Source organism: Pinus tabuliformis, chromosome 1_2 (assembly GCF_031772625.1).
Source record: "Pinus tabuliformis cultivar Carrire ecotype Pingquan chromosome 1_2, CPIR1, whole genome shotgun sequence".
NCBI classification, from domain to species: Eukaryota; Viridiplantae; Streptophyta; class Pinopsida; order Pinales; family Pinaceae; genus Pinus; species Pinus tabuliformis.
The window spans coordinates 615,680,298-615,796,212 of NC_142298.1; the positions used below are offsets into that span (position 1 = coordinate 615,680,298).

General features: G+C 36.8%; 3 protein-coding genes and 1 pseudogene across 3 annotated transcripts in view; 3 read left to right on the top strand and 1 right to left on the bottom strand.

Annotated features, from left to right (window-relative positions):
• LOC149207136 (ubiquinol oxidase 2, mitochondrial-like) overlaps positions 1 to 3,417 on the top strand; it is an 8,273-nt gene extending 4,856 nt beyond the window's left edge. The window contains exons 2-4 of the mRNA XM_089397937.1: positions 1,664 to 1,718; positions 2,342 to 2,830; positions 3,202 to 3,417. Coding sequence (XP_089254063.1) covers positions 1,664 to 1,718; positions 2,342 to 2,830; positions 3,202 to 3,261 — 604 coding nt within the window. The 3' untranslated portion in view covers positions 3,262 to 3,417. The remainder of the gene's footprint in view (positions 1 to 1,663; positions 1,719 to 2,341; positions 2,831 to 3,201) is intronic.
• Positions 3,418 to 15,687: 12,270 nt separating this feature from the next.
• Positions 15,688 to 16,233, top strand: LOC149207137 (uncharacterized). The gene has a single exon (XM_089393850.1). The coding sequence runs from the start codon at positions 15,688 to 15,690 to the stop codon at positions 16,231 to 16,233; it is 546 nt and encodes a 181-aa protein (XP_089249976.1).
• A 14,780-nt stretch (positions 16,234 to 31,013) lies between these two features.
• LOC149207138 (uncharacterized) lies at positions 31,014 to 31,514 on the top strand. Its single transcript, XM_089397938.1, has one exon. It carries the CDS (start codon positions 31,014 to 31,016, stop codon positions 31,512 to 31,514), a length of 501 nt encoding a protein of 166 aa, XP_089254064.1.
• A 1,365-nt stretch (positions 31,515 to 32,879) lies between these two features.
• Positions 32,880 to 94,517, bottom strand: LOC149207139 (ABC transporter B family member 15-like; annotated as a pseudogene).
• Positions 94,518 to 115,915: the final 21,398 nt, after the last annotated feature.

A 115,915-nucleotide genomic window follows, 5' to 3' on the forward strand; every position in this document is an offset into this window, starting at 1 on the left:
GGTATTTACACGACAGGAAATGTTAATATACTGTCATGTGGGTGTAATGGTGCATTGGATCCACTGAATATGGATTTCAGTAAGAGTTGTTCCAAATACTAATATGCAATAAATCATTTCCAAAATATATCAACTTCATTTTTGAAAGAACTTTTGTATGGTATTTACACTACATAAAATGTTAATATACTATCATGTGGGTGTAATGGTGCATTGGATCCATTAAATATGGATTTCAGTAAGAGTTGTTCCAAATACTAATATCCAATAAATCATTTCCAAAATATATCAACTTCATTTTTGAAAGAATTTCTGTATGGTATTTACACTACAAGAAATGTTAATATACTATCATGTGGGTGTAATGGTGCATTGGATCCACTGAATATGGATTTCAGTAAGAGTTGTTCCAAATACTATCATGTGAGTGTAGCATTGGATGCTTAGTAAGACTTATTTCAAACCTAGTCTCATGTTTACCTACAGGTTGGAATGTTGAATTCTGCATATCTATATTTGATACTATTTGTGGCAATCAGATATGCAATTTTAGTTTGGCAACCTAGAAGAACTTTGAAGAGTAAAAGGTTTCATATCTATATTTGATATTATTGTGTTAATTTGATATTCAATTTCAGTTTGGTAACCTAGAAGAACTTTGAAGAGAAATAGGTTTCATATTTGTGTTTGATACTATTTGTGTCAATAAAATTTTCAATTCCAGTTTGGAAACTTTGAAGAACTTTGAAGAGTAAGGGTTTAGATGATGTACTTGATGCATTTAATATGGATATTAGAAAATACCCATCCATCGCAAGGTTTAGTGTACCTAAAAATTGTAAAAATATGAAGCTCGGAGTTGCACATTTATAATTGATATCCAACATTTTGTGTAAACTCAATATTTCATTTTTCATCTTTACAATTTGGCAACATTTAAGTGACAAAGTATAGATGATGGGCTAGATTCTTCAACTTTTAAGTTTAGCAACATTGAAGTGCGAAGCTTGATCTCTACAACATCAAGGTGAATTATCAAACCAGGTTTAGATGGGTCTAAGCTTATGTACTGCCAAATGACAAAATTATGAAGTAATATGGACTTTACAAAGAAGATAAAAATTTAATTGATCCCTAGACATGGAGATTATCTAGCATACCTTTCCGTTCAGGGAATTTGTATGTGTATCACTGTGATACTCAAGCAGCCCAATTTCAAGTAACCAGTTGAGTCTTGGTAATGTGGTATTAAGGGCAGAAACTACTAGTGTGGGATGAGACTTCAAATCGATTTTGACAATTCTTTTGTAAGTATCAGAGTGCTTCTTTGCTTCAAATGGTGGAATGCCATAGAGAAACTCATAAGAGAGTACTCCCAAGCTCCAAATGTCAAATGCAGTGTTGTGTTCCTTATTTTCAACCATTTCTAGGGGTAAATAATCAAAGGTTACACACATAGTACGCCTTCTACTAAAGGTATGCACAGACCATCCAAGATCTGCAATTTTCAACTCACACTTAGAGCCCATGAGCAAATTCTCTGACTTAACGTCCTTGTGTATCACATGCTTTTCATGGAAGTAAATTAGTCATGGAAAACATACACTCCATACTTGAGCATTGACTTGAAGAAGCATCATGTTCCAACGACATTTCTTGATAGGTTTGCTTTCTGGACTGTGAAGTCACTTAGATTTCCAACTGATGTGTTCTTTCAGGTGAGAATCTAAATTTATTTGATTCACTAGCTAAAAACTTTCCTTTAATTTCAACTCACTACACATTGAGTGACTTCGTGGAGGTTGAACAAAGTTTGTAAAGCATCAGTGTAAGCAAGGTTTAGGTGTCTCTCTCTGAAACGCTTTTACATTAGTGTTTGTTTGTGGTTGCCAATTTGGCTGGTAATATGTTTCGAAAAGTTGGGGAAGTGTTTATCAAGCAATATAGTATTGCTAGATTTGTTTTTCTGTCATTAATTAGATTGAAATTTATCTGGTGATACATTTTTGGAGATTGTTGTGCTCTACAGAATCTTCCCACGCCAGGAGCGATGCTCAGCAACAAGTTTATATTAATGTTAATGAAATGGAGCATGATCCTAGTGTGTTGCAGTGAGAGTAGGTAAGTATTGCTACTCATGTTGTTTTTATAGATTTTATATTCCCCTGTTTGAAGACAGAGGGAAGTCTTGACAAAAATCAAAGGATTATGTGTTTTTTTTTGGTTCATTTTATGGTTGATGTTTAATTTAACATTCATGATTGTACATTTTTTTCTTTAGTATTTTCATCTGGGCCTCAATTTGAAAAGGATTTCCACTAACACTCATTGTCCTATGCAGCGGTGGTATGGTTGTCGAGCCATGATGCTAGAAACAGTGGTTGCTGTCCCAAGGATGGTTAGAGGAATGCTCCTCCAATGCAAGTCCCTCAGAAAATTACAACACAGTGGTGGATGGATAAAATCTCTTTTAGAAGAAGTTGAGAATGAGAGGATGCACCTCATGACATTTATGGAGGTGGAAAAACCCAAGTGGTATGAGAGGGCCTTGGTCTTTACAATGCAAGGAGTCTTCTTCAATGCATACTTCCTCATGTACATCCTTTCCCCCAAACTTGCACACAATATTGTGGGTTATCTTGAAGAAGAAGCTATGCACTCCTACACTGAATTTCTCAAGGAGCTAGACAAGGGAAACATTCCAAACGTGCCAACCCCTGTCATGGCTATAGATCACTGGAGGATTCCCAAGGATTCAAATCTCATAGATGTGGTTGTGGTAATTAGGGCTGATGAGGAACACCATCACGACTTCAACCACTTTGCATCAGTAAGCAGGCTTTCCCATTTTTATGTTCATATCATTTAGCATTTAGGGTCAAGCCTCTAGGGCTTATCCCATGATACTGCTAGTTTGATCTAAGATTTAGGGTTTAAGGGTTAGGGTTTAACATATTTTATGTTAGTTTCATTTAAGGTTTAGGGCTCAAGCTAACCCTTATCCAATTTTTATGTTTCTTTCATGAGGGCATATCTTGGCATTCTGTTTCTATTTCATTTAGACCCTAATTGCCTCAATAATGTGATTTCCGTGAAGCATTTTTATTTGGTAGTTTCACTCTATTTCAGTTTAACTTCATTCACTTACTAGATTTTTGTTGTGAGCTAATCATTTGCTGTGTCATGTTTATGATTTTGTAGGACATTCATTACGAAGGAAAAGAACTGAGGGAAGCTGCAGCTCCAATTGGTTACCATTAAACTCAGGGCTCTATATTTTTGCACGAAAATGTGCTTTTCTGTTAAGCCGCAGTGGATCTGTTCAACCCATGTCTATATACATATGGTATTTACTATTAGCATATGTATTAGAATTTGGTACCATAGAATATATGGATATCATAGGACATGTTTGAAATCAGAGGGATAATGGACCATTTTTCCCCTTATTTTTATAGTGGAGTTTTTTAACTATGAAATCTAGACCCTATCATTCCATTTCCATTAAAAGTAGAAACGTGTTATACATATTTTAAAAAATCTTGTGTTGTACTACGTTATGTTTAAGTATATATAGATGTCTGAAGAATACAGAGCTTTGGCTTATGGCACATATTAGCAAAATTTTCAAGTTAGACAAGATCAACTTTCTGCCATTACAGGATTCATCTAGCCCAAATGTATAAAACACACATATTAACACATATTCTCAGTGTAATTTACCTGAGTGTAACTCGATTCTAGATTTTAGAATATTCCATGTAACTCAGATTTCCAGAATATTTTAGAATCTATGTGCAATGCATAACTTAAGGAAGGAGCCTCTGGACTCTGTATTCCATTCTGTGTAACTCATATTTCGAGAATATTTTAGAATCTATCTGGAATGCCTAACTTAAGGAGTACAACTGTGTGTCGAATCATAATATTATTTAACTGTGTGTCGAATCATGATGTTCTTTCTCCTTTGATTAGGAAGTAACAGAGTAAAAAAATTGAACATCGAATAGCTTTGTAGGATTGCTACTGTCTCCTTGATAATTGTATGTAAAAACAAGATTTCTCTCCTTGATAGTTTGCCATTGAAAAAATCAATGGCGGCAATGGAGGATAGAAGTATTCTAGAGATCCTAAGCAAAGAACACAAACATCTTTGAGAATCATCTCTCTCACTTTTAATAGCTCTTTCTCTCCCTAATATAGTAAGGCTATTCAACTATAGAAAAATTTTAGGGTCATTAGTAAACATTGGTAACTAAAAATACTAATATGCAATAAATCATTTCCAAAATATATCAACTTCATTTTTAAAAGAATTTATGTATGGCATTTACACGATAGGAAATGTTGATATAGTGTCATGTGGGAGTAATGGTGCATTGGATCCACGGAATATGGATTTTAGTAAGAGTTGTTCCAATTACTAATATGCAATAAATCATTTCCAAAATATATCAACTTCATTTTTGAAAGAACTTCTGTATGGTATTTACACTACAGGAAATGTTAATATACTGTCATGTGGGTGTAATGGTGCATTGGATCCAATGAATATGGATTTCAGTAAGAGTTGTTCCAAATACTAATATGCAATAAATCATTTCCAAAATATATCGAATTCATTTTTGAAAGAATTTCTGTACAGTATTTACACTACATGAAATGTTAATACACTGTCATGTGGGTGTAATGGTGCATTGGATCCACAGAATATGGATTTCAGTAAGAGTTGTTCCAAATACTACCATGTGAGTGTAGCACCTGATGCTTAGTAAGACTTATTTCAAACCTAGTCTCACGTTTTCCTCCAGGTTGGAAAGTTGAATGTTGCATATCTATATTTGATATTATTTGTGTCAATCAGATATGTAATTTCAGTTTGGAAACCTAGAAGAACTTTGAAGAGTAAAAGGTTGCATATCTATATTTGATATTGTTGTGTCAATTAGATATTCAATTTTAGTTTGGTAACCTAGAATAACTTTGAAGAGTAAGAGGTTGCATATCTGTATTTGATACTATTTGTGTCAATCAGATCTGCAATTTCAGTTTGGAAACTTAAAAGAACTTTGAAGAGTAAGGGTTTAGATGATACACTTGATGCATTTAGTATGGACATTAGCACATACCCATCCATTGCAACGTTGAGTGTACCTCAAAATTCTAAAAATATGAAGCTCGGAGTTGCAGATTTATAATTGATACCCAACAATTTGTGTAAATGCAAGATTGCATTTTGCAGCTTTGCAGTTTGGCAACCTTTAAGTGACAAAGTTTAGATGATGCGCTGGATGCATTGAATATGAACATTAGCAAGCATACAAATGTTGATTCAATTTACACCTTGAAATTGGATGTTGGCTTGTTGGGGCCTGACAAAATTTCGGAGGTATTTAGCCAAACAAATCCTTGTACTACTGGCCCTCTCGGAAACAGTGTGTAGAGCACAGACTGAGGTCTCACCCGAAGTAGTATGGGGGAGTGTTGGAACCAGGTTTCCGCACCCTTGAGATGTCTGAGGGGCTGGTTCTATCCAACTGTTCATCCCTCCGTGCAAGTTACTTCATGCCCTTCCCTGTTCTTCGTGGTTTGATGCATTGCCTTCCCGCAGGACTAACCAGGGGCTGTGGAGCTTCCGCGCTGATGGATCAGCGTTCTATGCTATTTCCCTAAGATGCACCTGAGATCTTACTTACGAGTTAATTATCTTTGCGTAAATGGATGTCTTACATTATATTTATTTATACAACACATTTATATGAGCTCGCACAACAAATAAACAATATACTTGCAATTCATATCCATTCATACATTAAAATATGAAAAGATACACAGAAATATGGTAAAATTCTCTTTATTGACTCTTCCAACGGTTACAGACTCGACCTACCCTGCGCACTCAGCTGCAGGGGTCCACGCACTCAGTTGTGGACTACTAGGCCTCTGCGCACTCAGCTGCAGAGCCTTCTCCTACTCTACGACCCAAAGACACTTTTTACACTTCAACTCAATCACTTAGACTTCTCATGCTTCCATTCTTAGTCATGTTCTTCTTCGTTACTTTCTACACTTAGAGCCTTTCTCTATTTATAGAATGCCATGGTCCATGGACCATGGGTAGGTTTATCAAGCCGACATTACATTACAAAAGCAAGGGCAGACAACCCTGGGACTCTATTATGACTTCGCGCTCCACACCCATAATTCGTGGAGCTTTTATAATGGATTTAGTCGAAACTTGGGCTTTAAGCTCCAAAACATACCTTAGGGGGATTCCATGACCAACAAGCCCCCAAGAAAAACATCATGACTTGCCCTCGAGTCACTCTGCCAACGTGGAGATCTTTAGGTGGAGTCCCTCCAACTTTGCTTGAGCTACTGCAAGGTCGACAGTGCACTGAGCTGCTGCCTACTGGATCTGTTGTATGCGATGTTCCGAGACCGCTGTGTCTGAACTACTTCTCTGCATCTGTGCCTGTATCCCCTGCATTTGTGCGATCTTGCCTTCAATTTCTGTTGTGATGGTGATGGCCTTGTCAATCCAAGGCTAAACAGGTGCCTTCAGGACTGCTTCCTTGTGCCATGCCGCGTCCACCTGTTCCTTCAGCGCTTTGGCCTGTTGCATCTGCACGAGCCTCTGAGTGAGGGCTACTATCTGTGTAGTTCCTTTAATGCTGTCATACTGTTGTTGGAGTTCTCGCACCTCTCTCTCTAAGTGCTAGATGTTGGGGTCCTCCTGTAGATTTGTGAGAACCTCAAATGACTCCTCCAACATGTTGGTGCAGTCTCTCACTATACCGCTGATCTCATCCGGTCCCGTTGTAATAGTGTTGGCACGTTGTTCTCTTACTTCCAGAGGGGTGGACAGCTGCGCCTTTAACCGCAACTCTACGATCTAAAGGTTTAGTTCCATCTAAACCTTTATCATTTCCTCCTACACCTCGTGCACCCCTGTTGCTAGCCTATGGATGCACACCTCTACTAGTGTGTCTGTTAGGATGGCCAGCTCAGGGACACTCTGAAAAGCTTCTTCCAGTACCTATACCAGTTGTCAATTCTGTGACACCACTTCGTCGCACTGCCAGCTCAACTACTCCATGTTGATTCTCTGCTTGCTAGGGACCTGCACTGTGTGGCTCTCCCTAGCCCATAGTTCTATAGTTATCGTATCCTACAGAACATATAATGTCTCCCATGGGAGTGCAGCCATGTAGATGCTGATACCCTTCAACGTGCTAATCGTAGGTCTGTTGGCCTCATTTGTTGTCAATGATGCCCCTTCCGGCAACACTATGGTATTCGTCACCCAAGCGTGCAACATTTGTTCTGCTGCCATTGTTCCGACTATGACGCTGGTCGAAAGGGTACTAGCCTGAGGAGTGTGCACCTGCAACTCTTGTCGTTGTGCTCTAAGTCTCCCCAACACAATCTAGTTCTCCTGCATAAAATTTTGGAGGGGCGCGAAGGTGACATTGCGCACTGTCTCGCCGATGTTGTCCAGATCACCCTTGGTTAGGATGATCGGGTCAATAGAAAATTTTGATGCCTTGACCTTCTTACGCAACCCTGTTCACTTGGTTGGGTGCTAACACTTTAGCTGGGTTGACACAGTTTGTGGATCTGCACCGCCCTCTTCTTCCTCTGTTTCCCTTTCCTTCTCTTCTTCATGTGAAGGCGACTTCAGGCCCTCGTGCACCTTCGCATCTGCCTCTTATGCTAGTGCTACTGTTGTAGCCTTTCCCTATTCAGTCACTACCTGTGTAGTGTCCTGCGCCTCCTGGGCTTCTACTGCCATTGACTCCTTCCTTCTCTTCTCTGCCAACTACGCCATGCATAGTTTGGCCTCCTCTGCGCCATCGACTTCTCTATTTCTGCGATGCCTGGAGAGTGCCACTCCGGCAACCATGTCTCCAGTACATTAAAGATTACATCGTTTGTGGCTACAAAGGGTAACTCTCTCCATTGCTTGGTCGGGTCCTTGCGCGCTCTGATGTATATGTTGTGGATGTCTGCTTTGAACTCTGCAAAACTCTGGAGGCTGTTGTAGACAGTGCGTGACAACCGCAGCTTGGGATTAATCCCCATTCTGAGGCTTATCTCCATGAACACCCAGAATATCTTAGTGTCGCAGATCCTATTTGCATCCTTTATGGCCCAAAGCGAAGCATACTTTGCAGCCTCTAGCAGATACCTGTCAATTATGGGGAATTAACTATCCTCCGGTAATTCCCTGGCCACGAGCACAACTCCTTGCAGAGGTACTCGAACCAATTAAACTGGACCCCCTCCGCGCACTGCTCAGCCAGTGCTACCACCGACACGGGTACCTTATTCACGCCGCACTTGCACATAACCTTAATAGCCAGTCTTTGGGTCACCATTTTCACTACTTTTTCATTGATGTTGGATATGGCATAGCCCCTTTTCTTCTTTGCCAGCTTGTATTTCTTCTTCATGGTCGCCGCGATGGCCAAGTCATTGCTCTTCCCCTCCAAGATGTCTGTGGGGTCCTCTCCTTTGCGCGGCAGCCGGGTAATGCTGTGAATCAAGTCTTCCGTGATGGGACCCACCATGCACCAGGCAGAGTAGCTGCCTGATGACGAAAATTGTTATTGGGCTGCAGTGGAAGTGTGGCACCCAAAGCAGGTTAAATAGCCTTGCCTTTTCCACTCCATGCAACCACTTTCGTGGCTCTAATTTTGTAACCCCCGCCACGGTGTTCTGCTTAGGCTTTATGAGTTGTGTGGTATGTAGGTGAGGGAACTTCTCGTGGTTAGCAAGATCCCAATCTTCAAATTTTAAGCTTGACACCCGTCCCAGGTGTGTGCCCTCAAAAATGATGTTTTCTGGGATGAGCAGGGTTTGGAGCAAGCTCTTGGTCTCGTCAAGGTTCTTGGGAACTTTAGCCTTCCCCTTCCACGGGGGGATATATGCGGGAAGCTTTGTTGGAGGGTGTGCAAGCTTAGTTTCCTCCTTCTTGCCTTCGTCCTCGTCTTCTTTGATGATAAGGTCCTCGAGGCCTTCTTCCTCCTCATCATTTTCAATGGTAACGACTCTCCCCTTCTCTTCCATCGAGAGCTTGGTGTGCAGTGGGTTCTGTGAGGACATACATATGGGAGCCATCGCTTGTTTGTCTTTCTTTGGTCTTGGCGTGTGCGGTGATTTATGGATTTCTACCACAATCCCAGCACCTTCAGGGGCATCTCTCACAGTTAGGGCCTTTGTGGCCTCTTGGACGGTCATCTCTATAATTTCCATAACATCCTCCGATGCTGCCATAGTGTCCGACTAGAAATCTACCACTCGCGGAATTAGGAGCTCCATTGACACGCTGCATAGGTGAACAAAGGCTCTGCTCAGGCTACGCAGGGTATACAACTGCTGAATTCTCAAACGACCAAGTGTCGTTTGCTGGGCAGTCCTTTGTAATTTATAGCACCTTTTGAATTTGAATTTGACTATTCCCCCCCAAATCCGGTTCATTAATGCTCCCTTGGTAGCAGATTTTTTGAAATCTTGCCCATAAATCGTGTCTTAAATTCCTATTTCCTGCTCCATTTGATCTCAAGTCGAACATCACATCGTGAGTAGTGACTCCAACAGACACTTTCTGGCCAACCCTCATGGCAGCCCAACCCCCGTTGCACAATCGCGAACCTTGTGACTCTTTGCTTCTGTACACAGCTTTAACATCATGCAGCTTCTGGGCAGAATAGTTTATAGTCCTGCACCTCCTTTCAACTACTTGGAGCGCTAAGACTATACTTCCCTCAGCTAGTCAGGTGGTTGCGCCACCTGTATGTGATGTCCTCCGGTCATCCATCATTCTTCCTGGGAAATACCCACCTTTTACTGTTACTGGCGGTGTCGCACACCTTATCATCTGCAACACGTGCACCCTGGTTACTTCTCTTAGTAATATGGGGTCCAAGCCAAGGCATCAGACTAATCAATTCGCGATGATAGTCCTCAAACTTGTTAGCATGATCATGTGCACCTTGTTTTATCATCCTGGCCTTCTTATCTCGTCATCCAGCTTCTTGACTTCTGCTTCTACCAGAGTGCTTTCCTTCCTTAATCACACCCTTTCTTTCTCAAGTGCTTGGACCCTAAAATTGCCCTGCTGGATTTCTTCCTCAAGTCCCAAGCGTTCTACTTCTTTCGGCTGTGCAATCCCTTCTTTCAAGACTCCGCGAACTATCATATCTACCGATGTTGTCATGTGCAGACTAGGCATTTCATGCTTCATGGGGATTACAGTGTTCGCTTCATACTCCAACCTCGGAGGTGTCTGTGCCATCAGGTTCTTACACGCAGTCCTATACGCCCATAGAACCGTTGGTACACATAGGTCCTAGTCAGGCTGCTTCACATTGTGGACCTTGTTTAGAGCTTCGCATACTTTTTTAAACGCTCTTACATGGATATCCTTCTCCGCACTTGGTCTTTCCATACTCCGTGGTTCTAACCGGAGGGATCGTTTGCTCGATTGCCTTGCCCGCACCTTCTTACTGACCGTGTCTCCTAACGTGAAGACTGTGTGCATCTGCGTAGGTTTCGCACCATATGCTAGCATCCATCTGGATAGGTGGGTGCGCAGACCGTTTCGTCTAGTAATCTTGTCTGTTAATCGCATCTGAGGCTTCCCAAACCACATGTGCATCATTCTTCTGCAATCGCGCCAATCCTCAAAACTTCTTTGGTGCGTACCCCACCACCTTGCGGGCGTCACGCGCAGTACCCATTTCAAAGCTTCAAAACGTTGTTGTTCTGACACTTCTCTTTCAAATCTACTCAGGAAGTCATCCACCTCACTTAACCCATCATACGTAGGCAGCTCACTTACCTCTGTTGATACGCAGCGCAGCGATCTCGTCATCATGTTACAGTTCAGTGTGGTTACTTTGTGTAACTAATTCTTCCATCGTTCTATTTCCTCGTCAAAATCCAATGTGTAGGGGCTTTCACGCTCCCATGAGATTCGTCCATCCATGGTCGGATTCACCCAGTATTTCTCTCGCGTGGTTATCTTGTAGATGTAGTCCAAGTCATCGTCGCTATCGAAGTCGTGCACAAGCTCTATGTAGTGCGATCCTTCTACAAGGTCCAAAGGTACAACCACGCGCAGAGACTTCTTCTCAAAAATCATCTTGCACTTCTTCAAATTTATCACCCCATTCATGTCAGTGGCCCAGTCTATTCCTAATAGCGCGGGGTAGGGATTGTTGTCATCAACAATCTCTATCACTTCGAAACCTGTTAGCGCGCTTGCTCCTTCGATATCTACTGATATTCCCTGCAACCTCCCCATAGGTAAGATCTTTTTCTGATTATTCATTTGCAGATGGATAGGAGACCATTGCAGTTTAGGTCTTCCCATGCACTCCCATGTCTGCCTCGGCAGGACGTTCACGTCTGATCCTAGATTCAGAATCACTTGGTCCATCTCATATTCCCTAATATGCATGGTCAATTTCATCTCCCTTCTCGTTCACATCGTGTGCTTTCCGAGCTTTCGAACTACGTGCATTCTCCTTGCACAGTCCTAGCACATCTATTTATGAGTTCTTGCAACCCCTTTACAGCCTTGCTATCGCGCAGCAACTTCATGCTTGTTTCCAGGAACATGGTGAGCATTGATGGGTCCATCTTTGGCTGCAATCTATCCTTACTTCCTGAAGTGGAGGGATCGACGAAGCTCTTCTTGGCTTCCATGAAGGTTTCCTTAGTACGCTCCAAATTAAACTCTGGTTCCTTCATTGGAGCCTTGCTAACCCAAGTACTTTCTTCAGGCTGCTTGCCTTTGTTATCCCCTGTCGTAATTCCACTCTCGAGCACAATCTTTACATTAGGGTCTTCCTCGCATGGCTCAGACCTCATCATTTGCAGGTTCTAAGTTGGGGAAGGTCGGAGTGCTCCTTTATTGCGCAACCTCGCTATCAATGTGGGGCAATCCTCTGTCTCATGACCAAACAATGTACAATACAAACATGATGGCCACGTTAGATTTGTACAATCGCGGGCATAATGTCCTGGCCCTTCACAATTGTAACATATTAGTTGTCTGTGACCTATTCCTGGTCCTCCTCCACCCCAACCTCATCCACGCCCTTGAAATCCAGTTCGCGGCATCCCTGCATTCTGGTCAAGGGGTCGCGTTTCGACCTAAACTCTGTAGGTAGGAGTCTGATCTATCATCAGCTCATAACTTCTACAGGTGTGCTCATCATGTCCCACTGACCTACAGAAATTATAGAACAACTGCTACAAATTTTGTGTACTTCTGCAACAAATGGTAGTTATCTGTAGCATTCTTTCCTCCTATCTAACAAATCGTGCACCACAATGTAGGCATCGTGCTTATTCCTACCTGTGCCTCTGGTCTCAATGGCATTGGTCCTCCTCCTGCGAGGTAATTTGCGAACACTAGGAAGTGGTCCTTTTCATGTCCCTAACCCTTGCATTTAACACACCATACCTCGTCGTGCACCTCTGGGCGAGATGCCCTGTCCTGTTTCAAACTCTGCATCTCAAGGCACAAGTTTTTCAACTGCATGTGGATCTGCTGAAATCCCAAGTTAGGATCTTGTATTGGGGTCTCATGCAGCCTCATCATGATCTCCAAGGCCTCAGCTTGAGTGGTTAGCATCTGTTGTGATAGTGCATTCCTTAGATGCGGTCTTAGTGAGGCTACAAACCATGCGCGGTGTTGTCCATCGGTCAATGTCATATTAGCTTCGCGGATTGTACACTTCAGTCTCTGATCCAACTCCCAAGGGGTCTTGCCTGGAAGCATTGGGATCTCCTTGAACCCAATGATCAACTGCGTCTTTGACTTCGACCTGCTAAATTCTTTGTTCAGCGTAGCTTGGATATCCGTGATCCTTGCATTCGGATTGTCATTGGAATTCTTATTGTACCAGGTCAACACGCGATCCTACAAAGTGTTTACCATCGTCGCTTTCTTTATATTGTCATCTGGGACTCCCTGTGCTTCCCATATACCTCTTATCACGAACCAAAACTAGTCCAGCTCTTCATTCCCTACTCCCTTGAACACTGGCAACTTTATCGCGCTTGCCATATTGATTCGCGGTGGTGGCGAAGGTCATATGGGCAAAGATGCGGGTGAAGACGGTTAAACTATTGGTGGTGTGGGTTGGGATGGTATGCACGGAATTCTCTGTGTTATCAAATTGATCTCACTTCTTGGTGAGATCTTCGCAAGATCTTCTTCACCCCCTCGCAGAGATGAAATCAAGGGGCTAGTTTCTAGTTCTGTACTACCTTCGTTTCTGTAGATTCTCCCACTTAATGTAGCCCCAAACATCAATTTATTTGCATAACCCATTTCTCACACAGTAGCATTTTAATCCAAGTTTTCAAAGATTTAATGTACTTACCTCGTGGCCCTTTGAGGAAATGACATTCCACCTCACTATAGCTGACTGAAGTATCTATCACGAACTTGGTGATGAATCCTCCTATAATTCGATTGAGATAGTGATCAACAGTGCACGTGATCTTATCCTCTAACACTTCCAATCTGCACACCACTTCTGGAGTCCACATAATAGGTCTGTCGAGTTTACACCTTCCTTGGCTATCTGCTAGCATCGCGATCCACTCATACAACTCAGTGGGGAAGGATGCGAAAAAAATTCGTCGATTTCTGTATATAAGTAGTAGTCTAACCACTCTTCTTTTGATAGTCACAGATTCCTATTTTCCTATGCTGCGAACTCATGAATCTTTCTGTCCAACCAATCTTCAATTCCTTTCTTTGTTGGATTCCAATGATATGACATCAGACATCTCTATGCAGATTCTGGTCCCGACAACGGAACCATTTGTTGGCTTGTTGGGGCCTAACCCAAGTTCAGAGGTATTTAGCCAAATAAATCCATGTACTACTGGCCCTTTCGGCAACAGTCTGTGGAGCGCGGACTTAGGTCTCACCCAAAGTAGTATGGGGGGGTGTTAGAACCAAGTTTCCGCACCCTTGAGATATCTGAGGGGCTGGTTCTATCCAACTGTTCATCCCTTCATGCAGGTTACTTCATGCCCTTCCTTGGTCTTCGTGGTCTGATGCACTGCCTTCGCGCAGCCCTTACTAGGGGCTATGGAGCTTCCGCACTGCTGGAGCAGTGTTTTGCGCTATTTCCCTAAGACGCACCTGAGATCTTACTTACCAATTAATTATCTTCGTGTAAATGGATGTCTTATGTTATATTTATTTACGCAACACATTTATATGAGTTCGCGCAACAAATAAACAATATACTTGCAATTTATACCCATTCATACATTAAAACAGGAAAAGATACACAGAAATATGGTAAACTTCTCTTTATTGATTCTTCCAACAGTTACAGACTCGACCTGCCCTGCGCACTCAGCTATAGGGGTACGCGCACTCAGCTGCGGACTACTGGGCCTCTGCACACTCAGCTACAGAGCTTTCTTCTACTCTACAACCCGAAGACACCTTTTACACTTCGACTCAATCACTTAGACTTCTCATGCTTCCATTCTTAGTCATGTTCTTCTTCGCTACTTTCTACACTTAGAGCCTCGCTCTATTTATACAATCCCATGGTCCACGGACCATGGGTAGGTTTATCAAGCTGACATTACATTACAAAAACAAGGGTGGACAACCCTATGACTCTATTATGACTTCGCACTCCGCGCCCATAATTCGCGGAGCTTTTACAATGGATTTAGTCAAAACTTGGGCTTTAAGCCCCAAAACATGCCTTGGGGGGATTCCATGCGCAACATTGGGAATTGCAAACTCCAGGTTGCATATCTATAATTGATAACATGCAATTTATATAAACTCATATAGATTATGCAACTTTTCAGTTTAGCAACCTCGAAGTGTGAAGGTTCATCTCTGCACCATCAAGGTGAATTATCAAACCAGGTTTAGATGGGTTTGAGCTTGTGTACGGTTTCTCTAACCAATGCATGTTGGAGAAAGGGACTTAAATTCACATTTTAAAATGAACACATCTCTGCCAAATGACAAAATTATGAACTAATATGGACTTTACAAAGAAGATACAAATTTCATTGATCCCTAGACATGGAGATTAGCTAGCATACCTTTCCATTCAGGGAATCTGCACATGTATCACTGTGATACTCAAGTGAATTTTTTCCTTTTGACCATCTATCTCTCCAGATATCATAGATGAATGTAGATTTCACCATAGCTTCATTTGATTTTCATCTATCAGATAAAGTTAGCAAAAGTGATAGTAATATTAACTTCACTTTTGAGCTAGAGGATCCTCACAAAACTTCAGTGAACTGCAAAATACAACTAGTGGATTTTTGTCACAATTATGTTGTTTTGAATGGAATTAATAAGAAAGGTTGACTTATTCAAAACGAGGGATGGATCACTAAGACAATTTATTGCTATAGATTTGAGAATGAAGGCATGTTGGAGAATGCTCACCATATTCAACAGGCATGCCATGTGAGAAGACTTTTCTTTTCATCATCTTTATTTTATTAATTAGATAACCAAAATATTTATTTTATTAACTAGACAATCTCTATTGCTAATAATATAAATGGTAGCCAATCCTCTCATTCTGAAATCAGAAAAGTTTGGATATCAGAACATACATACAATTAGCCTTGTCTCCATATTTTCCAAAACAGAAATTAATCATGAAGATTTCCACACTTGGGTCTCTCACAATCAATTCCACACTCTCATCTCCTAGAGGCCAATCTCCTCTGATTATGGGGGAATTGATATTCCCAATATGTACCACAAGCAGCCCAATTTCAAGTAATCAACTGAGTCTTGTCAATGTGGTATTAAGGGCTTCTCACACCTTCAATCTCAGAACCATCAGTGCCAGTTTTGCAACAAAAGAAAAGAGGGATATTGCTTTTAGGAGGAAAAAGGATCATTATGCTCTTTTCGGTGTCTCTTATCATGCCTCCTTCAATGATATCAGGGTTGCATATAGAAGATTGGCACTGAAATACCACCCTGATGTCATGCTTGTGCACCAGCTTAAGACAGCCATGGACCTTTTTTCTGAGATAAATCAAGCTTATGATACTCTGTCTGATCCACAAAAAAGAAAATCATATGATGGTCTGCACCTCATAGCCAAGTTTGACACTGTCAGGGCTGCAACATCCCCATCCTCATTTGGGCATTGGAGAGGAAGGAATTGGGAAATAGATCAATGTTGGTGTTGAGGGGGAATTGTGACCATGTTCTTATTTCTAACTCCAGTGCATGGATTTTGGTTATGTATTAGAGACAAATAAGACCTTTCAAGATCGTACCTTCTAGAGAAGGCAAAGGACCAAGATCCGTGGTGAAAATTTTCAGGTTGCTTGAATGTACTCAGGTACTCTGCTTCCTATTTATGTATGGCATGATGCTTGGACCCATGCCCTCTTGTTTAATATATGTTATTATTTATATATTTCTTTATGATGGGGTGACTTTGTAATTAGTTTTGGTGGGATATTTGTCTAGAGGAATTCTTATTGCTATCAAAGTAGTCAAGATGGTCACTTCTAACTTTCTTGTAGTCAAATCACATGGACATCATTGGATAATGGAGATCATCACAATGCAACTTGCTGCAAGAATGTTTGGGACATTGAAGAAGCCATCAGATTTTTTGTGCGTCTTTCCATCTGTCCCCTCCCTAAACAATTGCTTACAACATCTATGGTATTTTATACAAACTTTTTTGCAAGATCAAGAGATCCATTCCTAACAGTCAACTCGACTTATCATGACTTTATTCTCTATATAAAAAAAACATAGATAGATAGATACATTGATTTTTATTAGAATTGTAACTTGTTTCCAATATTTATTTTTATACAATATCTATAATATGTTTATTGTGGATATTATCTAGCACCATTCAAAAGTTGTTTCCAAGGAAAGTACCTTCAACATTCGCATTTGTGTCCCCATAGGGTAATCACAAGCCCATTTTCTAGGTCTTTATATTGTTCTTTGTCGTGGTAATAAATGTTGATTGAATGATCTTGGACATTGTAAATATATAACTTTGAAACATTATAATGATGTGTAGAGATTGGATCGATTTTACAAGACACTTCAAGCTACTAGTTCCTTTTCTATTGCCTTCTGGCATTTTCTTTGCAACATCTGGTGCAAATGCTATTGTATGGTATTTTATAGGTTTATCCTGATGGGTTGTTATAACAAGTATTAAACGCCTTCTTGTTACTTCATTTTAATTTATTGTATTGTATAAGTTTACCCCTATGGGGTCTTATGATAGGCATTAAATCCTTGGATTTAAGGTGCTCTCTATTTGCTTCCCTCCTACACATGCCACCACATCATGGTGAATCCTCCCCAGGAGAGTGGTAGAGGCCCCTTAGCATGGTTTTTTTATTTATCTATATGAATTGGATTCATTCCACCATGCTCTTCATTCTGCTAGACTAGTTAGAGCTCTGGCTGATCCTTCAACACCTCCACCTATTGTTGCCCTCGATGGGCATGCACTTTGAGTCTTGTTTGGTTACTTAGTGTGTTTCCTTCCATCTGCTTCACTAACTTTCCCTCGTCTCTTCACAGCTTTTTATGATGGTGAAGGCTTCAGCCCAAGCTTTTCATTGATCCAACTTTCTTAGGAAGTTATAAAAGCCTCTCTCTTTCACAACAACCTCTGGAATCTTCCCTCTCATTTATTTCAAGTATTTCTGACGCCTTGTTTCCTTTGGTAGCCATGACTTGTCAACAAGCTTATTGTTGATTTGGAAATGGTAGTCATGGCACTTTAGGAGGCTCTCGGGAACAATTGAGAGTTGAACCTTTAGCCCATAACTACCATGCACATGTGCCTCCACACATTCATGAGGAAATCCATTTGGTCGAAGAGGAAGTTTGACAAGAACAACTAGTCACTCTGAATTCAAAAGTCATGGTTGACATAGCCTCTTGGGTTCTAGATACATGCAACTCTTGGGGCTGCCAAAATCACTATCTCCATGCAATAGATTTGTAATGGCATGTTATGTTGTTGTCAAGGAAGATTCTAGTTGATTGGAGAGAAACTCATGTCAACCTAATGCACAAACTAGATGAACTCATAGATCTTATGCTATGTTTAGGAACAACCCATCAACCTCAATACTTCATTGTCCTTCTAATGCTCATGTTCCCTATGTTTCATCATTTCAGTTCTTGCTCTTCATGCTAGGCCATCTAGGCTATCGATAAGTTCTTTTTAGAGTTTATGTTTAGTGTCTTTTTTCTTGTTGTCTCTCTCTATAAGTTTCCCATTTTGGTTTCTGTTGTTGGTTTCCCCATGGTGGGGTAGCACTATCTTTTAAATTTTTGAAGGTTTGACACTCTGTTGAAGCTAATTTTGTTAGCCATTGATTGTATATTTTATTGTCTTTGATCTTCTTTCTAAAGTAACATATAAAAGATAGTAAAACTATCCTATATAATATAAATATTTGATATTTACGCCGTAAGGCGTTCCTTTTGAGAAAGACATCCCTAAATGCCACCTTACACCATTCTGCATCGTGAGATCTGTTATTCACGATTAAAGCATTCTTAGCCATCTGATGATGTCATAACTGTCTCACAGATCTGACTTGATGGATGATGTCATAACTATCTCACATATCTGCCCTAACGAACCGTCTCACAGGCATCGTATATACTTGCTATGAAACTACCTTAACTATTTCTGCCCTTCTCAAAACGCTAATTCAATCAATCTTCATCCTGTACGTCTTGCAACTCCCTTCGATTTACTATTCTTTGTATCTATCCAATGACGCGTTTTCTTCATTATGTCCACTAAAATATTCTTTCCACTGAAATATATTCTGCACAAACCATTTTAGTTAATTCAATATATCCTCTATTTATATAAAAGTGTTTTATAGGCCTCGAACATTAGCCATGACTAAGGCTTGCAGGAATTCCCACCATCTAGGGAAAATACGATAACAATTCTAAGTATTGATGGAAGATTTTGAGGGAATATTCCAGCAACTATCGTTGATTTCTTGGAGGCAAAGCTTCAGGTATTAATTAATCTAGCCCACGTTCAATTTGGAAAAGATTAGATTAGGTTTCAATAACATAATATATGACATTATTACATATTTAAAGGTGTCTTGTGACAATTTATAATAAATACCTGATGGTCCGGACGTAAGGATAACTGATTATTTCAACGAGGCAAAGCTTCAGGTATTAATTAATCTAGCCCACGTTCAACTTGGAAAAGATTAGATTAGGTTTCAATAACATAATATATGGTATTATTACATATGAAAAAGTGTCTTGTGACAATTTATAATAAATACATGATGGTCCAGATCGTAAGGATAATTGATTATTTCAACGTGATTACACGGACCAACACTGGAGGATTGAAACATAAATCAGTCTGACTGAACCTGTATCTTCTTCTATTGTAGGCTGGCATCACGGATCGTAGAAATATATTCAAGGATTGATCTTCAATCGTAGGACTCCAGTTGCTGAATGTCATTTCATTTTGCCATCAGTCCTTTAGTCAGGCACGACGGAGCGTGGAAATCATGTTGTATTGTTTTTTATATGACATATTTTGACTTTTAGACAGATCATGTTGTAAAAATAATATTTTAATTTCAAAATTAACTTTTGAATTTTAAAAGGGTTTTAAAAAATATTTATAATAATTATTTTTATTTTTATTATAATTTGTTATTTTAATTAAGGGTTAAAGTTTTTAATTATTAAAGTAAATCATTATTAATATTTTTAGGTTGAAATGATCATTAATATTTTTTAGATATGGTTTAAAAATTGCTATTAATAAAGTTGATTTTCACTTAAAAAAAATATTATTTAAATGGTTTTTGTAAAGTATTTTTCATGGGCAATTTTTCTCATATTTTGAGAAAAAGATTTAGCATAATTTAATTTAATTAATAATAAGGATAATTATTATTGATTAGTATTCACTAATATATTATAACTCATTCTTATTCTTCAATAAATCTATGTCACTAATTAAGGATTAAAGTAAAATAGAAAATCAATTGAATAATTAATATCAGGGACTTCTAACATTTCCATTTACATTGTGAATAATTATTAATCATAAGGGAAGTTTTGTTTCATAATATGAGTATAAACTCTTTATAGCTGGGATTTTTATGAGTATAAGGGAATTTGTATTTTTAGATTGTTTTTTTTTTTTCAAATGTAAAAATGAATTTAGTGATTTAAAAATCTTAAAAAATTAGTAATATAAAAGATGTAGTTTAATAAAGTGAATTTTTAGGTTGATCATCATTAATATTTTTAGGTATGGTTTAAAAATTGGTATTAATAGAGTTGATTTTAGTTAAATATTTTTACTAGAAAAATGGTTTTTATTAGGTATTTTTCATTGGCAATTTTGCTCGTATTTGATTTAACATAACTTAATTTAATTAATAATACTTCTAACATTTTCATTTACATTGTGAATAATTATTAATCATAAGGGAAGCTTTGTTTCATAATATGAGTATAAGTTTTTTATAGTTAGGCTTTTTATGAGTATAAGGGGATTTGTAATTTTATATTGTTTATATTTTTATATGTAAAAATGAATTTAGTGATTTAAAAAACTTAAAAATTTAATAATATAAAGGTGTAGTTTAATAAAGTGATTTTTTTTTTCCATAAAATTTGGTGATATTATTCCTAATGAAATTGTTAAGTTTTGTAATTTAACATATATTTTTAAATATAAAATTAAATTTAGTTGTTAGAAATGTTTCTTAAAAATAGATTTAGTTGTTTGAAATGTTTTTTATTTGGTTCAAATTGTCACAAATGCATATGTAGTTGTGTAACTTACCATGAAGTGTTGGTTATGGTTAGAAATAACTATCTTATTAACTCCAAGTTAGTTAATGACCTTTAATGGAAAGATCATTATCCGATTTTCCATCCTTTAGGATATTAATTTTTTGATAAATTAGAAGATCTCTCTATTGGATTAAAAATGATTTCTTATAATTTATTAGTTTTATGTTTTAATCCACTCATAATTATTAAATTTTTAATTTAATTTGTTTAAATAATAAAATATTAAACAGTAAATTATATTATATTATATTACAATATATTAATATTATTATATTAGTTTTGTTTCATAATATGAGTATAAGGGAATTTTTAATTTTATAATGTTATTTTTTTTTAAATGTATTGTCTTTTTTAAATGTAAAAATGAATTTAGTGATCTAAAAATCTTAAAAATTTAATAATATAAAGGTGTAGTTTAATAAAGTGATTTTTTAGGTTGATTATCATTAATATTTTTAGGCATGGCTTAAAAATTGGTATTTAAAGTTGATTTTAATTAAAAAAAAATTACTAGTCAAATAGTTTTTTTAAGTATTTTTAAATGGAAAGTTTTCCCATATTTTGGGAAAAAGATCTAACATAATTTAATTTAATTAATAGTAAAGATAATTAATGTTGATTAGTATTCACCCATATATTACAACTCATTCTTATTCTTTAATAAAGTTGTGTCACTAATTAAGGGTTAAAGCAAAAAGTAAAATGCAAAAACAATTGAATAATTAATATCACTTACTTCTAACATTTCCATTTACATTGTGAATGATTATTAATCATAAAGGAAGTTTTGTTTCATCATATGAATATAAGTTTTTTATAGTTAGGTGTTTTTATGAGTATAACGGAATTTGTAATTCTATATTGTTTATTTTTTTTAAATATAAAAATGAATTTAGTGATTTAAAAATCTTTAAAAAATAATAATGTAAAGGTGTAGGTCAATAAAGTGAAATTTTATTTTTTTTCCATAAAATTTGGTGATATTATTCCTAATGAAATTGTTAAGTTTTGTAATTTAACATATATTTTTTAAATATAAAAATGATTCCATTTACATTGTGAATAATTATTAATCACAAGGGAAGTTTTGTTTCATAATATGAATATAAGATTTTTATGGTTAGGTTTTTTTACGAGTATAAGGGAATTTGTAATTTTATATTGTTTATTTTTTTAAATGTAAAAATGAATTTAGTGATTTAAAAATCTTTAAAAATTAATAATATAAAGGTGTAGTTCAATAAAGTGAATTTTTATTTTTTTTCCATAAAATTTGGTGATATTATTCTTAATGAAGTTGTTACGTTTTGTAATTTAACATATATTTTTTAAATATAAAAATAGATTTAGTTGTTAGAAATGTTTTTTAAAAATAGATTAAGTTGTTTGAAATGTTTTTTATTTGGTTCAAATTGTCACAAATGCATGTGTAGTTGTGTAACTTATTATCTAATTTTACAATATCTTTATTATTATTATTATTATTATTATTATTATTATTATTATGATGTAATTTTAAGGTCATGACCAAGCCAATATGAGACCCCCTTGTTTGTGGGACAAGGGACCCACCTCCGCCCAACAATTTGATTGCTAAGTCTATGAAGGCATACATACTCCACCCCCTTAGTTTTGAACATGTGACATCTTAAGAGGAAACACATGCTCTTGACCATTAGGCTCACTCAAGGTGTATTTTGATTTGTCTTAAGAGGAAACACCTGCTTTCTCCCTCTCTATATATAGGTTTGTCTTCTTTTTCTATTTAAATTTTATTTTAAAATTTAAAATAATAATAATAAATTTAAAACATCTCTCACAATTTACATTTTCATATATATATATATACTCCACAATTTACATTTTTATAACATTTAAAAATTTTGTTAAAAAAGTCAATGCCACTTCAAAGATTTACATTTTCATAACAGTGCAATTTAGTTAAAACCATTATAGACATTCAAATTTCACATTTCAACTGGCTTTCAAATCTTTAATGATCGCTTCTTCATTAAACGAAATGAATGTGAGAGTTCATTATTTTATAACCATTCAAGTTTTTTTTTATATTAACCCTACATTTTCATAACATTTAAACACTTTGTTAAAGAGGTCAATGCCACTTCAAAGATTTACATTTTGATAACAGTGCAATTTAGTCAAAGCCATTATAGACGTTAACATTTCAACCGGCTTTCAAATCTTTAACGATCACTTCTTCATTAAACGAAATGAATGTGACAGTTCATTCTTTTATAACCATTCAAGTTTTTATATATATTAACCCTCTTTGTTTCCAAGGGATTCAATATCTTTTCAGGGTGTGTTTTGCTATTTTATAACTGTTCTGGTTTTTATATGTATTAACCTTAGTGATTTATTCTGGTTTTTATATGTATTAACCTTAGTGATTTATAAACCCTTTCAGATGACTCTGAACAACAAGACTGGCATTTTTCATGTTTTTCAAAACATTGTAAGCCCACGAAGAATGGCTGAAACACTGGTTAGGAAATCCCCGCCATAATAAGAATCCTCATAATAAGAATCATATGAAGCCATTTAAACATTTGGAATACAATAGAAACAAATCAAATACTTAGAACTCAAAAACCTAAACAAAGAACAAGAGAAACGATTGCAAGAACTGTGAATTAGAGATGATTCTTGGTGTTGATGTTATGAGCGGATACTTAGAGATGATTCTTGGTGTCATGAGTTTGATACAACTTTTCAATAGATCCATGCAATCAATTATTGCAAAACAATAACGATAATTAATAGTTATTTTTCTTCATGTTTTTATGTTTATGTTTAATAATAATTAACTGTTTTATTAACGGTTTAATCTCACTATTGTTCAATCGTCTAATAATGAATCTGATGTTGAACAATGGTGTAGAGTAGTATTTAGGGGAGTTCTTCCAGAGGGTGACCAACAAGAAATATGGAGGAATATGGAGGAATTGTACTAAAATGACCTCTGGTTTTGAAGGTAGCAAATTACGGTCTATTTCTTTATTTACGAGGCATTCATGTGCATTCATGTTGGCATAATGAGACAAGGTATTTAACTTCAACACATTTGTAAGGCTAAAGGAAGTAGTATTGTAGTAAGATTTCATTGTAACATGTCCTTGCCTTTTGTTGATATTTCTGTCTTTCAACAGTTGTCAAAGAAGCATTAATTAGTGCTATATGCTATTGCCGCATTTCGAGTTTAATGCATATACGACCAAAGAACACACAATACAATACAATACAATCTCAAAACTACTCAGTGTCATTCATTGGCATCCATAATCAATTAACACAATTTTATTTCACTTGTAACAATTATATTTTGTTAGTATGAATATCAGAGAAAATGTTTTTATGTAATTCCTATTTAACATTTTGACTAGGTCAAAATAAAATTAAATTGAATTAAATTGAAAATAAATTTAAATTAAATTAAATTAAATTAAATTAAATTAAAATTAATAATTATAATTATAATTATAATCAATTGATAATTAGACTAATCTAGATACATCTTAACTCTGTATCTACTAATTGCCAAAAGATCAAATCTCTTTAGATGCAAATCTTTAAAAATAAATTTGATTTTTGTCAACACTTGATAAATCCCAATTAAAATAAATGTAAACTGATATTATAATATTTCCCTTTCATTCAAATTTTCTAAAACTTTTTAATTATTCAATTAAATGTTGAAATACAAAATTGTAATTTTTTTTTTTTTTTTATTTCATACAATGTAAAATAATAACCAGTAACCCACTATAAAACTACTATTTATTCTATTAAGAGTTGATTTATTTTCCGCAGAGATCTGATCTCCCTCAATAAGTCGAATTTGTTGTAACGGAGAGCGAGAGAGTGAGAGCGCCACGCAGCCATGGAAGCCCACCAGGGACCGCCGTTCCATCTAACCAATGACGATGTAGCAACCTGCATCTAATCCAATCCATGACCGTCGTTTCTGTAGTGCTTGCATGCTCCTTCAATAGCTGACACATCTCAAAATATTCGTTCGACTGGCCCCTCCTTTGCATGTCGAGCTACTACTCCACGTAGCTGCCACTCCACTAGTCCCTTCGACGGACCACAGGTCTGCATGCTGCTGATGTGCGGACGCTTGGACTGTTTCGGTATTCTTCCTCAGAGGCTTAAACCCTGTTCTGACTTCAGAATTAAGATTGGTCCATGGTGGTGCATCCGCAAATATTGTTATTGCTGTTGTATTATTTGCCCAGAATTCCCTTCCTGATTTTGCTCCCTATCCTGCCTCGGTCTCACCTGGTTTTTCCATTTCGCGGATTGTAAAATCGTCCCTTTTTCCGGTCGTAGGTTGGCCATGACGTAAGATGGAGCGGATTTCTGTCACTTTCTATTGAATGAGTGCCGCCGTCACTGTAGTCTTCTCTGCACAATCTTCTGATTCGAAGCCCATCTTTCCTTTTGGATGTCAAAATATGAAGCTTCCGTGGATTCGGTATCCATTTTTTGAAGCTTCCGTAGGAAGTCATTCTTTCAGCTTTCCTTATTTCTGACATATTGTACCATCTTCGCACATTTGTTTCCTTGACTATTTGTCTTCCGGACTATAATACCTATTTCTATCCATTTATTCCTGGAGGTCCTTTGTACTCTTCTATATCTTCTTGGGATTATAGTCTTATCCCTTTTCGGGACTGTTTCGTCATCAATTATGGAACTTCTCTCTAACGCGTCAGTCGCATTGGCCATGGTGCGGGCCACCATGGCTGCAGAGAAGTCATTTGCCAGATCAGAAAAAGTCGCTGACTGGAAGTCCTTGTTGGCCGAGGATTTAATCCCTCATATTCCTATCTCTGATTAGGATCCGAAAGGTGGCGGGCTTGTTTTTCCGCCACGCCGTAAAAATCAACATCCTGTGAAAACTTCCCCTCCTCCTACTGCTATTAACCTCGACAGCGCTTTTCTAGTCTCCAAAAGAGAGCTCTGGTTGGTCGCTAACATTTTCCGGCAATTGAGGATGCCCAGATGCCATCCTAGATTTGTGCCAAGTGGATTCCGCTTTTGGGATATATCCCGACTATTGTTCGTCTAATGAACAATTGGTACAGTTTTCATTTTCTTCGAGACCGAGATTTGGAGGTTATCCTGGCTATTCCATGGGTACATGACAAAAGCTTTCTGGCCTTACACAAATGGTTCATTGGTTTTAATCTCCTTCGTTGCACTCCTCAAAACAATTACATCTAGGTAAAGCTACATCTAGGTAAAGCCCCATTGAGCTTTGGACTAAGCAGACTGCCCATTGAGCTTTGGACTAAGCAGACTCTTGCAGATATTGGAAACACAATTGGTCGTTTTATTTTTGTCGACCCAAAATGTCTCAAAGCCAAGGATAAGCGGGTTGCCAGGGTTCTTATAGAAAAGGAATACAAAGGGGGCTTCCTTGAGTACATTGACCTCTCATGGGGAAGGTACATTGACCTCTCATGGGGAAGGTCCAATATCCAGCAGAGGCTGGATTATTGGGGTGTTCTTTTCAGATGTCCACTATGTCATAAAACTGGCCACCTAAAATTCCTCTGCCCTCGTCAACCTGGTGGAAGACATAGGGAGCGGCATCAGTTTGGAAAACCCCATGTGCCCCCCTCGAGTGTTTCTGCCGAAGAGCTAAATTTTAATCAGGATATTGATCGTGTTCCGGGAGGTTAGGGGCCTCTTCAGTCTTCTCCTCGTGGGATTTCCCCAAGACATTCATCAAGTCTATCTCTGAAGCGTTCTCAATTTGTCGAGTTCATCCGTAAAATTCACAGAGCAAATATGGAGAATGTTGGTCACCTTCGATCTGCTTCCCCGGACCGATCACATATCTCTCCAGATCGATCTCATATCTCCCCTCCTTGTAGTCTGGCTCATTTCTCCATCATCCCTGTGCCCCCCGAACATGGGCCGGATATAGCTACCCCGTCTCCCCCCACTATTCCCCCGCCCACTCGGGTTTTCCATCCGCCTCCCACATTACTTATATATCATCTTCCCCCCAATATCCCCCGATGCATATCCCCTCATCTCGCAGATTATCTTCCCCCCCCCCCCCCCGATTCCCCCACATCCTTCAATTTCCTCAACTGACCCTAAAGGCAAAGCCCCTTGTATATCTGTCACTCCTCTAAATTCACCGGAATCATCTCCTGTTAACTCTTTTGATTGTGATCTGGACCTACTTCTTAGACGAGAATCACTAAATCTAAAGCCTCTGACTGTCCATAAGCCTAATCGGTCTCCATCCCCTATCATTAGCCCAACCTTTACTAGAAATATTACTGTAAGACAAAAACAGAATAGGGGAAGTAGACATTTCAGGGGTAGACGAGGGGGGCCGGATTTGAATATTAGGGACCTATCCGTGGTCTACATCCATATTTTTGAAATCGCAGTAAAGGGTAAATCTGATAAAGGGTCGCTTAAAGCATGTCGGCCAGAGAATGTGTCCAACTGATTACTATTCTCTCGATGAATATTCGGGGTTTGGGGGCAGGCCCAAAATTTTTGGCCTTAAAGGAACTCTTCCATTCTTCTAATTCTAAGATTCTCTTGATTCAAGAAACTATGCATCAAGGTCATGAATCTATATCTTATTTCAGACGTATGTTTCCCAAGTGGCATATAGCTGCGACTAGTGCTGCTAGTCTATCTGGTGGTCTGGCGGTTATGTGGGACCCGTCCTGGATCTCGGCGGCTGCTTTCAATTGCTTTGCTGGCATCCTTCTTCATGCCTATATCAGGGGTTCTCCGGGGCCAGTTCATATTTTAAATGTCCATGCCCCTTACAAGGAGCGATCTTTTTCCTAGGACCGTTTTTTAACTTTTGAAATTCTTGAGCTCGACTCGCTTCTGATTGGCGGGGATTTAAATTGTACGTTGTCAAATGGAGAAATATGGGGTAAGGGTAAATTAAATGATCAGGTGGGGGTGATGATTCGTGAGGCAATCCTACATAATAACTTTGTGGACGTTCATCCCATAAAAATGGGTCCCACTTGGGACAATGGGAGATTGAATGAGGCATACCTTGCAAAAAGACTTGATCATTTTCTCATGCATGATAGATTGATTGATAGATTTGGCATTCCATCGGTGAATATTATCCCGTGTTTGATTTCGGACCACAGGCCAATTTCCATACAGTGGAACCTCATTGGTCATAGGCAGAGTTACCCTTTCAAGTTCAATCGGGTTTGGCTTGAGGATGAACAATTTAATACTCTAATTCGTCAGTTTTGGCATTTTCTTTTCTCCGAGGATCATTCGGTTCCTTTCTTGGAGCATATGTCGGTCCTCAGGAATAAGATAAAAAAATGGTAGCGCGAAAAGACGATCTCCAACAAAAATGCTTTGAAGGATATTAACAAGAAGTTGGAAAATTTATCAGTTTTCTTTAATGCTCCCTGTATGCCTCGAGCTATACGTGCTCAAATCTGGGATTTGGAGAAAGAAAAACAAAAAAAAAATTCTATTGAAGAAGCCTCCTGGCGATTAAAGCGCAGAGCCATTTGGCTCCAGGAGGGGGACAAAAACATGAAATTCTTCCACAGGTATGCAAATAAACGGAGGGAAACAAACTCTATCTGGGAGATCAAGAATGAGGAGGGAATATCGCTCACATCTCAGGATCAGATCTCTGCAGAAGCAATTAAATATTTTCGGCATGCATACAGCAGTTTAGGAGGATGTGATTTTGAGGAAATTTTATGGGGTGTTGAGCCATATCCAACCATGTTTGATGTTGAACAGAATGAACTTCTTTATTCTTCTGTATCTGAGGAGGAGCTTTTGTCCACCATGAAATCTTTTCAAAAGGACAAATGTCCTGGTCTGAATGGATGGACCATTGACTTTTTTATACATTTCTTTGATTTATTCAAGAATGATCTTCTTCACGCGATTCGGGACTCCAGGATTAATGGCTCAATCAGTCACAGGGTTTCCTCCACTTTCATCGCCTTAATCCCTAAAAAGAAGGAATCTCTTACATTTCAGGACTTTAGGCCCATTTCCCTGTGCAACATTCTCTATAATATTATCTCAAAAATTATTGCGGGTAGATTGAGAAATATCTTATCTATATATTTGACTCCTGAACAACATGGGTTCCTGAAAGATCGGAATATATTGGAGGCGGTGGCCCTCACCCAGGAATGTCTCCATTCCATGCATGTTAAGAAGCTTGAGGGTGCTCTATTAAAGTTAGACTTGAAAAAAGCATACAATTGTATCGACAGGGGATTTCTTAAATGCCTCCTGTCTAAGATTGGTCTTGACATCAAATGCTCCACCTGGATTATGGCCTGCGTTATAGATGTTAACTATGCAGTGCTCATTAATGGTATTCCTACCAAGTTTTTCTCAGCTGCCAAAGGATTGCGACAAGGCTGTTCTTTGTCTCCTCTCCTATTCATCCTAGTAATGGACTCTTTGAGTCTTTACATTAAACGGGCGATGCAGGAAAATAGATGCAAACCATTGGCTATCAATAGGGGCATATCCATTTCACATAATTTATTTGTTGACGACATCCTCTTATCAGCTATGCTTTGTAAAGTATCGTGGATATGTTTTCATGAAATATTGAAAAGGTTCCAAAAAGCTACGGGGATGTGTATAAACGAGGGCAAATCATCTTTCCATCTGGAGAACATTCACGGTGATCTTATTTCCTTCCTATCCCACCTTTTCAACATTAAGGCTATTCCTATCAATGATGGTTTGAAATATCTTGGTTATCAATTAAAACCTGTGGGATACTCCGCGGCCGATTGGATGTGGATTTACGATCGTTTTGACAAAAGAATTTCCAAATGGAAATTCAGGTGTTTATCTATCATCGGGAGAGTGATTTTATCTCAGTCAGTGTTGGTTCAAATCATGGTCTTCTGGGTGCATCTTTTCTTCATTCCTTCCTCCATTATCTACAAACTTAACAGATTGACAACCAATTTTATCTGGGGTGGTAGCAAAGAGAAAAAGAAAATCATCTCACAAAGCTCTTTATGCTGACTCATCCAAAAGTGATGGGGGGCTGGGTTATTATGAATCTTAACCTTTTCCGCAAAGCTCTCGCTGTAAATCATTATGGCAGGTAGTTTTGGGGAATTCTCTATGGAGCAAGGCCATTAAATCAAAGTATATGCATAACATTACTTTCTGGTATAGATAGGGCACTATCGGTTCATCACGGGGCTCTGCTATTTAGAGTAGTTTCTGGAAAATAGAGCATTTCTTCCTCCAAAATCTGACATGGAGTTTTAAATCGGGGAGTAAAATCATCATTGGTTTGGATGACATTGCTGCGGGGGACAATATTTTATCCATATCTAAGTAGTTGATTGGAGCTCTACATCATAGAGGGATTTTTTTCTGGGACAAGACCATCCATAGATGGGAGGGACCCATCCCTATATGGAAGTCAGCTATTGACTTGGGCCTTAATGCCGAGTTGGCTCTTCAATGGGACCAAACCACATCAGTCATGAAAAACATAGGCATATTTAGAACAGGGGCCGAGGACATACTAATATGGAAGGGGCTTGGAAGTAGATCATCGATATATGTCAAGCATATCTATTTTCAACTACAACTCACGGAAAATGACAAACTGAATAACATTTTCCCACCCTCTTTATGGAAAACAGGTTGCTCTCTTAAGATCATCATTTTTGCTTGGCTAGTCTTCCACAACAGAAATCTTCCCTGGGATAATCTCCAAAAAAGTAACTGGAGTGGGCCGGCCATTTGTCCTTTGTGTAGATCATTCTCAGAAAGCAACTTTCATATTTTTCTAAGCTGCTCACAAGCTCTATTGATCTAGCAGAATTTGGCTGTCCACTTCGGCTTCAGCAGGATCACTTTCCCATCCATTATGGAAGCATTTCAATGGTGGGGCACCATGAAAATTGACTGGAGACCTATTCCTTTGCTGTCCTTATGGGCCATATGGAAATGGCGGAATAGGGCCTTGTTTCTTGCAAACTTGGACAATTATTCCACTGTTTTCGAATCAATCCTCTCCCAATTTAGCACTCATCTTTCCTCCAAAAAGATTCCGAGAATGAGTGGCAAGCAGACACACTCTATGGAACCATCCGGTGTCCCACATGCCTACTTTGATGGGGCCGCTCAACAGGGATGTTGTGCTTGTGGGGTTTATAGTATTCCTACGGAGGGTCAGCATATTGAAATATACTGGAACAGAGGTAAGGGGTCGAATAATAAGGCTGAGGTTATGGCGCTGGCAGGTCTGCTCAACATCTGTGACTTCCTCAACATCCAAAATCTGCAAATTTATGGGGATTCAAAGGTGATTATTGATCATGTTCGGTCTATTCATGTCATAAAAAACCTAAATCTTTTGGGATGGCTGAACAGGATTGAATCTATAAGGAAATACAGGAAGGATTATTCTATAGATCACATTGACAGGGGAAAAAATAGTGTGGCTGATGCGCTATCAAAAAAGGGACTTACCACTCAATATGATATCTGGATGATGAGTATATCTGTGGACAACAATATTCACCACATTCAGGAGTTTTACATGCTGGGTACATAACTTACTCTTTCCTCGCCTCCAATTTGGTATGTATCTGGTCCCCATTTCCTATGATCTAGTTTTTGTGGTTGGTGCTACATCTATTTTGGTCTTGGTTATCATGTGGATGCTTCATATATAGCCTACATATGGCTTTGAATTTTTTGATGTGTATTTTGTGGATGGGGGCTATGATAATGCCACCCATTATTAATATTTGCTATGTCAAAGATCTGAATATATATGTGAATATCAAAATAGGGATATGATGTACTGCGATTTTCTCATAATGAATTAATAGATATACAACTTTTTTTCTTGCTAAAAGAAAAATAAAAAAACTTAAATGCTTTAACATCAAATTTACCATTTCTTTCTATTTATTTATTTATATGGATATGGATATACTTTAGCTTTAGCGTGGTGAAGTTTATACAGACAATATCAGGTTATCAAATTGATGGTTATTTGTTTTTAATGTCTCTTATATTATGTTTTGAAATACAATGTATTCTGCTCAAGCTACAAGCTACTTCTATATCTTGAGGCTTCACCGTGGGAATCAAATTTACAGTTTATATATATATTCTACGTTGTTTCTATGGCCAGAGTTTGGATGCTGCCGATACATACAAGTATGAAAAGATGAAGTCACCTTGCTCCAACCATTATTCAATGTGGATCCACAAAAGCCATTTTTTTCACAAACGTAGCATTATACGCTATTTTTATTTTATATTTCAATTCACTTTCTTCTGGCTACATTAAACATTGCATGAGTTGATTTTCTCCTCCGATTACGCAGTATTATAAAAATACTACATCAGATATGCATGAGTTCCAAGGACATTAAAAAGAAATTGATTGAGTTGACAACGATATTAAAGTGTAATATACTCAATCTATTTTAAAATTAAAGGAAAATATTGAGCAAATATATTCCATAGTTTTCACTTGAAATTCCAAGTCATGTATAGAATCTGTGGAAGAAGTCTCTTTGGCCCTAACGGATTATAGTATAATTGAGATGATTCGTTATAACATTTTATGACATTAACGTTAAACGTTGCATACATGAGACTCTAAATTCCAAATTTGGATGAAAACATTTTGAAAGATTTAGGACGTGGACCAAATTGGCGTTAAAAACCACAAATAACGAAGAATTGAAAATTTGGCAAAGGCACATAAAAAGATTTAGGACATGGATCACGGCAGGATACTTTTGACCCTTGACTGAGGGAGGTGAGAATCTAGTGGTAGCGTAAGCGGGACACAGCAGAATACTTTTGACCCTTGAGTGAGGGAGGTGAGAATCTAGTGGTAGCTTTGTTGGATACTGACGAGAGAGTAATATGGGTTGCTGGATACGAATGACTTATCTGCTCAATCACTTTCCCATATGCAATCACAGCAATGGAATCTGCATTTTGAATGGTAGTTACTGGTCAGTCGATGAGCTATCACATTACTCGTTCTCCCCACCGTTATTCTGTCCAGGGCCTCTTGAACAATCTTCTCTGATTGGCTGTCCAACAAACTCATTGCCTCGTCCAGCGGTAATATGCTCAGAGATTCTTTATGATCGCCCTCGCTATAGTAATCCGTTGCTTTTGCCCTCGCGATAATTTCACTCCTCTGTCTCCGCAATTTGTTTCGTATCCCTTCTCCAAAGAGCTACACAAATCCAAGTTAAATTCACTGCCTTGATTCAGTCCATCCAAATTAATACCAGAAACAATCTGTTTAATTACAGCTGATTGAATATATATCTTGTCGCATAAACAATTTGTTTGAACAACAACAGGAGCATTTACCTGATGAAGTCATGAGCATTTGCAGCTTCGATCATCTCCATCTCGATTGCATTCTCTTTCCCATAGAGAATGTTGTCTCGAATGCTTCCTCCAAATAGCGTGGGCTCTTGACCTACCAGAGCTATGTCACTCCTCAGACTCTTCAAATTGAACCTCCTCATGTCACTGCCATCGATTTTCATTGATCCTTTTAGGGGATCGTAAATCCTTTCAATTAATCCAATGATGGTTGATTTTCCGATCCGCTTTGTCCCAGCAGAGCCATGCTTTTGCCTACTTTGATCTTCAAGCTGAAGTTCTTGAAAATCATGTTGGAACTACTACACATCGACATGCGGACTCTTAGTTAGAGCATGGGACTACATGCAAGATTCCTTCTGCATGATTCACTCCTCGATTTGCTCCTTCTTTAACTCCGCAACTAGTTAGTTCTTCTGCATGATTTACTCCCTGATTTTCTCTTTCTTTAACTGCGCAACTGGTTAGTTCTTCTGCATGATTTACTTCCTGATTTGCTCCTTCTTTCACTCCGCAACTGGCTAGTTCTCTCTGGAACTTGTTGTAGGTGTTGAGTCTTCTTATTGATCACCACAATGGTGCATTACCTTGGGATCTTCACCCAGTAGTGCTATATCATGAGCATTGTAACCTATTCTCTAATGAATCATTCTTTTGTTCTTTCGATTTTCTTTTAGTGTTTTTTCTCTGCAAAGCTGTGTGTTCAACCTTTACTGGCTAGATTCATCTGTGCAGGTTTTCTAACACATTTACATGGTATCAAAGCCCATAGGTTGCTAGATAAAAGGCACACCAATACTTTATTTTGCAGGTATTACAACTTGGAGATTGAAGATCGACAGAAAAATGGAGTTTCCCAAAGCATCGATCCTAACACCGTACAACTATCACGAATGGAAGGACCAAATGGCTCGATACCTTCTTCAGAAAGGGTTGTACAGGATTACCATGGCTATAGAAGTGGAACCCATTTCATCCATAGAGAAATCCAAGTACCTCAACCGTATGGATGAGGCCCACAGATCCATATGCATGTGCATCTCTCCAGAGTTGCAGTTTCATCTATCTGCCTGCAATACTCCCAATGAGATTTGGAAAAAGGTTGAAGATCTCTATGGGAAATAGGATGAGGTGAAAGGACATCTGCTTGAAGTGGAGCTGCTCTCATTGGATCCACGAAACTGTGACAGAATTCAAGACTTCTTCACCAAATATAATGATCTATTGCTACAACTCAAGGGTTGTGGAATTGACAAATCCAAGGAGGAAAGTCACCAAGTTCTCTCTATTATGTCAAAGCTCAGACCGGAATACTCCATCTTTGTGTCTACATTTCATTTAGTAAGGCTTGCAATAGGTAAATCCTACACTATGCCTTCTCTCAAAGAATTTATGGAGTCCCTTATTTTTTAGCAAGATAAACTTATTGGCATGGGGAAAATCAAATCTCCAAAAGCGCATGCACTTGTTGTGCATGATGGCAGCCACAATAAAATCACAGATCTGATTCAAATCAGAAAAATCAGCAGCAAAAAGATAAGGGAAAAGCGCATTCCCATCCAAAGAAGGAAGGGTACACCAAGCCCTTCAATGATTCCTCCGGCTCGAGAAATGAGAAAGGGAAGAAAGGAAACAGATGCACCTACTTTCAAAGAGGATTCCATCCAGAATCCTCTTGCATGAAGAAACAAATTGACCAAATGGCAGAAATCCTTCAGAAGCACAACCTTGGGGACCACATCCCTCAGGGCGCCAAGAAGAAAACTGAGGATCTACCACATGGGAAAGGTAACAATTTTCATGCTTTAGTTGCAATTAATTCTTCCCCTGATGCATGGATTATAGATTCTGGTGCATCACATCATATGGCTGCTGTAAAGGAAGTCTATTCCTCTTTGGATGCATGCAAAGGACCTCCCATCCTCATGGGAGATTACTCACCTATTGAGGTCACCGGAAAAGGTAGAGTGGAACTTTTACACGGAAGCTTTGAAGATGTGCTTCATGTTCCAAAACCTTCGATAAACCTGCTTTCAGTTTATCAGATCACTAATTTCGGCACCGGAAAGAGAGAGGAGTTCACTCCAGATACAGTGAACATATATGACCTACATAGCAGCTCCAAAATTGCAACCAGTGAGGTAAACAATGGAGCCAGACTGTATACATTTTCTAATTTTATTGAATCTGAATCCTCCTTATTGCTTACACATGCTGATGATAATAGTAGGCTTTGGCACGAGAGGTTTGGTCACTTAAATTACAGGTATATGCAGCAGCTAAGCAAGAATGAGATGCTGGAAGGCTTGCCAAATATCAATTTCTCCAAAGGAGTTTGTGAAGGGTGTGTCCTTGGCAAACATCCTAGAGAAAAATTTGACACTGGCAAGACTCACAAAGCATCCTCTCCTCTACATCTGATCCATAGTGATCTCATGGGGCCTTTTCCTCATCCTTCCATCAACAAAGCAAGGTATGTGCTTACATTTATTGATGATTTCTCACGGTATACTTGGGTGTATCTTCTCAGGGCCAAATCTGAAGTTTTTGCATACTTTGAAGATTTCAAAGCACTAGTTGAGACACAGTCAGAGAGAAAGATCAAAGCCCTCCATACAGACAATGGGGGGAAATATGTTAACACAGCACTTTGGAACCTTTGCCTTCAGTCTGGCATACAGTTGCAGTACACAGTTCCATACACTCTACAGCAGAACGGAGTTGCTAAGAGAAAGAACCGATCTCTCAAAGAAATGGCTTCTTGCATGTTGCATGCTAAGTCATTGCCTCATAAGCTATGGTTTGAAGCACTTAATTGTGCTAACTACATCCAAAACAGATCTCCTCATAGGTCTGTCAAGAATCAGACCCCTTTTGAGGCTTGGAGCGGCACTAAACTAGAGGTCACCCACTTCCGTGTTTTCGACTCCCGAGCATGGGCCAGGATCCCCTCTGAAAAGAGGAAAGATCTTGATCCACAGAGCATTGAGTGCATCTTTGTTGGATACCCTGATGGTGTGAAACGATACCGGCTCCTGATTTCCTCTACGGATAAGCTCATCATTGAGCGAAGTGTCAAATTTGAGGAAAGTCTCTCGCATGCACCTCAATTGCCGCATGCAGACACCTTTTATCTACCTCATGTCCGAGATGATGACTCAATACACTCAGATGCAGATACAGAGCATGCAGATGCCGAGGTAGAGCATGCAGATGCAGAGACAGAGTCTTCAGATACAAATCTAGTGCATGCATATGATGATCCACATCCAAGCCCAGATCGCGCTTCCAACAGTGAATCATATTCCCCTATCATAAATCACAGAACAAGGAGCTTACGTGAGATATATGCACAAGACCACCAACTGCTAGAAATGGTCTTGTGGGGGATAATTCTGATCTGCATAGGACTAGCTCAGAGTTTATTGAGCCTTCTCTTGCCCTCACTGCCACTGAACCATCGCCATCCTGGCATTGTCATTTGGTTCATTCTTCTGATCCATAGTCTTATGCTGAGGCTGCTGGGCATCCATCTTGGGAGTCTGCCATGGAGGAGGAGTATAACTCCCTCCTCGAGAACCAGACCTGGGATCTGGTCCCCCTTCCTTCAGGAAGGAAACTTGTCCGATGCAAATGGGTCTACAGGACCAGGAGTGCTCCAAATGGGAAAATCACTAGACGGAAAGCAAGGCTAGTAGCCAAAGGCTTCCAATAAGTGCATGGCATTGATTATGACGATACCTTTGCTCCAGTAGCAAAGATGGATTCCATATGCCTTACACTTGCCATTGCAGTTGCCCCGGGGTGAGAAGTACATCAGATGGATGTGAAGAATTCCTTTCTTCACGAAGACCTATCTGAGGAGATCTACATGGAGCAGCCACATGGTTTCATTCACGATTCATCTTTGGTCTGTAGACTGAAGAAATCTCTCTACCGCCTTAAGCAGGCCCCGAGAGCTTGGTATGTGAAGATGGATTCTTTTCTCTTATCACAAAACTTTGAAAGATGTAAGTCTGATCCGAATGTTTACAGGCTTAGGACACATGATTCTCTTCTTATCTCAGTTTTGTATGTGGATGATCTCCTAATCACCGGCAGCTCAGCTTCAGCCATTGCTACAGTCAAGAGGGCCTTGCATGATAGGTTCTTGATGACGGACATGGGTCCATTACACTTCTTTCTTGTTCTTGAGATCAGCCAAGATGCCACAGGCATCAAACTCTCTCAGGCTAAGTATGCACAAGATCTCCTCGAGAGATTTCGCATGACTAACTGCAAGCTAGCACCGACTCCTTTTCTGTCTGGGGTCCGCCTTGAGGATGGAGGTGACACTCCATTAGTTGACAGTACTCTCTACCGACAGCTAGGGGGGAACTTATTGTACCTCACCCACTCCAGACTAGATCTCTCATATGCAGTAGGGGCAGTTTCCAGATACATGCAGGAGCCGCATGAGCTACACTAGAATGCTGCCAAGCGCATCCTCCAATATGTGCAGGGCACCATCACCTTCGGGATTCACTATGCAACAAGCACTACATTGAATCTCCTTGGCTTCATAGATTCTGATTGGGTGGGAGACAGTATTGATCGCAAGTCTACCTCCGGATATTTAGTCAGTCTAGGATATTTAGTAGGCTGCTATTGCTCTCTCTTCAGCTAAGGCCGAGTACAAAGGAGTAGTCAACATCACCATTCAGGCTCTATGGCTATAGCACTTCCTCACTGAGTTGGGCATCCAGTTCCACCAGCCCATTGTCGTCTGGTGTGACAACCAGAGCACCCTCAAATTTTGCAGGGATCCAGTACAACGGCAGCGGACGAAGCACATAGAGATCCATATGTACTACATCAGAGACTTAGTACATGATTGGGTCATTGATTTGCAGTTCTGTCCTTCAGCAGAACAGACTGTAGACATCTTCACCAAGACATTCACTAAGCAGAAGTTTCGCTCTCTGCGCGATCGTCTTGGCGTGAAGGACACAATTGCTTAGCAACTGTCTTTTCTTCCTCTTTTCTTTTGATTACATTGTATTTTGAGGGGGTGTTTTTTCCCATGAGGTTTTCCCTCTTTCCTCAATTTTAGTACAAGTTGCACTGTATTTTGGGTGACTTTTGGCCTTAGTTGCCGAGGCCCATTTTCTATTTTTCCCCATAGTGGTGTTCAGGGGGGGTGTTGGAACTACTACACACCTACATGTGGACTCTTAGTTAGAGCATGGGACTACATGCAAGATTCGTTCTACATGATTTACTCCTTGATTTGATCCTTCTTTAACTCCGCAACTGGTTAGTTCTTTTGCATGATTTACTCCCCGATTTGCTCCTTCTTTAACTCCGCAACTGGTTAGTTCTTCTGGATGATTTACTCCCTGATTTGCTACTTCTTTCACGCCGCAACTGGCTATTTCTCTCCAGAACTTGTTGTAGGTGTTGAGTCTTCTCATTGATCACCACTATGGTGCATTACCTTTGGATCTTCACCCAGTAATTCCATATCATGAGCATTGCAACCTATTCTCTAATGAATCATTCTTTTGTTCTTTCAATTTTATTTTAGTGTTTTTGCTCTGCAAAGCTGTGTGTTCAACCTTTACTAGCTAGATTCATCCGTGCAGGTTTTCTAACACATTTACAAATCATAACAGCTGGACGAGATGGATAAGCGAAGTCCACGTTCCTCAAGTCCACGTCTCCTTCTATCTTATCCATTTTCTCTGGGTTTATGTGGCTTTGTCTATCCAGTATGACAAACAGTGATTTAACTGCATCAAATCCTTTAGCAATGTCGCTTCTCATAGTTCCTGCTTCTGCTATACCTTTTGCGGTGGTCATCAGAGTGAAGAAACTTGGAAAAACAGCTTTGGAGATGATTTGTCCTTTCGATACAAGCTGTCCCCCATACCAAAAGGTCAAAGCCATTTTGCATAGGGTGATGTATTGCAATGTTCCAAGAGTAAATCTTGCAAACACAAATTTTTTGATAATCTCTCCGCGAGGGCCTTCTTGACTATTTTCAAAGAGACAGAGAATCTTCTTCTATGAAGAGAAGGCACTAATAGTATGATGGTTGGCCACAACCTCTGCTACGAGTTGGCTAGCTTGATCTTGGGCTTTGATTGCCTTTTGAGAGATGGCCTTGAGGAGAACCTTTTTAGTGTAGAAACATAATATTATAATGGGTTGCACTACGATTATTACAACTGCGAGACGTCGTGTTGTAATCAAAGACATTGAAAAGGCTATTGTCACATGGGACGAAGTTTCTACAAGTAATGATATACAATCTCTGACCAGAGATCTCACCTTTAATGAAATAGCATATTCGAATAATTAGAAAACTGTAATTCAATTCACAATTTTATTGGAAATATTAAAACTTTAAGGTCAGATACTTGCCACATTAACATCTGTCGCCAGTCTGGAGCAAACAACTCCACTATAATTCTCCTCCTTATCGAACCACCCAACCTCAAACATAAGTATGGACAGCATCCGCTTTCGAACCCTTTTAAGTTTTAGTAAGATATTCCCACATAGCTGCAAAATTGTAATGCTGCAACATGTTTGCTTAAAACGATTTTATCCCCCAACCACAAACATGGAGGAGAAATATTTGATATTATATTTTATCTTCTCATGGTCCTGAAGGAAAAATGCAAATACAACTGCCCCAAGGAAAAAGGAAAATGTAACTGCCCCATTTTTCAAGTAACTATTTAGTCAGTGCTCTCTTTGGGAATATGAATCGCAAACTGGGCGACAAAAATTATTTATCTTGTCAACATCTTAATTCCATTTGGTGAGTTTTGTGTTAGATCTGTGGGGATTTGAGGCCTAGAGGATCATATCGTATTTCTCAACCTTCATTTACATTTAAATAATCAAATAATCAAGCAAGCAAACATCATTTTCACTGTATTGATCCCCTTCCCTTGATTCAATTTTGATGGAAAATGTATTTATGGTCCTCTTTCTCATGTTCAGTCTCTTTTCCTATTTTTTTTTTATTGTAGGACATATTTGGGGCTGGGAGTGACACCACTGCAATGACAATAGAATGGGCGATGAAAGAACTCATCCGCAATCTGGAAAAGATGAAACAAGTCCAAGCCGAATTAGAGGAGGTGGTGTGGCACAACCAAATGGTGGAAGAAAGTGATGTAGAGCATCTTCCTTATATTCATGCCATGGTGAGAAAAGTGCTTCGATTGCACCCGACGGCTCCTTTCTTCATCCCTCGCAGAGTCAATAATCATTGTGAGGTTGCAGGATTAGTGACACCAAAGTACTCTCAATGACCCTTTAATCTAGAAGAACGCTTGAAATTTATGCCAAAGAGATTTCTTGATAAGGAGATGAGTAGTGTGGATTACAGTGGACCAAACTTCGAGCTGATTCTATTCAGTGAAGGAAGGTGATGTGCATGGGGCTTCCTTTGGCCAGTCGGATGATCATCTGTTGTTGGCATCCCTCCTCCATCCATTTGACTAGGTTCTTTCCCATGAGTGCTGACAAAGTAAACATGGGCAACAGGTTTGGACTCACACTGGCGAAGGCGGTGCCACTGGAAGAGATTCCAATGCCACGCATACCTTCAAAAATGTATTTATTAGATTAAAACTAGAACAGAACTAAATCTGTAGCAGCTCCTTCCTCAACACAACTTCTATCATTTTTATCACTTTGATGGTATGTGGGAATGAACTTCTGCACCCATTCGATTCATTGTTTTGTGATGATTATGATGCCTATGTAGTGATGAACTTTTTCATAGATGTGTGTGGTGTTTATCTAAAAAATTGAAAAGAGATGAGAATGGGTTTATGAAAAATTAAATTATTTCAATGAGTATTTCAAGATTGATTGGTATGAAAATAATTTTAATATTTAAATTAAATCTATCTTTAATGTTGTTTTATTTAAACATTATGGATAATATTAGTTGAAAAGACAAAAACATAAAATAATAAAATTAGCAATTGTTTTACATGTTCGAAAGGAAACGTCCACAGTGACATATGGAAGAAAAGGATAGACGAAGAGAGATATGATATGTTATGCCATCTAAATTTTGCCCAGTTTTAAAATTGAAAGTAGTAAATTTTAAAATAATATACCATAACATGGTGGCATAGATAATAACAATTACCTAGATGACCTATACATTTATTTTTATTAACAAAAGTTCCTATAAATAATAATTGAAGAGATTGATTGGACCTCTACCTCTCTTGACGCAATCTTCCATGATAAATCTACTCCCTAGGTAGTAGGTAGTTGTTGCATATCTAGGAGCATTTCAATATGATAAGAAAAGTGTGATACTCTATTGTAATTTGTTGTACAAATGTGATAGGTAGTTGTTGCATATAGGAGCATTTAAATGTGATAAGAAAAGCATGATACTCTATTGTAATTTGCTTTACAAATGTGATGAAAAATGTTCCCTGAATATTGGAAATTTCATGGTTAATTTAGTATAAGCTAAATGAAAATTTACAGTCTTCTATACAAGATCGAGAAAGTTATTCCCAATAGCTAACACCACATAGCAAGACATGTTGACCAATTCCACAGTTGCTACCAAATCTCTCTCAGTGCTGGAGTTGATTTCTCAATAGACTTGTTTTGATTGCTCTTGCAGTGATGAAAGCCACCATTGTTGCATATAGGAGCATTTAGATATAATATGAAAAGTTTTGCATATAGGATCATATAGATTTGATAAGAAAAGTGCGATACTCTTTTATAATTTTCTCTACAAATCTAATGATGGGTGTGCCTTGAATATACTTTTCATGCTCCATATATTTTTCCTATCTACGCAAAGAACAGAAGTGACCAACTTCATATCAGCTATTGAAATATAAATCAATTCCTTTTAAAACACTCGAAAATACAATGAAAACTTAGTAGAATAAACAATCTTTAGTAGGTCAATAACCCACAAAGAAAAATGCATACTCACTGAGTATAAAATCAAATTAACATAAAATGGTTAATGAAATCCATATAAATCATCATCAATATGGAAGTAGGATTTGTACAAAATCTAGGTTCATTATAGTACAATCTTAAGATTCTTCAAGTTGGAAAGAAGAGAGCCTAAAGAAAAGATAACATAAAACAACATATTCTCAGGAGAAAAAATATCCATGCATGAATGACACATAATATGTTAATTCAGTCTAAACTCTCATCACCTAGCATTGGAAACAAGGAGATAAAAAGATATAAATCAAGAAAATTCTATGCTTCCTTTCGAGGCAAACTATCATCACCTAGCATTGGAAACAAGGAGATAGAAATATATAAATCAAGAAAAGTCTATACTTCCTTTCCATGCAAGGAGAAGTTGATGATGAAGTGCATGTGATGTTGTGATGTATTGTGTATCATGGAGGACGAAAAATTAATAAAGGGTGAAGATTTGAATAGTTTATATAGCACATTGAGTTTGGCCTCTAAACAAGTAGTTATATCATAAATGTTTTACAACTTTAAAAGATGAGGATTGACAGTAAACAAGGAAAAATAAAAATAGAACCTAAAGATCTAAATGGTTTAAAGTTTACATAACTTGTTCAATTTTTCCTCTAAGCAAATGAGCATATACGTGAAAAATGTTCTGGAACTGAGTATTTACAACAAAAAGAGTATGTGAGACAACATTGAGGAGTTTTTTTTACAAATTTTATTATAACATTTCCCTTCATCCAATAGATATTGCAAAGCCTTTTGAAGAAAGAGTTGATTCTATTCTGTATTTTGATCCACAACGAGAGAAAAGGGCTAGGGATGTCACAATCTAAAATAAATGGTCTTTGTCAGTGGCACAATGATGTATTGTCATTCTTAGTTGAAATGGATCCTATTAGCTACATGGTGACGAGAGACACTGGAAAATTTGACCTAGATATCCATTATGGCATCTAGATTTCCTATACACCATCCAACTTTCCCATCCCATATAACAATTTCTAACAATAACCACTCAATTTGTTCTCCAATTTCTAAAACCCCCATCCATGCTGGGGAGATCACAGTGTAAAATCAAATGTCCGTGTGCTTTTTTTAAAGGGTTCATATACAAAACAAATAGCGACATAGTCAATATTGAGATATAATAACTAAGTTTTGAATCATTGTGACAAACAAAACATCACATTAGCTCACAAAATATATCCAATGATGCAATGGTCTGAGATGGTGACTAAGTTTGAATCATGATAAGTAAGTTGTAGCCACAATAAAAACATCGCATCATCTCATATAATATATCCAAAGCTACAATCAACCCCCATACATAGTGCTCGACCTCACAGGTATTTTAGTTCACATAAAAAGCCACCCTATAAATTCTATACTCTTGATCAAGAATAACCTAGGATGTCTAGAGTGGATGCCAAGGTGGGTGGTACAAGAATTGAATATGCTCTTTAAAGGGTAATGGAATTTAGATACTCTATTTGATATAACTCACAATGCTTCTATTATTAGGCATAAATTACTGTTAAGGTAGGAAGATAGGAAAAATAACACTATAGAAGCAATAACCCAAACAGTTCATTTACATCTCCTAAAACTGAGGATATTGAACATGTTTCTCAAGGTAGTCCGTCGATTCCAAGTTAAATGATTTCTACTGAGTTGGAAAAAACAAATTTTTGTGGTCATTCTCCAAGGTTGGGTCTAGATGTTTAAGAGAAGGGAACTCCTATAATAAGGAGACATTCTATTCTAGCAACTCCTAATGGGAAACCCAATTTTGTATCATCGGGGACTCAAAGAATGTTTCCACAAGTTCTATCAACCAAGAGGCACATAAAAAAGTGATCGATCTATTGCATTGGTAAGAATTCAATTCTCTCATGATTTGGAGATTTATCTTTGTTCATCTTTCTTTGGAGAAATTTCTTTGAATGCTGACACTTTGTCTTTTTTATTTCAGAAAAGGCAATCCCTGTTCAGGCTTATTGGCAAAGGTGATCTGTATTTGAGCTTCTCTTGATATTTTGTGCATTTGGAGTGTCTTCTTAGTTAGTAATGAATGTGAATATCTGGAGAGACCTTTTATATGTTATGAGTTTATATTAAGTGTGTTGGAGTTGATATTCACTCAAAATGTCTTGTGAACCTCAAAATGCACCAAATTATGTTGTATATACAAATAATATACCACATTTCGTATTCATGACGTGGCTACCAATATACATTTTTATCAATTCACATGGGACAACTGATTCATTGACTGTAAACTATCAGATTGCATATTTTTTTTAGCTTCAAAATGTTTTGAGAAGGGTTTGGATATTATCCATGCTTTGAGTTAATATTTGTTTGATTTTATGATGTATAGTAACATGGGTTTTGACTTTAGAGCTAATGACTTGTACTTGATAAAGTACAAACAATTTTTTCTTGGAAGGAAACACATGAAATTTTCTCAAGAAGAAATGTAGTTGATGCTATTTTTGGGTTCAATTTCCATATGGGAGATATGTGTAGTTTTATTCAAGGGTATATCTTTATTCATATAAAAATTCAAAATTTATTTACAAAATTGTTATAGTACTTTGTTGACACATGTTTCAAAATATAAAAAGAAATTATTTGTATTAATTAAGGTTGTCTAGAGCAGAAGGAAGTGATCAAGAAGAAATATGGAGGAATTGTACCAAAACAACCTCTGGTTTCAAAGGTAGAAAATTGTGATCTATTTATTTATTTATGAGGCCTTCATGTTGGCATAATCAGGAAAGGTCTTTAACTTCAACATAGGCCTCATGATTTGTCAGGCTCAAGGAAGCAGTATTGCAGTAATATTTCCTTGTAGCATGGTCAATGGATGTCATAAAATACTTTGGACTTTCCAATGAATAAATTCTCATGATACCACAAAGGTCACTATGTGCAATTTCCACATGCATGTTTTTTATTCATCCAACTTTTTTTGTCAAATGCATCCCGATGTTTCTTGTCTAAAATGCAAAATTCACAATAACTCTTTAATGTTTTTACCAGTCAAATAGACGAGTACGTTATATAAAATTTGCGACCATTATTTTAAAACCAAGGTGAGGTGTGGTATTTTGATATGTCGTTCTTATGGACCACACTTGCTTAATTTTCAAGATAAAATCATTTATATGTTGTTGAATGATCTCTACATTATTTTCAACTGCATGACATAGGTTAGATTTACGTAAGAAAAATACGTTGTATTAAAACAAGAACATGGCAGACACCAAGGAGATTAGTGGTAAAGAGCAATGTGATATTTTGAATAGTTTCAAGGATCATGAAGGAAATAATACAGAGGTGAGTCAACATTCAAAAGAGAAACACATGCAATTTTCTCAAGAAGAGGTGTAGTTGATGCTATTCTTGGGTTCAATTTCCAAATTGGAGATATGTGCATTTTTATTCAAGGGTAGATCTTAATTCACATAGAAATTCAAAATTTATTTAAAAAATTGTTATAGTCCTTTGGAGACATATGTTTCAAACTATAAAAAAAAATAGTACTGATTAAGGTTGTCTACAACAAGAGGAAGTGATCAAGAAGAAATATGGAGGAATTGTACCAAAACAACCTCTGATTTCGAAGGTAGAAAATCACAATCTATTTCTTTATTTACGAGGCATTCATGTTGGCATAATCAGACAAGGTCTTTAACTTCAACATAGGCCTCATGATTTCTAAGGTTCAAGAAAGAATTATTGCAGTAAGATTTCATTGTAGCATGGTCCTTGCCTTTTGTTGATATTTTGATGTCTTTTAACAATTATCAAAGAAGCATTAATTAGTGTTATATGTTATTGCCTTGCGGTGTTTCCTTTGCAACATCTGGGACAATTTCTAGTTATCTTTCTCTCCTATATATTTTTATATCATCAATATACACTTTTAAAATAGTATTATTCATATCATGGTAAAAACATTGCTCATATCATCAACATATAAATAAAACTCTTCAAATACTAAAATATATTTGCTACTTTTAGTTTAAGCTTTATTCTCCTACTATGTCATGCATATTCTTTCTTAAACTATGCACATCGTAAGCTATTATTGTTCAAAAAGTTAGAACCGTATATTAATTAATTAGTGATACTTCAACATATGACTTTTTACCATTCTTCATATGTATTCTCATTAAGTTCCAATTGTATCCATTATAGTTTTCCTTATTTTACCTAACACATTGCTTCACCATTTTTTCACTATGTGGTTTTTCAGTTCCCTTCTTCTTTCAAATTATTAAACACAATATCAAAGGTATGGCAATTATATTGACATCACACTCTATTACTAGGATTGGAGACGGAGAGATTATTCGTAGTCCTATTCTATAGATTATGGACTTTACATTAACCTTTGAATATCAATATTTTGTACTCTTTGATGGAAACAATATAATGAAAATATTGTTCGATTCAATGCTTGGGAGATATTTCATATTGTTTCAAATTTAAAAGGGTCATTGATTCAACTTCAAGATTTTACTTTTAGATCTATCCAAAATAACAAGTATGTACTTGAGTTACCTTCTTCACATAACTCAACTCCAGTTACAATTTATACAACTATTCTCTTGCTTTTATTCCTACATCTCCCATTCATTCTCACCAGGAACACGCACACTACGCGCATTTTACATTTCTTACTGTGTGACCATTAATTGAAGTATTATTTGTACATTATTTTTCCTTCTTTTTTTTCCAGGTTTTGGTAGTACATTGAATGGAAGTGCATATTTTGAAAGAAAATATTATTGGTGACCCAACATTGCAAAAATAAGTATGTGCCTATGGAAAAAAACCATTAGAAACCACTAAAGTACTTCCAAAATTTAGATCGATTACATATTTACATTCATCCATAAAGGAATGGACATTGAAAGTTAGAGTACTCTAAAAAACTAATCTACACACATTCGTTAATGCCAAGGGACCCGACCATGTATTTAGCTTTGATGTTATTGATGTAAATGGTGGTGAGATATGTATAACATGCTTCAACGTCCAAGTGAGCCACTTCCATCCTTCCATAGACATTGGGAAAGTGTGCATCATCTCAAAAGGGTACATCAAACTTACCAAAAAAGAATTCAATCATTTAAAAAATGATTGGGAAATAACTATAGATATTACCTCGATCACCGAAGCTTGTTTAGCGGATGAGCATTCAATACCAATCCACAACTTTTTGGTCACTCCTATTAATGAAGTACCAACTTTATCCAACAATGTTATAGTTGATATTATTAGATTTGCTATTTCCATTAGCCCTTTAGTAGCCATCATGAGAAATAATGGAAGAAAGACACATGAGAACCCTCCAGATAAATGACATGTTAGGTTATATCATAGAGATCAAATTATGGGGAGTATTGTGTAACAAAAATAACCTTGACCAATATTCTATCTCAAATAGATTTCTAATTATCGCTCTTAAGGCTGAAAAAGTGACATAATTTAATAGGATATCAATTACTACAACTTTCACATCTCAGCTTTCTATCAATCCTATTCTAAAAGAAGCACAAGATTTGAGAAAATGGTTTGAGAACCCATTGAAAAATTCTACTTTTCACTCATTATCCATAGATGGAGCTTTAGGCGGGAACCCTTCCAGTCAAAAGCACTTGGTCGACATAGAAAATGCAGGGATTGGAAAAGGTCCAAACCCTGCATTCATTTTGGTCAAGGAAACTATTGCTTATATAGATGCAGACAATTATTGGTACATTTCATCCCATCTTACCTTTAAATATTGTACGTGAAAAAAAAAAAAATCACTCCTATTGAGGATGGTGTTTGGAATTTTCGAAGGTGTGATCAACATGTCTTTGAATGTGAGTACAAGTACATTTTCGAGTTCATCATTGAAGACCAAACAAGAAAAATAAATGTTACTACATTTAAAGAAGCTGCAAAACAACTTATAAACGTTATTGTTGAGAAGTTATATGAAAATGGCTATGAGGGTGATCAGGAGCTCAAAATTTGCCAAAAATTCAAAGTTGTTAGAATGGTGTGGAACCTAAATAACCGCATAGATCTCATCATCCTGAATCAAGCGCAACACATTTCACGCAAAACAGACACCGTATGCTCCTAGAAACGCTTTCTGTTCACTTTGTCAAACAGTCAAATTTTCAAAAAAATGGACAACCCAGTCAGTAGTCTGTATTGATGACATGGTGCTAACTTTGTAGATTATGTGGTAGTTGACTAGTCAATGTTCTCTCAGTGAATCAAATCGTGCAAAGTGGCACTTTGGTATTGGTTATAAATGGTGCGTTTTTATTGGTTGGTAAAGTGGCCAACCACGGGCTGACACGTGGCTGAGTCAGAGGCCACCATGTGGTAGCCCAAGAGGCCACTAAAGTTTGGTTCAACAACCAAGTTGGAGGCCACAAGATTTTTAACTAACACCTCTTAGCACACAACGTGAAGCCTTACCACACCGCCTACTCGTTGGTTCTTAACCATAAGAGGAGGCACATCTATTTAATGTTTATATATTATACGCATGGGGAATGGGGACCATGGTTAACCACCAACCTCAGTCCACGAACCATGGTTAGGGGATAACCATGGCCCAAAACAAACCACCAGCAATAACCAAAACAATTGACTGCCCATGTGAACAAAAAGAGGGAGGTGGAGTGGGGGACCCGACTCGTCGAGGTGGGCCTTTGGCCTTTTCCCCCGAGCACGTGCCCCCCACGTGGCTACAATTCTTAGAAATCAAGTGTTAGAGTGTGTTTTAATGATGGCACGTGGCTACAATTCTTAGAAGTCAAGTGTTAGAGTGTGTTTTAATGATCTAATAATTTCACTTGGTTTTTGGCGAAAATTGTCGCCCCATTAGAGCGCTTGGTGGGAAAAATTGTAGGATGATGCCAGATTTTGGGGAAAATGTAGAGCGAATAGTGGGAAAACTAGGAAAGGTCATAACTTCTCCAGTTTTCAACCAAATTGGATGCAAAAAAAGGGTAGGTAGCCTTTTTTGGAAATTTTGGACTCATTGGAGTAGGTTTCGGAATCAAAGGAGCACTTCTAGATAGCTTTTTGCAAATTTAAGTCTAGGGGTCCCATGGTTAACCTGAGTGTCAAATCAGTTTATGAAGGAGTTTGAAGATGGAGATGGCCTTGCAGGGGTTTTCCAGCTTCCAAGTGCTTTCCGAAAAAATTATTACATCAGTGTTGTAGCTTTTATTCCTCTTTTCGCTATGTGTTTTGGAGAAGATACTTGTTTATGTACTTCAAGTGGATTGTAGTACTGTTGATGCTCTTTGAAGTTGGAGTATGGGGTCTTGGTGCAAGATGCCTTTGTTTGCTGAAAGTTTACATGTTTGACTATAGGTTAACATGTATGTGGAGTGATAACTCTTGTATAAGTTTGTTTCGTTGAAGGAGAAACTAACCACTCCATTCCTCACCACTTTATGTACTCTTCTTTTCTAAACATTGAGCATAATGAGAAGGGGTCATGCCATTAAATTTGATCCAAGGAGATGTAACCCAGGAGGGGTGAACTCCTTTAACAATGGCTATTGTATAACTGATTGATGCATGCTTCCATTCAATTTTTTGATTTCATGTTTAAAATTTTTCATGAAATTAACTTAAGAAAACACACATAAAAAACTCATATTTTTACTTGCTATTTTGGAGTACAAACCTCAAGCACATTTTTGTATTCTGATGAGGATCTTAGCATAGAAAACTAATATTCCACATCCAAATCAAGTTGGTATCAGAGCGTTGGTTTCCTTTGTGCAGGGAGGAATTGATTGTTTCTTGCAAGTGAATGTGTTTTGGAGCTCAAGTGAGGAGAAGGTTTTGGAAAGGAGAGCAAGATTTTTACAATCTCTACCACCAGTTCTACCTCAAGTTGCAATATAAGCTTCAATCAAAGCATGTCCCAAGGAGCAGAGCCTGCAAGAATCTCAGAGGATGTGAAGGCTTTTAGGAAGGCTTTCTTAGACATGATAGAAATGATAAAAGTCCTCTATGAAGAGAGGAATACCAAATTGTAAGGTGAATCTCTAGACCTCCAAGAGGAGAATGTTCTCTAAGGGAATAAGGTAACAAGAATGGTGATAAACCACCATCTTCTCCACAATATTCATGTTTTTCTACAACTCTTATGCAATATGCTAGTGTAGAAAGTCCCTTAGAGAAGGAAGATGGATAACTTTGTACCTTTTGTCCACATGATGTGGAGGATGAGGTTCTATTAGCACCCAAATTCAAGGAGCTGAAAGAAGAGACCCAAAGAGTCCAAGAGGAGACATCCAAAATCAAAAGAGAGTTTGAAAACACATTTGTACCTTAATTAAAAGATGAGGAAAATAGTAAGCATTTACATGCTTCTTCTTTACATGAAAGTGTTGATGTAAATTCATTTGCAGCCTTTGAAAAACATAGTAAAGGCATTGTAACCAAGCTCTTGACCAAGATGGGTTACAAGGGAGGAGGCCTTGGAGTAAACCATCAAGGCATTGAAAATCCAACTGAGGCAAAGGAGAGGCCTAAATATGATGGTTTAGGCTATGTTGCAAAAGAAGAATGGTATTCTAGCGACAACTCATGGGTGTCATGTTCCTTTTGCCATAAAAGAGGACATGAGGCGACAAGATGTTGCGATTTGCATCCAAAATTGGTACCCACTTGGTTCCTCAAGTATAAGGAGGAACTGAAGTGAAAAGCATCTCCAAAGAGAGATAAAAAAGTTGAATAAGAAACAAAGCTATGTTATTCTTTCCATGCAAGTTCCTCATGCAAGAAGTGTAAGCCAAAGGACAAAAAAAAGAGGTATAATCATCTTGTTAATTCAAATGCTTTTCATAATGGAAAACAACATGTTGAAGAATGTGTTTCCATTCACCTTTGGCCTTTCATCTAACCATTGTGTAGATAAGTTCTATAAAACGAAAGAAATCATCAAGAAGATGTTTATGTCTAATGGAATTGAGACCGAAAAGAGAAAATCTCATCCACGGTTAAAGACATGTGAGCCAAAATAAGCTCAAAATAACTTTTTCACCCACTGCAATATTAGTGGGCATTCATTCAAGAAGTGTTGGAAATTGTTTCCACAACTTCATCCTAGCAAGGGAAAGCAAATTATACAAGCACCAGAAGAGGAAGAGACAAAAGAGAAAGTGGCGCAAGATGCAACCATCCCTGAAGCAACTCCAAAAGGAGAAAAAGTTAAAATATGAGGTTCATTTACCTGGTTGAGTAAGAAATGGGCAGACTATTTGTCTAGCTGAAGTTGGTAAATATTTGTTTTGCACTAGTTTCATATCCCCATAGTTGGGAAATTTGTGAAAGTGATGTTCATAAACAAATCACTTATATGCAACAATGTTTTCTTTGGCATTGTTATGCTAGTTTGGCTTATTGATAGTCAATTTGAATGGAAAATTTGGGAGTCAATTTTATTCCATCTTGTAAAATGAATTTCCATTTGTAGTTTAAGAAATCATTTTAAAACTGTTGTATGAGTAGTTGCAGCACATTTAGTATACTACAAATGTGTTAAGCACTCAAGTTATACAACTATTCACTATGTGAAACTTGTTTTGGTTCATTTGAGAAAGCCTTTTTTGGATCTTATCCTTGATAAAGATTTTGCAGAAGAGCACCATGGGAATTCTCCTTGGGAAGGATGTTGTTGTGGATGGCCATAGCGACATGGACAAGCTGAGAAGAACATTGAACTTGAATTCTTTGGTCAGATTATATTTCAAGTTCATATTGAGAAAGAGCCAAGACAAGTACAAGTCAAGGCGCTACAATCATCGATTGGATTGAGTTTGGAAAAGTGAAGGAATTGAATCTTCAAATGCTGAACAATTGAAAGTGAAATTTTCGGGACAAAATTTTTTCAGTGGGGAAGAGTGATCAAGAGCTCAAAATTTTCCAGAAATTCAAAGTTGTTAAAATGGTGTGGAATTTGAATGACCACATAGATCTCATCATCCTGAATTTTGTGCAACTTGTTTCATGTGAAACAGACACCGTATGCTCCCAAAAACGAATTATGTTCACTTTGTCAAATAAGGAAATTTTCAAAAAAATGGACAGCCTAGTCAGTAGTTTGTACTACTGACGTGGCACTGACTGGGCAGGTTATTTGGCACTTGACTGGTGAATTTTCTCTCAGCAAATCAAATCATGCAAAGTGGCATTTTGGTATTGGTTAGAAATGGTGTGTTTTTATTGGTTGGTACAATGGCCAACCATGGGCTAACACGTGGCCCAGTTGGAGGCTACCACGTGGTGGCCTAGAGGCAACTAAAATTTGGTTCAACAACCGAGCCATAGGCCATGGGATTCAAAACCAGCACCTCTCGACAAATAGCGCAAAGCCTTAACACACCGCCTACCCATTGGTTCTTAACCATAAGGGAAGGCACATCTATTTAATGGTTATATGTTATACGCATGGGGGATAGGGACCATGGTTAAGCCCCGACCCCAGTCCACAGACCATGTTTAGGGGCTAACCATGGCCCCAAACAAACCACTAACGATAACCAAAACAATTGACTTTCCATGTGAATAGAAAAACGAAGGTGGAGTGGGGGGTTCGGCCAACCGGGGTGGGTCGTAGGCCTTAGCCCCCAGGCACGTGGCCAGAATTTTCGGAAGTTAAGAGTTAGAGGAAGTTTTAATGATCCGACAACTCCACCCAGTTTTTGGTGAAAATTGTCACTCCATTAGAGCGCTTGGTGGGCAAAATTGTAGGATGATGCCAAATTTTGGGGAAAATGTAGAGAGAATAGTGGGAAAAATAGGAGAGGTCATAACTTCTCTAGTTTTCGACCAAATTGGATGAAAAAAGAGGCTAGGTAGCCATTTTTGGATATTCTGGACTCATTGGAGTAGGTTTCATAATCAAAGGAGCACTTCTAGATAAGATTTTTGCAGATTTAAGTCTAGGGGTGTCATGGTCAACCAGAGTGTTGAATCAATTTATGGAGGAGTTTGAAGATGGAGATGACCTTGCAGGGTTTTCCAAACTCCATGTGCTTTCTACAACAACTATGACATCAGTTTTGTAGCTTTTATTCCTCTTTTCTCTATGTGTTTTGGAGAAGAGACTTGTTTATGTACTTCAAGTGGATTGTAGTATTGTTGATGCTCTTTGAAGTTGGAGTATGGGTTCTTGGTCCAAGATGCCTTTGTTTTCTGAAAGTTTACATGTTTGACTGTAGGTTAACATGTATATGGAGTGATAAATCTTGCAGAAGTTTGTTTCTTTGAAGGATAAACTAACCATTTCATTTCTCAGCGCTTTATGTACTCTTATTTTCTAAACATTGAGCATAATGAGAAGGGGTCATGCCATTAGTGTTGATCCAAGGAGATGTAGCCCAAGAGGGGTGAACTCCTTTAACAATGGTTGGTGTATTACTAATTGATGCATGCTTCCATTCAATGTTTTGATTTCATGTTTAAAGTTTTTCATGAAATTAACTTAAGAAAACACACATAAAAAACTCATCTTTTTACTTGCTATTTTGGAGTACAAACCTCAAGCACATTTTTGTATTCTGATGAGGATCTTAGCATAGAAAACTAATATTCCACATTTAGATCAAAGGGGAACACCAAAAAGATCACAGAACATTTACCAAGTTGTTCTTTAGTAGTTACTTGTTCAAACTAGTAGTACATGAAGAAACATTTGCTAATGAAAAACAATTCAAATGCATTGTGATTTCATGTGATGAAATGGAACACTTACCAAAGCTAAAATAAAAAATCCCCATCCCTAAATTCTTGGCTAAATAGTGAATGCAAAGTGGTCTGGTCGTTTCTTCCAAACAACATTTTGTACATTTTGTACTCTTTTCCATATACATATTACATGAAGTATTTATGTTTTGAGGCTCTTTCATCCATTATAGCATTTCTATGGAAGAAATTAAATGCCATTTGGTGCAAGAGAAAACATCGAAATTTATAAAATTCAAGAAAATCAGGTACAAATATATGATGGGAAAGAAGACAATTTAAATCACCCAACAAATTTTGAAATAAATCGTTTTCAATGGGCCAAACATGCCCCCCTCTTCTAAGCAACAACAACAAATACCACAAGTTGTAGAAATCTCAATATTATTACAAAGGCATGCTCTCTTTCAACAAGTAATGACATCAACTATTTTGCATGTACCACCTTCACAAATTACACTTCCCAACAAAAACTTGTACAACTACCAACATCATATAATCCATTCTCTAGAGGTAAACCGAAAAATAATAACTAAATGGAACCATGATACTCTACTAGCAAAAATATTGACCCAATTACTACTACTCTATCTTCATATAGGAGCCAACAAAATTAAAAGCATAGGATAAAATATGCTAAGAAAAATAAACAAACTTAAGGGACTTAGAGAGACTTTACACATAGGAAAAGAACCACCTCTTATGGGTTTAACAACACATGTTTTGTTAAGTTATGGTATGTTCTATGCTTATAATAGTTTACTTATTTTTCTTATTATATTCCACAGATTAGCAATCACATATACATAATGTAAAGTGCAGATAGAACATTAAACGATCGACAGAAAACAAGCCAAGACAAGAGACACAAGATGTGGTGGCTAGCCAGGGACAAACCCCACAATGTGTGGGGAAACCCTTTGATCAAATCTTCTTTTATCTTCAATAATTCAGTAGAGAGAAATAGTACAATAAATCTGATTCATATCAGCAGTAGCAAACCCTAGATCAGCAGCATCAGCATTAGCGGCTTCATCATCAAACTAGGGCAAACGATATCTCACAAACCGACCGTCGGATTGACTTCATTCCACCACCAAAAGTTGCGGCTTCTAGAGAAGGTTTAGATGAACCTACAACGTAGTTCAAATGAGAAGATCTTCTAGGCCACGTAGGTCAATCTTTACTTCTACAGTTGTAGCCTCAGTTTTAGCAGTTTCCGGCTTCAAACTAGGGCAGTCGATATCTTGCAAACCGTTCGTCGGATTGACTTCATTCCACCACCAAAATTTGCGGCTTTCAGCGGAGGTTCAGATGAACCTACAACACAATTCCAAAGAGGAGATCTTCTAGGCCATGCAGGTCAATCTTTAATTCTGCAGTTGCAGCTTCAGGTTCAATAGCTTCCAGCTTTACATGTGTTAGAGAGAGACCCATTTCAGCGCAGTAGAGAAGAGACTCATTTCTGCGCAGTAGAGAGAGATAGATGTGATGAGAAGAGTGAGTCCAAATGAGGAAAAGTCCTCTTCTATTTATACACAACGTTGGTGGGTGAATAGATGCGACTGTTGGGCTTCTGAGCCTACATGAATTGTAGGTTGCCTTGATAATAATTCCATAATCAAAATAAATTCATATCTCCATGAATACTTATCGGAATCTGATGATCTTTATATCAATCCTACACCTCTCGATGAGAGGAATCTAATAAAAATATTATCAGCCATGAATAAGATGACCCACATGAAGTTTTTCCCTGGTTGCCAATTTTAACATGTTTTCAAACACTATGGCCATATGAATTCTTCCAAATATTTTCGAAAATGTATTAATGCTTTGTTTAACATACATACATGTACTACATGTATGGAATCATACCCTATCATTCTTTTCTACCCAAGTCTTGATGGAAACATTTGTGATCGATGTCATAGAGAAACAAATATCCATTGATTCTCTAAATGGACTAATATGGATCCTATTAACCAACCCTTAGTCCTATCAATAGTTACTCAAGTTGAGGAAATGCTCATTGCTCAAGTTAGTCCCATTTTGCAAGTTAGGCATGCTCTAGGTGGTCAATACAAATATAGTGGCCATACTATCAATTTCCCACAACAAAGTTTTCAAATACTAACTTACCTTGCATGTCTTCTTTCAGATATTGACATCTTGCTTGTCAAGAGGCCCAGAGGAAGGGGAAAATGTTATGATTATAATGTCACAAAATATCATGTCATGAATGCATTGTTCTATAAGATGCAACATGACAAATACCAAAATGATATCCAACTATATCTAAACACAATTTCATCTCTTCCAAACACTTGCACTAATTTCTCTTCTTGCCTCAACTTTGTGTCAGTAGAAACTTACAGTTCTTCTACCAAAGGGTAAAATACCACAGATATAACACATCGTGTTCTTAGCCATGTGGAGAAACCGATGTCTTCCTTTGCATTTATATTTCCTAATACACAACGAGAAATGGAAAAAATAAGAGTAATTTCTCACACATCAAACAATGCTCCATTAGATATGATTGCATGGCCAACAATTAGTCTATCACCAATCAATGAGTACAACAGAGAGGGTTTATTTGACATGGAATTTCCAACTCTTTTCCCAACTGGGGATGCCATTCGTCAACAACCACGCATGAAGAACATCCCACTTGATAGCTATGTTTACACTTAATGAGATACCATGACAATAGGTTCAATAGTCATCCTCGATTTAGATATTACCTCTATAATTTTACTACGCACCATCGAAGTTAAGCAATAGCGACCTTCTTTTTCAAGCGAAGGAAAGCGCATAATACACCAACCACAATTGAAGAGTTGTGTTCCCATCTCAAAGAATTTCCTACAAACAAACTACCATAACATGTCATGCATTTCAGAGCACACCTTCATGGGACTAGATCATACTGCACTGTATGAAGACTAAGCTAATAGTAATGATCATGCAACTTCAATGCTTGACATTTTTTTTCACTCTTAGTGCAACATATATAAAATGGCCAGACTTGCATTCAATTATGCACAAGGGAAAACCTGTTGATCCAATGCTTCACCAATAGTGGCGTACCAAGAATGTGATTGAACACGCCCACATTTTTGTTGCATACATGTACAAAAGGTTTTCAATATTCCAGGAAGAGATACTACACAAATGTATGCATGCTATAGACTATGGGTATAGGTGCATAGTTTATAATACTTCATACTACCTCTACTTAGCCTCAAGAAATTATCCTTTCTACTACTAATTTCATATTCTTTTTGTAGGTATGAATGGAAAAATCGAGGCTATGCACATACACATGGTTTCCTATGGCTTGTTGATGCTCCAAACATGGAAACAATGGATTGGGAAGACCCGAACCAAATCAATGGTGAAAAGAGTTTCTTTGATAATTGTGTTACCTCTTGGAATCCTAGAAAAGAGCATGACACACACATGGATATCCATGAATCCATTGAATATGACCCTTGCTTGCTAGATACACAAGAGATATTTATAGTCAACCCACTTCAGGACTATGATTAACTCTTCAATAGATTTCAAAGACATATAAAATGCACTAACAAAACATGTCTACGCAAAAAAGGGGCTACCTTTGAATGTAGGTATAAGTTCCATTGAAAGGTGCAAATGGAATAATCACTCTACATTAATGAAATAGGCCAAAAGATATATCATCCATCATGCAATGATGAGTTCCCGAACATCCATAATCCTAACATACTTCAAATATGGAGATAAAATGTTGACTGCTAACTTGTTCTCTCCCTTGATGTAGTTTTGAAATACATTTCCAAATACACTTCCAAAGCAGAGGGGAGATCTAAGACATACCACCATATGTTAACCAGAATTGCAGCTACATCACATCCAGATGATTCTGCCTCAAATTCCTATCTACCCTTTCACTCAGAAGAAATTGTAGATCATGACATAAGCGCCCAGTAAAATTTCCATATGTCCCAAACGTTTCCCCTTGTCACATTTAGCCGCACCTTCACCAAATTAAATTTTGGTTGCCAAATATTTGGTTGAGTATTTCATGAGTTTTTTGATTGCTTATCAAGATCTACCTTCATCTATGCATATTTGACTCACCCTACTTTCATGGATGTTATATGTTTGCTTGACCTTGCAAAATATTGGACATATAACCATGCACGAAAATATGAAAAGTGGAGAAAAAGGCACATCCCCACAATTATCCATGTATGACCACTTTTTACTACAATACTAAACAAATATTCCAATGCCTATGTTGATTTTGGTTGGAGTGAGCTACTCTTATATAAACCTTTCTTCTATGTCTCTAAAGACATAGGTCTTTCCGAATAATAAATTTTGGCTAACTGAGAGAGCATAATAAATTAATACCATGCATGACATGTTAATCACATCCCTATTCTCACTCCTAATGACCAACCATCTGAAGAAGAACCTACTGATATTAGCATACAATCAAATATGGAGAGGAATGAATGGCAATATTTATCAAGATTTTTCCCTACATGGAATATCCAATTATGTTCTCTTGACATGCTAGGCCTCTAAGGAATAGAAACTTCCCACCCATGGGATCAACTAAAAGTATAAAAAGATACAATTGTTTTTGCATGTAACTTTGTCAACTACAATGGAAGGAATGGGAAAGTAATACAAGAACACAATCCCCTATGTTCTTTCAGAAATACACTATTTGTACATCAATAACATGCATTGGACATAGTCATACAACACCCATAAACAATAGAGCCAAAAGGGTCATTAAATATGATCATCCAGTGAACTCCATGCACCAGAAAATCCTACTTGATAAGCCACATCAAAGAGGAATTATCTTCTCAAGAAACAACTATCCATAGCCTAATACTTCTTCTTGTTCCTACAAGTGTTGCAACATTTAACATACATGCAACCATTATATATTCAGGGCTTCGAATTCCTATCAAAGACTTGAAGCCTTTAAGTGGTCAATCCCTTTCAGTGCTCCAAGAAGATATGAAGAATATTCAATACATTCTAATCGATGAGATGAGTTGAATAGGCTCTAAATTATTTATGAAGATAGAGAGTCATTTGTGTGAGGCATTTCCAGAAATGAATCACTTCTCATTTGGTCACTGCTCAATAATTCTTGACAGGGACCTAGGCCAACTTCGACCAGTAATGGGCAAACCTCTTTATGCAGGTAAAACTCCAGGGAAGAATTCATGGACAATCTTTACCACTATAATCAATTTACAAATAGTGTTTTGACAACGAGGACTTATCGACACCCAGGGTCTCTTCCGCTAGTTGTTAACTAACATTCAAAGAGCTAAATCAACAATAGATAATTGGAACCTCCTTCATTCAAGGACTAACAGATTCTTATACATCAAAGAACATCATATATTTGACACTACAATCCACCTCTTTGTAATAAATATTTTTGTTTATAACCATAACAAATCCATGATCGAATCATTGCATATGCCAATTTCACGGAGTATTGCAGAATTCACAAATGGCTTGGAAGCACACCAACAATATGATAACCAATTGGGACAATGGATAGTTCTATGTGTAGGAAAACGAGTTATGCTATCTTGCAATTTATGGGTCCAAGCAGGATTAGTGAATGGTGTTCTCAAAAAAGTCATGCAACTTGTATATGCACTAGGACATAGCCATCCAAGTTTACCAGTGTATGTTCTTGTGGAATTTGATAAAAACATTGGCCCTCCATGGGAAAATACACAACCAAAGTATGTCCCAATTCCACCCATACAACGAAGTAACAAGAAACAAATCCCCCTTAAGATGACTTGGGCACTAACTATACATAAATCTCAAGGAATCACCTTAATCAGGGCTACCATTGACATTGGTAACATTGAACGTCAATGCTTGACCTTCACAACAATGTCATGCAATACTACTCTAGAAGGAATGCGAATAGCACCATGGTTCTCCTTTGAAGGATATTACCTATGTCTCACTACGAAAGAAAGAAGAAGCATGCTTACATGATTTGTCACTGTCACCACTACCATGTGTGGACACAACATCCTAGATTCTTCTATATTGTGATTGCAATTATATACATGAAATCATTGCTCTTTTCTATTATTCCATATGCAATAGTGTTTGGCGATGTGTTTAAAAAGGGGAATTTTACTCTGATATATATTTTATAGAAAAAAAAACCTAACTTATTACAAATTAACTATTAAACATACCTTGCCTTGAATATTTTGCACATTTTCTATCTTCCTTTTCTCCTTTTGGCATTCCCTACCCCCATTTTGGGGGGCATGCTAGTCATAGTTTACTATGATATATTATGATTGACTATAATTGAACATGGTTTTGCATGGGTAATATATCATGGAGATATTGACCATGGGTGAACATGGTTGGACCAATTTAACCATAATTCACCATAATTCACCATTGTTCTCCATTATTTAAAATATATTTTTAAATATAAATAACTTTTTTTAATTGAGATCATATGTCATTTTAACAAATTTTGATCATATTTTATTCAATTCATTAAAAATTATATTTTTTTAATATACTTAATAGAAAAATTAAATTTAAAAAATTTAAAATATGATTTTAGTGTTAGATTAAAGACTTTTGTGATCCATATTGTAAACAAATGTCTTTTGACCAAATCTCAATGATGTGATTAGGTCGAAAGACATTTGTTTATGCTTTTAGTTTTTATTATATTTTAAGTTCAAAATTTAAAGAGCAGATAAGGATGGAAACAATGCCAAGGAGCACTGGAGCTCAATAAAAATGTAATCCCTCTAAAAAAACCCTTTTTTTTTTAGAACAAAACATTGAGAAGTATTTTTATCTCCAAAAATTTGATCCCTCTAACAACTTGATAAGTATAAAATTAAGAAAATATCTATTATTTCTTTTAAATATTTTTTAGCTATTACGTAAATTTACATTTATAAATAAATATATATATATATAGATAGATAGATAGATATATGACATGTATTATAATCTCCTCTCTTTTTTCATATGTATATCACCATGATGGGGTGATTGATTCGACAACCCTGACAGTACTGAATGTCAGAAGGAATGAAGTTTACAATTAATATGGAACGTGGCAAGGACTTGAGCTACAACCAAACCAAGTGGAGGAACTGAGATAGAACAATCGAAAAGGTTAAGGCATTTTATAAAAATGGGAAGGCTAGTGTTCTCCATGTCGCTTGACATTCTGGTATGGGAGGGAAGGTAAATGAGGTTACCCTGACTGAGTGTGAACAAGCTCCTTCCCTTTGCATCTCCTCTGATATTAGTGTGACTGCACTCTGGTTTGGTGAAAGGGAGTATGAGTTTAAAGATTTGGTGCTTGCAATGAAGAGTTTGGCGGTGTGGGATCCAGGTGTTTGGCCTAAGGGTTGCTTGTTGCCCAGGAAAGTAGTGTAAAGGGTTGCCTTTGTCTCAAAGAATTTGGAATCCTCTTCCAATCCTAGTCACATTTGTTTAGGAGGGGGTGAAATTTGGGTAAGTATTTGTTTATGTTATTTGTTTGTGCGTGGTTTTGTTCTTAAGCACTATTTGGAAGTTCTAGTCCTAGTTTTCTCTATGGGTGGAGTCTATGATTGTGGTTTTCCCCAGTGGGTTAAGTGTGGAGGTTTTGTGGACTTGGTTAAGGTATTGCAGGTTCAGGGTGTTCACATTGTGTTTTATTGCAATAAGAAAGGGATTTGTTTGCCACTATGGTAGGGAGCTTGGTGGCATAGTTCTCTTTATGGAAGAGTGCTACAGTGGGGTTCTATTGTGGCCCTCTTTGGTGGCAAGGTTGGTTAGCTAGGCAACTGTTTAAAGAGTGGGTGGCTATGCCTTTGTGTAGAAATTATAAAATATGTGGTTGGTTGTGCACCTTTGTGGATGATTTGGGATGGCTTACCCTTGGTGTTGCACTGTTGCATTGAAAATGAATTGACAGCAGAACCATGCCCGACAGGCAGTTAGCCCGAGAGGAATGTAGGGTGAGCAATGCAATCCAGGGTTGCGACAAGATGAGTCACGAAGCAACGCCAAAGAGGAGGAAGAGGTCACAGTCCCATAGTACCTTGGAAGGGTGGTGCAACCACCCTCACTTGTCAAATTGAAGATCAATTGTGGGTTATTGCAGACAGACTAGATGTCTTGCACGAGCAGATATATGAGGATTGAAACAAGATTGTTTCCTACATTAATGATATTCAGTTCAACCAAGGAGAAATCCTTGGCTGTCTTGCCTCTATGCGTCGGATCCATCATCAAACCAGTGAGAGGTTGGACGAATTTGAATTGTGGTTGGTTCACATTTATTTCCATGTTCATCAAGGCTCGGGCCACATTATGGGACAAGGTGTGGTTGATGCACCACTTCCTCGTCTGTAAATTCTCTTTGCAGGTTGTTTATGGTTTTGTTGGTGTTTTGGGTGATTATTACTCTTTATATATGTAAACCTTGTAACTATTATCAGTACATTTTAAGTTTCCACATCGCTCTCCTCACTAACAAATCTAGTCGGACTGAAGCCAGGAGAGCAAAGGCAAATCGACATGCTGAATGTAATACTTTTTTACGAATTAATGAAATTATGTTGATTCACACACACACACACACATATATTGTAAATATTAAGGTTTATATGTTTATTTACTAAATTTAAATAAAATATTTTGATCATAACTATCAATATGAAATAATTTATATGATAAAATGAATTTATAATTTTAATTATTATATATTTCTATTTCTATTTCTACCAAAATTTTCGAATATAGAGGATAATATTTTTTTGGAAGGCTATAATCACACCCACAAGCCTTCATGCATGCGATTATAACAATAATCTCTTTATTCTATGCTAGTGGCTGCGAGATCTGTGCCACTTTTTTCAAGGATGGCCTACAGGCCACTACCTAGAAATGCCCAAAACTCTCCAGAATACAATCAAAGATGATGGAAAGTCTGTGCAATCAATAATTAAGCTAGGTCTTGCTCAAAACTTGCTAGGACATAATAGAAATTCTGGCAAATAAATGGTAAACATAGTATTTACATGTCATGAATGCATATTTGATCATGATCATCTTAACTTCATCCAAAATCATCAAGAAGGCTCCATGCCCTCTCAATCTAGTTGCAACAACACTTGTTAACCCATGTATTCATCAATCATTCAATAACTCGTTAAATCGTGAAAGAGATCCATAGTAAGAGCACATCATATAATTGTGCATATAACCAACATATAACTAAGATAGAGTCCATGACAAACTAGCGATAAAATCAACACATTAACCAGTACAAGTGCTCATAGATCATAAAAAGAAAAATAACTCATATTTGTAACAACCCTGGTGAAATTTCTTGTAATAAAAGTTAATAAAGGAAAAATGAGACCACGATTAAGGGACACTTATTCCAAGCTTAATGTTGGGCAAAGATATCCTAGTGGGAATCAATGGATGTGTGTTTTGGCTAATGAAAATTGGCAAAGGCTAAGGAAAAGACATTAAAAGGCAAAAAATCATTTTTGGCACATTAATTTATGAAAATAAAGAAAATTACAAGAAAATTAAGGTGAAAGGTCACAGGTTGCATGTGACGAGGAAAATGAAAGAAAATAATATAAAATGAAGAAATTAGAGGCGTCATTAATAAAAAGGCTTCTGAGGATTAGTTGGTAACCTTTTTTCAGTTCAAGTTTGGAGCTCTCTCATTATTCTCTCTCTCTCTCTCTCTCTCACTCTTGGTCACTTAGAGTTTTCTTGGATCACTCTAGTATTGGAGCAAGCAAGGAAAAGAAAGCAAAGGGAGAGGAAGGAAAGGAAGGATCAAGTAAGGAAAAGCAGGATCAAGAAGCTTCACTGAGAATACTTGCAGCTAACCTTTTACATGTGTCATTTCCTAGCTGGTTTGGACATGCATGGATTTTGCATGTTGGTGTATGGTTCTCTTGTTGTCGATGGCATGGTTTTGTCGGGTTATGATAGTGGTTTTAAGCCTAGCCTTTCCTTTTTTCAGATGCCATTGTATGTTGGGATGTTTAAATTGGTTTTGAGCTTTAGTTTTCTAGATGGATTTCAAAATACGGGGCGGAGGTGGTTTGAAGGTTCATTCCCAAAGGCCTGGGAATCTCTTCACTGGCTTTGGCGGGATACAAGGTAAATCCCGAGGAAGAAGTCTCGGTTTAGGGCCTAGTGATCTGGGTTTGGAATGGGGTAAAGCCTGAGAGACAGGTCTTGATTTAGGGCTTAGTGATGCGGGATTGGATTGCAGTAAATCCCGAGAGACAAGGAGATGGGAAATTCCTCAAGGATAGTGATGGATTTTGGATGGCATTCCAAGTTCGGTTTTGGTTGTGATTAGAGTACCGATTTTGGTGTGATCACGGTTTGATGAAGGTGGAGGTGGTTTAATCTCTAGATTCTGTTGGTTGTTCTATGAGATCCCACGTTCATGCTTGGACTATGGCATAGGGGTGCTGGCTGAAAGAGAGATTTGGTTAATCCATGTCTATGGTCGAGTGGTACGTGGAAGTCTCGAACCTGGTCAGATTTGTATATGATTAATAAAAGCTAAGTTCTCTTACTTTTGAACTTGTTTGTATGTGGATTTAACAGTTGTCATATCTCTAATATTTATATGGTTTTATGGTTTTTATAAGCATGGTTATATGACTTGTTCATGTCATGGTTATTTCATGTATTTACTTGTAATTGTTAAATGGATGGATGCAAGACCTAATTGATGTTGCTACAGTTCAATGGAGAATGAGGTGACCATTCTGGTTATGCTTCATAAGTTCTTTCAGTCATTCATGCTCTACCTTTTATCCTAGACCTGTAGGTTGCATTGATGCTAAGTGTTTGACAGAATTCCAGTCCAAGTTGGGGATGCTCAATCCTAGTCTTGAGGTTGAATTTTGATTTGTTTATATTTTCATCATGTCTTTGATGGATTTTGAAGGTTATAACAAGTTTTTGGCAGAGGCCGGCATTCTGGGCTAGAAAAGTGGCTCAAATCTTGAGGAAGCTAGCACAAGTCTACTAAAAAGAGTCAAAGGACGTTGGCACATAGACCTGTAAGAGCGACTTCAGCTTTTGGATACTGTCTTGCCTACGACATGAGAGCGACCAGGGGTTCCAAGGCTTGAATCATCAGTGGGACTCAGGGGCAAGATGTCTAAGTGCCTGACAAGTCTCCTGAGGGTGTTTTTGCTGATGTGGATGGGTTTTTTAATATATTTCATCAGTTCCATTTCCTTAAAGTCACTAAGGAAGTTGAATCCCTTATAGAGACCTCTCTTGTCGCATTTTTAGCCTAGCTGGTTGGTTTCTTGGGTGAACCTAGGAGGAGGGGGTTTTATAGATTGCTATCAGAGCATGGTTGCACTCTCCTTGGGTGAAGGTGCTTGGTCATGTCATCTAGCAGGGGCACTGACTAACATAACCACACAATTTTTAGAGACAGTGCAGTGACAAGAAGTGGGTGCTTGTCCCTCTTGTTTTCACAATTTCTTTAGTCAGTAGAGGCAGACATGCTGACAACTTCTGCATGATTTTTGGGAGGAGTGAAGCTCGGGCTCACTACCCAGTCAAAATATTCGGGTGACCAACAAGAGGCTTGATGGATTGGCTCTCAGGAAGTGCAAATTGAGATGGATTCTTGGGAAAATTCTACAATGTTTTGGGTGACAGTCAGCCAGGTCGATTCTAGGATTGAGCAATACAGACTGTCGGGGAGGCAGCCTCAAGATCTACGCAATTGTGGGTAGCAGTACTTAGTGTTTGAGGGTTGATACTGTGCAGTGCATCTTAGTGGAGGTCAATCTGACTGAGTGTGGTCTGGTCGACAGATCTTCAGAAAAATGGTTGTGTGTGTGAGCTAGTGAACTCATGTATACATGACCTTGTGAACACACACTCAACATGACTTGATGACAAGACATCTCGAACTAAGAAGACAACATATGCTCAGTGTAACTGACTGTGGGATTGTCTGATGGTGAAAGCGACAAGTGCAACACTTTGGATAGACTTTCGGATGACCATGACGACACTTGCGCGATAGTGCTTACAACCTCATGTGTGAGTGTGATAGATGTTTACATAGCGAACACAACTCAAACACAAACCTTCAACCTCACTAGAACAAGGTCGTAAGAATGACATAGAAATCAACATGTCAAAGACGACAGTTGGTCAAACAAGAGAAAAGGAAGCAAGACATGTAGAGGAATCATATGAAATGACTTTTTTTGTTTGCGCACATGCATGTTACCGAGGACAGGATGATATGACAATGACAAGAATTCCTACAAACTCAACTAAGAGGTGTACTTCGAAAGGTGTTCTTTACTTAGCATACTTACCCTCGAGATGATCATGCATCTAAAATATTTTACATGCGGTCATGATCATTTTCCATTACTTGGTCTCTTGGTCCTTCTCCTTGACTCATTGAGAGTGATCTCAGCATGTCACATTTTCGTGTAGTCACTGAGCGATGGATCAACATGGTTTCAACGAGAAGTTACTACTACCGAGATGAGGCCATGGGAGGCCCATTTGTGTAGTTTATGAATGTAAGACAAATAGGGCAGCTTGGACAACACTGCACATTTTTTAGGCATGGGACACTACTGCAAGATGGGGGTCCTGGGAGGACACCTCTACGCAATTTCTGAGTGTAGTGCAGTTGAGAGGCAATATCGAACAATTTCTGGGTACAAGACAGACTAAGAAACTGAGGGACAATACTGCGCAATTTTTGTTGATAGTGTGTTTTGGCTAGGAAGGACACTGGAGGAAACCACTGTGCAATTTTGGATGCCAGGGTATGTTGGAGTCTTTTCACACTTTGAGGTTTCAGTAGGCAAGGGAGGAAGCTTGATGGTTGCAGAAGCAAAGTGCAAAGTTCCGGGAAGCTGGATGAGGCTAGGTTTCTTGGGAAATGGCTAAGTGTGAGATCAGTGACACATATGTAAACAATGATAGGACTCGACTGTAATCGCACAAGGACACTAGTGACACAACGTAGACCATCTAGAATGCATAAGACATACTTTTCTTGATGCAACAACCTTCGTGACAAGAGTGCGTGAAGTGAGTGTGAAACATGTCTATGTGATGACAACCACTCATAAGCACACAATTCCCATGAAGCAAAAAAATATTCCCTTTGTATGCCAAACAACAACCCCTATGCCGAAAGATGACACATGTTGCATAAAGATGAGAACATGAGAAGTTCTTAAGATCAAGGAGGGGAAGTTTGAGATCATTGGCTTACCAATAAGTGACCAAGGACAATCAATCGTAGGATCCAAGTTAGGCTCTGAAATTTGCATGCGAGCCAAAATTTTGGAGGGTGGTTGTAGCCGCTACAACAGGTGCATAGTCTATAATACTTCATACTACCTCTTCTTAACCTCAAAAAATTATCCTTTCTCCTACTAATTTCATATTCATTTTGTAGGTATGAATGGAAACATCGAGGCTATGCACATATACATGGCTTCTTATGGCTTATTGATGCCCCAAACATGGAAACGATGGATTGGGAAGACCCAAACCAATTCAATAGTGAAAACAGTTTCTTTGATAATTGTGTTACCTCTTGGAAACCTAGAAAAGGCCATGACACGCACATGTCTATTCATGAATCCATTGAAGATGACCCTTGCTTGCTAGATACACAAGAGATATTTACAGTCAACCCACTTCAAGATTATGATCAACTCTTCAATAGAGCTCAAAGACATATAAAATGCATTAACAAAACATGTCTATGCAAAAAAGGGGTTACCTTTGAACGTAGATATAAGTTCCCTTGAAAGGTGAAAATGGAATCAACACTCTGCATTGATGAAATAGGCCAAAAGATATATCATCTAGCACACAATGAAAAGTTCCTAAACATCCATAATCCTAACATACTTCAAACACGGAGAGAAAATGTTCACTGCTAACTCATTCTCTCCCTTAATGCAATTTTGAAATACATTGACAAATATGCTTCCATAGGAGAGGGGAGATCTAATACATACCACCATATGTTAACAAGAATTGCATCTACATCACATCTAGATGATTTTACCTCAAATTCCTATCTACACTTTCACTCAAAAGAAATTGTAGATCGTGACATAACCGCCCAGTAAACTTGCCATATGCTCCAAAAGTTTCCCCTTATCACATGTAGTCTCACCTTCACCAAATTAAATTTTGGTTGCCAAATATTTGGTTGATTATCTCATGAGTTTTTTGACTATTTATCAGGATCTACCTTCATCGATGCATATTTGACTCATCCTTCTTTCATGGATGCTATATCTTCGCTTGACCTAACCAAAGATTGGATATATAACCATGCATGAAAATATGAAAATTGGAAAAAAAGTCACATCCCCACAATTATCCATGTATGGCCACTTTTTAATACAATACCAAACAAATATTTCAATTTCTTTGTTGCTTTTGGTTGGAGTGAGCTACTCTTATATAAACCCTTATGCTCTTTCTCTAAATACATAGGTCTTTCTGAAGAAGAAATTTTGGCTAACTAGGAGAGCATAAGAAATGAGTACCATGCATGGCATGTTAATCACATCCCTATTCTCACTCCTGATGACCAACCATCTGAAGAAGAACCTACCGATATTAGCATACACTCATATATGGATATGAATGAGTGGAAAGATTTATCAATATTGGTCCCTACATGGAATATCCAATTATTTTCTCTTGACATGCTAGGCCTTTGAGGAATCAATACTTCCCAACCATGGGATCAACTAAAAGTATCAAAAGATACAATTGATTTTGCACCTAACTTGATCAACTACAATCGAAGGAATGGGGAAGTAATACAAGAACACAATCCCCTATGTTCTTTCATAAATACATTGTCTACACATCAACAACATGCATTGGAAATAGTCATACAACACTCATAAGCAGCAGAGCCAAAATCGTCACTAAAGATGATCATCCAAGGAACTTCATGCACCAGAAAAGACTACTTGATAAGCCACATCAAAGAGGCATTATCTTCTCAAAAAATAACTAGCCATAGCCCAATACTTCTTCTTGTCCCTACCAATGATGCAACATTTAACATACATGCAACCACTATACATTCAGGGCTTCGGATTCCTATCAAAGACATGAAGACTTTAAGTGGTCAATCCCTTATATTCTTCCAAGAAGATATGAAATATATTCAATACATTCTAATCGATGAGATGCATTTCATAGCCTACAAATTATTTGTGCAGATACAGAGTCATTTTCGTGAGGCATTTCCAGAAACAAACCACTGATCATTTGGTCGCCACTCAATAATTCTTGTCGGGGACTAGGGCTAGCTTCCACTAGTAATGGAAAAACCCCTTTATGCAGGTAAAACTCTAACGAAGAATTCATGGACAACCTTTACCACTGTAATCAATTTACAAAAAGTGTTTCAACAACGAGGAGTTATGGACACCTAGTCTCTCTTCCGCTAGCTATTAACTAACATTCACAGTGCTAAACCAACAATATATGAATTGAACCTCCTTCATTAAAGGACTAACAAATTCTTATCCATCGAAGAACGTCATATATTTGACACTTCAATCCACCTCTTTCCAATAAATATTCTTAGTGATAACCATAACAAATCCCATGATCGAATCATTGCATATACCAATTTCACAGAGTATTGCAGAATGCACAAATAGCTTAGAAGCACACCAACAAGATGATGACCAATTGGAAAAATGGATATTGATATGTGTAGGAAAATGAGTTATTTTATCTTGCAATTTATGTGTCCAAGCAGGATTAGTCAATGGTGCTCTCAGAAAATTCATGCAATTGTATATGCACCAGGACATAGCCATCCAATTTTACCAGCATATGTTGTTGTGGAATTTGATAAATACATTGGATCTCCATGGGACAATACATAATCAAAGTATGTCCCAATTCGGCCCATACAACGAAGTAACAAGAAAATAACCCCCTTGAGATTGCTTTGGCACTGACTATACATAAATCTCAAGGAATGACCATGATCAAGGCTACAATTGACATTGATAACACTAAACATCAAGGTTTGACCTTCAGAGAAATGTCATGCACTACTACTCTACAAGGAATGTGAATAGCACAATCCTTCTCCTTTGAAGGATATTTCTTATGTCTCACTATGAAAGACAGAAGAGGCATGCTTACATGATTTGTCACTCTCACCACTACCATGTGTGGACACAACATCCTAGATGCTTCTATGTTGTGATTGTAATTATATACATGAAATCATTGCTCTTGTCTATTATTCCATATGTAATAGTGTTTGGTGATGTGCTTAAAAAAATGGAATTTTACTCTAATATATATTTTATAGAAAACAAAAATCCTAACTTATTACAAATTAACTATTAAACATACCTTGCCTTGAATATTTTGCACATTTTCTATCTTCCTTTCTCCTTTCGACATTCCGTACCCCCTTTTGGAGGCCATGCTAGTTATAGTTTACTATGATATATTATGATTGACTATAATTGAACATGGTTTTGCATGGGTAATATATCATGGAGATATTGACCGTGGGTGAACATGGTTGGACCAATTTAACCATAATTCACCATAATTTTCTATGATAAATTAAAATTGGATAAAACATACTATGATAATATGGCTTTGCTCATGGTATACTCCAATTTTTTTATCTGTATGGAACCTCAATGCAAATTGAAAGATACAAAATGCATTTCTCTGAACATTTGGTTATATGGAAATTATATCCATCAACCGTGTCTCTATAAATCACAACAACAACAGTGGTTAAAATATCTAATCTGTAAAAAATATATCCCCATGAAGCTCGTTGTTATTTGTCGAAGGAGACCAAGATCTTCAAGCCCTAATGTTTGTCATTGTGTCCTCCAATTTGTAACCACAGTCGCTGAATGTATATTTTATATCCTTGTGAGTGAATCTCATAGATTGACTCAATTGGAACTCATGAGCTCAAATTTCCCATGATTATGTACAACATAAAAAATAGAAAATGCGTAGCCTAAAGAACCCACATATTAGCTTGGAAAAGAATGGAAATTCTCGCAAGATTATGACAAAATCCAGCAGAATTTTTTGAAAATTTGGGTTACAACTGTCAAAATTTCAGGATTTTTGGTGCCCCCAAGGGATATTGATGGTGTTGAATCTGTTTCCACCATAAACAAATGATTCAAACACTTTAGCATTGCATTCTAATTTTTTGAATTTTTTTTAGCGAATTATGGTATGAAATCTACCATCTGGGAAAATTTGTGGCATTAGTAGACAACGACGAATAGAAAGGGTGAATTGAAGCGACGAAGAATGAATAGCAGTGACGAAGGAAAATAAAGGGCGGAGGAATGAAAGAAAGAAACATGTATTTAAATTGCACGTTAAATTTTTTAAGAGTAGAAATGATGAACATTATGGTTTGATTTGAGATAAATCTAAACTCTCCATATTGCATATGAATATTGCATTATGGTTTGATTTGAGAATATTATGTGCACGCGAATCTTCGCCATCCACTTAATTTGTTTTTTTAACAAAAAACTCAAAGGCTGATTCAAATATAGAATGCCTTTCGGCGAATTATAGATATCCTGAGTTATATTTAATTTAATAGAAGAGCAAAGTGACATTCAATTGAATCAATTTGGATAGACAACAAAATTCCAACGTACAGTTTAACACCCAAAAGATGATACATGGAAAAACATAACAATTTCATGGTTATGTTATGTTAGAATGGCAGTATCAAGAAGATTAACTTGTTACACCTAGAGGCCATGTGGAAGAGATGTTATAATGTCTTGTCGTTTGACTCTTTCAAATTACATAAAAAAAAAGAAATCAAAACAAAAACAACAATATTGTGAAATATTATTTAGTCAAAATAAAATAAAAATAATAAAAAGAAACCTTAAAATAAAAATAATTTCATGGTATTCACCCATAGTATTTATGTGGAATATAGTCTATCTAAAGGGGTAAATTAAATCAACATAAATCCATCTTAACTCCGTTACCAAGCGACATGAGGGGTCAACTCTCCTGAGATGCAAACCTCTTTTAAAGTGAAAAGAGATTTGATTTCTCTCTAAACTCCCAAGATGCAAACCTCTTTTAAAGTAAAAAGAGATTTGATCCCTTACGACACTTGGTAGATCTAGAGTTAAGATAAATCTATGTTGGTATATTAATTTGGCCCAAATCTTTTGCCATCTAGTATGACAACCATTTTACACGTTAGTTACCTAATGTTGACTTAGTCACCATTAAAAATAAAAAACAATAACTATAATTTTTAATTATATATAATAGAATTAAAAATTAATTTTAGATTTAATCACACTTGATAAACGTGTTGTCTATATGTGAGACCTTTTGAAAAGTTTTCTTGTTTATTTTCCGATCAAGCAGGTATTCATTGAAATTGCAAGTTTGATGGGTGAACTTTGCACAATCAAAGTGCCCTAGGGGTTTTTCAAGGTGTTGAATCCATATATATAGTCAAAAAATCAGTTTAAACAACACAAATTAAATTTTAACCACATATTTTTTAATCAGCGAGAAATCCTAAAACTCCAAAAAATCTCACATAAAAACAACTCTTTTAATAAACTTAGATTTAAAATGAATTTCACTGATGTAAAAATTGTTGGGAAAAAAATTAAGATTTTGAGGGCCACACAGCTATATAGTATTGATTTAATCATTGTTATTGTTGTCCTCCCTGTGAGGAACTTGTGCCTTACTAATGACTAATATATAATAAATTTATTTGTCAGCAATCGCGATTATATTAAAGTTCTATATTGGTGGAATAGCGTTCAAATAGGATGAGTGCCCTGCATTGCTAAAACATCTCGCATTCCTCGCCCATCTCCAAAGTGTTCCATTTATTTTTTAATTTGTTGTGTTCTAATATTTGCGATACATTCTAAATATTTGTATAAGTTAGCACATTCGCATTTACTATCATATTTTTGTGGCCCATTTATTTTTTACTTCTACGTATTATATAAGTTGGCTCATGGTGATTTGGTACACTTATTTTTAATAACTTCGTATAACTCTGTGATGTATTTTCTTTTTATCGGTATTTGTTTTTGTGTTAATTTTGTTTAAAATTAGGGAATAATTTTTTTATGCGTTCACTTTTTATTTTTTTAATAAAAAATTGCCATTTAATCAAATAATTATATAACCGTATTTGGATGAATAAGTAAAAATTGTGAATAAATAGTTAATTTTTTGTATTCTATATGTTTAGTCTCATTGGGTATTAGAATAGGTAGTAAATAAATGTGTTGGATTTGAAATGATTTTTGTTAGAGATAATGGAGAATATCTTAGAATAGTGAGTTGGTTAACGAGACTTCAGGATAGGAATTAGTTTCTATTTCTTAGGCTATGGTTCTAACTTCCCTAAATCTGTGATTACTATATAATGTGTGATGTACATGGACAATGTAGAGTGTTCTGCGGAGCCAGACTCTCCTTGTTCAAACTCTCTTTCGTAGAGCTGACCAGTGGGTTTCATTTTATTTAATACAGAACATTGCATTTTAACATGGTATCAGAGCATCAAGGCTGAGGAACCTGTACGCTGAGTGGAGGATTTGATAGGCGTGACTGAGGTGAAATCGTCGCGTGGATCGGAGGGCTAATCGTGCCGATCCCACTGTAGCACATTGCGTATTTTTATTTTGTCAACCGTCACAGATCTGGAGTGTACAGTCGCGAAGACCTTCGTGAGTCTATGGTGCTAACTTGCGTCGATTGTGCAAACAAGAGAGGGACAGCATGGAGGCTGAGGGAAGGCTGCGTCCTGGCAATAGCTGCCGACAGAAGGCTGAGGTTTTCCAAGGAGGTCGTGGTAGAGGCCGTGAAGGAAGCCACGGTGATCTGCGTGTGTGCTGCAAGATCAAACGATATTGGAGATCAACGATTTCTGTCTTTGACACAGATTTGGGGTAAATATAACATTTTTTTTTTACCTATCAAATTTTTTTTAATCGCCAACATGAATAATCAAATGTTTGAAGCATGCTTGAATGAGCATAACAAGCTCGATGGCTCCAATTATGCGAATTGGAAATTCAAGATGCAGACTCTGCTAAAAGTGTAGAGTGCTTGGATGATTACAAATGGGAATTAGTAGAACCCAGCAGCTAGATCAACATCAGTCCCAGACAGGGAGAAGCAAGATGGTAGAGCAAGGATGTTGCTGAAGATGTCAGTGAGAGACTGCATCATACCACATATCAGAGAATGTAAATCAGCAAGCGAAATTTGGGGAATTTTGAAGGATCTGTATGAAATTAGGAATACAAATCACCTTATGTTCCTAAAGAGCAAGATCTTATCCCTGAAGATGGAGGAGAATGAAACAGTTGCTACCTTCATAGCGAGGATCAAAGATCTGAAGAACAAATTGTTAGACATTGGTGATACAGTTGCAGATACAGATCTTGTAACTATTACCATGAATGGTGTGACCGATGACTACCAAATGTTCATCATTGGGATAAATGCGAGAGAGAAAATCCTGAAGTTTGAAGAACTGACAGGAATACTAATGCAAGAAGAAGAAAGAAGATCGACTCTGAAGCCCCAGAGTGTCAATCTTGCATTGATGGCAAAAAATAACTTCTTCAAAGGAAAAGGAAATCCGCAATAGAAAAATGGAGAAAGCTCACAGAAAAGACCAAATTCGACCCAAGGTATGAATCCGAATAGAAACAACTCTGTAATTAAATGTTTTTATTACAGAAAACTTGGTCATATAGCTAAGGAGTGCAGGAAGAATAAATATCATGAAGAACAAAAGAGGCAGAAACGACATGCAGGTCATCTCGCGCATGATAATCATGAGCAAAAATTCAGATTGTTCATGATAGACTTTGATGAGAATGTTGATGCAGACATATGGTATGTAGATTCGGGAGCATCAACACATATGACAGGGAGCAAGCAATGGTTCGAAGATTTTAAAGAAATCAACAATGGAGCACAAATCTACCTAGGTGATGATAGAAGTCATCAGATCAAAGGGTGTGGGAAAGTTTCTATCATTTTACCTAATGGTACTGTAAGAAAAATTCATAATGTCATGTATGTGCCCGGTGTAACAAAGAACTTGATTTCATTATCCATGATTACAGATCAAGATCTGCTAGATGGCATGAAAACTATTGCAGTAATTCGAACAAGAGGTTTGTACAAATTGGATGTAAGACCAGCACCAGTTCAAGATTTAACAGCAGTGGGTTTCACTACAGAAGAGCTGTGGCATCATAGATTTGGTCATATCAACTACAATGATTTGTTGTTACTTCAGAAAAAGGAAATGGTAAGAGATCTTCCTATGTTAAAACAAGTGCATAATGATTGTGATTCCTGTACATTAGGAAAGATGCATAGAGAAGAATTCCATGTTCGAGTAGAGAAGAAACAGAGAGATATACTTGAATTAGTGCACATAGATATTTGTGGACCCATGCAAACAAAATCATTAGGAGGTGCACTGTATTTTTATTGTTTATTGATGACTGCACAAAGTTTTCTTGGGTATATTTTTTGAGTAAGAAGATTCACACATTTGAATACTTTAAGTAGTTCAGAAACATGATTGAAAAGAAAACAAGGAAGCATATAAAAATTCTCCGCTTTGATCAAGGGGGAGAATACAGGAAGGATGAGCTTATCAAGTATTGTAAATACCATGGGATATTACAACAATTCACAGTACCCATACTCCTCAGTAGAATGGAGTAACGGAAAGAAAGAACAGAACATTGGTGGAATGTGCTAGAAGCATGTTGAAAGGTAAGAATCTTTCGAATGGTTTTTGGGCTGAAGCATTGAATACTGCAGTTTATTTGAAAAATAGGAGTCCTACAAAGAGTCTTGAGTTTAAAACTCCTTATGAAGCATTATATGGATTTAAGCCTGCAGTAAAACATTTAAGAGTATTTGGGTCTAAAGCATTTGCCCATATTCCAAAGGAAGATAGAAGAAAACTAGATTCAAAAGCCATCAGATGTACCTTTATAGGGTATTGTTCACAATATAAAGCTTATAGATTATTTAATCCCTCTACTCACAAGATTTTTGTTAGTAGAGATGTCATATTCCATGAGCAGGATCATGAAGAATCTGATAAGCACAATGAGGAATGGGATATTTTGTTCTTGGTGGAAGAAAGCGAAGAAACAATAAACAATCAGGATCAACAGCATACAAAGGCAAAAGATGAACAATAGCAGATACAGCAGTAACAGCAGCAAGAAGAAAAAGAAAATGATGATCAGACAAGGTTTGAAGCTACCCCACCACTTAGGAGATCAGGTAGGAAAGCTCAAATGCCTGTAAGATATAGGGAAAATGCTTTTATAACTAGTATGATGAATGTTGTTGAACCTTCTAGTTATAAGGAAGAAAATGAATGTAGTGAATGGAAAACAGCTATGGAACAGGAATATGAATCTATAATCACGAACAACACTTGGGAACTATTTGAACTTCCTAGATGGAAACAAATCATAGGTTGTAAATGGTTATATAAACCAAAAATTAATGCAGATAGAACCATAGAAAAATTAAAAGATAGATTGGTAGCGAAGGGGTATTCACAAAAAGAAGGCATAGACTATGAAGAAACCTTTTCCCCTGTAGTTAAACTAAATACCATGAGAATGTTGATTGCTTTATCTACTAAGAAGCATTGGATGATTCACCAACTAGATGTGAAGTTTGCATTTTTAAATGGAGAATTGAAAGAGGAGGTTTATTTAGAGCAACCTGAGGGGTTTTTCTAGAAAGGGAAAGAAAATTTAGTCTGTAGATTAAAGAAATCTCTTTATGGACTAAAGCAAGCACCCAGGTCTTGGTATGAAAATATTGATTCATTTTTTTGCAATTTGGCTACAATAGAAGTAAAAACGACCCTAATCTGTATACCATGCAAGATGAGCAAGGGTGCATAGTGTTGATTTCTTTGTATGTAGATGATTTAATTATTACATGTGATGTTATTTCTCTAATCAAAGAAATCAAGTAACAAATGTCACAAGTGTTCGAAATGAAACACCTTGGTGAATTAAGATACTATTTGGGTCTTGAGATCTGGAGAGATTCAGGACAAACATTTTTGTCTCAGGGTAAGTATGTCAAAGGTCTACTAGAAATATTCAGGATGGATCAGTGTAAGCTTGTAACAGTACCACTACAGCAAAACATCAAACTGCAAAGTGAGGATGGCTCTAAAGAGGCAGATGCAACACTTTACAAACAGCTGGTTGGGAGCCTAATCTACCTAACCAATTGATACTAGACCAGATTTGGCTTATGCAGTCAGTGTGATAAGTCAATACATGTCCAAGCCACTTGAAAGTCATTGGAATGCAGCGAAATTCGTTTTGAGGTATCTACAAGGTATTGTAGATTATGGTATTATTTATATCGATTCCTCTGATGTTAGATTGACAGGATTTACAGATTTAGACTGGGCTAGAAATGTAGACGACCGCAAATCCATAATGGGCTATGCATTCAACATTGGATCTGGGGTGATTACATGGAGCATCGAGAAACAGAACACAGTTTCCTTGTCTTCAGCGGAAGCAGAGTATCAAGCCATGTGCGTAGCAACGTGTGAGGCAGTTTGGTTGCGGAGACTTCTCCAGGATGTCGAGGAAGAACAAAAAGAAGCAACAACAATCAAATGTGACAATCAGAGTTCAATCAAACTTACTAATAATCCATTGTTTCACAAAAACACTAAACACATTGATACACAATTCCACTTTGTCAAGGAGAAAGTGCAATCAAAAGAAATCCATTTGGTATATTGTAATACATGTGATAATGTTGCAGACATTTTCACTAAGCCTCTTGGCAGGATTAAGTTTGAAATGTTTAGGGAGATGTTAGGCATATTTGTGAACCCCTTCTCCATTAAGGGGGAGTGTTAGAGATAATGGAGAATATCTTAGAATAGTGAGTTGGTTCACGAGACCTCAGGATAGGAATTAGTTTCTATTTCTTAGGTTATGGTTCTAACTTCCCTAAATCTATGATTACTATATAATGTGTGATGTACATGGACAATGTAGAGTGTTCTGCAGAGCCATACTCTCTTGGTTCAGACTCTCTTTCGTAGAGCTAACCAGTGGGTTTCATTTTATTTAATACAGAACATTGCATTTTAACACTTTGCTGGTTACTTCATTTTAATTTATTGTATTGTATAAGTTTATTTTGATGGGGTGTCAAGACCAGTTTTATATCTTTGTGGATTTGACAGGTTTTTTATTTATTTATTTTTACACATGCCACCACTTTGTGGTGAATTTATGGGATCTTGCTTTCTAAGGAGAATGGTAGAGATACCTTGGCACATTTTGTCTATTCATATACATGAATTGAATTCATTCCACCCTGTTCTTCATCCCATGCCACTAGTTAGAGCTTTGGTTAATCCTTCGACACCTCTACCTAGTGTTGCCCTTGACGGCCATGCACTATGAGTTTTGTTTGATTACTTGGCGTGTTTCCTTCCATCTACTTCACTGACTTTCCCTCCTATCTTTGCAGCTTTTATTTTATGTTGAAGGCTTGACACCGAGCTCGTCATTGATACAACATTCCTAGGAAGTTATCAAGGCCTCTCTCTTTCACAGTGGCCTCTTGCAGATTCCCTCTCATTTTTGTCCTAGTCTCTATGACAACTTGTTTCCTTTAGTAGCCATGACTCGTCAGCAAGCTTGTTGCCAATATGGAAGTGGTGGTAGTGGTGCTTTAGGGGGCTCTCGGGGAAAACTGAGAGCTAAATCTTTAACCCTTAACTACCATGCACATCTACCTCCACACATTCATGAGGAAATCCATCTCATGGAAGAGGAAGTTTGAGAAGGACGATTAATCACTCTAAATTCAGAAGTCATGGCTGACATAGCCCCTCGGGTTTCGCATACACGCAACTATTGGGGTCGCTAAAATCACTATCTTGATACAATAGAATTGTAATGCCATGTTACAAGGAAGATTCTAGTTAATTGGAGACAAACTCAGGTCAACTTAATGCACAAACTAGATGAGCTCAGAGATCTTATGCTACGCTTAGGAACAACCCATTAGCCTCAATACTTCATTACCCTACTAATGTTCATGTGCCCTATATTTTATCATTTCAGTTCTTGATCTTCATGCTAGCCCATCTAGGCTATTAATTTGTTATGTTTAGAGTTTATGTTTACTGTCTTTTTCTATTGTCTCGAACTCCTCAGTCTCTAAATGCTTCCCATTTTGGTTTATGTTTTTGGTTTCCCATGGTGGGGAAAAACTATCTTTTGGAATTCTCAAGTTTTGGATATTTAGTTGAAGCTAATTTTGTTAGCCATTGAGTATATATTTTATTGTCTTTGGTCTTCTTTACAAGGTGGCATATAGGAGACATTAAAACTAACATATATAATGTAAATATTTGATATTTTAATACAAAATTAGCTAAAAAGTAAAGATATATTGTATAAATTTGATCATTCTATGTTATCATTACATATTTTTGTGTAATAAATTCTCTAAAAAAGGATGGGAGATGCTAATTTGGTCTCTATTGCAATTTCAAATTTATATCAATTTTCAAGTAAAAAAATGGCCTTGTTTTTAAGGGCTCTATACTAGGTTTTGTGTCAAATTGTTGAGCCTTTGTCCTATCCTTCTTGTTTTTCATTTTTGGTACTATAGATTTTGCAACTCTACTCGTCTTTCCTTTTTAGGATTGAAGATTTTGTAGACTTACTTATCATTTTAAATATTAAGGATATTTTATCATGTTTTTCATTGATAATCAAAGGCAAGTTCCTATGACCCCTTATCCTACATATTTTTTTGAACTTATAACATCTTTGGTTTTGATGTCATTGTGCCAAGAAGCGCTCTCAATCTAGTATGGTAGAGATATTGTAATATTTTACTTAACATTTTGACTCAATCAAAATAGAACAAAATTAATTAAATTAAAAATAAAATAAAATAAAAACACAAAATTAATAATTGTAAATATAATTATAATTAATTAATAATTAAACTAGTATATATTTATCTTAACGTCCATCTTAATTCAAGATCTACTAAATGAATGCATAAAAACATTTTTTTTCAAAAACATTGTATAATTAGCTAGCGTATGCCCATGCATACGCTATTTACATTTTATTTTTTAAATTCACTTTCTTCTGGTTCCATTAAACATTGCATGAGCTTTGATTTTCTCCTCCGATTTCACAGTATTATAAAAATACTACATCAGATACTGAATGAGTTAATTGTCTCCGTTGATTTCAAGGATTAATGGAATCTATTTTAGGTTAATTGAAAGGATACTGCCATACTCAAGAGTAAAGATGATCCAACGACAACAACTACATGTGCTCGAAGGAGATAAGGACGCCGATTTTGATGAAATAGATTCAAGGTGACAAGGACATTAAAAAGAAAAAGACTAAGTTGACAAATACGTTAAGGTGTGATAAAGCATAATTTATTTTTAAATAAAGAGAAACTATTGAGCAAATATATTCCATCGTTTTCACTTGCAATTCCGAGTCATGTCGACATTCCGTGCAAGAAGCCAACTGATTTTATTATAATTTGGATGATTCTTTAAAACGTATAATTATGACATTAACGTTAAACAACCAAACATCATACAGATGACACTACAAATTCCAAATTTGGCTGACGACATTTTGAATGATTTAGGGCGTGGACAAATAACGAAGAAATGAAAATTCAACTTCAAAATTTGGCTAAAGGCGTTTAGAAAGATTTAGGACATGGATCACGACAGAATACTTTTGACCATTTGAGTGAGGGAGGTTAGAATCTAGGGGTAGCCTAGCTAGATACTGACGAGAGAGTAACATGGATTGCCTTTTCCTTTGCTCATCAAATACGAATGACTTCCCTGCTCAATCACTTTCCCATCTTCAATCACAGCAATCGAATCTGCATTTTGAATGGTTGTCAGTCTATGAGCTAGCACAATACTCGTTCTTCCCACCATTATTCTGTCCACAACCTCTTGAACCATCTTCTCCGATTGGTTGTCCAGTGCACTGGTGGCCTCGTCCAACAGTAATATGCTCGGATTCTTTATGATCGCCCTCGCTATAGCAATGCGTTGCTTTTGCCCTCCCGATAATTGCACTCCTCTGTCACCACAATTTTTTTCGTATCCCTTCTCCAAAGAGCTAAACAAATCCAATTTAAATCACTGCCATGTTTAGTCTGTCCTAATTTATTCCAGAAATAATCTGCTTAATCACAACTGATTGAATATATGTATTATTGCATAAACATTCCATTTCAATTGAAAATTTGTAGTATTTACCTGATGAAGTCATGAGCATTTGCAGGCTTTGCAACTTCGATAATCTCCACCTTGCTTGCATTCTCTTTTCCGTAGTGTTAGGAATTTCTGATAATTCCAGAACAAACAAACAAAGAATAATGCTCTATTTTTAACACTCTGCTTTTAACACAGGAAACTAAAAATTGTTCACTGAATATAGTGTTTCAGCAACATAGTTTCGTCAACAGAGTTTTAGCAACAGTGTTTCAGCAACGCTGAAACTGGAGTTTCAGCAACACTTTGTTTTTGGCGCCGAGAAACTATTTGCTAAAGACAGAGTTTCAGCAATGCACAGAAAAAGCTTTGTATTCATTAACAATACTGACTGTCACAAAAAAAAAACTTCCTCTAACAGAGGGATTACAGTAGGAATGCTTCAGATACACTTCCAAAGATTTCACTCTGTCTCTGCCTGCAAATTGACACTGCTGTGCATTACAAAACTCTGTTTCTGCTAAAAATTAACACACTGTCTCTGCACTGCTATGTGTAAAAAAAAAAACTCTCTTTTTTTCTTTCCCGCTGCTGCGTATTACATTACATTGCATATTCAACAACAAAAAAACATTACATGTACTGTAAAAAAAAAAAAAACTACTTAAAATTTTATGACAAGACTAGAAATTAAAACAAGGTATGGAGGGGCAGACAAATAAGTCAAATTCCTGAAATTTCTGGATGTTGCAGTAAATTCTCCATGTCCGCAATAAAACCTGGTGTTTGCTTTTTTACCAACTCTGCCATGATTTTTGTGTTCTTAAATTTTTGATGTACTTGATCCCGGAAAACAAAATCTGCACCATGTAAGGAAAAATCTAGTTTTGATTTGCTGTTTTAATTGGTGTTGTAGTTGAAAGTAGTATTTCAACACTCCCCTTCAATTTCAACTGCTGGGTTATCAGTCATACCCAAACACTTCCTCAAAGACTCAAAACTTTCTATCCCAATGGTTTGGTAAGAATATCTGCAACCTGCTCCTCAGTTCTGCAGTGTTGTAAAACAATTTCTCCATTGTTTACCAATTCCCTGATGTAATGAAACTTTGTGTAAATGTGTTTCGTTCTCTTATGAAACACAAAATTCTTGGATAATGCAATAGCTGAGCTATTGTCACAAAAAATCACAGTTCCTTTTTATTGCTCTTGGCATAAACTCCTTAACATCCTTCTCATCCAAATTGCTTGACACGTTGTTGCTGTAGTCGCCACATATTCTGCCTCTACTGTAGACAATGCTACATTAGGATGTTTTTTAGAAGCCCATGAAATGGCTCCTGAACCCATGTGAAAAACATAACCGGATGTGTGTTTCCGATCATCTACACTTCCAACCCAATCACTATCAGTGTATCCAATTAAATCTGAACATTCTGAAGTAGTATATAAAATGCCAAACATTTTAGTACCTTTAACATACCTCAGAATTCTTTTTGCTGCCTGCCAATGTGCTTCTTTTGGCCTCTCCATGAATCTGGAAATTAGACTAACGGCGTGCATTATGTCCAGCCTAGTTGCAGTCAAATACATGAGGCTGCCAACTATGCTCTTGTACAAACTAGGATCAAAATTCTTGCTGCTGTCCTCTTTGCTGAGTTTCAATCCCATCACTGTGGGAATGATTGCTGCTTTGCTCTCCTACATATTAAATCTTTCCAACACTTCATTAACATATTTTTCTTGTGAAATAAAAATCCCATTTCCATTTTGTTCTACTTCTATTCCTAAGAAGTATCTCAGCAAACCCATGTCAATCATTTCAAATTCTTCTTTCATGGCTGTTTTGAAATTTTCAATAAGCTAATCATCATTACCTGTGAAAATAACATCATCAACATATAACACAACAATTAGTAATTTACCATCCTTTTCTTTGATGTAGAGGGAGGGTTCTCCCTCACACTTTTCAAATCCATTTTCCAGTAGATAGGAATCTATCCTACTGTACCACGCTCTTGGTGCTTGCTTCAGCCCATAAAGAGATTTCTTCAATCTGCACACTTTGTGCTCTTGGCCTTTCTTTTCATAGCCTAGAGGTTGTTCAATGTAAACCTCTTCCATTAATACTCCATTTAGGAATGCTGACTTCACGTCCATCTGCTAAACTTTCCACTTGTTTTGTGCTGCTATGGACAGCACTGCTCTCACGGTTTCCATTCTAGCAACTGGTGCAAAAGTTTCCTTATAGCCTCTCCCATACTGCTGCTTATATCCTTTGACAACCAGCCTTGCCTTGTGTCTTTCTATTTTGCCTTCAGCATTACTCTTGGTCTTGTAGACCCATTTAACTCCAATGACTTCCTTTCCTTTTGGTAGTTCATCTAAATCACATGTCTTGTTTCTTTCTATGGCTTTGATCTCCTCATCCATAGCTTCTATCCATTTCCTATCCTTAATTGCTTCTTTGAAATGAACAGGGTCATCAACATGACAATATAAAGCAAACAAAGAGTTCATACCTTCATTTGCTGCCTCTTGTTCATAAATGTCACTTAAATTTCTAAACTTCTTACCTCTTTCATTTGGTGTACAAGTGCTTGAAGAAGCACTTGAATTTCCTCCTTGTGGTGTGCTTGGAGAAGCACTTTCATTTCTCTGCAAGGGTGTCTCTTACTTCCCTTGTGTTGGTGCCGCTGTTTGGGGATGTATTTCAGCCATCTCCTCCTCATCTTCATCATGAGACAAAGAGTTTTTAACATTCACTGTTTTCTCTATGCTTCCATCCCAAGCTTCCTCCTCAATGAACTGAACATCTCTACTCACAATAAGCTTCTTGGTGGATGGGTTATACAACCTATAAGCTTTGGATTCCTCACTGTATCCAATGAAAATACATTTCTCGCCTTTGCTGTCCAACTTCTTCCTTAGTTGATCTGGAATGTGTGCATAAGCCACACATCCAAAAACTTTCATGTGGGTGACTCTTTGCTTTGTCCCACTCCATGCTTCTTCCGGCACTCTGTTCATGACTGCTTTTGTACTGAATCTATTCAAAATGTACGCTGCACAGTGTACAGCTTTAGCCCAATAATCATTTGGCAAATGCTTTTCCTTTAACATACTCCTCGTCATATCCATGATTGTCCTATTCTTTATTTCGACAACTCCATTTTGCTGCGGAGTGTACCTAGTGGTAAACTGCTTATGAATTCCATTTTCTCTACAAAAACGTAGAAATGACTTGGAGATATACTCACCTCCTCTATCAATTCTTAGAACTTTGATATGCAGCCCGCTTTGGTTTTCTACAAGTGCTTTGAAATTGCAGAATCTTTCAAACACTTCACTTTTGTTCTTCAGGAAATAAACCCAAGTTTTTCTAGTAAAATCATCAATAAATGTTAGAATATAGTGGTTGCCTGCAAGTGATGGAGTTTTCATCAGTCCACATAAATCTGAGTGCACAATCTCTAAGGGTGTTTTTGCCCTTATGCTTTTCCCAGATGGAAAACTTTCTCTGTGTTGTTTCCCCAAGATACAGCCTTCACAAAGCCTGTCTGGTTTCTCTATCAATGGTAATCCTCTTACCATTCCTTTTCTACTCAACAAGTTAAGACCTCCAAAGTTGAGATGTCCAAATCTGAAGTGCCACAACCAATTTTCATCTTTTGGTTCGCTTTGGAAAGCCTCTTGTGTCACTGCTGCTATTTCTTCTACATTTTTTAAATCTGCTTTCATTCTGAGAGCAAACATCCTATTCCTTGTCATCTTCACTTCAGCAATACGTTGTTTGCTGGGTGTTTTATCCATGATGGTGCATACATCATCCACAAAGAAAACATTGTACCCTTTTTTAATAAGCTGTCCAATACTTATAAGGTTAAATTTCATTCCAGGAACATAATAAACATCCGATATGGTTTTCTTTTCACCTTTCTTTGTTAAGACATTTACTTCTCCTTTTCCCATAACGGAAACTTTACTATCAGTCCCTAGTGTGACTTGTGACTTCACATTCTGATCTAACATAGAAAATAGGGCTATGTTTCCTGTCATATGGTTACTGCAGCCGGAGTCTAGAAACCATACATCTTCACTCTTTTCTTCAGCCATATTACAGGCTAAAAACAAATTATCTTGGCTGATATTTTCTCTAGTGAAATTTGCACTAGTTCTATTATTCATATCATGCTGCTTATTCCTACATTCATTTGCATAATGCCCATATTTTTTACAATAGTGACATTGGACATTGGATTTATCATACCTTTTTCCTTGAGCATGATGTTGTCCACTTTGTTGGCTGCTGCCTTGGCCTTGGTTCTGATTTGGATTGCTACCTCTTCCTTGAGCATTTGCTGGACTGTTTCTTCCACCTTTGTTTTGGCTTCTTCCTTTTCCTCTATTGTTTCTTCTACCTTGACCTCTTCCTCTTCCAAAGAACATCTGAGTGTTAAAGGCATGTTCCAGAGATGAGTTTTCATTCCTACTCAATCTCTACTCATGTGTTTTCAGCGATGCATGTAGTTCATCAACTGAGAAGTTTGTGAGATCCTTTGTCTCTTCTATGGTGGTGACAATCACATTGAACCTTGAGGGTAGGATCCTCAATAGTTTCTCCACAATCCTCCTTTCTTCAAGAATATCTCCATGAGATCTTATCTGTATGACCACACCAATCACATGTTTGGAGAATGAGTCAATGTTATCTGACTCCTTCATGCAAAGAGTCTCAAAATCTCTCCTCAGTAACTGTAGTTTTGTTGTCTTCACTTTCTCCATGCCTTGATAGACTATCTTGAGAGTTTTCCATGCTTCTTTGGATGTCTTGGCTGCTGCTATCCTTGGAAACACACTCTCATGCATTGTTTGATACAAAAAGTAGAGGGCTTTAGAATCCTTCTTCTTATTGCTCTTTAACAGTTCTTTCTCTGCTTGAGTCAAATTATTAAACTCATCTTCATTTGCTGGTTCTTCAAAACCATACTCAACAAATTCCCATAAGTCTTGCAAGGCAAGCAAAGCTCTCATAGTTATTTCCCAATAGTCATAGTTTTTCCCATTAAATTGTGGGAGCTAAGTATTACAAATACCCATGCTAGTGCTGGCTCCAACCATTCTTGCACTCTTAACTATGCTCCAAAATACTTGACTGTGTATTTAAAATAACTGACTGTATACCTTGGATTCTTTCTTGACTGAGTCTTCACTCTGCTGGAGAAGCTGCTGCAGCAAGAAATCCTTCCTTCAGCTTCTTTGACACCTTCAAAAAGCCTGGACAAGCTCTGATACCATGTTGGGAATTTCTGATAATTCCAGAACAGACAAATAGTGAATAATGCTCTGTTTTTAACGCTCTGTTTTTAACACAGGAAACTAAAAATCGTTTGCTGAATACAATGTTTTAGCAACAGAGTTTTGTCAACAGGGTTTCAGCAACGGTGTTTCAGCAACGCTGAAACTGGAGTTTCAGCAGCACTCTGTTTTTGACGCCGAGAAACTATTTGCTAAAGACAGAGTTTCAGCAACGCACAGAAAAAACTTTGTATTCATTAACAATACTGACTGTCACAAAAAAAAATCTTCCTATAACAAAGGGATTACAGTAGGAACGCTTCAGATGCACTTCCAAAGATTTCACTCTGTCTCTGCCTGCAAATTGACACTACTGTGTTTGCACTGTTGTGCATTACAAAACTCTCTGTTTCTGCTAAAAATTAACACACTGTCTCTGCACTGCTGTGTGTAAAAAACAAAAACTCTCTTTTTTTCTTTCCCGCTGCTATTCAACAACAAAAAACATTACATGTACTGTAAAAAAAAAAAACTAGTTAAAATTTTATGACAAGACTAGAAATTAAAACAAGGTATGGAGGGGCAGACAAATAAGTCTAATTCCTAAAATTTCTGGATGTTGCAGTACATTCTCCATATCCGTAATAAAACCTGGTGTTTACCTTTTTACCAACTTTGCCATGATTTTTGTGTTCTTAAATGTTTGATGTCCTTGATCCCGGAAAACAAAATCTGCACCATGTAAGGAAAAATCTAGTTTCGATTTGCTGTTTTAATTGGTGCTGCATTTGAAAGTAGTATTTCAACAGAGAATTTTGTCTGGAATGCTCCCTCCAAACAACGTGGGCTCTTGACCTACCAGAGCTATGTGATTCCTCAAACTCTTCAAATTGAACCTCCTAATGTCACTGCCATCGATATTCACTAATCCTTTTAGGGGATCATAAAACCTTTCAACTAATCCAATGATAGTCGATTTTCCGGATCCGCTTTGTCCTACCAGAGCCATGCTTTTGCCTGCTTTTATCCTCAACCAGAAGTTCGTGAAGATCATAACACCTGAACGAGATGGATAAGCGAATTCCACGTTTCTCAGCTCCACGTTTCCTTTTATCATATCTGCTTTCTCGCCTCTCTCATCGTCTGGGTTTATGTGGCTTTCTCTATCTAGTATCCAAAACACAGATTTGACTGCATCGAATCCTTTAGCAATGTCGCTGCTCATAGTTCTTGCTTCTGCTATACCTTTTCCTGTTGTTATCAGAATGAAGAAAATTTGGAAAAAAGCTTCAGATGTGATTTGTCCTTTTGATACAAGTTGTCCTCCATACCAAAAGTTCAAAGTTGTACTGCATAGGGTGATGCATTGCGATGTTCCAAGAGCGAATCCCGCAAACAAAGATTGTTTAATAATCTCTCTGCGATGTTCTTCTTGACTCCTTTCGAAGAGAGAGGATCTTCTCCTGTAAGGAGAAGGCACTAATAGTGTGATGGTTAGCCACAACCTCTGTTGCGAGTTGACTACCTTGATCTTGAGCTTTTATAGCCTTTTGATACATGGCCTTGAGGAGAACCCTTCTGTAGAAACATAATACAATAATGGGTTGCACTACGATTACTACAACTACAAGATGCCATGCTATTATCAAAGCCATCGAGAAGGCTATTGCAACAGCTACTGAAGTTACTACAAGTAATGATATACGATCTCTGACCAGAGATCTCACCTGTATCACAAATTGCATATTCGAATAATTAGAATACTGTAACATAATTCGCAATTTTATTGGAAATATTAAAACTTTAAGGTCATATACTTGCCACATTAGCATCTGTTGCTAGTCTGGAGCAAATAGCTCCACTAGAATTCTCCTCATTATCGAACCACCCAATCTCAAATGTAAGGATTTTGGACAGCATCCGCTCTCAAACCCTTTTAGTAAGATATTCCCCCATAGCTGCAAAATTGTAATGCTATAAAATGTTTGCTGAAAACGATATTACTCCCACAACCACAATCATGATGGAGTAATATTCGATACTAGATTTGATCTGGTCATGGCCCTGAAGGAAAAATACAGATACAGTTGTCCCAAGTAATAAGGGAAAAACAGGTTGAACTGCTCCGGAACCTAAGGCTCCTAAACATCCCAATAGAGCATGCCTCCATTCTGGGGCATTTAATAGAAACAGTGGACCGAACAAAGTGGTGGAAGGAAGCTTGTCTCCCTGTACCAGTTCTCAATGGGTTGATACAGAGGCATTCGAACTCGATTAAGTATATATGCTAGAACTCCTTGTTACCAAAGACTGGTCTAGCATAGTAGTGCCTTCGAATCTATCATTTGGCTTATCTGCCCCAGCCTGTTGTAGTTTCATCAAAGCAGCGTATGCTCCATTGCATTTATAGATTAGATCTTCATGCATACCTATCTCCATCACCTGACCACTTTGAACGACCGCAATCATGTCTGTGTTGTGGATGGTGGAGAGGCAATGAGCTACTATAATAGTTGTGTGTCCAACTGAAGCTTTCTCTAGAGCATCCTGAACGATTTTCTCAGACTCTGCATCTAGAGCACTTGTGGCCTTGTCTAGAAGAAGTAGATGAGGACCCTTGAGCATAACTCTTGCAATAGCTATACGTTGCTTTTATCAGAGAGCAGAGACTCAAACTCAGAAACACAGAACTTAACAACTTGGAACTTAGAACTTCTACCTTCATTCACTGATTAAACCAGTATTTATACATGATAGAGAAGGTTCTGGAGTTCGATGGGGTGGTGGATTCTTCAGGCAGCTTTCCCATTTGTCAATGGATTCTAGAATCTGCATTTAAAGCTTCTATTTAATTCTAGCCTCTGTAATAATGTGGGTAGTTGGAATTAGTTCCTTCCAACACTCCCCCTTAATTCCAACTATATAACAAACATACTCTTAATTGATATGCCTGTTGGTCTAAGTCTCAGCTAGGCTTACAACAAAACATTTCATTTTTGCCTTCTTATTAAAGGTTCCATGTTTGTTCATTTGTTGATGCAGTTTCATCTTCACCTTTCTGGCTTTCCTAAAAGAATTCCTCTGCTCCTTTCTTATGTACTTAACATCAGCAACCTTTTCCGGATTGGGATGCAATTCAAGACCCTGAACAAGGTAATCTAATTCAAGTTCTTGGGACTTATACTTGTCCTTAATGCTTGCAATTTCTTCAAGTTTTGTTGCTTCTTCCTGATTGTCAATATCTGCACACTCAAAAACAATATTAGATTCATAAACATAACCATATTGATTTTTGTCATCGTGCTCTTTGGAAAGAGCTTTACTTCCTTCATTTTTTTTCGCTGACATAGTTGATTGATTCATGTCTTCAACCTCTTTTGTCAATTCTGTTGCTGCAAACATGTTGTCTTGCATTTGATTTGTGTATGGAGATAGGCAACTCTTCTCACCAAACAACAACTCATCAATAAGATGTTTTTCATGCATCTTATTTAACCACTCATCATGGGATACATAATTGTCATCAAATTTGACTTCATAAATCTTTGCATCACAGGGTGTTTCCTTAATATGACATACTACTCTATTGTCAGCTAAAGACATAATTTCAGCTTTAATCCCAGCTATGATGCTTTCAACACAATCACCTTTAGAAACAACTCCTTCATCAACTTCAGCTTTCTCACTACCCTCCATACTGTATTTCATTTCAAGAATATCCCAAAATATTTTTTCATCACATATTTCACCAAATTCATACAAAATATTAGACAAAATATTTTCATCTAAAGCTGATATGATGAGAAACAATGCTACTGCACCTTTACTTTTATCAATGGCATTTATGGAAATTCCTTGAACAAATTGCCAAAAATTTACTGAACCAAACAATCCCTCCATTTTTATTGCACAAAGTTTAAAAATTTTCGCTGAGAAAATTAGCAGAACTGGCATTAATCGTTTTAGTATTGCATCAGTGTCTTCAAATTCTTCTATCTGATTTAGATCTACTGTTGGTTGAAGCATTTCATATTCTTCTGCAATTATTTCCATTTCAATCTTTCTCTTCACCTATTTTAATTCTCTCTGAGACTGTCTCCTCTGTTGACCCATCACTCTACCATAGGTGACTCAGCGCTCTTATGCGCCCTCACACACCACTCCACGGCACCGCGCACCACCAAGAATCTATGCATGGCCAAAAATCTTAACAAATTCACAACAGGCATAAACAACCTCACTAATCTTCAGTCTCAGCTCTCCAACTCTGGAAATTCAATAACACATGCACATTCTACAACTTCAGCACCAACACGCTCCAACAATCTCATGGCTGCAGATAAGCTGCCCCCATTAGCAATTAGATTAGACAATCAAGCAGAAAATCATAATTCAAATCCACACAACCTATAATGAAAACATCAAAGCATAAGACGGTCCTTCTTCGGAGCACACAACTCTTCTCCTAGTGCGCAACGCCTATCTGGTCATTGCTCGCACCATAAATTTCCAAAACACTTGGCTGCAAGCACAAAACAAAAGGATTTCCCAATAGCCAGTAAACAAAACGCACAAAAACAACCTTACCAATATACCAGACACTTCAGGAAGTTGTAGAATGCACCCAATGCTCGCAGGTGGCACACAATCCACCACTCTTCACACACATATCGTTTCCTGAGACCTTCATAGGTGTCTCCACTCCTCGGCCTGAACTGCTCAACTTCTTCAAGCCCACTTGATAGCCAACAGGCAGGAAATTATCCCAAGTGCAGTCGATTTCCTCAGGCTTTATGCAGACTGCACGTTCTCAACATACTCAGACTTTACATAGACTACATGTTCTCAGCAGCTCCAATTGTAGCAAAAGTCTCACAACGGTTCCAACACGGTCCTTCATCCAGATCGCCCTTCCACACAGCAACGTATTGCAACTTTACAGCGAAACTCACACATAGTCCTCCTACGCAGTGATCTCTTACAAAGCATCTCCATGCTCTTAAATGACTTCTCCATGCAAGTTCATGGTAGCTGCAGAAGGAAAACAACTCACTCCACTGCACCCAGACTTCCCTTGAAGCTTAACACAGGTGTCTCAAGAGTTCACACAACTCTCTCTCACAGAAGAGCCTTAAGCTCTCAACTCTCAACCAGGCAACACTCGAACTTACACCAATGAACTATCACCCAGCGTGCGCTCACACTCTCTGCACAACAATATCTCCAGGGCTTCACTTAAACACTCAACACTACAATTGGCCTCATGCAGTGATTCACCACTCGGCCTCCTCCAAGTAGCTCACCTGAGCTCTATCTTCTCACAGCTAACTTTGCTTCGATACCATATCAGAGAGCAGAGACTCAAACTCAGAAACACAGAACTTAACAACTTGGAACTTAGAACTTCTACCTTCATTCGCTGATTAAAATGGTATTTATACATGATAGAGAAGGTTCTGGAGTTCGATGGGGCGGTGGCTTCTTCAGGAAGCTTGCCCATTTTTCAATGGATTCTAAAATCTGCATTTAAAGCTTCTGTTGAATTCTAGCCTTTGTAATAATGTGGGTAGTTGGAATTAGTTCCTTCCAATAGCTTCTACCCTCCTGACATATGGACTCCGCGTTCACCCACCTGTATTGCCCAAAAGAAGTAAACTCAAATTGACTGCACTTTAGAAATGAAGAATGAGAGTAAAAAGCTAAATCTTACCTGTGTGTCATAACCATCTGGTAGTTGACTGATGAAATCGTGAGCGTTTGAAGATTTGGTGGCAGCGATAACCTGATCCATGCTGGCTCCCTCTTTTCCGAACAAGAGGTTCTCCTTGATCGATGTAATGAAGAGTGCAGGTTCTTGACTTACTAGTCTGATTTGAGAATGCAACCATTTTAATTGTAGCATTTTAGTGTTCACTCCATCCAGCAAAATCTCTCCAGCCAGGGGATCGTAGAACCTCTCTATCAACGCCACAGCCGTAGACTCGCCGGACCCGCTTCTCCCCACCAGCGCAACAGTCTTTTTTGCGGGAATGGTTAGACAAAAATTGTGAAATATCTTGGATTATGGTCAAGATGGATATGCAAACTCAACGTTTCTAAATTCAACTTCACCACTGACGTCTTTCATATTTCTCCTTTTGCATCTTCCCCATCAATGATCGGGTCTCTATCAACCATATCTTTACAAGCAACACATGCTTCTAAAAAGTATCTGATATTGGGAAGGGCAGTCCCGAGAGCTCTGTAAACACAACAATGCTTTCAGATATTTTTCTTGAAATTCAAAAATGTTGTAAATTTCGCGTTGTAGGATCAATTATAGAAGTACATGAGAAAGAGAGATGAAGAGAGCGAGAACGCTTACAAGCCACCTATAAGGATGCAACTTGAAGCCGCGAAAATCCTTCCTCCGCTAGCGCCACGATACATAACCAATCTGCTACCATACCAAGAGTTGAACGCCCAGATACCGAAGGTCACTCCTCCGCTTCCTACTGCCAAGCCTTTGACAAGACCTTGTTTAAGCCTAAGCTTTACAGTCCCATTGAGCGCATCGGAGAACTTAGCCATTGTCCTCACCTCTCCAACGAAGGCAAAGACTGTCCTAATGGATAAAAGAGCTTGCTCTGCAATATTACCGGCTATATTATATGCTTGGGTGAACTTGCGAGAAGTCCCCACCAGAATCAATCCATACATTATGCCGGGAATGATCAGCACGATCACGAAAGGAAATGATGCTAATGCCAGTCTCCATGTCATGTAGAATGCCACAAAATAACTACTGAAGAATAAAGAAGTATTCATGATGAAGTTGGGTAGCTGAGGATGGACATTCTCCCAAGAGAAGTATTAAAATTAGAAAACTTAGTAAAGAGTTCAAATGTTGATAAATTAAATGAACTTAATGAAGGGTCTGAACATTGATAAATTAAATGACAGAAAAGATTAATAGGATCGCACCTTTTCTACTAAAACGTCCTGTATAATGAGAGTATCATTAGTAACACTGGTAACAACTTCTGTTGTGGTAGTTCTTTGGGTATCAAAGAATCCCTTGCCCTGCCTCAATACGGCTTTCAAATAATTTATACGCATCCGAGATGCCTGCCTTTCACTGGTCCTCGCCCAACAGAAAGCCTGTGATCAAAGAAAGCAAAGAAAAGCATTAGTCATAGATAAGATCATCAAAAACCATTTAACTAGAGAAGGTGTGAAAGAAATAGGAAGATGTTATACCCACCGAGAAACGCAACAAAAAACGCAACAATTGATATATAGAGCAGACGTAAAGTATACTGCACAAGTAATCATCACCGACACGTTCATCAATATGTAATATGAATATTATGCAAAGTATTGTTGTAAAGGAAATGATTATTATCGTGTTGATAATACGACAGAAATCTCCTGTGGATACCGAACCAAAATTTCCTACCGTGTCTATCAAATTGCTTAATACAAGCAGGCGCATCAAAGGCATGGTCATTCCATCTGTAATGGCTCCTACAGTGTTGAATGCCATTAGCCATAGATCAAATGAATCGGCATACTTAAAAAGTTTCCATATTGAGATGCTTTCTACACAATCATGCGGTTTAAGCAAGTCTGGTTGTTCTTCTAGATTTGACATCTCTATTTGTTCCCTTGCCATATTCTTTAGTGCTGTAAAAACACGGAACTCCTTCACCTTTGTGGATCATCCAGCGAAACAATTTATTTATGTATAATAATTGCAATCTGCAACCAGAGGTCTTTCATCATCCCGGTCCTTAATCACTAACCCCTCAGGTCACATCTTGATATAAAAAAGTCCTATAGGATCAAATTTGGGAGCAGGTGATGTTAATTGAGAATTAAAAATTGGATTCAAAATGACTTATTAATAAATTTGTAATGAATTACGTTGCGAAGGCCTTTCATGATTGTTCAGGTCACATCTTAATAAAAAAAGTCCTAGAAGGTCATCTGATTGTTCAGGTCACACTTCACATCTTAATAAAAAAAACTCCTAGAAGGTCATATTTGGGAGATGGAGCCCTTAATTGGCAATTAAGAAATGAATTCAAATTGAGTTATGCATAAACTTGTAATGAGGAAGTTGGTTTTTATTTTTAGTGAACTAATTTATAATATGGGAGATGGAGCCCTTAATTGGAAATTAAAAAATAAAATCAAATTGAGTTATGAATAAATTTGTAATTAGGAAGTTAGCTTTTATTTTTATTTTTTAGTGAACTAATTTAGTTTTGAAATTAATTAATTGTGAGAGAATTATTATTGACTAATTCATTATTATTATTATCTAAGGAAAATTACATCATCTAAAACTATCTCATAATCTGTAAAGAGCAAATTTTCTCTCCTAAAACATATTACTAATTCATTATTATTATTTAAGGAAAATTACATCATCTAAAATTATCTCATAATTCATAAAGAGAAAACTCTCTCCTAAAACATATCTCTAGATCTTAACCATTAGCTTGTTTTCTATTAACTAATTTAGTTATGAAATTAATTAATTGTGAGACAATTATTATTGACTAATTAGTCATTATTATTTAAAGAAAATTACATTTTCTAAAATTATCTCATAATCCGTAAAAGCAAACTTTCCCTCCTAAAACATATCTCTAGATCTTAACCATTAACTTATTTTCTCTTAACTTATTTCCTTCCATCCAAAAAAACACCCTCTTAACACTCCTCGCTCCTTGAAAGGATTTAGTGTGGATATTAATTTGGTTTATGTTTTACTACATTTAATTTCTGTTATGTATACCTAATTGTGAGTGATTAGAAATGGAAACATGATTAACTAAAAGAAATTGTTTACTACAATTACAAGAAACAGTTATGCCTCTGCCCTGGAAAAGGGAGATATAGGGGAAAAAGAGAACACAGAAGAACTATCCTAGAGCTGGAGAGGAAACCGGTGGGAAGTTGCTCATGAGTAGTAAATGAAGTGCAGGACTTGAGGTTGGACAGTGGAGTCCAGAGGCCCAAGGCACTAACTGTAACTGGAAATTATTCCAGCAGAGAAAGTGCTCAAGGGAGGACCTCGATGTAATTTCCAGGTTCATGGCTGGGAGGAGAGACTTTTTGGAATTATTGGAAACTACAGGTGAAATAGATAAGTATTCCAGTTCGTTTCTTTCTATATTTAGTGATAGCATATAGAGATTAACATTTCATGACATAATAGAATTGTTATGCTTGAACTTTCATAGAATAAATTCTGGTATGACAAATTATATTATAAGTCGTAAGGAAAAGTGTAACTATAGGAGATAAAACAACTTTTCTGGAATCATATGGTAGACAATGTATTCTAATAACCATAGAATTACTAGGTAACACAACAAAAAGGAAAGAGAATGCTCATATGGTAATTACAGTACACTATCTGTTATAATCAAATTTAAACTGGTAAGATATAGAAATAAATTATTTATAAAGTACTGTATTTGAGAATCCGTGGAATGACCTAAGTAGTTTTACACACTCTGTACAAATGACTACAATAGAAACACAATCAATAAACAGATTTTGGAACGCATATTTAAATACAGATATTATGTAACTGTTAATTGCATATTTAAAGAAAGAATTCATAAAAATTTTTGAATGCAGGTGCTGCATCATATCTTGACTACGCAATTACAAAAATTTCGACAGAGTAATTGTTTAACCTAGCAATATATTGAATAAAAACTAAACCGAATTCCAATCATCCTAGCTAATATTTGCATGAAGAAGAGAAGGGTCCTCTCGGCCCAGATTACAACTACGATAGAAATTAACTTAATTCAGTGCCATTTTTCAAACATATGAACAGTTCAGATAAAGTCCTGTAAATGATAATGCATAAGTTCAACATTTTAAATAACATAACATAGGTCAGTTCACTTAAGTGGCCGCTTGACAAAATAATTCTCCGTGGGAAAGATCTTAAAATCTCTGTCGATTACAGAGTGGGAGTATTCTCCTAAAAAATTACCAAATGAGCCTACAGAGAGTTCCCTTAACTATTCTTGTGTGTTCAATTAATTACATAATCAACAGAATGATAAAACTTGAACCAGTTTGATGCAGAGTCTCTATCATTGACCATATGGGAAATGTTCCATAATTTCATTCATGCCAGAGGTAAGATTCCAACCTGGAATCGCCAACAATGATGTTGTGAGCAATTTAAGCTCTGATGAGGAACGACCTTCACCAACACTAATACCATTAAGCACTGTATAGTTACCTGTGAGGCAACCGAAACCTTAAGTTAGAAAAACCTTATGAACAAGTTGAACAAACTTGGTAAATAAACAAATGGAAGATTTTGTTACTTGGAGGTGGTCGATTCTTGCGGGAGGTAGCTTCCCTGTCCACAGAGAGAAAACAATATGAAAAATATTAATAAAATCAAAGGATTTAAAACATTCAAGTTCAGAAGCACTCATAAGTTACCTTCCGCAGCTAAATCCTGGAATCGACTGTCGCCCGGAGTGCTAGAAGTACCATGGGGCTTTTCTAAGCAGCAGAGACCAAGTGTTAGCACGGCTCCAAAACCTCAGTCCAAATTTATGGTAAACACCACCATACAATCTAAGAAGACCACAAAGCAACGGTCTAAGGGGTTTACCTGGCCCTCCATTGGCAACGACTACCACCTTCGTCATTTTCAGAGGATGCCCAGATGGACAAGAACCCTAATCAAGACATCGAGCCCTTGCAGAATAGTAAACCCTTGCAGAACGACAAACCCTCACGGAGCAACAAGAAACCACAGGAGCAACGGCAACAATGAACCACACGGAGGTTGAGGACAAGCAATTAGTTAGGGTTTGAAACCCTAAGTGATCTCCACTATCTGATCGCATGAGCCCGATCAACGGCATCAGCACCAAACATATGGCGCGAGCAGCATGACCCATCTGGCCAGTGCACACAACCTTACTCCATGTCTCCCTGTCGTGTGGCTTCAGGTACAAAGGGCAGCAGGTCAACCGAGGCATAAGGACGAGAAAATCACATGGTGGATCATTCGCATTTAAACTCAAACCTTTCAACTTTAATACCATCTGTGGGATTCATTAGATCCGGTGCATGTCAAGTCTACAGACTCATGATTTAAAATAATCAAATTTATGTGATTGCATATAATGAACCAATTACCAAGTCCCGGATGGGCTTTTTTATATAGTAATTAATTTTATTTTTTTTAGTAAGTGGTAAGTTAACTTTAAATGTTACACTCTCAAACCAACAAAAATTAGAGTATCATGACTTGCAACTTCTAAATGACTTGCGACTTCCAAATATCAGTTGATGTTTGAGCGAATATAAAATACTAAACCACGGATACCGACGCCAATGAACTGTGAACATAGAATATCAAATCCATCCAAACATTTCATAATGTAAATGAGATGTATGTTTTCATAAATTTAATTGTTATATAGTTATTTATGTTAATCTTAATACTTCTTCATTAACAAGTTACATAATAAATTTATAATTATGTTGGAGGATAGGGGCGAAATTTATTATTATTATTATTATTATTATATAAAATTTATTTTTTGAGTGGTGATATAATTTTGAGAAAAAAAATATTTTTTAATAATGTAAAATATATTTTTAAATATAAATAATAATTTTTGAAAATTGAGATATGTTTTTTTTAACAAATTTTAATTATACTTTATCAAATTCATTAAAATTTTGATTTTTAAATATATTTAATAAAAAAATTAAATTATGTTTTTAGTGTTAGATCAAAGATTTTTTTGATTTATATTGTAAACAAATGTTTTTCGGATTAATCACATCATTAAGATTTATTCAAACTCTCATGCTGTGATTAATCCGAAAGACATTTGTTTATGTTTTTATTTTTTATTCTATTTTAAGTTCAAAATTTAAAGAGAAGTGAAAGATGGGAGCCAACTATAAAAAACCTATGCCAAGGAACATTGGAGCTCAATAAAAATGCAATCCCTCTAAAAACACCTTTCTTTTTAAGTACAAAATTTTGAAAAGTATTTTTATCTTCAAAAATTTGATCCCTCTAACAACTTGATAAGTTTAAAGTTGAAAGAATCTATATTATTTCTTTAAAATATGTTTTAGGTTATATGTAAATTTACATTTATAAATATATACATATTTTTTTAATTATAAAAATGATATATATATGATATCTTTATATGACATGTTTTATAATCCCCTCTCTTTTTTCATATGTATATCACCCTGATGGGGTGATTGATTCGATAGCCTTGACAATACGAGATGTCAGAAGGAATGAAGTTTACAATTAATATGGAACTTGGCAAGGGCTTGGGCAACAACCAAGCCAAGTGGAGGAAGCAGGACAGAACAATCGAGAGGGTTAAGGCAATTTATAAAAATGGGAAGGTTGGTGTTCTCCATGTCATTCGACTTTCTGGTATGGGAGGGAAGGTAAATGAGGTTACCCCAAATTAGTGTGAACATGCTCCTTCCCTTTGCATCTCCTCCGATATTGGTGGTGTGACTATGCTCTGGTTTTGTGGAAGGGAGTATGAGTTTAATGAGCTGGTGGTTGCAGTGAAGAGTTGAACAGTGTGGGATCTAGATGCTTGGCCTAAGGGTTTCTTGTTGCCCAAGAAAGCAGTGTACAGGGTTGGCTTTGTCTCAAAGAATATGGAATCCTCTTCCAATCCTGGTCGCATTTGTCTAGGATGTTGAAAATAGCAATAAGAAATGATAAAAATAGAATCCAGAAATTCCAGTTTAATTTGTCCTTGAATTAAACTGAGAATTAAAATCGAATTCTATTCTCATAGCAACTTGTAATAGTTAACTAGAGTGAGTTTACTTAGTTAACTTAGGAATTTCAAGTTGGAAGTCTTTCTGAAGTCATGTATATGTTCTCCCTATATTATAGGGGTCCAGGATGAGTTAAGTATGAGTGGTAATTAGTTAACTGAGTTTACTGAGTTAATTCCAGTTAAATTAATTCCAAATTGTTTGAAGAAATAATAGTGAGTTAACAGTTAGTTGATGCATTAGTGCACTCAACTAGTGCTACTCTAGTTAATTGAAGATTCCCTCATCAAAAACTCATGCGTGTCGATTCTAAGAAAGACCCAGTTGAGACTAGAGTGCAGGGACAATGTACTATTTGTTATATAATTTTCTGAGTTGTACAAATGGTGCATGCAATTAGAAACTGGACTTAATTTTGGATTGCGCAGTTATGGATGAGGAATTTCCCTTTAAATATGGGCTAATTCTCTTAGGAATTGTTCAAAAAATTAGAAGCTTGGAGGCTTGGAAACTTGGATAAGTATTGGGAAAAGAAAGTCATTAGGTGGAGGATAGGAAATACTTATGCATGTTAAGCTCAAGGTTGAGCAAAGCATATTGTATTCATCCAAATTCTTTGACCAAGGGCGTAAGGAAATAAGGACTTGGAGAGTTGGTGAATTGGCTAAGTATTGGCCTACTGCTTGCTTGTGAGTTGGAGATTGATTTTAATGAGTGATGTGATTGTTCTTGTGAGAACAAGCATTGTATTATCATCTTGGATTTCTGATTAATGCAATACATATAGTGGGGTTTTGATTTATGGCTTTCCACGGATATTTATTATGTTATGTGCCATTAATGCTCTTCCTCTTGTCGATTATTATTTTGCTCAATCTTTATGTGTTGCTGTTCTAAAGAGTAGAAGTAGATCCTTGTCTCTTATTTTAGTAGATTACATGAGCTTGTGAATCTATAGGATTTTTACATAGGAGGGGGTGAAATTTGGGCAAGTATTTGTTTATGTTATTTCTTTGTGTGTGGTTTTGTTCTTAAGCACTACTTGGAAGTTTCGGTCCTGGTTTTCTCTATGGGAGGAGTCCCTACCTGTGGTTTACCCTAGTGGGTTAAGTGTGGAGGTTCAGTGAACCTGGTTAAGGTATTGCAGGTGGAGGGTGGTGACATTCTGTTGTGTTGTTGGAAAAAAGGGGAGTTGCTTGCCACTTTGGAAGGGAGCTTGGTGGCATAATTCTATGTGGCAAGGTATCTTTATGGAAGAGTTCCACTGTGGGGTTCTATTGTGGCCCTCTTGGGTGGTAGGGTTAGCTAGCTAGGTAGCTTTCGAAACAGGCTAAAAGATATATCATCCATCATGCAATGACAGGTTCCTTAACATCCATAATCCTAACGTATTTCAAACATGGAGAGAAAATGTATACTGCTAACATGTTCTCTCCCATCATGCAGTTCTGAAATACATTTCCAAATAATCTTCCAAAGTAGAGGGGAAATATGAGACCTACTACCATATATTAACCAAAATTGCAGCTACATCACATCCATATAATTCTGCCTCAAATTCGTATTGACACTTTCAATCAGAAGCAATTGTAGATCGTGACATAAATGCCCACGAAATTTTCCATAGGCTCCAAAATTTGCCCCTTGTCACATGTAGTCACACCTTCACCAAATTAAATGTTGGTCACCAAATATTTCATCAAGTCTCTCATGAGTTGTTTGATTGTTTTCCAGGATCTACCTTCATCGATGAATATTTGACTTGTCCTACTTTCATGGATGTTATCTATTTGCTTGACTTTTCAAAATATTGGACATATAACCATGCATGAAGATATGAAAAGTGGAAAAAAGGGCACATCCCCACAATTGTCCATGTATGGCCAGTTTTGACTAAAATACTAAATAAAGAATCTAATGCCTTTGTTAATTTATGTTGAAGTGAGCTACTCTTATATAAAACCTTCTGCTCTGTCTATAAAGACATAGGTATTTCTGAAGAAGACATTTGGGCTCACTGGGAGAGTATAACAAATTACTACCATGCATGGCATGTTAATCGCATCCCTATTATCACTCTTGATGGTCAACCATCTGAATAATAACCTACCGATATTAGCATATAATCAGATATGGATATGAATGAATGTAAAGCTTTATCAATATTGGTCTCTACATGGAATATCTAATTATGTTCTCTTGACAAGTTTGGCCTCTGAGGAATCGACTCTTCCCATCCATGGGATCAACTAAAAGTATCAAAAGATAAAATTGATGTTGCACATAACTTCATCAACTACAATCGAAGGAATGGGGAAGTAATACAAGAACACACTCCCTTATGTTCTTTCATAAATACTCTCTCTACACATCAACAACATGGATTGGACATAGTTATACAACACCCACAAGAAGCAGAGCCAAAAGTGCCATTAAAGATTATCATCCAAGGAACTGCAGGTGCCAGAAAATCCTACTTGATAAGCTGAATCAAAGAGGCACTATCTTCTCAAGAAACATCTAGCTATAGCCTAATACTTCTTCTTTCCCCTACTAGTCTTGTAGCATTTAACATACAGGAAAACAGTGTACATTCAAGGCTTTCGATTCCTATCAATGACATGAAGCCTTTAAGTGGTCAATCTCTTACAATGATCCAAGAAGAGATGAAATATATTCAATACATTCTAATCAATTCGATGAGTTTCATAGGCTCTAACTTATTTTTGCAAATAGAAAGTCGTTTGTGTGAGGCATTTCTAGAAACAAACCACTGCTCATTTGGTCACCGCTCAATAATCCTTATCAAGGAAATGGGCCATCTTCCACCAGTAACAGACAAACATCTTTATGTAGGTGCAACTAAAGGGAGGAATTCATGGACAACCTTTACCAATATAATTAATTTACAAACAGTTTTTCAACAACGAGGACTTCTCGTCACCCAGGCTCGCTTCCACTAGCTCTTAACAAACAAGCACAATGCTAAACCCAAAATGGATGACTAGAACCTCCTTCATTCAAGGACTAAAATATTTTTGTCCATCGAAGAATGTCATATATTTGACACTTCAATCCAACTCTTTGCAATAAATATTCTTGTTGATAACCTTAACAAATCCATGATCGAATCATTACATATGCCAATTGCATGAAGTATTGTAGAATTCACAAATGGATTAGAAGCACACCAACAAGATGATGACCAATTGGAAAAATAGATATATCTATGTGTAGGACAACGAGTTATTCTATCTTGCAATTTATGGATCCAAGCAGGATTAGTTAATGGTTCTCTCGGAGAAGTCATGCAAATTGTATTTCCACTAGGAGGTAGCCCTCCAAGTTTACTAGCGTATCCTGTTGTGGAATTTGATAAATACATTAGCCCTCCATGGGACAATACACAACCAAAGTATGTCCCAATTCCACCGATACAACGAAGTAACAAGAAACAAATCCCCCTTAAGATGACTTGGGTGCTGACTATACATAAATCTCAAGGAATGACCTTGACAAGGGATACCATTGACATTGGTAACACTAAACGTCAAGGCTTGACCTTCACAGCAATGCCATGAACTACTACTCTAGAAGGAATGTGAATAGCACCATGGTTCTCCTTTGAACACTATGAAAAGATGAAGGATATTTCCTATGTCTCACTACGAAAGAAAGAAGAGGCATGCTTACATGCTTTGTAACTCTCACCACTACCATGTGTTGTCACAACATCCTAGATTTTTCTATGTTGTGATTGTAATTATATACATGAAATATTTTCTCTTGTCTATTATTCCATATGTAATAGCGTTTGGTGATGTCCTTAGAAAAAGGAACTCTACTCTGATATATATATATATATATATATATATATATATATATATATATATATATATATATATATATATATATTATTGAAAACAAAAAACCTAATTTATTACAAATTAACTATTAAACACACTTTTCCTTGCATATTTTGCACATTTTCTATCTTCCTTTTCTCCTTTCAACATTCACTACCCCCATTTCGGGGTATGCTAGTTATAGTTTACTATGATATATTATGATTCACTATAATTAAACATGGTTGTGCATGGCTAATATATAATCATGATTATATTGACCATGGGTGAACATGGTTGGACCAATTTAACCGTAATTCACCATAATTTCCTATGATAAATTAAAATTGGAGAAAACATACTATAATAATATGGCCTTGCTCGTGGTATACTCTAATTTTTTTATCTTCATGGAAGCTCAATGTAAATTAAAAGGTGAAAAATGCATTTCTCTAAACATTTGGTTATGTGGAAATTACATCCATTAACCACATCTCTAGAAATCACAACAACAACAGTAAAATTTGGTTAAAATATCTAATTTGTATAAAATAGATCCCCATGAAACTCGTTGTTAGTTTTCGGAGGAGACCAAGATCTTCAAGGCCTGATGTTTTCAGTTGTGTCCTCCAATTTGTAGCCATGGTCGCTGAATGTTGATTTTACATCCTTGTGAGTGAATCACATAGATTGACTCAATTGCACTCATGAGCTCCAATTTCCCATGAGTATGTACAATGTAGCAAACATAAATCGTGTAATATAAAGAACCCACATATTATCTCAGAAAAGAATGGAAATTTTAGTAAGATTATGACAAAATCTAACATAAATTTTTGAAAATTTGGGTTACAACTGTCAAATTTCAGGAATGTGCTATAGGGGTTCTTGATGGTGTTGAATCTATTTCCACCATCAAAAAAATTATTCAAACACTCTAGCATTCTAATTTTTTGAAAATTTTTTTACCAGATTCCAATAAGAAATCTGTCATCCGAACAAATTTGTGGTGTCGGTAGACAACACCGAAAGCGTGAATCCAAGCAACAAAAAATTTGGAATTCATGAGCTCCAATTTCCCATGAGTATGTACAATGTAGCAAACATAAAGCGCGTACTCTAAAGAACCCACAGATTAGCTCAGAAAAGAATGGAAATTCCAGCAAGATTATGACAAAATCCAACATAATTTTTTGAAAATCTCGGTTACAACTGTCAAATTTAAGGAATTTTGGGTATCATAGGGGTTCTTGATGGCGCTGAATCTATTTCCACCATCAAAAAAATGATTCAAACACTTGAGAATTATAATTAAAAATAAATAAATAAATAAATAACTGGATTCCAATAAAAAATCTTCCATCCCAACAAACTTGTGGCGTCGTCGGTAGACAACGCCAAAACAGTGAATCGAAGCAACACAAAATAAATAGCAAAAATGAAAGACAAGAAAGGGTGGAGGAATGAAAAGAACAAACATGTATTTAAATTGCACATTAAATTTTTTAAGAATAGAAACATCGAACATTATGGTTTGATTTGAGATAAATCTCAACTCTCCATATTTCATATGAATATTGCATTGTGGTTTGATTTGAGAATATTATGTGCATGTGAATCTTCACCATCCACTTAATTTTTTTTTTTTTAACTAAAATTTTTAAGGTTATAGAATGCCTTTGGGTGAATTATAGATATTTCGAGTTTTATTTAATTTAATAGAAGAGCAAAGTGATATTCAATTGAATCAATTTGGATAGATGACAAAATTCCAATGTATAGTTTAACACTCACAGAATGATATGTGGAAAATCATTACAATTTCATGGTTATGTTATGTTAGAGTGGTAATATCAAAAAGATTAACTTGTTACATCTAGAGGCCTTGTGGAAGAAATGTTGTAATGTCTTTTTTTAAGTTTTCCAAATTAAATAAAATAAAATTTTTAAAAAATAATAATATTGTGAAATATTATTTAGTCAAAACAAAATAAAATTAATAAAAGGAAACTTTAAAGTAAAAATATTTTCGTGGTATTCACCTATAGTATTCATGTGGAATATAGCGTATTTAAAGGGGCAAATTAAACCAACATAGATCCATCTTAACTCAATTTACCAACGGACATGAGGGATCAAATCACCTGAGATGCAAACCTCTTTTAAAATAAAAAGAGATTTGATTTCTCCCGGCACTCCCAAGATGCAAACCTCTTTTAAAGTAAAAAGATATTTGATCCCTTCCCACACTTTGTAGATCTAGAGTCGAGATAGATATATGCTAGTATATTAATTCGACCCAAAGCTTTTTACATCTAGTATGACAACCATTTTACAAGTTAGTTACTTAATGTTGACTTAGTCAATATTAAAATTTTAAAATAATAATTATAATTTTTAATTATATATAATAAAAAAAAAAATAGATTTAATCACACTTAATCACAAGTTTGATGGATGAACTTTGCACAATCAAAGTGCCCTAAGTGTTTTTCAGGGTGTTGAATCAATATATGCAATCAAAAAACCAGTTAAACAACATAAATCAAATTTTAATTATAAATTTTTTAGTCAAATTCCAACCAGAAATCTAAAATCTCAAAAAAAAAAAAAAAAAAAAAAAACAAAAAAACTCATTTAGTAACAACTCTTTTTAATAAAATCAAATTTAGAATAAATATGACCCTCTTTTAATAAAATGAGATTTAGAATAAATCTGACTGACGTAGAAATTGCTGAAAAAAATTACTAAGATTTTGAGGGCCATACAGCTACATAGTATCGATTTAATCATTGTTATGGTTATGCTCTCTATGAAAGAACTTGTGCTCTTGTGCCTTCCTAATGACTAATCTAAAATAAATTTATCTGTTAGCCGTCGCGATTCGCGAATATAATAAAGTTCAATATTGGTGGAATAGCGTTCAAATGGGAGGAGTGTCGTACATTGTTAAATGATCTCGCATTCCTTGCCCATGTCCAAGGTGTGTGTTCTAAATATTTGCGCTAATATTTATTTTTAATTATTGCATTCTAAATATTTGTATAGGCTACTCATTCGCATTTATCATCGTATTTTTGTGGTCCATTTATTTTTTAATAACTTCCTCCAACTCTTTGATATATTTGCTTTTTGTTGGTATTTTTTTTTGGTTAATTTTATTTAAAATTGAGCAATAATTTTTGTATGGTTTTATTTTTTTTCAAAATAAAAATTTGCAATTTAATCAATAATTATATAATTGTATTTACATCAATAAGCAAAAATTTTGAATAAATTGTTTTTTTTTACTTTATTGTATTGTATATGTATAATTATATAATTGTATTTAGATCAATAAGCAAAAATTTTGAATAAATTGTTTTTTTTTACTTTATTGTATTGTATATGTTTATTTTGATGGGTATTATAAGAGGCATTAAATAAATTGCTCTGTATTATATAAGTTGGTTCATGGTTAGTTGGTACACTTATTTTTTAATAACTTCTTCAACTCTTTGATATGTTTGCTTTTTATTGGTTAATTTTATTTAAAATTCAGCAACAGTTTTTGTATGGTTTTTTTTTTTCCTAAATAAAAATTTGCAATTTAATCAATAATTATATAATTGTATTTAGATCAATAAGCAAAAATTTTGAATAAATTGTTTTTTTTTTTACTTTATTGTATTGTATATGTTTATTTTGATGGGTATTATAAGAGGCATTAAATAAATGCTTTGGATTTGAAGCTTTTTTTTGTTATTTCATTTTAATTTATTGTATTGTATAAGTTTATTTTGATGGGGTGTTATGATAAGCATTAAATCTTTATGGATTTGACGCGCTCTCCATTTACCTCATTTCTACACATGCCACCCATTTTATGGTTAATTTATGGGACCTCACCTTCCAAGGAGGGTGGTAGAGGTCTCTTGGCACATGCCACCCACTTTATGGCTAATTTATGGGACCTCACCTTCCAAGGAGGGTGGTAGAGGTCTCTTGGCACGTTTTATCTATTCATATACATGAACTGAATTCATTCCACCATGTTCTTCATCTCGGGCCACTACTTGGAGCTCTGGTTGATCCTCTGACACCTCCACCTATTGTTTCTCGTGATGGCCATGAACTTCGAGTCTGGTTTGATTACTTGGTGTGTTTCCTTCCCTATGCTTCACTAGATTTCCCTCCTGTATTTGCGACTTTTTTAAATGGTGAAGGCTTGACCCCAAGCTCGTCATCGATACAGCTTTCCTAGGAAGTTATCAAGGCCTTTCTCTTTCACAGTGGCCTCTTGTAGCTTCCCTCTCATTTCTGTCCTAGTCTTTATGACACCTTGGTGCCTTTAGTAGCCATGACTCGTCAACAAGGTTGTTACCAATATGGAAGTGGTGGTAGTGGCACTTTAGGGGGCTCTCCGGAAAAATTGAGTTATGAATCTTTAACCCTTAACTGTCATGAACATGTGCCTCCACACATTCATGGGGAAATCCATCTTGTGGAAGAGGAAGTTTGAGAAGAACAATTAGTCAATCTTAATTAAGAAGTCATGGAAGACATAGTCCCTTGGGTTTCAGATACATGCAACTCTTAGGGCCGTTAAAATCACTATCTCGATATAGTGCAATTGTAATGCCATGTTAAGTTGTTGCCAAAGAATATTCTAGTTGATTGGAGACAAACTCAAATCAACTTAATGCACAAACTAGATGAGCTTAGAGATCTTATGCTACACTTAGGAACAACCCATAACCCTCAATACTTCATTGTCCTCCTAATGCTCATGCTCCCTATATTTTATCATCTCAATTCTTGATCTTCATGCTAGCCCATCTAGGCTATTGATTTGTTATGTTTAGAGTTTATGTTTAGTGTCTTTTTCTGTTGTCTCAAACTCTTCAATCTCTGAAGGTTTCCTATTTTGCTTTTTGTTGTTGGTTTCCCCATGGTGGGGAAAAACTATCTTTCGGAATTGTCAAGTTTTGGATATTTAGTTGAAGCTAATTTTGTTAGCCACTGAGTAAATATTTTATTGTCTTTGATCTTCGAAACAATAAAACTAACATATCTAATGTAAATATTTGATATTTTAATACAAAATGAGCTAAAAAGTAAAAATATATGGTATAAATTTGATCATTCTATGTTACCATGTATTTTTATGTAATAAATTCTCTGAAAAAGGTTGAAAATTTCTCATTTGATCTCCATTGCAATTTCTAATTTATCTCAATTTTCAAGTAAAAAATGGCCTTGTTTTTAGGGCGTCTAATACTAGGTTTTGTGTCAAATTGTTCAGCCTCGCCTATCCTACTTTTCTTTTTTTTAGTATTTTAAATTTTGCAAACTCTAACTTGTCTTTTTTTTTAGGATTGAAGATTTTGTAGACTTATTTATCATTTCAAATATTAAGGATATTTTATCATATTTTTCATTGATAATGAAAAACAAGTTCTTATGACCCCTTATTCTACACATTTACAGCTTTACATTTTTTAAACTTATAATATCTTTGGTTTTAATGTTATTGTGCCAAGAGGCGCTCTCAATCTAGTATGGTAGAGATATTATAATATTTTATTTAACATTTTGACTCGATCAAAATAAAACAAAATTAATTAAATTAAAAATAAAATAAAATAAAAGCATAAAATTAATAATTATAAGTATAATTATAATTAATTAATAATTAAACTAGTATAGATCTATCTTAACATCCATCTAAACTCCTGATCTACTAAGTGACAAAAGGCATCAAATCTCTTGACATGCAAAATTTTTTTAGAGTGAAAAGGTATTTGATCCCTTTGGTCGCTTGATAAATCCGAGTTAACATAAATCTCTTGAAATACAAATCTGGTTTAGAGTGAAAAGATATTTAATCCCTATAAACTCTTGATAAATCTTAGTTAAAATAAATCAAGATTAGTATTATAATATTCCCCTTATGTTATACTTTTTTTCTTTAAATTTGTAAAATAAACTTTTTGTTGACACCTAATCCTCAACAGATGGGTGAACAGGAACGTGAACAGTCATCAAGAAGATGAACTGTTCCGTCTCCTTTTTGTATATAAACAATAGTTCTCTAATGAAATAACATATCAGTTTTTCTTCCGCTCATTCTGGAGTTACCTTGGCCTGACATGGTATCAGAGCACAGGTACCAGGTTCTAAAAATAGCTGTAACTCCTGCCTCTGTCCTGAGCACTGCGCTGCTCTGTCCTGCACTGCTCTGCCTCTGTCTGATATTCCTCTGACATAGTCTAATGACGCTGGTCCGTTACACTTGTCAGCAGTTTCCTCAGAAGATTTTCCTGCATGTTTTTGTGCGTATTTCATTTTGAAGATTTTCTCTCTGGCATTTTCATTGCCTGGAGGAACCTCTGATAGTCATTCTATCTATCACAGTTGATTCACTACTCTTCCTATACCAAAAATTGCTGCTTTCTCTGAAACCAGTAGTCATTAATCCAGTGGCTTTTTAGATGGTTGAAAAAAACCAGTTCCACCACCATTATTCGTGGTTGGTGTCCAGCGCGACCACTTGTTACTGTATGGCCATTGTTCGAATACAATAAAAAGTAGTGGACGCTGTATGCCTCTTGTCGTGTCCGAGGACAACATTTGCAGAAGAAACAATGCAGACCAGTCATATCTTCTTTCCTTTATAGTAAAGAACCTCCCAAATGTCGGCTCACTAAATCGTTGGATCTGCATTTGCGTATCCATGGAATTATCGGTACCCTGATTCTGGGGTTGAAGGTTCAGGCCGTATACTGATTCTTGGATTGAAAGGCACCTGAATTTGGGAAGGGTTTTTTGAAGATTAAAGAAAGTAGAACACGATGTGTTACGTGGGTCAAGTAAGCAAGCTGTGCTTGTTCATCGTTGTGCTTGCAGTTGTGGGAGCTGTAGTTTTTGGGTTCGTCTGGCTCGGCCATGAGCATCATGTCAGGAGTATGGCGACCATCATCACAATCCACAAGTCCTATGCGTAAATCGAGGGCAACGGAATAGTAATATCGGTTTGATTGTATTACTCAGTCTTGTTTTTGTGGAGGTGAATAGTAATATTGCACAATTCTTTATCATTTAAATGATAATGCTGTAGTATTGCGCCATCTATATAAACAGTTTTTCAAAGCATTGCGCTGTTTTTTCAAAGTGTTCATATATATCATTCAAGGCAGTTTTCAAAGCATTCAAGTTATATCAGTCAGAGTGTTTTATATATCAAAACATTTGTAGTGTTGCATGAAAAATTGATATATTGAAGTGATATATTAATACATTGAAGTGATATATTGAAGTGATCCCTTGCGCATTTTTTCAAAACATAGTAGTATTGCAGTGATATGTACAATGAAATGCTGATGCTTTTAGCAAATATCAGAAGGATTTGAAGGCTGTAACGTAAGGATTTTTTATCAGCAGAAGTAATTTTTACAGAATGCATTCAATCATCTCTATGGTCGGAATAGTTCTCACTGGCAAGGAGAACTATTCTGAATGGTCTCGGATGGTAAAACACACCCTCATCTATAATGAGTTGTGGAAGGGAGTGTGTGTCGGAGAAGAAGACAAAGACCCTGTGCAGCCTACATCAGACAAAGAACTCGCCATTTGGGAAAATAAGAACAGCAAAGCCTATGCATTGATCGCAGCATCTGTAAATGAAGAAGTAAGTCATCATATTTCATCCTATTCCACTGCCTTTGAAGCTTTACAAAAGCTGAAAGAACTCTATGATACACATTCTGCACTTGAAGTTGTTCAGCTCATGATTAAACTCTTCACTCTTGAACTGAAAAATAATGATCCTCTTGCTCTTGCATCTGAAATAAAGTCTATAATACATGATATTAAATCCACTAAGGTTGAGCTGGATATCTCTCTTATTGCTTTTCTCAAAGCACTCTATCCTACCTACTCCAATTATCTTGAGTCATTACAAGCAAATGGAAATCTTAAAGATATAACCTTTGACTCTCTTGTGAAAAAGTTTGCTGAAAGAGAGAAAGCCTTTGGAAAGAAGACAGTCCCTGAATCTTCTGAAGAGACTATTTGCCTTGCTCATAAAGAAAAGCATCCTGCTCAAGATTCTACAAGAGGAAGAGGTGGACGAAGAGGAAGAGGAAGATACTTCAGAGGCAGGGGGGCAGACATTCTCAAGGAGAAAAGGTAGATCTGCATTGCATTCACTGCAAACGAAATGGATCACATGATGCTTCTACATGCAAGATACCATGGGACAAAATTGAGCAGAGAAGAAATCAGCAGAAAGGTAAAACTGATGACACAGACAAAGGTAAAGCACCTGAATCCGCTCACTATATTGAGGCACAATGTAACATTGGAGTAAATGAAGATTTGTTTAATGCTTCACTTGCTTCTTCGAAAAATGACTGGTTGCTTGATTCAGGAGCAACCTGTCATATGACTCATAGGAAAGATTTTTTTGAAGATTTCACTCACAATGTTGATGGAGCAGTATACTTTGCAGATCAGTCAAAAATCAAGCCATCAGGGCTTGGCACAATCAGGCTTAAACTACCTGGTCTTCCAGACTTTCTTCTGGATCATGTTCTATATCTCCCACAGCTCAAGAGAAACTTGCTTTCCCTGGTCCACATCCGCCAGCAAGGTCACTCCATTCATATGTTTGATGGAAAGCTTGAGGTAAGAAAGGCATCTGACCACTCACTTGTCATGAGGGGTATATAAGAAGAAAGACTTCTTAAACTGCAAGGAACCTCTGCTCATGCACAACATTTCTCATATATTTCTCATCATGAAGAAGGTACACTTCCGTCAAGTTTATTATGGCATGCTAGATTTGGACATTTAAACTATGATAGTCTCCGCTTGTTGAAGAAAAATGGTGTTGCTGGTTTGCCTACAATTCCTAGAAAACATAAGAAATGTGATGCTTGCATTCTAGGAAAGCATAGCAAACAGTCTTTTCATGATTCACATTCAAGAGCACATAGGAAGCTTGAACTCATTCATTCAGATTTATGTGGTCCAATGCCTGTTCCTTCTGCAAATGGAAATAAATATATCATGACATTTATTGATGATTACACCAGAATGTGTTGGGTTTATTTATTGAAGAACAAATCTGATGCTTTTCAAACATTCAAGAATTTTCATAAGTGGATTGAAAATGATGCACAATCTCATATTGGGTCTATTCGCACTGATAATGGAAAAGAATATACATCAAATGAATTTGAAAACTATCTTCGCCAACATGGGATCAAACATCAAACAACTGTACCTTATAATCCCCAACAGAATGGTGTAGCAGAAAGAATGAATAGAACAATTTTGAATATGGTACGATCCATGCTTTTCTTCAAAAATGTAAAGATAATGTTTTGGGCTGATGCTGTTCTATGTGTTGCATATATAAAGAATAGATGTCCATCTAGTGCTATAAGAAACAAGACTCCTTATGAATTATGGTATGGACATGTTCCTTCGGTAAAACATCTCAGGATTTTTGGTTCCACCTGTTATGCTTTAATACCAAAGGTACATAGAAACAAACTTGGTGCTAGAAGTCGTAAGTGTATCTTCCTGGGGTATTCAAACACCTTTAAAGCATACCGTCTCTATGATGAAGTAAATAAAAAGTTTGTTGTATCTAGAGATGTCATTTTTCTTGAATCATCCAAATCTGACAGTGTTGTTGAGCGGCAACTTGATCGCTTGGATAGATTCGCAAAAACGAAATCATTTCAAGAAGTTGATAATCAGATTCCACATCTTGAAGGGGGGATTCCTATACTAGAACAACATGTGGAATCTTCTTCTGAAGAACAATCTCCCCTGCATGAAACTCCAACAACGGATGATGCTTTAAGTGATGTAATTGATAGAATTGGGAGACTCAATCTTGATTCAGTCCCAACTCAATCAACAGAGCAGCCTGGACCATCTCAGAAAGGTCCCCCAAAGTGGCTGACAAAGACACTTGAAAGTGTTCATCCTGATGAAATTGGAAAAACAGGAACCAGAAATACAAACCGACAAGATGGAGGTGATGTAGATGACTCTAATTCACCTGTTGATATGGATGTTACTTATGATTGTGAATTGAACTTGTCTACAGATTTTGAACCAAATTCCTTCAAAGAAGCTGCTTCTCATGATGAATGGAAAGAAGCGATGCAGAAGGAGTATGATGCCCTCATAAAGAATGGCACTTGGAAGCTGGTTGATCCTCCATTTGGAACCAAACCAATTGGCTGCAAGTGGGTCTACAAGAACAAGTACAAAGCTGATGGCTCACTTGAAAAGCACAAAGCTAGGCTTGTGGAAAAAGGTTTTGCACAGAAGGAAGGGGTCGATTATGAGGAAAATTTTGCCCCCACAGCAAAATGGGCCACCATCCGGACACTCTTTGCACTAGCTGCCCAGAACGGTTGGAAAGTCCATCAAATGGATGTAAAAACTGCATTCTTGAATGGAGATCTAAAAGAGAATGTTTTTATGTCCCAGCCTGAAGGATTTGCTGTGAAAGGACATGAACACAAAGTATGCAAACTTGTGAAGTCCTTGTATGGCCTCAAACAAGCACCACGAGCCTAGTATGAAAAACTAACTGAGCATCTTCTGAAACTCAACTTCAAACATTTTGATCTTGATGATGCAACTTTATTTGTCAAGAAAGTTGGCAAAACAGTTGTATATCTTGTGGTATATGTAGATGATCTTTTAATGACAGGGAACAATGAAAGCTATATTGCATCCATAAAGAAAGAATTAGGAAAAAGTTTTGAAATGACTGATTTGGGCTATGTTCATTACTATCTTGGCATTGAAGTAACCCAACATCCAAAATCCATATTTCTTTCTCAAAAGAAATACATTGGAGATTTGTTAAACAGATTTGGCATGACAGAGTGCAATCCTCTTTCTACTCCAATGGAACAAAACTTGAAGCTCACATCTATTGAAGGAAAGGAATTTGAGGATGCAATAAAGAATAGACAGCTTGTAGGAAGTCTCATCTACCTCACTACTACCAGACCAGACATTTCATTTGCTGTTGGAATCCTCTCCAGGTTTATGCAAAAACCTTGTGAGGGACATTGGTCTGCTGCAAAAAGAGTTCTAAGGTACTTGAAGGGAACTCAAGACCTTGGAATCAAGTATACACAAGTGGACGACTTCAACTTGATTGGATACTCTGATTCAAACTTCGATGGAGACAAAGAAACTGGGGTATCTACTTCAGGATATGCTATCAGTCTTGGATCAGGAGCTGTCTCCTGGAGATCACGCAAACAATCAGTACCAGCAGATTCCACAACAGAAGCAGAATACGTGGCAGCAGCTGAAGCAATGAAAGAAATTGTGTGGCTCATGAAAATTCTTGAAGATTTGCAGGTAAAACAAATACAATCAACTCCACTCATGATTGATAACACCTCTGCAATAAAGTTGGCCAAGAACCCAGAGTTCCATGATCGTACTAAGCACATCAATACTAAATATTATCTGATCCGACATCATGTTGAGGCCAAAACAATCCATCTCCGTCATTGTTCCACAAACGAGCAAATTGCAGACATCTTCACCAAAGCGCTTGGAAGAGAAAAGCTTGAAAGATTCAGAATGATGCTCGGACTCACCAACGTCCCTTTAGATTAAGGGGGGGAATGTTGACACCTAATCCTCAACGGATGGGTGAACTGGAACGTGAACAGTCATCAAGAAGATGAATTGTTCCGTCTCCTTTTTGTATATAAACAATAGTTCTCTAATGAAATAACATATCAGTTTTTCTTCCGCTCATTCTGGAGTTACCCTGGCCTGACACTTTTAATTATTCAATTAAATGTTAAATTACAAATTATACTATGAAAAAAATATTTTAAATCCTTTAAATTTAAAATAATAAACACTAAACCACTATAAAACTATTTATTTTATTAAAAAATAATTTATTTTAAATCTCAAACAACATTCTGGTACAAACCTCTTGTCCGTAAACCCGCCATCAAAAGTAACTTAAATGCTTGCACATCAAATTTATAGTTTCATATATATATATATATGCGTGGCCAGGTTGATACAAACAATATTAGGTTATCAAATTGATGGTTATCAGTTTTTGATGGTCTCTTATATTAGGTTTTGAAATACAATGTATTCTGCTCAGCCTACTACTATATCCTATTAATCTACATTGTTTCTCTGGTTAGAACCTGGATGCCTTCCTCTACGTACAAATATGAAAAGAGTGAACTCAGCTTACTCCAGCCATTACTCTCGTGAATCCAGAAGGACATTTTTTTTCAAAAGCATTGCATAATTACCTAGCTGGCCCATGTATACGTTAAGGTGTGATAAAGTGACAAGGACATTAAAAAGAAAAAGACTAAGTTGACAAAG

Bases quoted from the DNA above. Each gene is read 5' to 3' on its own strand.
- LOC149207138 (XM_089397938.1), top strand. From the start codon at position 31,014: ATGAGTGGCAAGCAGACACACTCTATGGAACCATCCGGTGTCCCACAT.
- LOC149207137 (XM_089393850.1), top strand. From the start codon at position 15,688: ATGAAGATTTCCACACTTGGGTCTCTCACAATCAATTCCACACTCTCA.